The 121,896-nt window shown below is 41.6% G+C and overlaps 2 protein-coding genes and 2 long non-coding RNA genes across 6 annotated transcripts; 1 reads left to right on the top strand and 3 right to left on the bottom strand.

Moving 5' to 3' along the window:
- Positions 1 to 234: 234 nt before the first annotated feature.
- On the bottom strand, positions 235 to 21,990 carry ERLIN2 (ER lipid raft associated 2). 2 transcript variants are annotated; one of them, XM_058194304.1, is made up of 12 exons: positions 21,935 to 21,990; positions 16,899 to 17,020; positions 16,185 to 16,266; positions 12,371 to 12,417; positions 9,005 to 9,066; positions 8,595 to 8,720; positions 7,577 to 7,650; positions 6,857 to 6,915; positions 6,079 to 6,170; positions 5,495 to 5,584; positions 2,237 to 2,316; positions 235 to 1,291 (listed from the first exon to the last, which is right to left on the bottom strand). In XM_058194304.1, the coding sequence occupies exons 2-12, from the start codon at positions 17,003 to 17,005 to the stop codon at positions 1,103 to 1,105; spliced, it is 1,008 nt and encodes a 335-aa protein (XP_058050287.1). In that variant the 5' UTR covers positions 17,006 to 17,020; positions 21,935 to 21,990; the 3' UTR covers positions 235 to 1,102. The 2 variants fall into 2 exon arrangements, with proteins under 2 accessions (XP_058050287.1, XP_058050286.1); XM_058194303.1 differs by lacking the exon at positions 21,935 to 21,990 and adding an exon at positions 21,451 to 21,917.
- A 5,604-nt stretch (positions 21,991 to 27,594) lies between these two features.
- LOC131203752 (uncharacterized) lies at positions 27,595 to 66,814 on the bottom strand. Its single transcript, XR_009156473.1, has 4 exons — positions 66,044 to 66,814; positions 43,392 to 43,498; positions 42,211 to 42,313; positions 27,595 to 28,321 (listed from the first exon to the last, which is right to left on the bottom strand). It is a non-coding gene; the product is annotated as an uncharacterized LOC131203752 (long non-coding RNA).
- On the top strand, positions 28,397 to 37,824 carry LOC131203753 (uncharacterized). Of its 2 annotated transcripts, XR_009156474.1 has the most exons (5): positions 28,397 to 28,715; positions 34,083 to 34,276; positions 35,485 to 35,588; positions 36,106 to 36,212; positions 37,703 to 37,824. It is a non-coding gene; the product is annotated as an uncharacterized LOC131203753 (long non-coding RNA). The 2 variants fall into 2 exon arrangements; XR_009156475.1 differs by lacking the exon at positions 35,485 to 35,588.
- A 700-nt stretch (positions 66,815 to 67,514) lies between the features above and the next one.
- On the bottom strand, positions 67,515 to 71,497 carry ZNF703 (zinc finger protein 703). Its single transcript, XM_058194786.1, has 2 exons — positions 71,014 to 71,497; positions 67,515 to 70,307 (listed from the first exon to the last, which is right to left on the bottom strand). Exons 1-2 carry the CDS (start codon positions 71,296 to 71,298, stop codon positions 68,850 to 68,852), a joined length of 1,743 nt encoding a protein of 580 aa, XP_058050769.1. The 5' UTR covers positions 71,299 to 71,497; the 3' UTR covers positions 67,515 to 68,849.
- Positions 71,498 to 121,896: the final 50,399 nt, after the last annotated feature.

Below are 121,896 nucleotides of genomic sequence, written 5' to 3'. Positions count from 1 at the left end.
CCAGAATCAAGTTATGCTTCTCTACTGATTTCCTCTATGAACTGCATATTATTATAGAAGAACTTCTAGACAGAGGACAAGCACTTCTCCAGGAAAAGCTGCATTTAATGTAAGGGCAAAAGAACCATCTCACCTGACATTGTCCCATGACTGTCCCAATCAATTTCTATAGGTAGGAAGGTACATTGGGTCTAGATGTCTCTCCAGATCTTGAAATAAGCACCAACTGACATATCAAGTTTCCATTCCAAGGCTTTTAATCTGTAGTGTGTGTACTTCTTGTTTAAAAAATTCAAAATTAGCACCTTTATTTTTGAAGGAATATGCTGCAACTGATGACTGGTGAAATCCAATTACTGGAGACAATGCTCATGAATGCAAATAATTCAGCATGCAGAGATGATCTCCTCATCCACATATTGTCCAAAAAAATATTAGTCTACTGAACCTTATGCCCTTCAGAAGTGTTGGAACTGTAACTCATGGACTTCCCGGTCACCCCAACATCTTACATTCTGGTGAGTTGGCAGTCCCAAGAGTTCTAGAAGGAATAAGGTTGGGCTATATCAAGACTAATTTGCCAATACCAAAAGAGGGAGCGTGTCCTTTTTTCAATTCTCCAAAAAAAAGAAAAAAAGAAAAAGAAAAGAAAAGAAAGAAAGAAAGAAAAGAAAATTCTACATGGTGGACTTGACCTGTAATATATGTACAAGTATAAGGGAATAGTTGGGTTTCTCACGTGAAAAGGTTTCTTTTGCTCCAAAAATAAAACTGAGCATGCTTCATCTTATTGTAGTGGAGGCAGAGTCAATCATGGGCACGCTGCCTCTTCTTTTAGCATGATTCACTGTTGCTCCCTCCATCGGCACGAAGATCAATAAGGCAGCGTATCTTGACTGCTAAGAAAGATGAAGTCAGAAGCCTGAGCTGCAGTGCTTCTTCAGGCTGTCTTTTCAGAACAGAGAGGGTGTTTTTCTTTCTGGCCTAGTGGGCTCAGTGCTTCTTCACATTCTGGAAGGTAGAGATCGCACATCAAATAGCCAAATGCCATTTCGGATGGATTCAGACACGGGTTGTGCTGTCCTTCTGGCTGCTCATGACTTCACAAATTTTCCCCTGTTTCCAGCCAACTTTCATCTTTTAGCTCCTCTGCCTGTCCTTCAGAAAACTTAGTGGGAGTCCCAGCGTGATCCATAAACATGTTGGGTATATCTTTGCCAAAGTAAATTTTGCTGTTGGAGGCAATTGCTTTGTATTTCATTAACTGCAAGTATTCTGGGGTCAGTTTTAGCTGCAAGGAGAGAGAAAGAGAGCATACCCACAAATCCAGTTATGAAAAAGAGTTTTCAAGACTTCTGCTCAGTCTTTGGATTAAATTATCAATTGTGTGGCTTATAATACTTCGAAAATACAAAAATAGAGCAACATAAATATACAAGATAAAGCTAAAATGAGGCTGGTTAGTTGATTCAGCCACTGCCTTACTGTGTTATATAAATAGGCTATTGCATTCAGCCAAAATAATAGTTTGTTTAAATATAGCATAATATCCAGACACACTCTGAACAAATGGGGCTTATCCAGTGGCTTCTGGTCTTTGCGATTATGGTGACGTGCAGACAACAACCTATATACATACCTGCCCTTTGTGTCCCAATCAGGATCTCATGGCAACGCGACAGAACGCAATCAATGTTGCTAGTTTTTGGGTAAGATCTATTTAATTTGTATATATTTTAATATTGTATTTTGTATTTTAAATTTTATATCATATAGTATGTCTTATTTTAATTGTGATGCTTCAGACACAAATGAACCAACAATCTGTACACAGGAGAAACATACTACTAATCTACATTTGAGATTTAGCATGTTGTATAAATATCTTCTCTTATGTATCTTATAATATCTCAGTGCTGTGGCTGTAACTATGATGTGGGGTCACATGAGAGAAACATCTACTTCTGTGTCCAGGAGGAAGAGGAAAACCTAGCATGGTTTGCCAGCCACAAACTGGTCCATAAATAAGTCAATGGTTAGCAAATAATCAAGAACAACTTTTTAAATCAATAAGATTTTTTGAGTCACACAGATTCCATCCAGAACCTGAGGATGGAGAAGCTCAGACAAGGGGACAACCGCAGTGAAAATAAAGATCAAAACAACTGTAACATTTTGCAGTTGCAGCATCCATAAACTGAGCTCCAGGCCATGGAAGCACAGCGGAATGTCTCACCTTGTTGGCTTCTGCTATCTTCATGGCCGTGTAACATTCAGCATCCGCTTTCGCTTTTTCTCTGGCAAGGAATGCAGCATCTGCAAAAAGAGGGGAGGTGGAGGTGGGTGAAAAAGACTTCCAAACACAGAGAAGCCTCAAGTGACCCTGAATTTTAAAAGAGGAGGAGGAGAAGGAACAGGCATTTTCTAGAAGAAATGCTGATTTGTATCTTCAGAATTGGTCAAATAGTTTCCATCTGAAGTCATTTTTTTCTTTTAATCTTGATCAGAACAACAAGAACAAAAAGATTACAGCCAATCATTAAGAGAACAATCTGGAGGAAGAAATGAAGCAGAGCAGAGCGGTTTTCCTTAACCTGATATCCTGCAGACATTCTGGGCATCATCATATTCAGCAGATATTGTGTAGTATGAAGGGCACTAGGTTAGGCAAAGCCGATCAGTGATAAAAAGAAATCTGAACAGAGAGAACATGCTCCAGTTAAAAACTCAAACTTTTCTGTGTGAAATCTACTGGTAAATCAGATGCTTTTCAGAATCAAGTGGAACAGATTTAGTTTAGACTCTTCTAGTTTCTGAGCAAAAGAGTCAACTCTTCCCCCCCCCCCCAGTCAGTGAGGTAGAGATAGTTGGAATTAAGATCTGGGAAATGTGAATTCAATTCCCTATAAAGCGCATGGCTGAAAGACAATACTGATGGAAAAGTAGAAAGAATTATGATTCTGCCTACATTGACAAGCATGTCACCCTCCACTTCCTACTTCCACTGAAATATTTGTGCCCAGTGCAACCATAATCTATTGCATAATCTTCTACCCCCAGGAAAACAAACAAAAGTGTTAGAGTGTTTTGATAGTTTGCAAAGCTATTATTCTAAGAGAAAGAATTTCCAAGTTTAGAAAGCCAATTCATAAAGTAACTGCTAAATAGGACCACAATTAAGCCCTAAATTTCTGTTGCTAAGCAAGACAGTTAAGTGAGTTTTGCCCCACTTTATGAATTTTCTTGCCACAGTTGTTAAGTGAATCACTGCAGCTGTTAAGTTAGTAATACGGCTGTTAAGTCAATCTGTCTTCTCTGTTGACTTTGCTTGTCAGGAGGTCCTAAAAGATGATCACATGACCTTGAGAGCCAATTGCCAAGCATCTGAATTTTGATCGTGTGACCATGGGGATGCCACAAGTTGAAAAAGTCATAAGTCAAGCTTTACTATATAAAAGCAATACAGGTACTGCTCAACTTACAACAATTTGTTTTAGTGACAATTCAAAACGACAATGGTACTGAAAAAAGTGACTTATGACTTTTTCACACTTACGACCATTGGAGCATCCCCATGGTCCCATGATCAGAATTCAGATGCTTGGCAATTGGCTCATGTTTATAATGTCTGCAATGCCCTGGGTCACAGGATCACCTTTTGTGACCCCCTGACAAGCGAAGTCAATGGGGAAGTCCATACTCATGCGGTTTTGACACACATCCATCCATTAACACCTCCATGTCTGTTCATATACCAATGCACAAATGTCAACAGCCGAAAGTGTGTGCAATTCAAGGATATACAGTACAGTACCCAATTGCCAGAGCAACTACATAAGTCTGAACAAAGGCCCAAGTTCGCTACTTAGGATACAGCTGGACATCCTGTCTCCTCTTCTTCAATCGCTTAAGATACAGCTGGATCGTTTCAAAGGCCTGGCACTCAGCAACACCTCTCGATGTAAAAGCAAGCTATTAGCCCCCTGCCAAGGCCTGCCTAATGAGAAGCTGCTGCTCTGTAAACTGCTAATTAACTCCTTGGGGACATGCTGCATCGCCTGACAAGGTTCATAATGAACTTAGATTAGCAAACCAGTGCTTGGAGGCCGGCCAGAGGAGCCTTTTCCCTGCACCAGCAGCTTATTCCAAAAAAGGGTCAACAAATGGGAAATCCTCATGTCAGCATCTCCTTCTTACAAGGGAAGCTTGAAGGCTTTGGCTCGGTGGCACAGCACATGCTTTATAGGCAAAGTGCCCAGGTTCAATTCCAGCTTGTGATGCAGAGAAAAACTTGGGTTTAAAATCCTTAAGAGCCAGTGCCAATTGGTAGAGATATCACCTGGACAACTTGTGATCCAGATGCCAATCCCATGTAACTTCAAGCTAATTTCAAAGCCTGTGCATGAGGGTGAGGTGGGGTAGGGAGGCTCAGAGATATTTGGATTGTTTTTAAGGCCTTCAGGTTGGGGGAGTGAGGGAAATTGAGAGAAAGGAGGAGTAGCCGATTCATTCTGCCTCATTTGTTGCATGGTGGTTTGCATGGTTAGGACGCTGAGTTGACAAGTAGCAAGCCCATGTTCGAGACCCAAATGCTAACATGGAACGGGGTGAGTTTCCATAATTTTCTCCAGTTCCCGCTGACTTACCAGTTCAAAAGTGTGCATTTGTAAGTAGGTAGATAGGTACCACTTCAATTGGGCACATTAATAGGAACATGAAATCAGTTTTCAACTGAGCATTCCCTGGGCAACAATGATGTCACCAGCTAGTCCTTTCAACCAGGAAGCAGCCTAGTGCCTCTGACAAAAGTGCAATGCCATTTTTTAATTTATTTTTGTCATAACAGTATATATAAGCATTAATATGAAATAACTATATAATATATAAGCATATATTGTTCAAATCTGCCTGCTGCACATTCCTTAAATGGAAGTTAGGAGAAACTTCTAATGGTAACAAGCAATGTTAACAGTCAGTTTTCTGATTCTTGGTTTAATGGCAGTTCAAGAAGGATTTAAAAGTAATGAGTAGCCTTTGCTGGAGGTTTTCAAGAGAAGCTGAATTGTAACTGATGCTTTACTTCGGATTTTTGCACTAAGCAGGGGTTCGAACTCAATAATCTAAATAGTATTCTTTCCACTCCATGATTCTATGATTTACCTCCTTATTGCTTAAGGATCAAATAAAAACTGGAATAAGCAAGGAAAAGATTCTTCAAATGTCAGTGAAATGGGGAGAGGCTTCTAAAGCTGAAGACAGACGAATAGGGTTAAATAGAAGCAAATCACAAGATGCTGCTTCTACAGAATTACATCATACTGATTCACCCAAAACAAAATTATTTCCATTAACATCATTAAGATTTTTGGAATTTTCTTGTTCTCTCTGTAAACTGGATTTATCTCTTTGTTAGTTTTCTGGTGATCTTCAAACAGGGAACACAGTGGTTGAAATCCTCAGACAGGACAAACACCTCTAAGACACTGCTGCTTACCTTCAATCTCAGATATTCTCTTCTCTGTTTCTTTTTCCATCACCTTCTGCCCATATGTTATCTCAGCCACCTGAGCAATTTTTTCTGCTTCTGCATAGGAGAGAAAACACACACAATTATTCCTCCACTGCCTCTGTGGGTGCTTCCCCCAAAGGGTGCTTAGAAATGACAACTTATACACCTTTTCAGGAGGTTTTTTTTCCTCTTTTCTTTACAAGGGTGGCTCATATTTTAAATTAGGCTTTCTCTATGATCTCTGATGAAGTTAACTACCCCAAAGGAAATTACGTCCTGTCTCCCTCATACATTTCACAAACTACCAAAGTATTTTTATACTCTCAGAGAATTCACAGCTTGCAATCTAAAATCATTCTGAGCTTATATCCAGTTTGGTTCAGGTCCAGTGGGAAAAATACTCCCTTAGTTATATGCACAATGTATATTTCTTAACCTCTCCTTTTGATCTCCCTCTATATTCTTTTGGAAAATGCAGTCCACACAGACAAAACAAGAAAAACCACCTTTTATGTTTTGCATAATTCTATAAGAATATTCATACATGACAACAAAAACTGCAAACCAACCAATGAGTGCCTTTTTGCGTTCTGTTTCTGCCTCTTTCTCCACAACTTTCTGCTTCTGAGCCGCAATCAACAGTTTTGTCTTTTCACTCTCCCTAGAGGGGACCAAGACAGGCTTTAGCTAAAGGATTAAAATGACTTCCATAACAAAAGGCATCTTCAAGTTACTGAACGGATTAGAATACATACATATATAGAATAGTACTTAGACTTATATACCGCTTCACAGCCCTCTCTAAGCAGTTTACAGAATCAGCCTTTTGCCCCAACAATCTGGGTACCCATTTTACTTACTTCGGGGATGGAAGGCTGAGTCAACCTTGAGTCAATGAGACTCGAACTGCTGGCAGCTGGCAGTCAGCATAAATAGCCTGCATTCTAACCACTGCACCACCACTGCTCTTATAAGCACAAATAATAAGCACAAGAGATACTGCAGATGGCTCAAACTGAACATTCATTCATTCCATTTCTATAGTAGCCCATCTCAGTCAATGACTCTTGATGGCTTACAATTTTTTAAAAAAGCAATTAAAAATACTAAAAACATTTTAAAACACTAAAAACATTCAGATTAAATATACACAAGGGCAAGATACTTGGCTAGTTAGCAATACAGCCAGCAAACAGGGCCCTTAACATATTCAGCAGATAAAACTGAATGAGCAGTGTGTGTTTTACCATATGTCATATGACTGTAAGTCTATAGTCCTATAGCGTATGTGTAATTTATGCACACATACATGTAGCCACTATAAAGAAGAGGATTTCAGAAACTTACATGAGCTCATAATTTCTCCGAATTGTTTCTGGGATGTTTGGCTTTGTAACTCGGACCGCCTGATTGAACAGAAAAAGTGAGCATTATGAGGAAAGACTCTCAAAATGACCACAATATTAAGAACCACACAGCTAACTGTTCAAAAATAAAGGCTTCCTGAATCTGTGAATAGGAACTAGTAAGAATGAAGCAACAAAGGAAAGACTAGCTATCAGTTGGACAGAGCTCATAAGATGTTTCAATAACTTCTTGTTTAGCTAAGCAACAATTTTTTTTATAATTTTATAATCTATTCAGACATATAAAACTAAACATGGAAGTTGCCTAGACCAGAACTTGAGACACTTCCATTAGGAGAAAAGTACAACCTAGAACCAATCTAGAACCAATATTTTGTCATCATGTTTGCAATAATGGCAGAATCTCTGAATTTCAAATTGGACAACATCAAGATTAGTTTGCAATTCTCTCTTCTATCCCAGTGATTCTCAAACTCTCTTTCAGGGAGTCCATGAAACCAACTAAGTAATAAATATTTTAAATTTTCTCCATTTTAATATCTAAATATTGTTAGATATATCCCGCATTAGCCAAAGCTCTTTGGGGTCCCTCAATCATTTTTAAGATTGTGAAGGGGTCCTGAAACCAAAATGTTGAACATTCTATCCAGTTTTGCATCAGAATTTTGTTCTTGGGCTATATTCCAGTGTTTTTCGTTACCTGTATGATGAGTCCTGGAGCCATCGTTGTCAGATCTTGTTGGAGCGCCAGTTTTAGGTTTTCATCAATCTGATCTAAGAAGGGATAAAGCAAACAGACAAGACAATATTGCTGCAATAAAATGGGAGAATATGGATGACAAGGCACTTATTCTATGGAAGGAATTATAGGTTATTGAAACAATAGTTCCTTTGGAAGCAGGTGGGTCTCACTTTCAATTCCAACTCCCTTTATACCAAAGATCACAGAAAATGTATGGATTTTCAAAATTTGCTGAACTTCCAGCAATATTAGCCATGAACATGAATACTGGGACTTACAATTCAGCAATATTTTAAGAGTATCAGGGCCACTGATAAGGAGATTATAATCTTCGACCAAACATTCATTTAATCAATGACATTTTCCAATGTTTCTTTACTGCTAAATAATTGTAGAGGTAAAAAAATGCTGCAAATTTTCACTCCTGCCTCATCAGCTAGATCTGCCAAAATTCCTGATTATGAAACCCTAAACTACAAAACCACTATTTGTTTTCAATTGACTGATTTGCCTTCTGAAACATAATGAGGGTAGGTTAATGAAAATATGTAATGTACTATTATGCTCTAGTTCTGGGTTCAAAGGAAATGATGTATCCTCACATTGCAACATTTAATTACTTCCACTAAGACTAGCTAAAAGCACCATTAATTTTTGAGATAGATTTTGTGTCATCAAATTGGCCTCTGCTCTTAGCAACCACATATATTTTCTCTGTCCTTAACCTGGTCTTTCAAGTTTTTCAATGCTGCCATTAATGTTAGGAAAGTAAAATCTATTGCTGTGGATTCAATGATTTAACAAATATGCAAACCCCTAAATGCTCTCAATTACGGGAAAGAGAAAGGAAGACAGCTTAATGAAATTCACAAACCTAACCCTTAAATTCCTCTCATTCTAGAAACATTGTAACCCCAACAGTTCTCTTAAGGTATTTTAATTCAAGTGTTGTGCACATCACGCAGAAGACACTCACCAAACAATTCAATATAAACTTCCTGAAGTGTGTGAACACTGCAAAACTGGTTCAGTTCATGGTGGATCTTGTTGAAGATGAGAGCCTTATCATAATCTGCAGTATAGTTCTTTACTATATCATAGACTAGGGAGAGAGAAAAAGGGGTGTTAAAAAATTGTGCAGACAAGAAATGGCATCTCATTTGTTATCACTTTAGCCATGGTTTGAGAACGGGAAAAACTCACTACTCCTCTCCAGGCAACCAAGAACCCTGGGAATTGGGTGATTAAAAATAACCCCTAATTTTATTTCCTTAGTATTGGTTCATACGATTTATCTTCCTTCCAGCACAATTGGTGCAGCCATCTCCCACAATAAATCTGATCCCAAATCCAGCTCTGAAAAAGAGGTTGGCAGTAATAACTCACCTGCACTTTGGATCAGGAAGTTCACAACCTCAATTCTGTCAAAATAGATCATCACTCCTCCGCTGCAGGAAAAAAAAAAATCAAATAGAAGAGAGAGAGGTGAGCATCTGCTGGGATGAGTCACGTGGAAGAGAAGCAACGTTAAGAGCTGTGCTAATCTCCCTTGCCAAAAAACCAGGAGTTTGGTAGCACCTTTTCTGACAAACGGCTTTTATTAGAAGGCAAACGTTTTTCTCATGTACGGCAACACCTTTTAATAAAATGCATTAGTTGGAAAAAAGTGCTACCAAACTTGATTGAAAGAATAAGGTGTCAAGAGGTAGCTCAGAAAGTAAACTCTACCTGCCCCCAAACACATGCAGTGCTACTTTGTTTAAAAAGGGCAGCAATTTTAGATTGATTGGTGCACATTAAGACTACTGCAAGAGGCTTCTCTGTGGTTAAGTAAAAGGAAAAAGCGCCATCTAGTGGTAGAGGCAGGGCATTCTTTGGATTGATAGAACACAAACAGGCCTCCCTCCCATCTGAGTGAGAAAATAAAGAAAGCAAAGGTAGTACCAATAGTAACTTTTGATACCATCGACCATGGTATCCTGCTGCGCCGGTTGGAGGGGTTGGGAGTGGGAGGCACCATTTATCGGTGGTTCTCCTCCTACCTCTCCGACCGGTCGCAGATGGTGTTGACAGGGGGGCAGAGATCGGCCGCAAGGCACCTCACTTGTGGGGTGCCGCAGGGGTCGATTCTCTCGCCTCTCCTGTTCAACATCTACATGAAGCCGTTGGGCGAGGTCATCAGTGGCTTTGGGGTGAGTTATCATCTGTACGCTGATGATACTCAGCTGTACTTTTCCACCCCAGGCCACCCCAGCGAAGCTGTTGAAGTGCTGTCCCGTTGTTTGGAGGCCGTACGGGTCTGGATGGGGAGAAACAGACTCAAACTCAATCCATCCAAGACGGAGTGGCTGTGGATGCCGGCATCCCGGTACAGTCAGCTGCAACCGCGGGTGACTGTTGGGGGCGAGTCACTGGCCCCAACGGAAAGGGTGCGCAACTTGGGCGTTCTCCTGGATGGACGGCTGTCGTTTGAAGACCACTTGACGGCCGTCTCCAGGAGAGCTTTTTACCAGGTTCGCCTGGTCTGCCAGTTGCGCCCCTTTCTTGACCGGGATGCCTTATGCACGGTCACTCATGCTCTCATCACTTCTCGACTGGATTATTGCAATGCTCTCTACATGGGGCTACCCTTGAAGTGTACCTGGAGACTTCAGTTAGTCCAGAATGCAGCTGCGCGGGTGATTGAGGGAGCACCATGTTGCTCCTGGGTAACACTACTCCTGCGCAGTCTGCACTGGCTACCTGTGGTCTTCCGGGTGCGCTTCAAGGTTTTGGTTACCACCTTCAAAGCGCTCCATGGCTTAGGGCCCGGGTACTTACGGGACCGCCTGCTGTTTCCACATGCCTCCCACCGACCCGTACGCTCTCACAGAGATGGTCTTCTCAGGGTGCTGTCCGCCAAGCAGTGTCAGCTGGCGGCCCCCAGGGGAAGGTCCTTCTCTGTGGGAGCACCTACCCTCTGGAACGAACTTCCCCCCGGTTTACGCCAATTGCCTGACCTTCGGACCTTTCGCCGGGAACTGAAAACTTATTTATTTATACAAGCGGGACTGGCCTGATTTTTAAATTCTAAATTTTAAATTTTAAATTTTTAATGGTAGTTTTACTGGGTATTTTATATGGTCAATTGGACGGTTTTAATTTTGGCCTTTTATTGAATAAGTTTTTTAATTGTTATTGTAATATGTATATTAACTGTTTTAAATGAAGGCTGTACACCGCCCTGAGTCCTTCGGGAGAAGGGCGGTATAAAAGTTTAATAAATAAATAAATAAATAAATAAATAAAATAATATTGCCTTGGGTACAATCCCAAACCAATCGGAGCAGGATTTGAACATCATCGGCATTTACAAATTCACCATCAGTCAATCGCAAAAGACAGCTTTATTTGGAACAGCTTACATCCTGCAACTATACCTCTAACACAATAAAACATCAATATCTGCCTATCCCACTCAGGTCCTGGGGAAAGGCTTGATAGTTGCATAAAAATGGCAAATCCAGTCTGAACATCTGGCTGACTGTGTGACAAACCATAATAATAATAATAATAAAAATTGCATTGAAATAAGATGCCTGGATGAGAATCCTTCTCAAACACCTACATCATCAGGATTGGAAAAGGGGGAGTTTGTAGTATCCCACATGGGCTCCATAAATGGGAACATATAGAAATGAGGGGTGAAATTCAAATAGAAATTGGTGCCCTCTGAGTTTGGTTGATTTCTTGCAGAGACTTCATGATATTACCTAATTTGGGTAACAAAATGTCTGCAAGCTCAGAGAGAACCAAAGGCCCCTCATTTCAACCCTCTATCGAAAATAGAAATACAAGCAATGATTACATTAATCAAGCTACATAACTTGGTTTTTTTTAGTGAAATAATTGCAGCTTTGAATGCCAAATATCTTAACTCCAGGTTTCAAGACCGACAAACCTACTTGCATTTTTATGTCATAAAAATGAGCCGCGGTGTGGCTCAGGCTGTAAGAAGCCTGTTATTAAAACACAGCTGCCTGCAATTACTGCAGGTTCTAGTCCCACCAGGTCCAAGGTTGACTCAGCCTTCCATCCTTTATAAGGTAGGTAAAATGAGGACCCAGATTGTTGGGGGGGCAATAAGTTGACTTTGTAAATATACAAATAGAATGAGACTATTGCCTTATACACTGTAAGCCGCCCTGAGTCTTCGGAGAAGGGCGGGATATAAATGTAAATAAATAAATAAATAAATCTTTAAATACAGACTTCTAGGCTGTGGTATTAATTTTTTTAATATTGCCTTTATCATTTTTATAACTAACTTAAGGCAAAGAACGTAGCTAATACTCCTTCCTCCTCCTATTTTCTTCACAACAACAACTTTATGAGGCGAGTTGGGCTGAGAGCGATTGACTGGCCCAAAGTCACCCACCTGGTCTTCATATCTAAGGCAGTATTAGAACTCACAATTTCCTGGTTTCTAGCCTGGTGCCTTGATCACTAGACCAAACTGGTAGTTACATGGACAGTCAAATACAGGATCATAGATACAAGATGATTTCATTTCCTACTTGTGTCATCTTATCTGAAATCAGCAAAAATAACAGCACCACATTTTCTGACACATTTCCCTCTATAAACAGGAGGGAAGCACTAATCAAAGTTACAAAACAAATTCTAGGTTTATGTGCGAGAAAGCCTTCCTCCACCTGTGGAGAAGATAAATCTAAGAAATGGCAGATTTCACTGATGGGGCTCCAACCTCACCTTGTGCCACATGGAACATTCTTTACTTCATCTGTTTGTAAGGTGGTCTAGAAAGTAGAAAGAAAGAGGACTATTAAGGAACTGCTTTTCTTAAGCTGAATTTCACTTCTGCAATAAGAAAAAAACTTTTCTCTGAGATGGAGATAAGCTGACACTCACATAATCTTTTGGGGGGGATAAACAGCCACAGGAAACAAGGTACTGTTGCATAAAGAAGGTCACGACTGTGAAGAGATTCATCTTTTTACTTTTCTCCCTGACTTGGAGGAGGATTTTTAAAGTATTGTGCTACAACTTATTATTTACTGATGCCAAATGATGTTTCTTGTCCCAGGAGACCAGAAAAATAATTTTGGGGAGTGCAGAGTGTCATGGGCTGTAAAAAGTGGTCTTGATGTTACCCATCTTTGCACAGTGGCTTGCATAGCTCTTTGGTCCAACTCAGGTAAATGCCACCCATTTGGCTACATCGAGTTCTACATGATTATCTTAGCCCCATCTTCTCTGCAACCTATCTGAGCCAGAAACAGACTGGCCACTCCAAAAGTTGCTCAACAATACTTCAAGACAAATATATTCAATGTGCAGGTCTGGAAGATAAATCTCTTACCCCTATTGTGAAAAAGTGGAAGATCTTGTTTGAAAACAGGTTTACGGTCCATTCAGATAAGACAGAAGGAAAGAATGTGAAGGAGTTGGAAAATGTGGCACATGCAAAGAACAACTTTGCTTGCAAGTCTGCAATTTTAAGAATAACTTTGCAAGAACTTTGATATAGGCTCATTACAGAGGTAAAATGCTTAATATAACAGAAAATATATACATATTACGGGACAATAAAATAATAATCAGTTTTCAGCAAATGAACCAGCAAACATGTGGAAAACTCTTAAAAATATCACCGGCTATGGCAAACCTCCTTCCCAGGCTGAAGGTAATCAACAACTGGCAGATGACCTGAATGAGTTTTACTGCAGGTTTGAAAGGAAACTACAGCCACCTATCTCCACAACCCCCATCTCAGACACACCAACAACAGCCAAGCCTCCTACAACTGACCCCATTTCATTGGGTTCACAACCCCTAGTGATCACAGAAAAGGAAGTGCAGGACCTATTTCACAGACAAAAGCCAGGAAAAGCTCCAGGCCCAGACAAGATAACTCCTTCTTGCTTAAAAGTCTGTGCTGACCAATTGGCCCCCATCTTCACCCATATTTTCAATAAATCACTAGAGATGTGTTATGTTCCTTCTTGCTTCAAACGCTCTACCATCATCCCAGTGCCGAAGAAGCCCACCATCAAGGAACTGAATGACTACAGACCAGTTGCTCTAACATCTGTAGTCATGAAAACCTTTGAAAGGCTAGTGCTTTCCTACTTGAAAACCATCACGGATCCGCTGTTAGACCCCTTGCAATTTGCATACCGAGCAAATAGATCAACAGATGATGCTGTTAATATGGCTCTGCACTACATCCTACAACATCTTGAGTCTCCAAAGACCTATGCAAGGGTCCTTTTTGTAGACTTTAGTTCAGCATTCAATACCATCATTCCACACATTCTTCTAACTAAGCTAAACCAGCTACAGGTACCTTGTAAGTGGATCACAAGCTTCCTAACAAACAGGAAGCAGCAGGTGAAGCTAAGCAAGATCACATCAAATACCTGTACAATTAGCACAGGGGCCCCCCAAGGCTGTGTGCTCTCCCCACTTCTCTTCTCTCTGTATACCAATGACTGCATCTCCAATGATCCTTCTGTTAAGCTACTGAAGTTCGCAGATGACACAACAGTGATTGGTCTCATTCAAGACAATGACGAATCCGCATATAGACGAGAGGTCGAACGACTAGCCTTGTGGTGCAACCAAAACAATCTGGAACTGAACACACTCAAAACCGTAGAAATGGTGGTAAACTTTAGCGAAAACCCTTCCATACTTCCACCTCTCACAATACTTGACAACACAGTATCAACAGTAGAAACCTTCAAATTTCTGGGTTCTATCATATCGCAAGATCTAAAATGGACAGCTAACATCAAAACATCATTAAAAAAGGACAGCAAAGAATGTTCTTTCTGCGCCAACTCAGTAAGCTCAAACTGCCCAAGGAGCTGCTGATCCAGTTCTACAGAGGAATTATTGAGTCTGTCATTTGCACCTCTATAACTGTCTGGTTCGGTTCTGCAACCCAACAAGAAAAACACAGACTTCAGAGGATAATTAGAACTGCAGAAAAAATAATTGCTACCAACCTGCCTTCCATTGAGGACCTGTATACTGCACGAATCAAGAAGAGGGCCGTGAAAATATTTACAGACCCCTCGCATCCTGGACATAAACTGTTTCAACTCCTACCCTCAAAACGACGCTATAGAGCACTGCACACCAGAACAACTAGACACAAGAACAGTTTTTTCCCGAAGGCCATCACTCTGCTAAACAAATAATTCCATCAACACTGTCAAACTATTTACTGAATCTGCACTACTATTAATCTTCTCATAGTTCCCATCACAATCTCTTTCCATTTATGACTGCATGACTATAACTTGTTGCTGGCAATCCTTATGATTTATATTGATATATTGACCATCAATTGTGTTGTAAATGTTGTACCTTGATGAACGTATCTTTTCTTTTATGTACACTGAGAGCATATGCACCAAGACAAATTCCTTGTGTGTCCAATCACACTTGGCCAATAAAAATTCTATTCTATTCTATAAGGGGCAGTTAAGATGTAAGTCAATCTGGGAAGTAAGTAATAGTAAAAATAAATAAATAAACCTTATTGCCAAATAACAGTGTCCCACAGTGTGCCACAAACATAAAACCTGCTTTTCCACTGGACGTAAGAATTAAATAAACTGGAGTATGTAAATAATGTTTGTGTCACAAGCTCGTATATGTCTTGTCTGATTTATATGAATTATGTATTATTATATTATAGTAAACCGCCCAAAGTTACGTCTTGTAAGATGGATGGCTATATAAATTTGATTAATAAATAAATGTGAAGTTTATAGCTTACTATAATGAATGATGGTTATTGCAAACTAGAACTCCTGGTCATGGAAAGCAACTGGAAACCAAAACTGCGTATTCTGATTCTCCTCTGGAGATAAGGTAGGATTAGACACAGTTTCAGACTAAGATATGATTATCATGAATGGAGAATTGAGATCCAAGAATAAAAGGTTACATTACAAATTTAAGCATGGGCGCAATTCCTCTTCATGCCACATTCCATTTTTATTATACCTTTAACCACCTCAAGCATTCCCCACATTATGTTCCTTACCCAAACAACTTGCAATAGAAAACCTGGACTCTGAACTATAGGGTGTGGCAAGCTTCTTTCTTCCTTTCACAAGTTACTACATAATGAACCACTTGACAAAACAGTTCCTCAGGCTTGCACCCAAGATATACAAAGAGCATTAAAGAGTTACATATTAACAAAATCGCCCCAAGATGCATTTAGGAGAATCTTCCATGTGACAGTTTCAAGGTATAAATGTAATCTGGCTTCTAGATATCTATACTTTAGTAACAACATGTTGAATCATGTATTTAAATTTTCCAATCATTTAGGAGTTGATTTGCTTATCCCCAACAAAATGTACAACAATTACGAATATTGAGCTATATAAACTAAAATGACACTTCATATTGTTGAGACTGTGAATTAGAATCTACCAAGAAATGTCTATTCTAAAGTAGCATTCAAAACTACTCTGACACAGTTAGTAAGAGATCTCTGTGCTTCAGTCCAAGAAGACAATTATATATAAAGACAAGATACCTGTACTGATTTATAGGACGTTATGAAGGGGAGCATTAGATGGAAACCAGGTCCACTTGTAGATGTCAGAAGTGCTCCTCCTCTGTAGGGAAGAAAGGTATATATTTAAACAGATAATGCTCTAGTTCTTTGACCAGCAATTTCAGCCTTTTGACATCCCCACCAACCAATTCCAAATTATGTAGTGCATTAAGAAATTCAAAGCTTGCTTTCTCATCATCACGTTTTGCCTGTGTCCTTTTCTCAAAGCATTATTTACAACATTTGTATAGCATCCTACAAACTGAAGACCGCTCACCATAAATACAATTACACTGACCTTGCACCAACCTCAGGTTCAAAGCCAAACTTTTCATCCTAAATACTCAAGTTTTGTATAAAAGGAGGGGGTGTTCTCTAGTGCCAAAAGACCACAAGTGTCCCAAGCTAACTACTCTGGAGCTACTATTTTGAAACATGTACAAGCAATCTCAGTAAGCGTATTCAGAATGAGATGCATTTGCACACAGTCCTCAAATGGTCCAAGAGAAGCAGATTTTCACAGCTATGGTATTCAACTTAAAGAACACTCTCCTAAAGAAAGTTATGCATGGCACCAGGTTGAAGTGAAGGAAAAATCTGCATTTGTCATTTATTCAATCTTGCAAACCACATTACTTAGCACACATGCAACAATACAAAAAAGCACAGCTCCTTCCAAGTATCTGTCCTTACCTGTAGTAAACACCAATGTGCCCTTCTTCAATCTTGTGTATTGCAGAAAAAAGAGAAGCTGCCACTAGGCTAGCAGCCAAAGCTGCAATGGCACCTAACTGAGTCATCCCTGAGAAAGTAACCTGAGAAAAGTAAAAAAAAGGAGCAAGATAAATACTTATGTGAATCTGTGCAAGACACTTTGGTTCTCTGCTTTGGGACAAGCTGTCCTGTCTAAAGTTATAGTTAACCTTACATGATTAGATCACATGATAAAGATTTCCTTGCATGACTGGATCAAGGTCCACAGACCCAGCATACTTTTTCCATCAATAGCTAGCCGATTGTTCTCCGAAAGAACTGGAAATTTGGTTACATATTTACCTTTAGCATTTGATGACCAACCCTACTGCCACCGAACATTCAGACTGTTTCATGTCATAGCTAAAATATATGTTAACCTATATTTCTTACTAAATTTGATTAAAGTACTTGACATCCTACAACCCCAGTTGCTTTTTAGGGTAGCAGGGGCAAACATTCAGTCCTCTTGGCAACAGGAATCAATTTCACATAATCAGTGGTCAGGGGCCCAATGACATCTCATAAACTAGAAAGTGAATAAACCAAATTTCTTTTCACATCAAGGAGCCCAACTTTACTCATCTCTCCAATATAAAGCTTTATTTGTCTAATTTGCCAGTTTTACCAACACCAGGTTATTGGAAAGTGTCTACAGTATCAATTTTATTCCTTAATGTTTTGTCAACTACAGCATTCATGTGAAATAAAAATGTGATCAGAAGAGAACTGTAAAAATTGGTCTGCTGATTGAAACTTTTTCTATGTAGGATCTGATGCTGAACATTCAAATAGCGCCACAGGCTTGTTCACCTTTTATTAAACACAATCCATTAATAAACTTCTCCAGCACAGACTCTAAGAAAATCTGTAGCTGTTGGCATGTTCTTCATGCAGAAATTAAGAGTTTCCTGTGTCTCTAAAGGCAGGACTAGTATCACAATGTGGAAACAAGAATTTGGCTAAAGTAAAACACTTTACACTTACACTTTACACTGACTTTAAAGTAAGTGTAAAAAATTTCCAACTGTGGAATAGACTACTGCAAGTGATAGGTTCTCTCTTTTGATATTAAAGCAGTGATTGTTATATATCAGTGATAAAGATGTTTAAGCCTCAACAACTTGATTCTAATTAAATATATTGATTTGCAATTCCCAGAATTCCCAATTTCTAGGCAGCACTAGTCAGGCAAGAGAAATTCTGGTTTACGGATGAAGCAGAGAATTGGACTACCCCATCATCTTGTTCAGTTCAAAGATTCATTTTGCACTTTCCCATTGACTGTGCTTGCATTTTTTCTATCAGTAGGACCCAATTTCTGACAGATACTACAGTTGCTTTGTGATGTTTTTTTCAAAAAACTAGCAGGTTGCAAAGAGCAAACAACCCCTAACTGCTACTGCTTGCCTCTCATTCAAAATCCCCAGAAGCCTTCTGAGTGACTCACAGAAGTGCCCAAGTTGCCAGTTCTTTGAATTTTCAACCACTGCTAGTGATAAGGAAACCAAGCAGGAAGAACTTAAAATATCTTTTCAATTCTGGTAACTTATGCTTCTCTCAGCTTGCCAAATACCTCTTTAGATTTTATTTATTTTATTTATTTATTTTTCGCATTTGTATACTGCCCTATCTCCCTAGAGACTCAGGGCGGTTCACAGCCAAATAAAAATACATATAAATACACAATAAAACATCCATTAAAAAACTTATTACATAAGGCCGAATGATTAAAAATAGCAATACAAATAATAAAACCCCATTAAAACCAAATTCAAAATTTAAAATTCTAGTCCAGTCCTGCGGAAATAAATAGATGTGTCTTAAGCTCGTGGCAAAAGGTTTGAAGGTCAGGAAGTTGGCGGAGTCCTGGGGGAAGTTCGTTCCAGAGGGTGGGAGCCCCCACAGAAAAGGCCCTTCCCCTGGGTGTCGCCAGTCGGCACTGCCTGGCCGACGGCACCCTGAGGAGTCCCTCCCTGTGAGAGCGCACGGGTCGGTGAGAGGCAATCGGTGGCAGCAGACGGTCCTGTAAGTAACCCGGCCCTATGCCATGGAGCGCTTTGAAAATAGTTACCAAAACCTTGAAGCGCACCCGGAAGGCCACAGGTAGCCAGTGCAGTCTGCGCAGGAGAGGTGTCACATGGGAGCCACGAGGGGCTCCCTCTATCACCCGGGCAGCCGCATTCTGGGCTAACTGGAGCCTCCGGGTGCTCCTCAAGGGGAGCCCCATGTAGAGAGCATTGCAGTAATCCAGATGAGACGTCACGAGAGCGTGAGTGACCGTGCATAGGGCATCCCGGTCTAGAAAGGGGCGCAACTGGCGAACCAGGCGAACCTGGTAAAAAGCTCTCCTGGAGACGGCCGTCAAATGATCTTCAAAGGACAGCCGTCCATCCAGGAGGACGCCCAAATTGCGCACCCTCTCCATTGGGGCCAATGACTCGCCCCCAACAGTCAGCCGCAGCTGCAACTGACTGTACCGGGATGCCGGCATCCACAGCCACTCTGTCTTGGAGGGATTGAGCTTGAGCCTGTTTCTCCCCATCCAGACCCGTACGGCTTCCAGGCACCGGGACAGCACTTCGATAGCTTCGTTGGGGTGGCCCGGTGTGGAAAAGTACAGCTGAGTATCATCAGTGTACAGCTGGTACCTCACACCGAAGCCACTGATGATCTCACCCAGCGGCTTCATATAGATGTTGAACAGAAGGGGCGAGAGAATCGACCCCTGCGGCACCCCACAAGTGAGGCGCCTCGGGGCCGACCTCTGCCCCTGTCAACACTGTCTGCGACTGATCGGAGAGATAGGAGGAGAACCACCGATAAACGGTGCCTCCCACCCCCAATCCCTCCAACCGGTGCAGCAGGATACCATGGTCGATGGTATCAAAAGCCGCTGAGAGGTCTAATAGGACCAAGGCAGAGGAATAACCCCTATCCCTGGCCCTCCAGAGATCATCAACCAACGCGACCAAAGCCGTCTCTGTGCTGTAACCGGGCCGAAAGCCGGACTGGAACGGGTCTAGATAGACAGTTTCATCCAGGTACCGGGGTAATTGACATGCCACCACACTCTCTACAACCTTCGCCGCGAAGCGAAGGTTGGAGACCGGATGATAATTACCTAATACAGCTGGGTCCAGGGAAGGCTTCTTGAGGAGAGGCCTCACCACCGCCTCTTTCAAGGCGGCCGGAAAGACCCCCTCCAGCAAGGAAGCATTCGTAATCTCCTGGAGCCAGCCTCATGCCACCTCCAGGAGGGGCACGAGTCCAGTAAACACGTGGTGGCATTCAACCTACCCAGCAACCTGTCCATGTCCTCGGGAGCCACAGGGTCAAACTCATCCCAAACAATCTCACCAAGACCGCTCTCTGACGTCTCACTTGGATCCACCCAATTTTGGTCCAGACCATCCTGAAGCTGAACGATTTTATCATATAGATAACCACTAAACTCCTTGGCACGTCCCTGCAACCAAATAGGTAACCAAAAAGAGATTAATCCACAAGTACGCCTATGATTTATAGCATACCCAAACGGCAGGAAACACACATTAAGCAATCAGTTTCTGTGAGCTGCAGCTGTAGCAATGATATACCCATTATTACCCAATTCTAAATTTCGACTACAGCTGAAAAAGAAATGCAGTACCCACCAGTTTCATGAATAAAATTCCAATAGAAGAGAATGAGATAAGTTGCAAAAGTCACAAAGCTCAAGATTTGTTGACAATGAACTGTGACTGCTAAATAATGGTGTTTATATGCATGAATTAAGCTTGATTACTTATCAAATGAACCAACTTTAACTTGTTCAACAAGTCCTGGCATAGTGAAATCAGGCATATTAACCTAGTCTCCTGACTTGTTAATGATTTTTTAAAAAGTTCACCTGGCACCTTTATCTGTAAATGAATTTCTATTCTTCCCACCTTAACTATTCCTTTAGAACAGCAATGTCCAACCTTGGCAACTTTAAGACTTGTAGACCTCAACTCCCAGAATTTCCTGGCCAGCACCTCTTAAAAGTTGCTAAGATTGGACAGTCTGCTTTAGAAAGACAACTGTTTCATCCTTTCCGGCTTCTCTGCCTCCTTCCCCACCCCTCATTTTCTTCAGATTTCAAAGACAAGATTTTATTGTAAGGTATCTGTTGAAAAACATATTTTAAAAAAAACCCCACAAAAGAATTCCTTTTGATGCATGCATCTGCAAGCACCAAGACTTAAGCTCTCAGTAACCATGGAGCTGAGAGTTTACTTTCACCCAGCCATTCTCATTCCAACGAATCTCGCAGGACTGTGGGAAGATTCCCAAAGAAAGACACTCCTCCCCCAAACCTCTCGAACTCTTCAGAGAACAAACAGGATATAAAAACAGTTCATAAGTAAATGAGAGCAGAGCCACATAACAATACAGGAAAGCGCTGTCGAAATTGTTCCACTAAAGAAAAAGGCAACAGACTTTTCCAATAGGAGTCGAAAAGGGCTACCTGGAAATTTTTGTACGAGGTTTTTGCAACACCCCTGGAAGGCCCAGATTGGGGAAAGCCGACTGGAAATGAAAGGACCTGGCGGTGCCTTAAGCGCAGGACAAAATTTGCAGCTAAAAACTGGGACGGTATTATTATTTATGTCCCCCCCACCCCGCTAGTATTGCGCGCTGCCCAGAGTTCACTGAAGTTGGGCGGCCAATGCTTTCAATAGAGAATAAATAAAAACAATCCTCATCCTTATTTCTTCCCAATGAAAGAAACGGGCCATCTAAAGGGGCGAGAGAAGCGAGGAGGCGGCCTAGAGAGAAGCACCCGGTTGGGGAGGGAGGTAGAGATAGCAACGAGGGACTCCCTACAGCCGGAAAGAAGGCGGAGGCCGGCCGGGTGCACCGCCGAGGGGAAGGAGAGGAAGCGAGGCGCCGGCCTAGCGGAGGAAGACAGCCACGCGGACTGCCGCGCTTCACAACCCCAGCGCACTTACGGCCGCCCGCGCCTCCTGGTGCTATGGCCGCCCTGGCTTCCGGGTCAGTCGCGCGCCTGACGTCATCTCCCTGCGCCGCCGCCGGCAGAACCTGTTGGACGTTCGCCCCGCCTCCCTGAAGTATGGCCGTTGCTGCCTTCTTCTCTCCGACAGAGGGCGCGAGAGCCCTTGGAATCGCTTCTTCGCCACAGACTCTAGTGCCTTATTCTGCGTGTTACCCGGAACGTCGGAATGGTGCCCCGAGCCGTCGTTTGAAGTAAGAAGCGCGCGTTGAACTGAGCGGGCAGGCAACGGTGCGGAGACGCGTTTCCCAGACGGCGGCTGCCTTCAACCTCGTCTGGGACAAAAGGGTGGAAGTTATGATTCGAAACGTGGGCCTAAAGGGGGCCACGGTGGGCTTGCGCTCCTTTTTGAGTTGGCGACCCGTTCGGTTTAAGACGTTCAGCGATTTAGTAGCAAGAGAAAAATATTACATGATATCTGATGGGCTAGTACGTTGCATGATTTAGGCGAGTGTCTTGGTATGGTTTTGCATCATATGAGTGCTGTTGAATAATCGTTGAGTTCGTACCCCAGATTAAGCCATAAACCATTATTTACAAACAACAGGACTTGGACATCCAATGCACCAAATAGTCTGATTCATTTTACCTTATTGTTATTTTTAAATTTTTCTTACTTAATTATATAAATCCAGCCAGTATTGATATACTCAGTATTACCTAGTTATACTGGTTATAATTAGCTGGTTACAGTTGAACATGTATTAATAAGATAATTACGATCTAATCAGGTGATAGTCAATAATTTGAATGTATTTGTTTTATAATGTTGGCAGAACCACATGGTTTGAGGTCCTGGGCAAAATGAGCACATGGGTGAGAGAGGGAGATACATATACATGTACATGTACATATACATGTACATATACATATACACATACATATAAACACCCTCTGTTGGGCTTTGAACTTGCTCCCTGATCCTGTGGCAAGAAATGTATCCGGATTGGTTGTTAGACTCCCATGCTTGGTTGAATCTTGCTGGGTGATGTAATCTTCCCAAGTGCCATGTGGTGAGAAGGGTAGAGGGCTAATCCTATTATGTCCTGAGGGTGAAGATCTTTTGTGTTGTAGATAAGCTAGCCCAGCTTTTTGTCCTGTAAATCAGCGGTCACCAACTGGTGGTCCGTGGACCACTGGTGGTCCGTGAGAAAATTTTAGTGGTCCACAGAAAAATTATTTGCATTTTTTATATTGCATTAAATCAGGGGTCCTCAAACTGCGGCCCCTGGGCTGGATACATGCAATGAACATTTGTTGCAGCAGAGAGTGTCCCCCTTTGGGGTCTTCTTGTGTGGGTCGGAGCGGGGAAGAAATTCCAACTTGGGGTCTGCTTCAGCCTCCTGGTGCACGGCTTTGGGCGAAGGCTGGAGGGAAGTGACGCTGGTGGCAAAGAGCCGGAGGGCCTTGTTCCAGTGGGACTGCATCATGGCCTGGAACTAACTGACCATCTCAGCCCGCTGAGCCTCCAGGTGCCGGTACCTGGCCTTGCAGTCCCACAGGCCTTCCTTCTGCTTGGAAAGCCTATGCTCATAGTCCTCAGTGAGGTGATTCTGCTGAGCCTCCTTCTCGATCAGATCCAATTTGAACTGAGCTGTTTTGCTAACTCTTTCTCGTGGTGGCTGCTTCGCTCCAACAACTGCTTCCTATTGGGGCCCTAAGGAGCCCAGGTGGGGAGGCGAGGAGTGGCTGGGAAGGGAGGGGTGAACGGAGGCTGGCGAGGCACCCCTCAACGTGAGTGACATCAAGTTGGCCATGCCCACCCAGCCACATGCCCACCTAGCCACGCCCACCCAGCCTGTCATTAGGCAGATCATATTAGTGGTCTGCGGGATTGAAAATTATGAATTTAGTGGTGCCTGAGGTCCGAAAGGTTGGTGACCCCTGTTGTAAATAACCAAAGTATCTGCTGGGGGCAAGGAGCTGGGGCTGAGTTTCTGTTTTAAGATTTCTATTTCTTTTTTAGGGAAAATATTCTGCCTTTTTAATATTTCGTAGAATATTTCATTTTTCTAGGAGAGGGGTAGGTGCTAACTTCCTACAATAATAAGTTAACCAAAGCATGACTATTCGCAGATGTTACTGAATTGCAACTCTTAGGACTCCAGATGACACAATTAGAAACATCTGGAAAGGGTATTTCTTATTTTCAGTCCTGATTTGGTTTTGTGAAAAAACCCCAAGAAATTCCCTTTCATTAGAAATATACCTTTGGTGTGTAGATTAGCAGTCATTATAGTTTGTAGTGGTTTCAAAATCAACAAGCTCTATTTAATGCTGGCCTGGTTCAAACTGCTTTTGAGATTTCAGAAGTTTGTGTGCTAATCTTACTTTGCTAATACACCAGCAAATTAAAACCACTAGAGAAAAGTGAATAGAGAAAAATGTGTAAGCTCTTGTATTATTCTATAAATCTGATTCTCCAAATTACTGCAACTTCTGAAAACTATCCAGAAGCATAAGGAGAAAAACTCATCTAAAATGTCAGCAAAGGAAAATAATTTCATCTCCGCTTTATAGTGTTCTCTATGTATATGTATAGAACAAACCTGTCCAAAGAATTCTGTGCCAATTTATAAAACCAAGTAACGAAATATCAGCAATATTTGTCAATCCAAATGTTGAGCTCCAAAACAAATGTTAAAAGGGTGTTTTGGATGAAATACACACAGCATTAAGTTTTTAAACACTTGCCTAGATTTAAAGCCTTGATAAAATGTACTAAATCTTTTAAGGTTTTTAATGAATTTAGCAGGTGTTTCATAAATCAGAGTTTGGCTCAGCCCTTCTTTTAATAGCAGTAAACTAGGAAATTGCTGTGAGTGGAGGCAAAAAGCATTCCTATAACAGTGAAAACAAACAAGGTTTTTGAACAAGAAATGTCTGGAACTGACTCTGGTGACAGTAAATCAGACTCCATCTGTGGATCTATAGTTAACAATATCAAGATGTAACCGGGTAGAATGGTAAATACATCAGAAGGTCAAGGAATCATTATCAGCACAGCTTGGCCGTGGAAGAAACGTGAGAAACTGCTATAGTTACAGGAACTTTGTTGTATTTCATTTTGTAGTCTGGCCAAATCCGGTTAGATTCACTCTTGGCAGAAATAAAAACTTATGTCACTGTCCCTTCATAGGGGCAGTGAGAAGCTTATGTGATGGAGATCTTTTTATTCTTCACGTGTCAGCTTTCCCAAGTAGACCAGACAGAAAACACAACAGATGAACTAATTCTATCTTATTGTGAAGCTACATTAACAGAATCTTGCAAGCCTGAAAGTACAAAACTGCCACCATCTCTTTCTGCAGCCTGATAAGTTAGGGAGGGATTCCTTCTCAGTTTCTTTCTTTGCCTGTTACGCAACTGTGAGCTCCCCCAGTTATCTGACTTCCCTAAGCAGCATCTCTTGATTAGCCTTGTGGTGCAACCAAAACAATCTGGAACTGAACACACTCAAAACCGTAGAAATGGTGGTAGACTTTAGGAAAAACCCTTCCATACTTCCACCTCTCACAGTACTTGACAACACAGTATCAACAGTAGAAACCTTCAAATTTCTGGGTTCTATCATATCGCAAGACCTCAAATGGACAGCTAACATCAAAAACATCATTAAAAAAGGACAACAAAGAATGTTCTTTCTGCGCCAACTCAGTAAGCTCAAACTGCCCAAGGAGCTGCTGATCCAATTCTACAGAGGAATTATTGAGTCTGTCATTTGCACCTCTATAACTGTCTGGTTCGGTTCTGCAACCCAACAAGAAAAACACAGACTTCAGAGGATAATTAGAACTGCAGAAAAAATAATTGCTACCAACCTGCCTTCCATTGAGGACCTGTATACTGCACGAATCAAGAAGAGGGCCGTGAAAATATTTGCAGATCCCTCGCATCCTGGACATAAACTGTTTCAACTCCTACCCTCAAAACGACGCTATAGAGCACTGCACACCAGAACAACTAGACACAAGAACAGTTTTTCCCGAAGGCCATCACTCTGCTAAACAAATAATTCCCTCAACACTGTCAGACTATTTACTGAATCTGCACTACTATTAATCGTTTCATAGTTCCCATCACCAATCTCTTTCCACTTATGACTGTATGACTATAACTTGTTGCTGGCAATCCTTATGATTTATATTGATATATTGATCATCAATTGTGTTGTAAATGTTGTACCTTGATGAACGTATCTTTTCTTTTATGTACACTGAGAGCATATGCACCAAGACAAATTCCTTGTGTGTCCAATCACACTTGGCCAATAAAAATTCTATTCTATTCTATTCTATTCTATTCTATTCTATTCTATTCTATTCTATTCTATTCTATTCTATTCTATTCTATTCTTTCCCCCGTCTCTCACGGTCCTTTCCTCAGTTCACTAAGTCATTATTTCCTTACTTGGGGTTGAAGAACTGATATTTGGCTGGATTCACATAACACGCTGGGCCCAAACTAAACATACAATAGCTTGGCAGGATGCATGACATAGTTTTATCAGAGCTCACTTTCAATGTGGTATCCGGAACTGAAGACAGTTCTTGAAGTGGGCTCGAGTATGCAAAAAGAGTAGAATTGAAATTACATTTAAATAGAAGTTGATGTTTGACTTGGCATGCAAGTTTAGCACTTACCTTGTGTAAAAAAGCATCAAAATCCCTCATATGAGGCGGCCAGTTTGCACATCAGGGCAGCCGTGTTCATAACGAGGACTAGTATGTACGAATATGCCTGTATAGGCAACAAAGACGTCATCTTTATTTCATAGTGATGTGAAATGCTGTAGGAGCCAGTTTCTTTTTTATTTGAAAGAAAGCTGCCACTGACTCATCAACTTTTTCTCAAAATCCCCTTAAGTCATTTTTTTTTGGGATGTGGGAAGAATAAAATAAATTAAAGCAGATTAAAAAGAAGCCCTCTTCCTTTCCTGTCAATAATTTCCTTTCAGCTCCACTTGATCCCAGTTTGCATGCCTATGTGCAAAAAAATCAGGCCTCCCTAGAGCGTGCTCATCTTTGAGGTGCTTTACAAACAACATATTAAATAATTATTAGGCACAGCTATTAGCGAAGATTAGAAGTGCCTCATCTCTTCCTTCCAGTAACTTTGTCCCAACCCATTAGAACTGAAAAGCAGAAAATTAAAAAAAACACAAACCTTCCAGAGATGGAAAGGCTTTCATTCTTTGCACTTCACTTTGCAAGAAAACACAAGAGGAAACTGCTCCTGATTCTGGTGCCAGCCAACTTGCCAGCTGTGCCCTCTTCTAGGACATTCCGTGCTAGTTCCCACTGCTCACGTTTCTTACTTAGCAACCATGGAGAATAGAAAGGAAGGGAAAAGAGGTATCTGATTTATCTCCGGAGTTATACCCAGCTTTCCTCCTGAGTTAAGCTGCCATGTCTCTAAGAATTTCAGAGAAAAGCAATTGGTTATTCTGTACTGAACACTAGTATATTTTAATATAACTTTCTCAGATACAACTAGACAATATGGTTTCTGTCTGCAATTCTGTCTACATCAATGTCTGACCTTGGAGATGTGCGTGTTCTCCAAGTTTTTTCTCCCTAGCCTTGGAGAGTTTTCTGAGTCTGCTGTTAGGTTTTGGGTTCACAAATGTTGAAAATTGGCCATGTGGAGATAGGAACTACATAAGAGCATCACATGCCCTAAAATGACCATAAAACAATTAAAAATGCAGAGAAACAATGAAGACTCCTTGAAACCAAAGTCAACAGTTAAGTTCTATATAGTTTACTTGGCAACAATATGAACATTGCTTCTTATATTGCCTTCTTTGGGGAATTATTTTCAAGTTGTTCTTTAGCTCATCGCTCTGGATTTCTTGGTCTTCTTTTTGAAATCAGCCAAGGTCAACCACCTGCACAAAAGAGCCCCCCTCCAATAATCTTGGCAGTGCCTGTGTGCGCCCTACATGGCATACCTACATGGCATACCTACTTTGCATCACCCCCTACCTCACCCTAGAAAACTGCCTACTTGAATCTCTTGGTTGATCCCAAGTAATTTCCAATCTGTTCTGTTTGCCTTGTTTCATTGCCTTGTTTAAAAGAATATATTTTGCCAACGTCTCTTTTCTTTCCTCATGGTAATGCAGTTTCCCAAAATTATAACATCATTCTGGAATGTTGATCCTATTCCTGGGGCTTTCTGCCAAGAAAATCCACTGGGCTTTTAGTTGCCTCTTGAAACTTGGGGGAGTGGCACTGTATGAAATGATCCCTACCTAAGAGGCCACTCTTGCTGCTGGTAGAGAAAGCTGGGGAGGGCAACTTCCCATCCAGACTGGAGAATCCTGAAACGAGAAGATAGCAAACCAGTTACTACCAGGAGGAGAAACCTGAGAGAGAAACCGAGAAGGAACTTTGAGTTCTGCAGGTGTCCTGGGTGGGGAAGTGCCCAGAGACAGAACACCCTGATCAAAGCTATTGTGCTGACAGAATAGATTAGTATCCAAAGGAGAAGCTTCAGGCAAAACCTGATGGGAATGACAGTAGGGATTAAAGCTGGAAAATAACCTGATCCCGAGGAGTGACTCAGATCAGCATTGTTTGACAGGGAGAAGGTTTCAGGGATGAAGGGCTGATCCTGTCAAAGATGGGGGAGTGGCGAGAGCCTAAAGCTCCCAGCGTATATCTTCCATCCGAGTTCCCCTGTCCGCAGGTACAGGTGGGGTACTTTCTCAACAGGTAAATAAGCAACTTAGTTAAGAGCAGCTCATTCTTTCTCAACCTGGATTGATTCAATGTCATATTATGACCTCTCCCACCTTCTTATGAGTCAGGCACCTTCAAAGCAGCTATGGTTTTCAACTCACTAAGCTGCCCCAGCTGGATTGGATAATTAGAGTTTTAGAATATTTATCTGTTTATGTTTAGAGAGAACTGTGCGTGTATGTATGTGGGAAACATATAAAAAAGCTGAACATGTTAAACAAATGCTGATTACGAGTGATTGGCTTGAGGTATGCCTGGGTATCTGTGCTTGTACATACTGATTTTCATAAGAGCAAAGAATATAGACTAGAATATTCCTTATTGGTCAAGTGTGATTGGACAGAAAAGAAGTTTGTCTCCGGTGCATGAGCTATATGCACAAGTATACATACAAGTAACAAAATGATAAATCATGAATCATAAGATACAATCCTAAATCATAAGATACAACCAACAAGTGATAGTCATAAGATACCAATAGGAATAGGTAATAGGATAGGTGAGAAGGATAATGGTAATACAGCCCTACTACAAAATACGTTTAAATTAAAATATGTTTAATTGAAGAAATGTCCAGAAAAATTTTTTTTTACAAATGGAAAAAAATGGGGATAGTGTTTGCAAAATAAGGAAAAACAAAAGGCTCAAGAATGGATCATTGCTAAAACCATTAGGCAGTCCAAAGGGACAGAAGGAACAACAACTTTTGATGAAGATTGAAAGTTTATGCTAAATAAATAAATAAACAACACCGGATGAACTTTTCACAAATTTTCCCCTCTTATGAAAGAGGCTTCTGCCTTTTTACCTTCTTCTTGGAGAATTTGGAATGCAATCCACCATTTTTGGATATGCTGTTGAGTTCTAGTGCTAGCTTGCCTGTTTTGTATTCTATAATTTTCCATCCTCTTGAAGCCTGCTTGGCAGGACAGCCTGGAAAAATAAAGCTTCATGAGACAACTTCTCTCCCTTGGGGTAGAATAGAAATTGGGAAGCCAAGGAAACTGCAGAATAAGCAATGGCAGCTTTTCATATAACAGCACGGTCCGTGGCCAATAAGGCCCCCCTAATACATGATCAGATTCAGGGGGGTGCCGCGGATATTATAGGCGTTACGGAGACCTGGTTGGGCACTGAAGGGGGCGTGCCCCTGGTCGAGATGTGCCCACCGGGTTTCCGTGCATTCCATCAGCCGAGGGCCCAGGGTAGGGGTGGCGGGGTGGCGGTTGTTATTAAAGAGAGTCTAGAGCCGAGGGAGACCACTGTACCTCAGATTGCCGGGTGTGAATCCCTCTTTGTGAGGTGGGGTCATAGGTGTCAGATGGGCTTGCTGGTCACGTACCTGGCTCCTTGCTGCGTGACAGCCGCCCTGCCCGAGCTCCTGGAGGTGCTGGCTGGGGTGGCAGTTGAGACCCCCAGACTTTTAGTCATGGGGGACTTTAACTTGCCATCTTCCGGCTCGTCATCGACGGCAGCTCGGGAGTTCATGGCTTCCATGACGGCCTTGGACCTGACCCAAGTAGTTGATGGCCCTACTCACATTGGGGGTGGCACTCTGGACCTGATTTTTGTCTCTGGTCAGTGGTTGAGAGATCTGGACTTAAAGGAAATAGTCATTGAACCTTTGTCATGGTCAGATCACTCTCTTCTTCGCCTGGACTTTCTGACCGCCATTCACCACCGCAGGGAGACGGAGCCGATCGTTGGTTCCGTCCCAGGCGCCTGATGGACCCGGATGGGTTCGGACGGAGCTTGGGCCATTTCCTGAGGTCTGGCTCACGGCTCGGTTGAGGAACTTGTTGCGGCCTGGGAGCGGGCGCGGCGGGGCCTTAGACCGTGTCGTGCCTTTGCGGCCTCTGACCCGGCGCGGGTCCCAACCGGCTCCTTGGTTCTCCGAGGAGCTGAGAGGATGAAGCGCGGAGAAGACGCCTAGAGAGTTCCTGGAGGTCTAGCCGTTCGGAAGCTGATCGGACACTAGTGAAGTCCTATACTAGGACTTACCTAGTGGCATTGAGGGAAGCGAGGCGTAGCTACGCCTCCTCCCTCATTGCATCGGCAGATAACCGCCCAGCCGCCCTGTTTCGGGTGACTCGCTCCCTCCTACACCAGGGGGAGCGGGATGACCCGTTGCAGGGACGTGCTGAGGAGTTTAACGGTTATCTATACGATAAAATCGTTCAGCTTCGGGATGGTCTGGACCAAGATTGCGGTGACGCGGGTGAGATGTTCGAGGGTGGTCTTGGCGATATTGTCTGGGATGAGTTTGACCCTGTGGCTCCCGAGGACATGGACAGGTTGTTGGGTAGGCTGAATGCCACCACGTGTTTACTGGACCCGTGCCCCTCCTGGCTGGTGCTGGCCACTCGGGAGGTGACACGAGGCTGGCTCCAGGCGATTACGATCGCTTCTTTGGTGGAGGGCGTCTTCCCGGCCGCCTTGAAAGAGGCGGTGGTGAGGCCCCTCCTTAAGAAGCCTTCCCTGGACCCGGCTGTTTTAGGTAATTATCGTCCGGTCTCCAACCTTCTATGGTGGCATATCAGTTTCCCTTGCACCTGGATGAAACTGTCTATCTAGACCCGTTCCAGTCCGGTTTCCGACCCGGTTACAACACGGAGACGGCTTTGGTCGCGTTGGTGGATGATCTCTGGAGGGCCAGGGATAGGGGTTGTTCCTCTGCCCTGGTCCTATTAGACCTCTCAGCGGCTTTCGATACCATCGACCATGGTATCCTGCTGCGCCGGTTGGAGGGATTGGGAGTGGGAGGCACCGTTTATCGGTGGTTCTCCTCCTATCTCTCCGACCGGTCGCAGTCGGTGTTGACAGGGGGGCAGAGGTCGGCCCCGAGGCGCCTCACTTGTGGGGTGCCGCAGGGGTCGATCCTCTCGCCCCTACTGTTCTTTATCTACATGAAGCCGCTGGGTGAGATCATCAGTGGTTTCGTGTGAAGTACCAGCTGTATGCGGATGACACCCAGCTGTACTTTTCTACACGGACCACCCCAACGGTTATCAAGTGCTGTCCCGGTGTCTGGAGGCCGTGCGGGTCTGGATGGGGAGAAACAGGCACAAGCTAAACCCCGCCAAGACAGAGTGGCTGTGGATGCCGGCATCCCGGTACAGCCAGCTAAATCCGCGGCTGACCATCGGTGGCGAGTCAGTGGCCCCGATGGAGAGGGTTCGCAACTTAGGCGTCCTCCTGGATGAACGGCTGTCTCTAGAAGATCATTTGACGGCCGTCTCCAGGAGAGCGTTTTACCAGGTTCGCCTGGTACGCCAGTTCGCCTTTCTGGACCGGGATGCCCTATGCACGGTCACTCACGCACTCGTGACGTCTCGCCTGGATTACTGCAATGCTCTCTACATGGGGCTCCCTTGAAGGGCATCCGGAGGCTGCAGTTAGTCAGAATGCGGCTGCGCGGGTGATAGATGGAGCCCTCGTGGCTCCCGCATGACACCCATCCTGCGCAGACTGCACTGGCTACCTGTGGCCTTCCGGGTGCGCTTCAAGGTTTTGGTGACCACCTTTAAAGCGCTCCATGGCATTGGGCCGGGTTATTTACGGGACCGCCTACTGCTACCGAATACCTCTCACCGACCCGTGCGCTCTCATAGAGAGGGTCTCCTCAGGGTGCCGTCAGCGAGGCAATGTCGTTTGGCGACGCCCAGGGGAAGGGCCTTCTCTGTGGGGGCTCCCACCCTCTGGAACGAACTACCCCCCGGACTTCGTCAGCTTTCGGACCTTCGGACCTTCCGCCGCGGGCTTAAAACATACCTATTTAATTGTGCAGGACTGAGCTAGATTTTAAATTTATGGGTTTTAATTGGGTTCTGTTTTTATATTTTAATAACGGGCTTTAGAATAAGTTTTTTAATTGTTTTTATATTGTATTTATGTGTTATGTATTTTTAAGTGCCTGTAAACCGCCCTGAGTCCTTCGGGAGATAGGGCGGTATATAAATATGATTAATAAATAAATAAATAAATAAACAGCATTTTTACCTGTTCTAATCTAAAAGTCTCCAAGTGAAGTGCATAACATAGGAACCATTGCAAAAATCAAAATAAACATAGAAAATTCTGGTGTAGGAATGGTAATAAAAGGAAATCCATATTTATTTAGCATATGGCATACCATATCTCACTATTAGAGATCTTTTACCAGAGAATCCTTTAGAATTCTCTTTCTTCTACCTTTATCCTACCTAAAGCATCCTTCTTTATCTAGTCTTACTAATTCTTCTTATCTAGAAGTAACACCCATAGATAAAATGGTGTCCCCAGATCCTTTTTGATGATCAACAGACTCTAGTTATATAAAAGGTTTTGTCAAAATAAAAAAAAAGCTGACAAATCACTAGACTCTATCACCACATTTAATTACAGGATAATATTTAGACCCTTACTTTAGATCAGGGGTGTCAAACTCAAGGCCTGGATTTGGCCTGTGGGGTACTTAGGTCTGGCCCGCAGGGCCGGCCTAGAAATAGCAAAAGACTGGCCCACAGTGCCCCTGCTAGCAAAAACAGGGTGCTGGGTGTCTGTGGCGTCCTGTCTGATCCGGCCCTCGAAGAAATCCAGTTTGACACACTTGGTTTAGATAGAGGACATTCTGGAGGCTTTAGTAGATGGTTGCCACAATGATTATAAATTTGAGGACTGCTGTGCTGTTGTAAATCAATGGTTGTAAGTCGAGGACTACCTGTATAAGTACAACATTCCACAATAACATCAGATTTTTTTCCCTCCTTCCAGAATGTGGGAACAGATAGCAATTAGCTTGGGTTAATTCTTGCAAAAACAAAGTGGGAAAGAACAGCTAGGAGAAAGAACAGATCAGACTTCAGCCATGGATAGTTAGGATGTTTCTATATAATCTATCAAAGCATGCCTCTGTTGAATTTTGGCTTATGTGAAGTACCCCTGCTGTCAACAGAATGATATTCCATCTGTGTGTAATAACTTTAAATCCCCCTGGGCAGATCTCCTGGCTGTAGCCCATAGCTAGCATGCTGATAAGGCCTGGTTAAATGCTTTAAACTGTCATCATGAGAGACCGATTCCTCTCCCTCAACCTCTTTCCCTGGACTTTGTGTATGCTAAGCCCATGGTGGGGATTAATCCTGCTGTTGCCCATGGCATGGCCAGGCTAAGACTCTATTAATAATTCACCAAAGAAAAGATCTATAGATGGAAATGATGTCCTGGCAGAATTCATAAAGCATAAATAAAGAAAACCTGGATGGCCTTCATGGCCGAGAAGAATGCTTGGGATAGGAAAATGGAGGAAAAATGATTATTGGCTGGGTTTTATATTTATTCACTAAGATCTGCTTATTTTAGCCGATTGGACCCAGGTTGCATCTCAGTTGATGACAGCCCCTTGCTGGCTGTGGCGAGGCTCAGAAAGTCAGCAGGATTGGACCCAGTTTGATGGAAGAAGCTTTGATGGCACAACCTTGAGGCTGCAAGCTAGATGGAGATGCTGAAAACACATCTTGGAAGAAAACATTTTGGTGCCAAGAAGTCATCGAGAGGTAAACTCAAGTAGAGCCAGTAGAACTGGCGGGATTCAGCCAGTTCGCACCACTTCGGGAGAACCGGTTGTTAACTTCCTGAGCATTTTGGCAAACTGGTTGTTGGAAGGAATCATTAGGGCACAGAACCGGTTGTTAAATTATTTGAATCCCACCACTGAGTAGAGCCTCTACCAGTGACGGCGAACCTTTTTGGCATTGCATGCCAAAAGTCTAAGCGCATGAGCGATGTCGTGTTCCTGCGTGCCGGCACCCATAATGCAATGCATGCCCCATTTGGCATGCATGCATAACCGCCCACGCTCCCACTGCGCATGCGCCCTGCACTGCGCATGCATGTGCCTGCATCCCCGAGCATGCTCTCCCCACTTTTTCCAAGAGGGCCAGTGTGCCTCTTACCAGAGGACAAATAGCTAGCAGCCCGTTCCCTAGCGAGACAGCCGTTCCCTGGCCAGTGCATGGCGCTGCCGAGATGGCAGGGCCGAGACCGCTGCTGGGGAAGCTCCGAATGCACAGCTTGCCTGGGCTCCTTCCCACTGGGGGCTGCAGGCTGAGCAGGTGGGGCTTTGACGGACCAGCAGCTACTGAGCTCCGAACGTGTGGCTTGCCTGGGCTCCTCCTCGCTGGGAGTTGTCGTTCCCTGGCTCAGCACGGCATCCCCACCCAACCCCTACCACTGCACTGCCTGTGGTTGGGTCTATCACCTGACCCTTGCCATGCCTGCTGCTGCGCCACCGGCCGACTGGCTGGTGCATATGTACACTCTGGAAATAAGAAGATCATTTTCCTGGAGCGTGCATGCGCAATGGGCGGCAGCTCTTCCAGTTTCTGGCCTGCCAGTGCACATGAAACCCAGCTGGCCGGTGCACCAGAACCTGGAAGAGCAATGGGCGATGGCTCTGCGTGCCCGGAGAAATGGCTATGTGTGCCATTTCCAGCACATGTGGCATAGATTCGCCATTACGGGCCTATACAATCAAAGCATCTGGTGCACGTTTTCAATGTGCTTGGAGGCCAAATAGAGGGCTAGCAGGGAGAGTCCTACTGATTGCCTCCTTGCCCAACATGTCCAGATGATATGACTAATATGTGCTCAATGTGTTGAAGCATATTAGTCTTCAGCTACCGCACCTTCATGTTTGGTAGTCATGCTATTTGTCATACTAATCATCATTCTTCTTGCTGTGATTTTCTGGGATGCCTCCAAGTGGATTTTCCAAACCTGAACCATGGGCAGGATGGCAAGTTCCAGCCAAAAATATTCCTTACCTTTAAAGAAAACAAATTCAAGTTTGCACTGTTTATAACTGAGGTGAGAACACCACTAGAATTACTTCTTATAGACCAATTTTTGGCAACTTTAAGACACATGGACTTCAACTCCTAGAATTCCCCCCCCCCAGCTGGGGGAATTCTGGGAGTTGAAGTCCATGGGTCTTAAAGTTGCCAAGGTCGAGAAACATTGGTCTAGAGCCAATCTTTTACTGTTCTGATTCCACCCATATTTATTACTTTTTAAACGAGGCACTTGATGTGCCGTTAATTATTGCTTGTGGCATTACAGTTTCCGTTGAACTAGATTGAGCCAGTGTGATTGGTTCTTCCTGTCTAACACAGATCAAAACACAAACCTGCTTTGCAATTTTGCAAAATGGAAACAAAAGTCCACTTCTGCTTTTCTATTTCATTGTCAGTGTGATTAAGGGTTTCTTTGGGGAGTATTTTTGAGCTAATTCTATTGCCCAAGCAAGGGGTGGTAGTGGTGGAGAGAAGATGCTGTTATCATTGTTCTTGTTACTCTTATTTTCCATCACTTTGAAACTTTTTAGCTACCCTGGAAAAACTTCCCAGGAAGAGTTGTCTGATGGTATTTTTTCTTAAGAATGGAAGTGTGGGAAGCCCAGAAGCTATAGACCTCTGAGAAAGAAAATAAAAGGTAATAAACGGTGTAAGTTTCCCCTGTCCATTTGTTTCCAACTCTAGAGGGTGGTGCTTATTTCTGTTTCTTAACCAGACAATTCTATGGTCACATAATTAGTTTGACTACATGCCAAGGCATACGGAACTGTTACCTTCCCACCAAAGTGATACCTATTTATCTACTTTCAAACTGCTAGGTTGGAAGACTACTAGGTTTCTAAAAAAACCCAAAACCCTAATTTTTGTAAAGCTGCTAGATTGGGAAAGCACATTGTGTACTAAATCACAGAACAGAATATTCACACTTACACATCAGCCACCTTGTGACCAAGTGAAAGGCATTCTTCTCAGGCGAATTGCAACAAGCAATTGCAAAAGTGAATGCTCTTTCAATAAATAAAGTCTTGGTGGAGAAATAAAAATACACCAGAATTTTTCAGCATAAACCCCGCTCTGAAAGACCTTCCCTAGGTCGAAAAAGTACATTTGTGGTACAGTTGGAACACACAGAGCGTGTAAGTAAAACCCATGGTTTTCTTTCTATAGGTGGGAATAACAGGCACAGATTATCTGGCTGCTTGTTTATTGACCTATATCATGCCTCCCACCCCACTCTCAAGGTGTGAGATTCACAGCATGTTAGTGTATAAATTCCAAACTCATTTATCCCAACATGGCCTGATTTCTCCATAAAGGAAGCAGTGGAAAGCATGAGGGGTGTGGAAGAACCTCAAGTGTTTCAAAAAGTGCACATGATCTTTATAAACCAAAAAGGGTCAGGAATGGAGATTTGACCTTGACTATGTATACTTGCAAAGTAGGCAATGCTGATGTTTGCTCAAGTAGGAGAAACTCCAGGTAGGGAAAAAGTAAATCCTTGGGAAGATTGGTGTCAGGCTTAAAAAAACTAAGAAAGACATACTGAGGCTCTGCTAAGCAGATTCCTTTATTGTTCCTCATCTGTAGACAGAATCTTGCCAAACTAAAGCAGGCTAACCACCGTAAAACATGTATTCTGGGAACTATTAGAGAGGAGGCATCTCTCTTACCCTCTGTCTCTCACACAAACTATCTAAACTAGGGGTCTCCAACCTTGGTCCCTTTAAGACTTGTGGACTTCAACTCCCAGAGTTCCTCAGCCAGCTTTGCTGGCTGAGGGACTCTGGAAGTTGAAGTCCACAAGTCTTAAAGGGACCAAGTTGGAGACCCCTGATGTAAACTGAGTTGTCTCTTGCTCCTCTGGAATGCCCTCCATCCCTCCTGGGAATCTGGACAACATTCCATCACAGTTGAATAGTGTAAGCAGGCACACTCTGCTACTATATTCAACTTGTCCCATTTACATGGGCATATCTATCACTAGGTCTCCATCCAACCATTATATGCTGATATAATGGTATTTGAATCAAAAAATAAGAGAGCCTTAATGAGAGTAGAATATGCACATAGGCTTTTCAAACAAAGGAGGTTCACTGTCTTTTCTTTTTTTTTTTCATTTTCCCCCAGATCATTTCCTGAATTATTTTAAAAATTCAGAGCAAACATCCCCATCAGTGTCAGCTGATTGTCTGGATGGAAACAGAAGTAAAATGCAAGTCAAATATGGATAGATCTTGTTATGGCTAGAGAAAAAAAATAATCCTGCGATTCATAAATAAAATGTTTTTGTTTCTAGCTTCAGTTTTCTTTGGCATGTACGAACTGACACCTAGGAAGGCAGTTAAGTCCTTCTCTTTGTCACATCCAGCACAGTTCTGTCTATTTAAAAAAATACAGAAAGACAATTGTTCCATTGGAAAAGATGGTTAATCTTAACCCTAAGGCCATTGTTGTTGTTTTTTAAAGACACCACTGGAGAAGAAAAAAACACAACCAATTAAATCTCTTCAACATTATTTACAGATGATGGTGCCAACTTGCGTTCTGATAGATCCAAGTTCATTAGATGTCAGCATTAACAATACTGCACTTGGCAATCAAGACAGAACTCAGGCTGTTAGTCATTAATCACCATCTGACAGGCCTGAAGCAGAAACTCAGAAAATGGCTCACACGCGTCTCATCCCCAGTAACTCTCCCTGCTGCAATGACGGCTCTCGCTCATGCCACTGTCTTACTGCTTTTCAGCAAGGCAGCCTGGGTGATAAGGCCCTTATTTTGTTCTATTTATATTTATGGGAACTAAAGGAATGTGGGTATGTGTCTAAGTGCATGCAATCAATGCAAGATTTGTTTACAACAATAAACAGGTTTATTGTTCATACGTACAGAAAAGTTGTCACGTCAGCATATTTATCTATTTTTGCAGAGATGTAGCCTTGAATTGAAACTAGATGCAGTACAAGTGACCTTTGGAAGTTCTTCACCAATTTAGAGGCAGAGAAATTACAAGGAGGGTTTTTTTCTTCTTCTGAATTTCTCCAGGGGATGGAGCAATTTTTCCATGCTTTCTCAAGAGCAGGATTTATCTTTTAACAATGTAAATCAATATTTCTCAACATCATTACTTTAAGATATATGGATTTCAACTCACAGAATTCTGGGAGTTGAAGTTCACACCTCTTAAGTTGCTACATTTGAGAAAGACTATGCTTGAGTAATCCAAAGATTCTGGAATCAAAAGTCAGCTTCAAAGAGGGGAGTGTAAAGGAATTCAGTGCGTCCTCCAATTTTTAAAAATGTTTTCTTCCACTGAAAAGGAGCCTCCCACCCTTGTTAAAATATAACATGACTGGAGTGCTCCTGGGTGGAATTTCTTTCTGGTGAAATTTTATTGTTGGAATTGGGGTAGAGTTTGATTGTGTTTGACTTTTCAATCAATGATCTCCCTCACCAGCTTTCCCTGTTTTTTAGTTGAAAAATGTGGGGAAAAAAGACACATATTTATAGATATCATGTAGATCAGGGGATGTCAAACTCAATTTCATTGAGTGCCGCTTCAGGCCTGTGGCTGACCTTGGGGGGGCAGGCAGGCATGGCTAACTGGGTGGGCGTGGTCAGCTTGATGCCAGTCACTGGGCATGGCTGACTGATTGGGTGTGGTTGACTGGGTGGGCGTGGCCAGCTTGACACCACTCCCCAAGCTACTGGCATGTTTCCTCTTCGCATTGGATAGACTGGGCCGAAGCGATGCGGGTAGACTTGGCTGAACCGACGTGGGCTGGCCCCTTACATTTTCCAGGATGGCCCCACAGGCCGGATCCGACCACACTGCAGGCTGTATTTGGTCCGCAAGCCTTGTTTTTGACACCCCTGATGTAGATGGTGCCTAACTAAAGCCAATGTTAGGGGGGGGGAAATGTTTCCTGTGAAGTTTTAACTTTTTTTTCACCCTTTTTTTGGGAGGGGGAGGAAGAAACCCAACTTATCTATTTTCACCAAGTCAGAGAATTGTTTGAAAATACAGAAGAAAAGTTCAGTACAAGGCCTTACTTTCTCAGCTCCATTGGTTTGAGAACCCTAAAGAGAGCCGTGAGTCCAGGAGATGGCAACTCAGAATGACAAAGTTGGAAGGGACCTTGAAGGTCTTCCAGTCCAGACCCCTGCTCAGGCAGGAAACCCTATGCCATTTCAGACAAATTGTTGTCCAATCCCTTCTTAAAAACTTCCAGTGTTGGAGCATCCACAACTTCAGTCGTTCCACTAATTAATTGTTCTAACTGTAAGGAAAATTCCTCAGACCATCAATGCATCAATGATGATTGGCAGTGGACTCATGAATCTTAATCATTTTTGCAGCTTTTACTTCCAAGCTCTTTTGAGAGATAGCAAGCAAGAATAAGAAATGTCATTTGTTTTTAGAAATTTATGAAGCTTTGGGGAGTTTTACCGGCTCACTACAAAACCAGTTCTTGCATAAGGCCAGCACTTCCTTTTTCTTCCATTCATTCATGTCTGATTCTTGGAGAAAGCCTGGATAGGTTCCTACAGTTTTCTTGGCAAGGTTTTTCAGGATGGGGTTGCCCTTGTGTTCTTTCTAGGGCTAAGAGAAAGTGATTATCCCAAGGTCAGCCAGCTGGCTTTGTGTCTAAGGTAGAACTAGAACTCTTCTGGTCTCTACCTGATCTATACCACCAAACTGGCTCAAGTATTTACCTACTGCTGAGTGATGTGAGGGATCCTTGGTGCTCTCTGAGCTTGCTTGTTTTCTTGCAGATGTTTCATTACCCAAACTAGGTAACATCATCAGTGCTAATCCAGTGAGACGAGCAGTGACTAGCACTGAAGATGTTACCTAGTTTGGTAACAAAATGTCTGCAAGACAACAAACTGAAAAAGCACCAAGGACCCCTCATGTCAACCTGAGCTACAAATATTCTCCTTTATTGGTAAGTGATGTCCTTTGCATCAGAGAAACTTTCCTTCCAAAGGAACCTTCTGGTAAGCACATGGGAAGATGAGTGGAATTGTCAGATTTTGGCTTGAACTGCAGCATCTTCTGAGATGGGCCAAATCCTCAGGATGCTGGTGGAACTCCTGGATGAACCCAGCATTTAGAAAGGAAAATGAGGGTCTGACTTGGGAGTTTGCAGTGGGAAATTTACCCGGAGGCTTTTTCTTTACTTAATCTTCTAGACGCCAGCCCAGTGGACAACTGCCAACATACCAGGTCATCTTGTCCATAAATAAAAGCAGCAATGTTTCCAGCCCCAGAATCCCATTTATAATGGGAAAATGATTAATGGCCTCACGAAGCCACAATTCATCCAGGGATAGAAATTATACTTGCTTCCAAAAGAAAAAAAAAACCCACAACCCCAACCACACTTGAGAATGAGTGCTTGGAGAGGTTTGGGCAGATGGGGATGGGGGTGAGGGGAAGCTGGGGGCGATCAGGACTCATCAGTGTTCTAGGATTTTTGACTCTCAGGCACTAGATGAGTAAACTGCAAGAAATGCATAAAAGAAGAAGCTGCAAGCTGTTCAAAGAGAACTATTCTAAAATTGGTTAAAAGGGGTGGGGAATGCAGAAAGAAGCTTAGAAGTTACCCTTGCCAGGTGATACACTACACCTTTGAGCCACATCCTGCAAGGATGACCTGTGGGAATTCATTCTCAGATTGTATGTCTTCTACTGGACCCCCCTCTTTTCTCTTTCCAGCATCCTTTTTCTCAAGCACCAAGGAAACAAGAGGGAGCTTTCTCCTAGGACTTGGAGTAGATCATCTGCAGAAGACCATTGAGACTAGATCCAGGACTATAACTACTTCCCCCTTATTTACACCAGCATGAAACCGCACTTGCTAATATGGAGTCCTTAGTGCTATATGAACTTGTTTGTTTGCATGCAGATGTGTCATTATCTGACTAAGTAACATCATCAGTGTTAATGAGTGTGAGATTTGCTCTGTTTACGTATAGTAGCTTGTCCTGCCTTGGTGGGAGTGTGGTTTTCTCCTTGGTAGGTCCTTGATTAGAGTATTGCGTTTTGCTTGATTGTTTGTCTGGTGTTAATCCCTGCTTATCTGGGAGTTGGCTGCTGGAGAGGATGTGTTCTAGTCTTTTTGTTTTCTCCTTTTTGATTGTCTTTTGAATGGTGTGTAAATGTGGTTTATCTTGATATGTCTGTTGATGGTTGATTTGTCTTGCAGGAATTCCCTAGTCTATTTGGATATAGCTTGGTCTATGATGCTCTGCTTCCCCAACTGAAACTATAGTTTAATCTGTCTGCTCTAATGAAGCAAATCCCCACACTCACTAGAACTGAGGATGTTACCTAGTCAGGTAGTGAAACATCTGCAAGTAAACTATCAACTTCGGAGAGAATCAAGGCCTCCATAGTTCAACCTTGAGCTATATATATTTTCTTCTATTGTTCTTCCTTATAATTAGAAATTTCTGGTCAGCTGCATAAAGTATGTTCAAGCCTAGATTCCCCTAAGTTTAAATGGTTACCTGCTTTCCCAGCGCCACCAGTCTTGTTAACGTTTGTTAGGCCACGATGCAGGGGAAAACAATGTGTGAGAGAAAAAAATATTCACCTGGATGGAGTACAAGTCAAGACAGTCATTTACCTGCAATTGCATCACTTCTGCTTTCATATTCTTTTCAGACCTGAATAACTCTTCTTGTCAGTCTGTTGAGTGGTGAGCTGAGAGAAAGCAGGAGCTGATTAATCTGGAAATGCATAAAAAGAGTTTTCCAGCACGACTGCTGACTTTAATCCAAGCAGCTGTGTTCTTTCACTTTGGCATCTAAACCCATTGTGTAAGTTCTGGGCTTGAAGGAAGCTAGTGGTATATATTTGTCATTGCCTAAGAAATAATGAGAAAAGGAAGGAGAAGGGGAAAGAGAAAGGGGGTTGGCCCCTTGCTTAATCAGACCAGCGAAAGCTACAAAATGGCTGTTGAAACAGGGAAAGAATAAAATGAGACAGACCAAAGCAGAGCTGAAAGCTGAAACAAAGGGAGAGTGAAAAAGTCACAGGCAGCAAGGGATGCTTACAGCATGCTAAAGAGTGTAGGTTTCCTTTTAGATATCAAGGAAAAGTCCAGGGTCCAAGTCAGTATATGTGAACAATGGAATTGTGGATACCAGCTGTGTAAATTTTTTTAAAAAAAATAAAAGCTGGATCTAAGATCGTGCTGTGGTGCTGGGGCAAGAAAAATTAAGAACTCTCTTTCTCCTGCAGCAAATTGCTGTTATTCTATGTTGAATGCAGTATGTGTGTGTGTGTGTGTTTTTAAGCAGAATGCGTAGTTTTCTTCATTGTCCTGTCAAATGTAGCTGCATAGAATTCCACTACTTCCCTATATGAAGTTTATTTTCACCAAAAGTAACCTATTCCCCCTTAAATACTGGTTTTAAATACAACAAGCTAGGACAGTCAATAAGTAGACGAAGGTTGAAAAGTCTCTGTGTTAAAAAAAATGCTACTTTTGGCATTTTGTTTAACTAAAAACACACAAAATGCATCCAATCAAAAGATCAGGATGGTGGAAGGTATGAAGCTATTAGCATTGCCCCACATGACATCCTGCTGATGAAAATGTTGTTCTAACCTCAAATAATTTGTCTCACTCCCTAAAACATAGCCAAAATGAAACAGCCAAGAATTTTTAAAAATGGCTAAGAAAATCCTTCCCAAATTTGGTACAGCCATAGCAGATGTAATAATTCTGCATGTTAATGAGACAGAGGGGTGGGGAGAAGAAAAGGAGAGGTGGGGGGAGGTATATATTATATCCTCTCTCACCTGGACCTGCTTGAGTCCCAGCCAGCCAGCCAGCTGCATTTCTCCAGATCATCTCTTCCAATAAATCAGAATTCCAGAACCCTTTCAACTTTGCAAGCTGATATCTCCTAATAATGAGAACAATGAAAAGCTATGTCCTGGAATCTACCAGAGCAATAAATCTCCAAAGTAAAAACACCCCAGATTTCCAAGTGCATTTGTTTTCCACAATATTGTTTTAGCAGAGTAACCTTGCTGCAATATACTCTGCCCTTGGTAATGTCCAGTAGTCTTCTGACAGATGATACCCAGGATAAAGAAAGGCAGCTGGAGTCAACATGCCTAGGAGGAACTAACCTATGGATCTATCAGCTGGCTTCATGTGTGTTTCCTTTGGTCTGCTAAGATTAATAGTATGGCCAACATCAGTTTCCCATTTCCCATGTTTTCTTTACCTGCAAAAGAGGCTTCTCTTTCTCTCTCCCTCTCCCTCTCCCCCCCCCCTCTCTCTGTGTGTGTGTGTGTCTCTCTGTGTGTTTCTTTACCTTTATTCTCAAGGTGGTTGAGAATTTCTTTTGAATTTCCCCAAGTAAAGTTTTTAAATTTACTTTTTTGTTGGAGAAGCTGAAGGGCACTGATGCTGGGAGTGTTCTTTTGGATTTCACATTTCAACACCAGATTGAACCTTCTCTGGCTGCCAGTACGTCAGGCTGTAAGTTCCTCTGAACCAGGATCTATCCCTGCAATTTTTGGGATATGTTGCTTGGCTCTCTCGTCATCTACATCGGCAGCACATGAGACAAAGCAGCTGCCTCAGAGAAGAACTTTGCAAGAGCATGTCCACGCTCATTAAGAACCAGGCCAAACAATACCTAAAGTGGCAGTAATAACAATTTCAAAGTTGTTGCTCATTAATCACTCTGTCAATCTTGACAGGGCCAGTCACTCCAAAGAATTCAGCTATCTGGGGAAAAGGAAAAAGAAGGGCCTGGGGACATTTGCTTCTTTGAGCAACTTGTCTAAATGTAGCCACAAGAAAAAGGATTTGGTCAATCTGCGAGAAGCTTTGCAGTACAGATGGTCTTTGACTTACAACCATTCATTTAATAACCAAAGTTACAGTGGCACTGAAAAAAGTGAGTGACATCAGTAGCATCTCCATGGTCACATGATCAAAATCCAGACTTGGAAACTGTCTTGTATTTATGATGGTTGCAGTGTCCTGGAGACCACATGATCAGTTTTTACGAACTTCTGTCAAAGTCAGTTGGGAAGCCAGATTCACTTAACAATTGTGTTACTAACTTAATAGTTGCAGTGATTCACTTAACAACTGAGGCAAGAAAGGTCGCAAAACGCAGCAAAACTCACTTCTGTTAGCAATGGAAATTTTGAGTTCAGTTGTGGTTGTAGGTCAAGGAGTACCTATATGTTCCCTTTTTTTTTGAATTTTAGGAGCTGATTCAGGAAACACTGAGCAGAGGGAAGGCATATGCGGCTCTCATCAATAGGCCCCAAAGCCAGGATTTCTGGAAATTTGCATTTTTTGTAGGATTGGGTATGTCTAGTTTAGATTAAGAAGGATTAGGGGTAACATGATAGCAGTGTTCTAATATCTCAGGGGCAAAGAACAGGGAGTCAAGCTATTCTCCAAAGCACCTGAAGGCAGATAGGAAGCAAAGGTTGACAATCAGATGGCCGGCGTGCGCACACCGGTTTTCAGCACTGCCATGCAAGCGAAGGATAGCTGATCGCCCCGGAAGACAAACCGCTGAGCCCATGTGTGCCAGGCAACATGGCTTCATGTGCCCCTTTGGGCATGCATGCCATAGGTTCGCCATCACGGGTATAGGGCTTCCTGCCTGCGCAGAAGACCTCCAATGTCCCTTCCAACTCTTATTCTGTTACGGTAGGCTGGAGAACAAGCTGGCAGCACCCATTGGCCAGTGAAACCTCAGGTACTTGCCAGATACAAATGTGTACTTATTCATGTGACTTTGATTGTTGCTTCATATGTCTGGTGCTCCTAGAGGCTGGAGGCCTGCGTAGGGCTAATCCTTTGGTGGAAAGCAGCTCTGCATCTCAGCCATGCTAGAGAAAGAAAATAGTTAAATCTGGCTCAATTGCAAAGTGGTTGGAAACCTGTGAAACTAAGTTTTTTTGGTATGAGTTAATGGCGATTGATTTACTTACTGGAAAACAGAATCCTGTGTGTTAAGCTTTGGTAAAGGGAATGTTAAAACTGATGGCTTTGCAGCGTCTCTCAGTAGCCCAGATGAAATAGGTGTGACATTGACAAGTTCTATGAGTTTACCCCATTTTTCCCCTAACATCAACCAGTCAAACATAGTCCCAGGGTGCTTGAGTGTTTAAAATGCTTTTTCTTTTCCCTTTGTGTGAAATGGGGTCTGGGCTGGTTTGTTTTTTGTTTGCAGCAGCTCTGCGGTGATTTTCAATTCACATCAGCAAAAAGGAAGGCTAGCAAGGATCTTCTTCAAATTGCTTCTGAAGGGTTTCTGTAATGGAAACAATACTGGCATTGGAGTGCTTAATCACTGAAGTGCTACAAGATGCTCAGAGTGAATGTGCAAACACAGGCTCATGGATTTGGCTACATCGTGCAACTTCCAGTTGCAGCCAGCAAGAAGGCCATTCTGTTTAAGGTTGCATGCCTTTCTCCAAATTTTTGCTGTTTCTCTGGCAAGGTATTTTTTTCTTGAGTGGGCAACATGTGATTTCCTTATCAGCTAGCATGGAAAGACAAATATATCCAGAGGATGCTCTGTGGTTCCCTTTGCCACTGGCAAAATAAACTGATTTAATTAAAGATCAGAGGCTCAGGTCTTGTCTCGTATCCTTTTCTTGTTCTAGCAGCTTTTCTCTGCTCTTTCAGATCCTACAATGATTGGCAGAACTGTCTGGAGACAATGAGGCATAGTGGGCTCACCTCCCAGTGAATCACAGATGAGACAGGTGAGGGTTGAGCAAGCTCAAGGAGAAATCCAGACAGGAGTGAGTGAATGAATGAAGGAATGAATTAATATCCACAGCTCTGCACGGAAGAAAAAAGAGAATCGCTTTCCTTCTCTGAATGTTCCCCACTGCTGTGAGGCACTAGGCTGCAGAATGTCCCAGTGAAGATGACTAATGGGTCCTGGATATAGATCAAAGGCAAGCCAGGCTTAGCTTGATCTCTACATGCCTGCACGTGCTTGCACAGAGAAAACATTTCTTTGGATGTTTCCATTTCAGCAGGTCAGTGGAAAGAATCTGTCTCCATTGATAGATCTGTGGTGAGACTGTATAAGGGGCCCAGGTGTTAGGCGATGCAGATGGCAGTCCCCCAAAACCCTTGTAGATGGCCTGAGGAATTATGGGAAAAGAAGCAAGGAAAAGAGAGCAAGCTTCTTTTCTACCCTGATTGGTATAGAAAAAACAAACACACAGGAGATGTCTAAAATCATATGGAAGACGGGTCTTCTAGCAACACCTGACCCCTGCACATGAGTATCGGAGGACAAGGATTGAAGCTTAGCGGTGGGTTATGGTAGAAGGATTGTGAAACAGACGAGTGATGGAAGTTTTATGAAAGTGACTAGCTCTGTACTCTGATGGAAGGCCTGTATGCAGTTGATTCTAAAATGGCAAAAATGGATGAATTGGGGAGCTATGGAGGTTTATTTATTTTTCTATTTGTATTCCACTTTTATTCTTTTTACGAATAAAAAGAATAAAATTTACCTTTATTCAAGGTGGCCTCTTTCCTCCTATTTCCCCACCCTGTGCGGTAAATTGGGCTGAGAGCGAGTGACTGGCCCAAGACCACCCAGCTTGCTTCTTGGCTAAGGTGGGACTAGAACTCATGGTCTCTTCCTTTCTGGCACTAGACTGAAAGAGCACATTCTGTATGTATGTATGCATGTATAGATGCATGTACATAGATTTAGGAAGTGCCCTTGTCTCCTTCCTAGCACCGAGGGAGAGAGACTGATCCAAGGTCACCCAGCAGGCTTTCATGGCTAAGGCGGGATATGAACTCATGGTCTCCTATTTTCTAGTCTGGTGCTTCAACCACTAGACCAAACTGGGAAGAGGAAATTCTGTCTGTCTGTATACATATGTATGGATTTAGGAAGTGGGTTTTACCCTTCCTTGGGCTGAGAGAGAGGGACTGGCCCAAGGCCATGTAGTTGGCATTGTGCCTAAGGCAGGTCTACAACTTGAGATCTCCTAATATGTGTGTGTACACCCCCCCACACACGTACACACAGAGAAGAGGGAATATAAGCAAGGAGAAAGACATGAGCTTGATATAAACTGGGTCTGCCTGAATGATAAAAGAACCGTCTCAAAAGATGATGAAGAGTATCACAGCTGCTGTTTTACGCTCCACATTTCTCTCTCACTATGAAGCCTCTCTGGCTGCCCATATTTCCTGCTCTGAAAAAAGCTAATGAAAAGGATTCGTTAAGTGTATTGCCCTAGGAAGTTAGAGAGCCTACATTTCTGGATAAGCGATCGCACACTGAAAAACAGGCCAGTCATATGAACCTTATGGGTAGTTGGAATGCTACCCATGAGAATGTAATAGATTCCAAATTGACTAGTAGCATGAAATGACAGGAGAATTTTTCTGCAGAAAATTACAAATCACATCAATTATTTCTCAGGTGAATTTGTCATTATTTCTGAATGTATCAATTTGCCATGCAAAGTGCTCACTAATTGTTTCCCCATTCCGTCCCCAAATTGAGTAGATGATTATTTTGTTCCTATTGGTTAGAATCCATAAATAAAACTAATAGGAGATATGAAAGAATGGAGTTCTTTCTAGGTTCCCCCTCCCCTCCAAATTTATAAGTTACATTTTTGGAGATCTGGACTCTGAAAGCTCCTGCTGGGGAAGGAGATAGGGGAGCCTTGGTTTACTGAACGATATTTATTGTCTTTAAATATATGATAGCTATGCCGACCCAAGTTCTCCTAAATCCATAAACATCTTTTTAACTCACTCAACTCAACTTGGTGAGGCCTCTTTCGGCAGTCGTTTATTTAACTTTTTCCACATGTGGAGCCTGTCGCCTCCATGTGATTTCCGGGAAAACACTGGGATGAGGGAAAGAGAATTATTTGGGAATTGTGGGGAGAGGGTGGGCTTTACCTTCTGGCTTGCTGAAACAGGCCCACTGCCGCTTGCTGGCACAGCCAACAAAATCTTACCCAGCCAAGCCGGCCCTCATTAATCATTCGAACTACTCAACTGCCAGCTCCTTTCAAGATCTTTCAAGAAGTGTTTTCACCCAAAATAGAGCTTGAAAACACGCAGGGCTCTACTTTCAGGAGCTCATCAATCTGGCTATTATAGAGAGTGTCAAGCAGACCCTGACAGACAAGGGAGCTCTGTTTGAGCAGCCTCTCTCTCCCCCCTCCCCAGCTCTTTCTCAACCTGTCATATCAAGAACCTGATCAAATCGGACAGCTTTATTTGTACCTACAGAATAGATAAAAGGGCTGTTCATTGAAACAAATGGAAGGGAGGAGGGTGAATCGGGAGACCTCTCACAAGAAGGAACAGGGAAAAGACATGGAGTCCAGGACAGGGCAGGGCAGGACAAGAGGAGGAAGGGTGGGCTGATCCCAGCCTTGAAGGCTCACATGACCGCACTGGTATTCGTGCTGTGCTCTCCAGGGACCCAGTTTAACAGCTGCATGTAATTATGGGGAAGAAATATTTATATAGGGATCAGGAAAGGGATTTTCATTCTGTGGCTGAGCCCTGCTTGGCATGGAAAAGTCACCAGCTCCATCCTTGTCAACTCCAAGGGTTTTAGTTTTCCCAAAAAAAGCAAGGCTGAGGAACAGTTTGAGGAGCCATTGGCCCTCCAGGGACAATGAATGGACAAGTAATTCCATAAAAGCTGAGCTGAACCAGACACATAACCCCTTACTTACTCCCAACTACCTTGGAAAGAGGATCGGTGTTAGACCTGTTGTAGATTGAGTCTGTAGGGAAGTGAAAATGATGCATGTACTCTAGTTGGGTAATAAAATGTCTGCAAGCAAACAACCAGGTTTGGAGAGCACTAATCTACCTGAGCTACAGATTTTCTTTTCTATTGGAAGTTGTTGGTCCTCCTCCTCCCGCCCCCCCAAAGTCAAGGGCTCCTTGATTTGCAGCTTCATTCTAGTGCAGCTCCAACAGCTTGGTGGAGAGGTGAAGCAACTCAGTTCAAATATTCCCAGAGCTAAGAACCTCTTTGGTGGCTTTGGACAAGCCTTGCTTCATTTAGCCTCAGTTTTCCATTTCACAATGGAATTGAGCATGGCAGAGGCTTTACGTTTCAAAAATGTAGTAATGGTGGCAATTATTCAATTATTAATGCATTTGTAGCACTCTGAACTTCAGAGAATATGGTTAAGTATGGCTGCTGCTGTGCTCATTGGGGTTTAAAGTTAATGTCTTCTTTCCTCCTCTGCTTCTGGTTACCCTAAACCAGTGGTTCTCAACCTTTATAGTGCTGCGACCCCTTTAATACAATTCCCCACGATGTGGCGACCCCCAACCGTAACATTATTTTTGTTTTGAATTTATCGCGCCTGAAGCCATATTGGCTAGCGATCTGAACTGCTTGCGATTGCCTTGAGGACGGAGGCATTAAAGCGGAGACTCCTCCCCTATTAAGTTTATCGTGCCTGAAGCCAGATTAGGCTAGCGATTGGGAGTGATTGCAGCTGGCTTGAGAGGGAGACATCAGAGCAAAGATTTCTCTCTTTTTTAATTCATCGCGCCTGAAGCCGAATTCGGCTAGCGATTTGAAGAGCCTGCAGCTGGCTTGTGAATTCAACCATTGGAGCGCGATTCTTCAACTTGCAAGTATACTTCCCATATTTCCGATGGTCTTAAGCGACCCCTGGCAAATTGTCATTCGACCCCCAACAGGGTCCTGACTCACAGGTTGAGAAACGCTGCCCTAAACTGTCAAGTTACTCCTTTCCTTAAAGCAAAATTCTTAAAATCGTATCACAGTGAAAGGCTTCATTACAATAATATGTTTTTCTTTCTTTTAACAAATAGAGAAGGCCTATTTTTTTTCTCTCACTGGACATTTCTTTTCACTACTTGATTTTTTTTCTTTTTTTTCCAATAGCTAGCCTATATATTGAAAATTAGGGCAAGACTTTTAAAACTTAAAGCTTCTTTTCCAAGGTAAAACCAACTTTCTTTACCAAATTAATAGTATATTATAGAAATGCAGAAATGTTTTTCTGATATTAATGGTACTGGGATAATCTGGGAGAAACATCCATAGTGATTCCGATTATCCCATACGCCTTTGGTGTAGAACATTGAATGACAGCTCAAACAGCAACTATAATAAACTGTGGGAAAAAGCATTCCAAACATTGCTTCCCTGTAGAAGAATTTTCCTTGCCAGCCTATAGTAAAAGGCTTGGCAAATGTGGTGGGGACAGGACTAACCTATGTGACCTCACAATCTTTTCTCAGCCTTCACCAGAGGAATGTTTTTATGCACTATAGATCAGGGGTCTCCAACCTTGGTCCCTTTAAGACTTGTGGACTTCAACTCCCAGAGTTCCTCAGCCAGGTTTGCTGGCTGTGGGACTCTGGGAGTTGAAGTCCACAAGTCTTAAAGGGACCAAGGTTGGAGACCCCTGCTATAAATCATTGATGCCCCTCATGAAGGATAGAGTGAACAGCAGTGAAGCTAACATGCACAGGATACTTCTATTGATGATGGTGGATCAGGTTGCCTGAATGAACGCTTCATATTTAAAATGAGTGAATTTTCTTTGATGGGAGGCAGCAACTTCTGGTGGAGATGGGTTTTCTTCTAGGGCCAGATTGTGAGGGCGCACACTTGGGAAGGTCTGTTTGAAATGAGATTGGCCTTATTCCTTGGAAGTAACCTCCTGAGGCTATATGCCAATAGTAGGCAGTGTTTAACAAACACTGGGTGAGGCTTAGGTAGGACCAGAGAGGCAAAAATGGTTGGATAGCTGTCTCCATTTCTGACATCCTTTTCGTCTATCATCTTGACAGTCATTACTTTCTATGTTTCTGCCTCCCTCAGGCCACTCTGCTTACACAGATCCTTCTTGAATTAAGGCTTGCAATTTTCTTTTGAAATTAGAAAAAAGGAATCACTGGCAAAAGTTCATAATTTGCTCCTCCCTAGGAGATGTTTGATCCAGTTGAACAAAGCTCTCCTCATGTTCTAAAATTGCTTGTAGTAGACAAGTTTCCTAGTTATATAACTTGACACAGTACCAAAATGTTACAGCATTAGGTCTGTCTAGCGTGTGATATTTCTACAAGGTTATAGTGAGCTTCCATGAACACAGGTCAATATTCTGTAGGATCTAAGCATGCTTCTTAGAACAATTGTTGGATGTTCTGCATGACAGAGGCCTGTAAAAATGCTAACATGGAGGAAGTGAGAGAATATTTACTTTTTTTAGGGCTATCTAAGGTATCTATAGAATTCATTGTCACAAAAAATAGTAATGGCTACCTAGGGAGCAAAACTTGACATCTAAGAAATGGATGGATGGGTGTTTGTGCAGGTGGATCAGGTGTTAACTGATCTTCATTCCTTTTAGCTCTATCCCTCCAAAAGTGGATAATTTAAGCTCTGCTAGTAAAGCTGTAGCAGATGCCTGGCCATATTGTCCAAAACCCAGACTTTGTGTGGGGTACTAATGGTACAATATAAAATTATATTGTTTAGACCGGGGTGGGTGGGTGGGAGTGAGAGGATGAAAGATCCCTGCCAAGTAAAACTTTACAGAGTATGCAGATTCCAGTTTGTGGCTTGCAGCAGTTTTAAATCCTCTTGATACTATCCCACTCATTTTTCAAAATATTGAAGTGATACATCCTTCCCTACTCTCTCTCCTCTCCCCTATTCCAGAAGAAGACATTTGTGGTTATTTCTGCTCTGCCAGCTATTAAAACCACTTGTACAATCCGTGTCGAATGAAAAATCAGTGTGTGGCTATGAAGCAAAGGTCTTAATTTACACTGGAGACATTTGCTTTCCTTCCTCTTCTTTAGCATCTTGCCCTTCTTCAGTCTGTTCCTCAGTCTCAGGTGGTGTCCTTGAGAGCATGGAGGACTAAGGAAACCACGGTGGTTTCAGCAGGAAGAAGTAGGGGATACTTCCAGATGTGTAGCTTCAAAGGACACTAGGCGTCTATTCCTTTTCTCTGTAACTGGGAAGAAGAAATGAAAAAAAAAAAACAACCTGGAAAATTACAAGCAAATATCTGTTTGTCTGTAATGGATATTGTTTTTCAGGAATGAGGGAGTTCATTGTAGAAAACCCCCATCTAGGAGCAGCCATATCTATAATATTATAAACAGCTATGGACTCTGGTGATTGGATTCACATCATGCACTAAACTATATTTTGTTTTAGCCATCACTTGATGAGTAAATCACAAGGGGTGGCTTCACAAGCACGCTTAAGTCATGAATCATGGTTTGTAGATTGTTCAAAGCTATGGGTTTTAATCAGGATTTTTGGACAAAGCCAAAATGGCTGGATTGGTCCATCATGATCAGCCATCAATTGTGGTTTATAAGGCATAGTTGTTGGATCCACACAAGCTGCTGAACTAAATCTAAATTTGACACATTATGATTTAACTCAAGTTTGTATTTAACCACCTGTACACTGGCCATTTCTGAGTAAGACATTTGGCGTAGTATATAAATTTGGTGAAATAAGTGACCTAACTTGGTAAAGGAGTTCCTGCAGATTTTCCTCTGCTAGTCGTTGCTGATAATATGGGGTGTCTATGCTCATCTCCGTTTCAAGGTCATTGAGCCAGTGCTGTCCGAAGATCTTTTCGCAGTCATATGACTAGCATGATGTCACAGAACACTGTTACCTTCCCATGGAGGTGGTACCTATTTATTTGCTTTTGAACTGTGAGGTTGGCAGGAACTGAGGTGAGGATGGAGCTCACCCTGTCATGTGGCACTCGGGTCTCAAACCTGGGCTGTCCGCTTTCCAGCCAACAAGCCCAGCATCTTTAACCGCTGAGCCACTGTGCCACCCCAAGTGATCCCACTAGTGACTCCGCTAGTGTCTTATAGTCAGCCAACCCTCTCTGACGAGACAAAGTTTGGCCTCACTGTTGTTATTTTGGAAAACAGTGCTGGCCTCTGGAAGATCCTTTAAGTTATTAATGGGAAAATGCATTCTTGATTTTACTGAGTGATTACGGTACATTTTTCAATTCTTCCAGACTGTTCAAGGATGCAATGGCAGTTAAAAAAAATAAACGTTTTGCATACTTTGCATGTACTATACTGATTATAAATGTTTATCTATACCCATAAAGAAGCAAAGATGATTTTCTTGCAAATCTTTGTCCTCTTTTGATCAGAAATGCAATACATTTCATCAGAGCAAGTATAACTTATGAACAAGTGATCTTTGTGCCTGGTTATTCTTTCCATGCACTGCTAATAGCTCTGATCACATATCTCATGAAGGCATAATGCATTTCTTAAAGTGGGTTTGCTTCCATGTGGTTTGCACAGTACTGATACAGAGGATGGAAAGCACACTCACGCAAACTGAGCTATATTATTTTATAAAGCATTGTTCCTAGATAAATATGTTGCATAACACTGCCCCGTGGTGGTTTATTCAATAAACCACGATTCAACAAACCCTAGTTTGGTGTACTGGTATGACTTACTGGAGAAAAAAAATTGGAAGCTGAGGATGATTCTTCCTGGGAATCATGTTAAAGAAACAGCCTTTCTAAATGAAGAGGTCTGCTAAATGTTTCCAGGAGATGTTCTTTGGTGGGAAGAAAATGATGTCTCTCTAGCTATTTGTCATGATGTTAAACAGAGGGCCGACTGCTGATCATACATCATCATCAAGTAACATCTCACATTAAACAATAGGTCTGGCTGAAAACTGACATCAACAGAGCCCTGTAGAAAATCACCCTGGCATAGATCTGTCCTGGCCATTGTCTTGGATGAACGTTTTGGAAAAAGAGAGATTTTCTTCAACGCTATAATGTGGAATCCATACAAGGAGAGCATGAATGTGACATAAAACAGATAACCACAAGCAGTTCCGGATTGCAGTTCAGTGGGGAGCATATGTTTTGCATGAAGAAAATTCCAGATTTAAATACTTTGCATCCAAGTAGAGCTCAGAGTAACAGAATTAGAGAGTTGGAAGAGACCTTGGAGGTCTTATAGTCCAACCCCTTGCTTAAGCAGGAGACCCTATACCATTTTAGACAATTGGCTATCCAGTTTCTTCTTAAAAGCCTCCAGTGATGGAGCACCTATTACTTCTGAAGGCAAACTATTCCACCTGTTAATTGCTTTCATTGTCAGAAAATTTCTCCTTAGTTCTAGGTTGGATCTCTCCTTGATTAGCTCCCATCCATTGTTTCTTGTCTTACCTCTTGGTGCTTAGAAAAATAGGCTGACCCTCTCTTCTATGTGGCAGCCCCTCACTTCTTTGTGGCAACTGATGGACTCTTCTCTGAAAACCTTGAAGAGCTGCTGATCACCTATTGTATTTGACCATGGATGGGGATTCTCCAACTCATCAGCAGGGACAAATGGTTGGCTGGGACATTCTGGGAGTTCATCTCAATCTTGGATGACTGAATTAGACTAAACTGGAGTTTAACAAAATAAAAGTCTGACTTGATATATAAGGCGTGCTTGATATACAAGTGTGCTGCATATCATGGAAATGGCGAAAGAACTTAAGAAATGAGGACAACTATATAGTACTCTATTTACATTCCCATTTTTATCTCTCTCTTCTTCCAAAGAAGGGTCTAGGACAACTTGCCACAGCCAACTCGTCATGGCCAACTCACCACCCACCAACTTGCCATGAGTTACACTAATATCGAAAAAATTGAAAAATGAAAGATGCAAAAGGAGGGACAAAATGAAATGTGATTGACAAAAATTAAAACAAATTTTAATTATTTTAAATAATGAAAGTGAATTGTCCCATAGTGAGTTGGACATGGCTGCAGCAAGTTGGCCAGGGCAAGTTGTCCCATTCCACCCAAGGAATGAATTCAGGGGTCTTTATTTCAGTCCCCGAATATAGGTAGTCCCCGACTTACAACAATCCATTTGCTGACCGTTCAAAGTTACATCATCACTGAAAAAAGTGACTGATGACTATTTTTCGCAGTTGTAACCTTTTTAGCATCCCCATGATCACGTGATCAAAATTCATATACCTGCAACTGACTCATACTTATGACCGTTGCTGTGTCCCGGGGTCACGTGATCTCCTTTTGCAACCTTCTGACCAGCAAAGTCAATGGGGAAGCCAGATTCACTTAACAACCATATTACTAACTTAACAACTGCAGTGATTCACTTAACAAATGTGGCAACAAAGGTCGTAAAATGGGCAAAACTCACTCAACAAATGCCTCACTTAAAAACAGAAATTTTGGGCTCAATTGTGATTGTAAGTCAAGGACTACCTGTATTGTCTTTCCAAGACTCCTGTGAGCTAAACTAAGGTGACTGTGATTTATTAGATGACCTTGAGCCAATTCTTGGCTGGAGTCACACGCTATTAAACTGTGTTTTCTTTCATCCTTGATTTGTTTGATGAAAGCAACTGGCTAGATTCAGAACAGTGTGATGGACACAAGTTATCAATTTCTTTCTGCTTAATCTTTCTCTCCCATACCCCGGGAAAAAAAATATAAAGGTGGAGGGAAAAAGAAAGACTTCAGAAGAAAGGCAGTAAGTAGAGACAATAAATAATACATAAATATGGCACTCAAAAGCCAAAATACCTCAATGGAGTTTCAGAGGAAAAGCTTCCACTTCAATGCCTGGTAGGCACCATTCAGTCCCTATTAGTGCACCTCTTTTTTTTCACCCGGCTCTGCTATTTTTGCACGGGCATCTGTCTTCTTTTTTTTAAAAAAAAGGCTAGAGCAGAATTCATCCTTCATGGACTACAGATCTTTGATGCTCTTTGTATTTCCTGAGATTTCTTTGTGGACACCTCCACTGCAGCTTTTCTCTTTGTGATGGATTAACCGGGAGATTTAGCAAAGGGCTTGCACCTTGAGAGAACAGCTTGTGCATTACAGAACCCAACACATTTCTTTTTTTCCAGCCCAAACGTATAATGTCGCCTTTGTTAAGTCTGGCCTGCAAGGCTGATTTGAAGCCAAAAGGGGGTAAAAAAAGAAAATAAAAAAGCAGAATTGCCTTTTCTGCAATTCCCCAGGACCACGAAACGCTTTCAGCTTTTTCTGCTTGGGTACCAAAATAATCCTAACCCTAATCGACAACAGTAATGAAGTGCCTTGATTTTCCTCGTTCTTCTCTTGCATCCTCATGCAATTGGGGCAGGGATATGCATCCCTATACAGACATACACAGAGGCCTGAGCCGCGGCTGTGATAAATCAAAGGGAAACAGAGCCTGCCAGTTAGACTAAACAAGTGCATTTGCAAAGCTTGCTAGCCCTCATTAATCACCCTGACAGCTCTAAAAACACATTTCCCCTTTAATGACTGTATTTGGATAATCAGTGCTTTTTCCTTCTGGGTGAGGGTTTGAAGAAGGGACAGCTGGTGCTATTGCAGCCATTCACAGGGGTGTGGGGGGAGAGAAACAGGGTCAACCAGGAGTCAACCACAAAAAGCAGTTTGCAGTCCTGGTCCAGAACTCGGACAGGGGTTGTTTGGCTGTCAGAAGACCAGCAGCTCTTTGCCAAGACCTGGAACGCTGAATGTGCCGTGTCCCTCTGAGCTGTCCAAACAACTGCCCCAAAAAGAAACAAAGACACAAAAAAATATCTCAAGGAGAGATTCTACTTAGAAATGAGAAATTTTCTGATAGAATAATTAACCAATGGAACAGTTTGCCTTTGGAAGCTGTGGGAGCTTCATCACTGGAGGCTTTCAAGAAGAGACTGGACTGCCATTTTTCAAAAATGGTGTAGGGTCTCCTGCTTGGGTGGAGGGGTTGGACTAAATGACCTACAAGGTCCCTTCCAACTCTGTTAATCTGTAAAATCTGTAAATAAAATAATATAAAAAGATTCTTCCTGGCTAGATTGGAGGAACCTCTGTTTGAATTTAACTCGGAGGTGCTCAAAGTGCACTTTTCCCAGCCTGAAAATGTTTCTGGAGAAAGAACTCCAAATGCTGGTCCATATTATGCTGGTCCATATTGTATCAGCAAAAGGGAGAAATGAGACAAAACATATCTACTTCATTTGAATTAAGGTGAAGCATAAGCAGAATGGCCTGGAATGTACAGGTAGTATATTCTTACAACCACAATTGACTTATGACCACATTTGGGACCAGAATTTCTGTTGCTAAACAAGATGATTGCTAAGCACATCATGTCTGTCGTTATGATCTTTTTTGCCATGGTTTTTAAGTGAATCACATGGTCATTAAGCAAATCTGTCTTCCTCCTTGTCAAAAGCTAGATGGGAAGATCAAAAATGGCAATCAGATGACCCCAGGACAATGCAAGTTTCATAAATATATGAATAAAATAATATGAATAAATAAAATGAATAATATGAATAAATATGCCGACTGCCAAGGACCTGAATTTTGATCATGAGTGTGGGGAAACTGCAATAATCATATGTGTGAGAGCCAACAGTAGGTAACATGGTGTTACTTTGAATGGTCAGTAAATGAATGGTTGTAAGTCAAGAACTACCTGTAGTTTGTGCCATGCCATCACTTACTGCTTTAGGGAATGACGGTACTTGGATGGCAGAGGTAGCCCAAACAAGATAGAAAGATATAGGGTTAGAAGTAGAGGTATGTAACTTTTTAAGTCTACAAGATGATAGATAGATAGATAGATAGATAGATAGATAGATAGATAGATAGATAGATAGATAACAGACAGGCAAAACTTTTTTTAGCATCTTTCAGAAGCAGGCATTGTTTTTCAAATAAAGAGTGAGGACAAACTTTCTGTCTTGTCAGCGAGGATTGGCTGTTATGAAGAAATTATAAATGACTGGGTCACTTATTTGTTTAACTAAATTTATATGCCACTCCAAACATGTCTGACTCAGAAATGGCCAGGGTCCAGGTAGCTAAATAGATGCAAGTTCAATCATAATGTGTCAAGTTCAGATTTAGTTCATCGGCTTGTGTGGATCCAATGACTGTGCTATATAAACCACAACTGATGGCTGATTGTGATGGACCAATCCAGCCATTTTGGCTTCGTCCAAAAATCCTGATTAAAACCTATGCCTGTGTGTGTGTGTGTGTGTGTGATATGTGGTATATAACAATATATCTGCTATTGTTTGTTTGATTGATTGATTGCCACATCTCAGAACTCAGAACTCGTTTTATCTGATGACTGCAATCCCACTCAGCTGGATGGAAATCCATCAGAAAAAAAAAAAAAAAGCCACATTGATTCCCTTGCTGCCCCAATGGCAGGAAACCAAATCAAATCACAGGAAAAACCCTTTTTAACTCTGTTGTTAACTGTGGAATGATTAATAAAGTGCATCTCCTAGGCCCTATTAGAGGTGGTTTTGGCAATATCCAAGCTGTAAACTTGACAGGGAATTCTTTAATGTATTGGCAGAGCAATTGCTGTGCTGCAGATGAAATTGCAGCAACTGGGCAGATTATAAATAACAATATCAGAATAGAGCTGGAAGGGACCTTGAAGATCTTCTAGTCCAACCCCATACTCAAGCATATACCATTTCAGATAGGTGGCTGTCCAGTCTCTTCGTAAAAACTTCCAGTGATGAAGCACCCACAACTTCTGAAGGCAAGCTGTTCCACTGGTTAATTGTCCTCACTGTTAGGAAGTTTCTCCTTAATTCCAGGTTGCTTCTCTCCTTGATTAGGTTCCATCCATGGTTTCTAGTCTTGCCTTCTGGTGCTTTGGAAAATAAGTTGACCGCCTCTTCTTCGTGGCAGCTCCTCAAATCCTGGAAGACTGCGATCATGTCCCCCTGAGTCCTTCTTTTCTCTAGACTAGTCAAACCTAATTCCTGCAACCAGATAGCCTGTTCTGTAATGTTTTGTGATTATTCTCTGCCTGATGATGCAGGGCATGGGAAATGTCAGGGAGCAGCTGACCTGAATAAATTGAGGAGTAAAGCCTTCCTTGGGATAGGAGAATGAGGATATTTTCAAAAGAGTGGTGTGGCTTGATGGCTTAATTGATCTTCACCAATGATCTCCGGTGTATCTACTGTCAAGAATGAACCACATTATTAATTTGGGAATGGAATGGATGCCCTTTTGCTAAGAATGAACCAGCTGCCCTTGTTATGTTATGAGAGTCATTTTGGGCTAGAAAGCAGGAGACCATGAGTTCAAGTTCCATTTTAGCCATGAAAGCCAGCTTGGTGACTTTGCGCCAGTTATTTTCTCTCAGCTCAATCTACCTCCCAGGGTAGTTGTTGTTGTGGGAAAAATGGGAGGAGGAAGGTATGTTGGATATGTTTGTTATCTTGAGTTAAACAAACTAACAATAAAGGTGCAATACAAATGAATGAATGAATAAATATGTAAAATGATTCTAGAGAAAACTAGAATGATAAGAATATCTGTTATCAAATAGCTCTGTTTGAAGCCTTTGCACATTGGTCCTTGATGCAGAAGGTTGGAGCTAATGCATTTCATCTCATGAAGTTTCAAGGTGGAACTGACCTGCCTTGACCAACCACTTGGCTTTGAGGCAGTTGCTTTCTTCCCACAGGTAACGCTTGCACTCTCAACTCAAGGAGAATATTAGTAGCTCAGGGTTGAACTGTGGAGTCCTTGGTGCTCTCTTGCAGATGTTTCTTGTAGAGCTGATGATGTCACCTAGGTTGGGCAATGAAACATCTGCAAGAAAACTCAGAGAGCACAAAGGACCTCTCGCTCACACAGTGTGTCACTAAAGGCCCACAAAAGCAGTTGAAGTGAAGTGGCGCAATTGCTTCAACCTGGCAGGTCAAATTTTTGTGCTCTTCACTTCTTGGATCAACTCTGATAGGGTGGTGCAATTGCTGTGCTCTGTGGCTAAGCCCTTTTTAATGCTTTTAAGACTTGTACAGTATATCTAGGCTGGTCTCAAAGCCAAGCTGGGCATGTTTGGTGCCACCTCTATCGTTTATGTTTTCTCCTACTTTTCCTGCATCCCAAACCCACCTGAGGTCTGTAGGACCCTATAGTCCAGCACAAGCTGCAGTTTGCTTGTCCAAAATCTCTACCAAAAGGAACTTAAGTTTAAGGGGAAAGTATTCATGAAAGGCTATTGGTGGGTTAAACTCATTTCCCTGATTTTTAAAGCAAGTGAAGCCCAGCATTGTTGCCTCCCATACTGCCGAGGTGGTGCAGGGGTCCTAACCTCTGTTCCAAGGCACAGATTGTTTAGCGCTAGTGTGTTGAATAAACTCTCTCTGTCTTTCCCACCCTTCTCTCTCTGCCAGACAGAGAGACAGACAGACAGATACCAGAATATAGCTGGAAGTCTGGAAGACAGCTTGGAGGTCTTCTAGTCCAACCCCCTGCTCAAGCAGGAGACCCTATACCAGCGGTTCTCAACCTGTGGGTCGGGACCCCATTGGGAGTCGAATGACGATTTGCCAGGGGTCGCCTAAGACCAGAAAATATGGAAATATTCCGGAAATATGGGAAGTATACTTCTGAGTTGAAGAATCACGCTCCAATGGTTGACTCCACAAGCCAGCTACAGGCTCTTCAAATCGCTAGCCGAATTTGGCTTCAGGCGTGATCAATTAAAAAAGAGAGAAATCTTTGCTCTGATGTCTCCCTCTCAAGCCAGCTGCAATCACTCCCAGTCGCTAGCCTAATCTGGCTTCAGGCACCATAAACTTAATAGGGGAGGAGTCTCCGCTTTAATGCCTCCGTCCTCAAGGCAATCGCAAGCAGTTCAGGTCGCTAGCCAATATGGCTTCAGGCGCGATAAATTCAAAACAAAAATAATGTTACGGTTGGGGTCGCCACATCGTGGGGAATTGTATTAAAGGGGTCGCAGCACTATAAAAGTTGAGAACCACTGCCTATACCATTTCATACAGGTGGATGTCCAGTCTTTTCTTAAACATCACCAGTGATGAAGCACCTTCTGAAGGCAAGCTGTTCCACGGGTTAATTGTCCTCACTGTTAGGATGTTTCGCCTTAATTCCAGGTTGCAGAAAGACAGATATAGATTCTTTGTTACAGTCAAGTATTCAGACCAGTTTTCTCATGCAGGTTTGGCAGAAAACTCTTTATACCAAGTTCAAACAATTAATCATGACTAAAAACTTCAGAGTAAGGGAACCAAACCACTTTGCTTTATCGTCCCCTTTTTAGCCAGCAAATCATGAACATTAAATTAATAGCAACAAATGCAACCTCTTCCCCCCTGCCAAAAAGGGCATCAGTCCTCTTGTCAAACCTAAAAGCAGTTCATATTTTGAATGTATATCACAGTTAAGCTCTTGAATCTGAAAGTGGCTCTTATCTTGAATAAACTTAGTATTAAAGCTACTAGATCCAAGCTGCAAATATCTGGATGGCAAGAACTTGTATTAAAAAATTTCTCTTTATTGCTCTCTAATGGTCATCTATATTTCCCAGCTTTAGGGGCCTCTATATATGTTCTTAGCAAATTCTGCTATCTCAGAGCAAACATTTACCACATTTAGTTTTGCATTTTGTTCCTAAAACACCCAACCAAATATCTGTTACAAACCTCCAATGAAACACATTGTCTTTGAGCTACGTCCTCCAGGAATTACTATTCTGGGGCATATTAGTTTTGATTCTTGGGTTATAGCTAGGATGACCAATCACCACTGACAGCCTTCTTTGTTATTGTAAAGATCTCTGTACACGTAGTCCTTGATTTGCAACAGTTCATTTAGCGACCGTTCAAAGTTACGATGGCACTGGAAATAGTGACTCAAGGCCATTTTTCACACTTATGACCTATGCAGCAATCTCATGATCATATGATCAACCTTCAGACGCTTGGCAACTGGTTCATACTTATGAACATTACTGTGTCCAAAGATCATGTGATCACCTTTTGCAACCATTTGACAAGCAAAATCAACGGGGTAACAAGATTCACTTAACAGCCATGGTACTAACTTATCAATTGCAGTGATTTATTTAACAACTGTAGCAAGAAAGGTCATAAAATGGGGCAAAACTCACTTAAATGTCTCACTTAACAACAGAAATGTTGGGTTCAGTTATGATAGTAAATCGAGGACTGTCTGTACTACAGGAGAGCCAGGGTTATAGAAACTCCAAATGCTAAACAAAGCTTAGCTTGCTCACTAGCAAGGAGCAGGTGTAGATACAACAAATAAGCTGTTACTTTAGCAAACAGCCAAGGATTAAAGACAATCTGTGTGAATGAGTGGTTGTCAAAGACACTGGAAATCTCAAGACAGAGGAAATGTCATTATTTTTCTTTTAAAAAATACAGCAGAGGGAAAGCTGGATAATATAGACAAAGAAATGCCAGAGGGTCTACTTGCAGTGAAGAGATCTCTTGGGAAGCAGAGCAGAACAGAAAGAATGTTTAGTTTCAAACACCTGAATTTATATCAAAATCACGACACTTTTTTGTGCATAATTAGCTTCGTATCAGAAGTAGGCTCCATGAAGGAAAAAAAATCCTAAACAAAGAGAGAACAACAAATAAAGGAGAGTTGTTCTGTTGGCTCTTTATCAAAGGAAAGAAAAGGGGGTGCCTTCTTTAAATGCATCTCATCCATGAAACTTCTCACCTCTGAAATATTATGCTAAAACTAAGAAAAACAGGTGCTCAAGGCCCCATGAAATTTTTCATGGCATAGAAACTTTCTACAAGGTATTATTTCCAGCTCTGCGGTCTTCTGGTAGCTTATTTTTACAGCTTCATAGATGTTTTTAAAAAGCAGTGAATGAAATTGTACACTTGCAAAAATAATTTACAATTGCACCTTAACCTCTGAAATTCTCCCTAGTGTATTTGTATTACTGACTGGAGAGAAGATTCTACACACACATTGCCATGCCAGATGTATAATTCAGATTCAAGAACTAATTTAAACTTTTTTTGCAAGGAAGTTTCAGAAACAGCGGTAACTGCCTAACTTCTAGTTTGTGCTGCCAGTTTGACAGCTGTCTGCAAAAAACTTTGCGATAAATAGTAATCTTCCAGTATTTTATTAAATACGTAGGATTACAGACATGCATGAACATGTGCACACTAACAGAAGATCAAATCTATATTAGGCCACATGTCAACACTGGCTAAAGAGCAGCCTAGCCTTCTTCTATTTCCTTCTCATTTTCCTTTAGGAACCAAAACGGGACGAAGCAAAGAGAAATGGACTAGTTTCTTGTCAGTATTTGCAACTAAATCAATTGAGTTTGCAATAATAACATCAATAACAACATCAACATCTTAACAACCGATCTGTTAACTTTGATTTTCTGCAAGTCATAGTCAGATCAAAAGTAAATTCTGATAGGCTGAAGAAACCAGATGTCATTGAGCATCAGCCAAGTGTACAGTATAATATCTCTGAAAGTTGATACTAAATTTTTTTACCCTGATCAGAAAGTTCACAGAGTATCCCTAGTATTGAGGATGAAATGCCTGACTATAAATTGCTGGAAAACTCAACTCAGAAAGAGCAGTGAGCGTGCTCTCCTGTCCATTCCGCTTACAGGCCTCTCACAGGCATCTGCTCGGCCACTGCAGGAAATGGATGGGAGACTGAAAAGGTATTTGTGCTGATCTAGCAAGAGTCTTCCTAAGACTTTTACTGGCTTGTTTTATACTCTACTGGCGGTTGAGTTGCTGAGAAGGCAAAACGCATGGTTGCCATTCCATGTGGCAAAGAACAAGCACTTTTACTTTGTTTAGAACAGGGTGGAGGCAGCCCTGAAACCCTCCAGATGATCTGGAGTTCAGTTCCCATCTGGACAGAAATCAAAAGAGCACTTTTGATGACAAGATCATGAAAGGTGTAGTTCCAAACCTACAAACCTACAGGTAAGGGGGGGGAAGGGAGGGAAGGGGAAAGGAGAGAGGGAAAGGAAAGGAAAGGAAAGGAAAGGAAAGGAGGAAATCACTTCTGCATCTGAACTCAGTACAAGCTATGGAGGAACCATTGTCGGCAACAGCTTGCTCTGCAGGAAGTTTCTTGTGTCATCTCATCTTGTTCACCGTGGCTAAACAGACAATTGGTTGACTTCATGTAACACCCTACATAAGCCCTCAATTCCTGAACTCCCATAACATTCCATCAATTATATTGCAGCATAATCTGATGGCCTGTCACACAACATGCTAAAAACAATGGCTGGGGCTCCCAAGCATGCTGAACTAATTAATCTCATTTTATTTTAGTTTATAGATGCGTTGCTAGCCCAATTAATTGGGCAATCTCTGAAAATTAAAAATGAATCTCACCTATACACCTAGCTGTGGGCCATATTTGTGAGTAGCTATAACTTGAGCTTGAAGCTCTACAGTATTTTACCAGTCATCTTTTATATCTTGGAAAAGTCGTATTTGAACACAAGCACTTATTCTCATTACTCCTGTCCACAAATATATAAACAGAAAGTAGTTTCATCTGACTTTATTAGTAGGGCAATACACTTTGTAATATGGCACTCCCTATTATAAGTGTTTAAAATGTGATGGAAGAACCCTCATCACTCAACAGTAGAACCTCCGCTTTGCATGAAGTAAATTCAGAGTTCAATCCCTCTCATTTCCAAATTTCGCTGAGAATAATCCCTATCTGAAACTACAAATTGGTGGCTCTTGCTCAAGGCATTCACTCCAATGTTTGGATATCAATTTCAGTCATTACCACTGACAATTCTGGGAGTTAAGTCAACACATTTGGCAATGCCCAGGTTGTAGAAGGCTGATATAAAAAAAACTGAGCAGTGAGGACCATCCTAGATGGATCAAAGTGTTATTTCTGGATAAAGCTGTTACTGCCATTCTTACAGATTCACATCCATGATTACCTCCAATAAAACCTGCTAATCTTAAGTCACTTTTTGCATCTTCAATAGCAAAACTGTCCTCCAAGTCATCAATTAGCTTCTGGGAGAAGTGTTGATAAGGCAGTAGTTTTTCAAATCCTTGACAATTATTGAGGCTAAAGTCTCCTTACATTAGAGGGAGAGAATTTGCACTTCTCCAGATGTTGATGGACATCCAACTCCTAACAATCTTTATTACAGGCTACCCTGACTGGGGCTGATGAAAATTGTACTTTAGCAATATCTCAGCAGCCTTCAAATGCTCCACTCTGAATTAGGTATCCTCAAAAAAGGCCCCATTCTGGTAAACAGCAAATTTATGGCCAACATAAAGCTGGGTCTAACTTGTGGTCCCTGGTTACTGGATCAAGAAAATAAAGAAAAGATGAAGATTCTCGCAAGCCTCCTTCAACTATAGTAGAAGATGTTCTATCCTGCAGTCCAACTCCTGGCAGAAGACCTACTAGGTAGGGGCATTATGAATTGACTTCCAATACACCTGGATTGTAAAAGCTGTTACTTGCCCAATGCACAAAGCAGATGGGTATTAGGGGAGAAGTAAAAGAACACCCAAACAAAAGTTATTCAACGGACTCACCACCAGATATAATGCTGAGCTCCTTTGAGTCGAATCCAAGTACCTTTCCATTTCCTACAGGCCAGGCATTCTAGAGCTGATGCTTGCTGAAGTCCAAATCATCCTGAAAAGTCCCACTTTGCCTATGGCACGGAAACACGGGGATTGTCTATGGAGATCCTCAGTTATCCAGGTCATGGTTGTCCCAAAGGTGCTTTTTCAAAAGGCAACTGGACTTTGTTTTTTCTTGAAGACGTTTTACTTCATATCCAAGAAGCCTCTTTAGTTCTCCACCATTCAGTCAAAACTGAAGAAGCTTCTTGGATGAGAAGCAAAGGATTATGCTGTGAAAAAGACTGACTTTGAACATCCAAATGTCTTTCAGTGCAAAAGCCAACTAGTGCCGTTGCCTGTACTCTTGGCAGGAAAGAAAATAAAAGGAAACCCTTAACATATATTTTAAAAAGATTGCTGAATGATCTGAGACTCTAGGCAACGGATCCAGAGGAGATAAAGAGGAAAATGAAAAAATATGTCTTGCAGTGGATGAAGCCGGACCCTAAAAAAAAATGAATTAAAACCAGAACAGCAGAGAGGTAAATCCCTTGGCATTTCGGTGCCTTTGGGAAAAATATGCCAAAGCCCTGATAATAAAACACGGTATCTATCCATAACCATAACCGTAGCAGTACTCTCAAAGAGGATGCAAAGCATTTACTTCTCTCCACCACTAGGTAGTGCTGTAGCCCTTTCATGCTCCATTTCCCAAGAAGGTTTTTAAACCCTGGTCTCTCTCTCTCCCCCTTCTCTTTCTTTCCCTCTTTCTCCCCCCCCCCACCCCTTACAAAGTCTTTCCTGGACTCCAGTTGGTATATATTTCCTATAAGGAGAGCTCACCACTCCACTGAATAGAGATAGCTCAAGAAAAACACTTAGCAGAGAGAGCAGCTGCAGGCAGACTTTACCCATTCAGCAGAATGAAGCATCATTTTGCTGAGGTGGCAGTCAGACAATAAAAAATACGAGTGGTGCAGGCACATTGCTTTGGAACATCGCCCCTCCCTTCTGAAGCTTGCAGAAAAAATGGTAGCATATTAGAGACAAAGGCATTACATGAACCCATCCGGCTGGCCAAAGACCCAATGCTTCTCTTCCTCTGCAATTCCTGATCAGAACAATCTTGCCTCAGTTTCCCCCATGACGAGGCAGACTCACAAGCGACCTTCCCCTCCCAGCATGGCAGACTGAATCAGCTGTGCTTGCCCAATGCACTAAATCACAAACCACAATCGGAGGACGGCATTAGATGACTGTGATCTCCACTTCCACCGTTCAGTCACCTTAAAAAACAAAGGGACTCTGTGCATGGTTTGGCCACACTTTGGGTTGTTGTCTTTGAATTTTCAAGGCCGCCTCGCGCAACCAGCCAGTCAAGGGGAAGGTGTAGCGCAGGAAGGCGAAGGGAGAATGCAAAAGAGCACACGCGATGGGGTAGATATAGCAAGTATTCATTTATTAACAAAATAAGACTTACCAGGAGGGAGTTCTATTTACCCCAAAAGATCTGCAGCCTTCCCTGCTGCGTTAGTTCTGCAATTTGGGGAGAGTCTCTGCACCTTAACAGCTGTTCCATTCCCACAGGTCAAGAGAAAGTGGGCAATAGGGTCATTAGGGAAGAAGGGGGGGAGTGATTTTTTTTTTGTTGGTTGGGGTTTTTTGGTACGTAGATTTGAGCCTACAGAGAAAGATAAAGAGGCCCCCAAGGGCCAGTAGCTGGACTTGAGGATCCAGCTTGAAACCAGACTGAGCAAAAGTTCTCCGAGTTCCTCATTTGGCGTATAAGAAAATTGTTCTCTTCCAGTCCGTCAAGGATGCTTGCTAATTTCCTTAAAATTCAGGTCTTTTGAAGAGAGAAAAAGCGGGGTGGGTGGGTGAAAGGAGGGGAAAGAATAAAAAAGAAGCCAAAGGAAAATAAAATAAAATAAAACAAGTGTGAAAGATGGTGGAAGGCTTACATGCCCCTTTTATGGGAGGGGGCTTCAGCTTCACCCAAAAAATTTCAGTGGCTGGATGCTCTCCTTTTTATTTAGGGCATCCATCCACTTACTCTGAGAGCACAGGTGATTTGGCTTCTGCAGAAGAGACAGGACGATGGGTTCTATGCAGAACCATCAAGCTCTCGGCACTGCCAGCCCAGTGCCAGCAGCTTCCCAGTCCCAAGGTGAGTCCGATCACCCCGCCTTCCACTTCTGCAGTTAAAACAAAGCCACCAAATAATTTTCCAGCCAACCTGACCTCCCCATTCCTTCCTTCCTTTTCTTCCTTCCCTTCCTTCCTTCCTTCCTTCCTTCCTTCCTTCCTTCCTTCCTTTCTTTCTTTCTTTCTTTCTTTCACAAGACAAAACAAAATATTTTCCAGTTACTATACAAAAGCCAAAGAAACCGAGAATAAAACCAAAAAAAAAAAAGGGGGGGGGTATGATAGAGAAAGCAGGGAGAAGGAAGAAAAGCATTTCGCTGAACATCATGCCAGGCGTTCCTGGGGACCAGGGCAAAGTTTTCTTTTAAAAAATAATATTTAAAGGGGAAAAAAAAGAAAACACAGTAAGCGTCTTCCCCACCATGGACAAAACGTTTTGCTTAAAAAAAAAGAAGGATAAAAGTGGATCAGATTTTGGAAAATGGGGGGTGGGGGGGACACAGACGTTTTGCATACCATTGATTCATTGGTGTATTAATGCACTTATTTTCCCAGCTTTAAGCTAACATACAGGAAATAAATACACACTCCGGAGGTGAGGTCGCAAGAGAGGGCAGGGCTGCTGGAGTTACTGATATCCAAGTGCAGAGGCTGAGGTCAGTCTTTGGCCATAAAGGGCATAGGGGGAGTAGTAGGGTCCAGCTGCAGGCAAGGAAGGGACCGGCAAGGTCCCAGCCGTCGGCAAATGGCTTTTGCCGTAGGGATGGTAGCGGTTTAGTCCCAAAGTCTGCGGGCTTCTCAACGACAGAGATCCGGGTAAAGAGCTGGGGCTCCCCGGAGCGGCAGGCGGGAGGTGAAGGTGGCAGGACGCAGCAGAGCCCAGCCCCGAGGTAGGATAACCAGCCAAAAGTTTTTCCGCCCCCGGCAGAGTCGTGTGGGTCCTTAAATGGGCCAGCAGTTCCTCGGAGGTGGAAAACCTCTTGTCGCAAGGTCCACCAGCAGACACCCAGTTGCATATGTGGGGCAGGGCGTCGTTCTGCAGCATGAAGCCGTAGGTGTAGAGCGAATGGCCGGACAGGCTGGGCGTGGCGCTGGAGGACAGGGCGCTGTGGAGCGGGTGGGTGGGATACACCAGGGGATATCCACTTTTCAGGCTGCCCGGGTCGTGGACGCAGCTGGAGCAGTTACTGGTGCCCAGGTGGGAGGCGGTGTGGTAGCTCAGGCAATAGGGGTCTCGGCATAATCCCTGCATGAAGGAAGGCGGGGAGGCCCCCGTGAGCGGGCTGGAGCTGGGGGGCTTCCCCGGGAGCCCCAAGGCCCCCGGCAGTTGGCTGCTGCTCACCAGGCTGGGCTTGGTAGGATCCAAGCCGGGTACGAACTGGGAAGGATAACCCGCGTACGCTCCCACGATGGAGCCGTGGTAGCCGATGCCGGAGGGGGGCAAAGGAAACACCGAATGACCCGGCTTGTAAGGAGACACCGGCGCCACGTGGCCCGCCGACGCCAAGGCCGGAGGTTCGGACTTGCGCCCCGAAGCCGCCTCGCTTTGCGTCCCGGGTTCGACGCTGCCGGCGCGCGCCCGGGTACCTCCGGCTCCCGTCGCGCCGTCTGGACTGGCTTTGGCCACGATCTCCGACTCCTTCTTCTCATCCAAGCCTCTGCAGTCCGAGTGCTGCGGGGAATTGCCCCTCGAGCCGCCCGGAGAGGAGGAGGTGGAAGAGGAAGAGGCGGCCAGCGGAGGGAAAGGTGGGCAGGCGGCGCTGGGAACTCGGAAGCCGTTCTTCTCCGCGCCCGAGCCGGCCTGGCTAGGCGGGGCGCCGCCGTCCTTCCGCGGATCGGCGCCGCCGCCGCCGCCGCCTTTGGAATACGGCTTGAAGCTCGACTTATCCTCGGCGGGCGCGTCGCCCAGTTGCTTAAGGGCGCTGCCGCCTCCGGCACTGGTGGCGCGACCGCTCGACTCCTTGTCCGGCCCAGACAGTCCGGCGGCCGCGCCGGAGTTGAGTTTGGAAGCGGGCGGCGGATCCGGCTTCCCGATCTGCGAGCAGGTTTGCGCCAGCAGCGCCAAGGGGCTCTTCTTCGCGTCCAGCTATGGGAGGAAGGAGAGAGGAAAGGCGAATGAGAAAAGCTGACCGCGATGGGCTCCCGGGTCGCAGCGCACCAGAAACTAGACCTCCCGAGGGACAAGAGTTTCCATTCTGACAGCTGGAAGTTTCCCGCCACCTTCCTCTAACCGGGCTCCCTTCCTACCCCCTTCTCGTCCCCGCTGTAAGGTCATGGGCAATACGGGTTCTGCTCCTTCCGACGTGCAGCCGCTCGCTCCGGAACCCGAAGTCGGTGGACATAAATCCTCCCCAAACGGGACCCTTCTTTTCCCTGGGCTATTCTGCTATAACTCCCTGCATGCGCCCCTTGCACCCTTTCGAAGCAGCCGAATTAAACCGTGGCGCAAACTTGGGGAAGAAGGCGCCGAAGATCGTAATACATTTTTCTTTCGTCGCCCCCCCACCTTAACCGTCCTTGCCATCAACAGGCCAGCCAGCCAAATCAGATCGGATTTAAGGCTCGCCCGCAGGCAAGCGCCCTTCGCCAGCCCTCTAAAGAACTGGGGCGCCAGGCAGTGGGGATCAGAGATCCCCAAACTAAGGAGGAAAGGAGAGCGAGATGGGGCTCCGGAAGTGTCGCGGCCCAGAGAAGCAGCCGAACAAGGAGTTGGGAGCCCGCGCGGCCGAGAGCGAGGGCAGCAGCGGAGGCAAAAAGGCCCAGCAAAGGAAGGGCTCGGACTTGGCACTGACCTCGATGGGACTGACGGGCGTGGAGGAGAGCGGCTGCAGATATTCCGGGTGCAGGAGGTGACCGCTGTGGGCGCTCAGCATCTTCAGGATCCTGATGGGAAGCCGGTTCGCCTGGCGCAGGGGGTCCTCCGGGGACAGGTGCGAGAACACCGGGCACACGGCTCCGGAAGGTTGGGCTGACGAGGCGGCGGCCGAGCCTTCGCCGCCTCCTTCGCCGCCGCCGCCGCCGCTGCTGCTGCTGGGCGATGTCCTTGCGTTAGATCCAGCGGGCGAACCGCCGCTCATTTGGGGGAGCGAGCCGGGCAGGGCGGGGGTGGGGTAGGGCAGGGCTGGGGAGGGGGGAAAAGGGGGGGAGAGGCAAGCTCCGCAACGCGAAAAACCGGGCAGGGCGCGTCGTGGAAGCGGCGGCAGCAAGGGCGACAGCACCGGCCCCAGCGAGAGACGGAGGGGGGAAGAAGCCCTTCCTTTCCCCGAGCTACACGTCTAATAGCTCCGGTCTGCAGCACACTTCAAAGGCACCGGCCTGCCCACCAATCGGGGACGTGCCAAGGACCTCGGGGCGGGGCCATCGGCCGGTGGGGGGAGCTTAGCCTAGTGGAAAGATGAGAAAGTCACTTTTTAATCCCCTCCTCCTCGGGAGCGCCTTGGCATCTCGGAGGCAAGCGGAGCAACGCCTCCCTGGTTGCTTGCTCTCATCTGTCGCCTGCTTGTGCAAAGGGCTCGGCCCGGCGCCCGATTCCGGGCTGGGGGGTGGGCGAGGGGAAGCCGTGGGCAACGGGGGAATGGGTGGGTGGGAGAGCGTGGAGCCCCTTTCCTTCTTCCTTGCTCTCTCCTGATCCCCAAATATTCTCTCCATATACAACACACACTTTCGTCTGTACAAACAGGAGAGGCGCACCCAAACACTCACTATTGGTGAGGTTTTAGAAAACGGCATAAAAGAGGGAAGGGAGTGGAGAAAAGGACCTTAGCTGCGTGCTGCTGCTATTTTTGCTTCATTTCTAGGTGAAAGGTGCTGGATTCAAAGTTATTCATAGCCCAGGAGGCTAAATTCTCCAGGAAGCCAAGTTCAGCCATCCTAATTCCAGCCTTAGATGTGGACTCACCAGGTGACTTTTAGGGTAACCTGTTGAACCTTCAGCCCTAGATCTCAAAAATTGCCACCTTCTTCTAACTTAAATTTCATCTTATTTTACTTATTTTTATTAGATTTAGAAAGTTGCCCAACTCCTTAAAACTTGGTTAGGTGCCCTCTCTGGTAGATTTTCTTATCTTTTTTATTACCAAGGTGGAATCTTGGCTTAATTGCTTATTTCACCCATCCTCATCCTGTAGAGTCTCTTTTCCAGGATTCTTTCTTGGTTATGATGTATCAATTACTCATGTCTCCCTTTTGTTAGAATGCTGGACTACTTCTTGCTAGAACTTTTTCTCCATCTTACCTGATGCTACTGTTTTTTAAAAAATTTATATTGCCTAAATTCTTCACAGTGCTTGATATAATCCTACAGTATCACATCTTTGATGCATTGGATGCATATTTTCATCACAAAATATTTTTCCCACTATTGCTGCCCAAGAAAGAAAACCGAAGCACCTCTTCAGGGGTACACCTGTATACCTTTTCATAAATTCAATCCTTCTCTATTACGGGCACAAATCAGCAAAGCTTTTCATAAGTTGGAACTGTTTCATCATTACTGAAGAAGTTGAATGTCTGGAAGTCCACAACTTTGCCTTCAAAGATGTTAATTGCCAGGGTTGGAGATGCATTTTAACAGTTACCATCGTTCTTGTGCTGATAAAAATGGGAGTTGTCCAAACAGTAAGCAAATCAGACTGTTGCATCTTTCACCAAAGAAGAAAACTCAATTATCTTACACTGGGGAAAAAAATAACACACAAAGAAATGGATCAGAGTTTTGTTGCCCTAAATTAATGAGTACTATTAACCAGTACTCCTAGATGCTTGATTAACTCTTTCTGGTCTTGATTGCAAGGAAGAAAGTGTAACTGCAGAATTATCAGCTCCATCACCACCCCATTCCCTTCCAGTAATAAACTACAGGCTATTCAATCTAATCAGAAGATAACCTGTAGAGTCTCCTTTGAGTCAGGCTCAGTTCCTGGGAACTGTAGAGACAGATCCATGTAGCTTTCATGGTTATGGTACAGAACTGCTTTGATCTTTGAGGCTCTGGGAATGTTTTTTTCCTTTCAATTTCTCAGTCCACCTCACAACTTGGGGTAGTATTTCATCAACTACCAGCGGAAGTCTGATTCTGCTTATATTTTTTAAAGCAGCCAAGGTTGAAAGCTGCCTCAGAGTGTAACAATCGTATTAGTGGTCCCTTACCAGAGGCAATTAAAAAATTCCAGCAAACCTTATGCTGTTCCTCAAATAAGGCCATAGGGACAAAGTAAGAATTCAATCAGAGCTGCTGCTGCTCCTCCCTCTCCCTCTCCCCTTCCCTTTCCTCCTCCTCTTCCTCTTTGTATTTTGTAATAGTTTTCTTCTTGACGGGGGTTAAAGCTGAAGGCAAAAATAGGAGTGGGATTTTTTTTTCTTACAGAAACACCTTTATGCTCCCCTTCTCCCAGTAAACCACGAGGGTAGAGAAAGATATCTTTCAACAGTTTTCTTTCTTGCAAGAAGGCTATAAATTTATGCTGAGGTTCCCATGAAGTCAGCAGGTCATAAGTCATCCAGCTCTTCATTTACATTTTTGAAAAATGCAAGAATTATCTTTGGAGGGGCTACTAACTTCCATTAGCACATAACAAGTCCAGGGAAAGGACAGTTGGATTTAAGAAGCCAAGGAGGCCAGAAAAATCTGTACATCACAAGGAAATGAAAAGACACCAAATGCTGCCTTGTTTTTTGTACACTAGTATGAAATTCTTCAGGGCTGCAGGGGAAAAAGTAATCATGGCTTTCCAGATAATAATTCAGTGCAGAGATAGAATCAAGTAATGGTCAGGCAGATTGATGAGCATTGCAGACAAGCAGAAAGAAAGCACGCTTGGCCTCAAAAGCATTGCTACAGGAAGAGCAGAAATATCAACATAAATCATCCATGTGGACTAGACAGTTTTGAAGAAATTCAGCTGGGAGATACTTTACTACATGAACCATCTCCTTGAAAGAAGACCGCAAATCAGCAGAAGATCTAGTGAAGATCAGTAGACCTTAATCTCATACCTTTCTTCCATTATTGTAAGTGGGATTTAAGGTGGGGGGAAATTAGCTATTTCTCACTATCCTTCTTCCTATCAGCAGCAAGCTACATTTCTTGCCATAATATGATACTCCCTTCTATTTGTCTCTAGTTTTCTTTTCTAAATACACTCAGTACTACTGTAGTTACTTATCACACTCACTTCTTGGATTACAGCGAAGTCATGTGTCTGGTGTCATGTGTCTGGACTCAATTACATACATGGACACAAATGAACACATAGAGCAGTGATACTCAGCCTGTGGTCCGCAGACCCCTGGGGGTCCACGATGTCACGGAGGGTCTGCAAAGTCTGGAAGAAATCTTGAATTAAGTCTTGGGTGTCCAAGGCCATGGACCATGGCCACAAAAAAAAATAAAAAAAATTAAAGGGGTGCATGGTGAAGAAAAGGTTGAGAATTACTGACATAGAGAATAGAAAATTGCCATAATGCAGCATCATGTCTATAATAGGAGGATTCCCCTCCCCAGAAGAATTCCTAAATAACTAGAAATTGTCCCCCCCATGCCTAAAATAAGAAGGCATTCTATAGAGCGTTGGATATCAATAGCACTTAGACTTATATACCTCTTCACAGTGCTTTACAGCCCTCTCTAAGCGGTTTACAAAGTCAGCATATTCCTCCCAACAATCTGGGTCCTCATTTTACTGACCTCAAAAGGATGGAAGACTGAGTCAACCTTGAGCCTGGTGAGATTCGAATTGCTGACAATCGGCAGTCACCAGAAGTAGCCTACAATACTGCATTCTAACCATTGCACACCACAAATCTACCAGATACGATCCTATTTTTGCTTCCTGATGGGTTTCCTATGAATGAAGACTTTCAAGCAGAACTTGGGAACAGAACAAAACAAAGCACAGAGGGTGGAATGTAGGAAGAAGGTGGCCTTAAATTAGCCACAGTTTTTAAGGGAGGATTTGAGGAATTAGCACCATGTACGTCTTCAAGCATGAGTTCCATGAATGGGAGGAATAATACAGTGCATTTAACGACTACTCTGTTTAACAACTGTTTGAACTTATGATGGTGCTGAAAAAGTAGCATTGTGACACTTAATGATTATCACAGCGTCCCTGTGACCATGTGATAGAAATGCAGGTGTTTCACAAGCAGTGCTTGTTTACAAGCCTTGCAGCATCCTGTGGTCAGTATGATTGCCATTTGTGTGTTTCACAATGGGCATTGTGGTTACTAAGTGAGGACTACCTGTATGGGGTTGGAACCAGATTTAGCTACACTTGATTTCCAACCGCACTAAAATTCTTGGTCAACCATTTCTGTGGATCTGCTGGGAATGTTGTGTCTGATTCCAACCTTTCATCCCCAGTTTTGCCAGGATGACATCTGGAATTCTGTGCTTGGTAGAATTTCTTCCTAGTGGAAGTTGTGACTAACAACTTCTTCCAACAAAATTACGTCAGAAGGATTCTTTGTATCTCATATGGGGACCATGTCACAAACGAGGAAATTCTACAAAGAAGAAATTCCCGAAGATTCTCTGAGATAGTGACAGGATGAAATATGTACTTTGTTGAATCTGTGCTTCCCATGAGTGAGCAAACTTCAGTATAGACCGCAATCAATTGATTATATACCAAATGATGGTAGTGCAGTGGTTAACATGCGGTTAACTTTACCCACAGCCAGGAGTTTGATCCTGACCAGCTAAAGTTTGACTCAGCCTTCCATCATTTTGAGATCAGTAAAATGAGGATCCAGATTGTTGGGAGCAATATGCCAACTTTGTAAATTACTTAGAGAGGGCTGTAAAGCACTATGAAGCAGTACATAAGTCTAAGTGCTATCACTATTGCTACCATCAGGTGGTTGGAGAAGAGTAAGGTCAAAAAAACTTTTGTGGCAAACATTTCAGGAAGATCTGAAAAATCTCAGTCTTAAATGGAAGATGCAGAGACTGTAGCTGTGGACCGAGAAAGAAAGAAACAGGCTTCTGGGTGAATTTGTGAATTGATGTTTCACAGAACTCTTTCCAAACTTTCCATCCTAGGGCCCCAGGACTCAGTTTCTCTTAGCCCCCCTTTTTTTTTCTATCATGGAATAAAGGTTTTGGGTTACAACTACCTCAAGGGAAAAAAAAGAAGGAAAAAAGGAGAGGAGGAATAATACAGTGCATTTAACGACTACTCTGTTTAACAACTGTTTGAACTTATGATGGTGCTGAAAAGTAGCATTGTGACACTTAATGATTATCACAGCGTCCCTGTGACCATGTGATAGAAATGCAGGTGTTTCACAAGCAGTGCTTGTTTACAAGCCTTGCAGCATCCTGTGGTCAGTATGATTGCCATTTGTGTGTTTCACAATGGGCATTGTGGTTACTAAGTGAGGACTACCTGTATGGGGTTGGAACCAGATTTAGCTACACTTGATTTCCAACCGCACTAAAATTCTTGGTCAACCATTTCTGTGGATCTGCTGGGAATGTTGTGTCTGATTCCAACCTTTCATCCCCAGTTTTGCCAGGATGACATCTGGAATTCTGTGCTTGGTAGAATTTCTTCCTAGTGGAAGTTGTGATGATGATGGAAGTTGTGATGATGATGATGGTGGTGGCAAGGTTTCCATCTTCTCAAACCTTTGCTTTCCTTCTTCCTTGCTCTCTCCTGATCCCCAAATATTCTCTCCATATACAACACACACTTTCGTCTGTACAAACAGGAGAGGCGCACCCAAACACTCACTATTGGTGAGGTTTTAGAAAACGGCATAAAAGAGGGAAGGGAGTGGAGAAAGGACCTTAGCTGCGTGCTGCTGCTATTTTTGCTTCATTTCTAGGTGAAAGGTGCTGGATTCAAAGTTATTCATAGCCCAGGAGGCTAAATTCTCCAGGAAGCCAAGTTCAGCCATCCTAATTCCAGCCTTAGATGTGGACTCACCAGGTGACTTTTAGGGTAACCTGTTGAACCTTCAGCCCTAGATCTCAAAAATTGCCACCTTCTTCTAACTTAAATTTCATCTTATTTTACTTATTTTTATTAGATTTAGAAAGTTGCCCAACTCCTTAAAACTTGGTTAGGTGCCCTCTCTGGTAGATTTTCTTATCTTTTTTATTACCAAGGTGGAATCTTGGCTTAATTGCTTATTTCACCCATCCTCATCCTGTAGAGTCTCTTTTCCAGGATTCTTTCTTGGTTATGATGTATCAATTACTCATGTCTCCCTTTTGTTAGAATGCTGGACTACTTCTTGCTAGAACTTTTTCTCCATCTTACCTGATGCTACTGTTTTTTAAAAAATTTATATTGCCTAAATTCTTCACAGTGCTTGATATAATCCTACAGTATCACATCTTTGATGCATTGGATGCATATTTTCATCACAAAATATTTTTCCCACTATTGCTGCCCAAGAAAGAAAACCGAAGCACCTCTTCAGGGGTACACCTGTATACCTTTTCATAAATTCAATCCTTCTCTATTACGGGCACAAATCAGCAAAGCTTTTCATAAGTTGGAACTGTTTCATCATTACTGAAGAAGTTGAATGTCTGGAAGTCCACAACTTTGCCTTCAAAGATGTTAATTGCCAGGGTTGGAGATGCATTTTAACAGTTACCATCGTTCTTGTGCTGATAAAAATGGGAGTTGTCCAAACAGTAAGCAAATCAGACTGTTGCATCTTTCACCAAAGAAGAAAACTCAATTATCTTACACTGGGGAAAAAAATAACACACAAAGAAATGGATCAGAGTTTTGTTGCCCTAAATTAATGAGTACTATTAACCAGTACTCCTAGATGCTTGATTAACTCTTTCTGGTCTTGATTGCAAGGAAGAAAGTGTAACTGCAGAATTATCAGCTCCATCACCACCCCATTCCCTTCCAGTAATAAACTACAGGCTATTCAATCTAATCAGAAGATAACCTGTAGAGTCTCCTTTGAGTCAGGCTCAGTTCCTGGGAACTGTAGAGACAGATCCATGTAGCTTTCATGGTTATGGTACAGAACTGCTTTGATCTTTGAGGCTCTGGGAATGTTTTTTTCCTTTCAATTTCTCAGTCCACCTCACAACTTGGGGTAGTATTTCATCAACTACCAGCGGAAGTCTGATTCTGCTTATATTTTTTAAAGCAGCCAAGGTTGAAAGCTGCCTCAGAGTGTAACAATCGTATTAGTGGTCCCTTACCAGAGGCAATTAAAAAATTCCAGCAAACCTTATGCTGTTCCTCAAATAAGGCCATAGGGACAAAGTAAGAATTCAATCAGAGCTGCTGCTGCTCCTCCCTCTCCCTCTCCCCTTCCCTTTCCTCCTCCTCTTCCTCTTTGTATTTTGTAATAGTTTTCTTCTTGACGGGGGTTAAAGCTGAAGGCAAAAATAGGAGTGGGATTTTTTTTTCTTACAGAAACACCTTTATGCTCCCCTTCTCCCAGTAAACCACGAGGGTAGAGAAAGATATCTTTCAACAGTTTTCTTTCTTGCAAGAAGGCTATAAATTTATGCTGAGGTTCCCATGAAGTCAGCAGGTCATAAGTCATCCAGCTCTTCATTTACATTTTTGAAAAATGCAAGAATTATCTTTGGAGGGGCTACTAACTTCCATTAGCACATAACAAGTCCAGGGAAAGGACAGTTGGATTTAAGAAGCCAAGGAGGCCAGAAAAATCTGTACATCACAAGGAAATGAAAAGACACCAAATGCTGCCTTGTTTTTTGTACACTAGTATGAAATTCTTCAGGGCTGCAGGGGAAAAAGTAATCATGGCTTTCCAGATAATAATTCAGTGCAGAGATAGAATCAAGTAATGGTCAGGCAGATTGATGAGCATTGCAGACAAGCAGAAAGAAAGCACGCTTGGCCTCAAAAGCATTGCTACAGGAAGAGCAGAAATATCAACATAAATCATCCATGTGGACTAGACAGTTTTGAAGAAATTCAGCTGGGAGATACTTTACTACATGAACCATCTCCTTGAAAGAAGACCGCAAATCAGCAGAAGATCTAGTGAAGATCAGTAGACCTTAATCTCATACCTTTCTTCCATTATTGTAAGTGGGATTTAAGGTGGGGGGAAATTAGCTATTTCTCACTATCCTTCTTCCTATCAGCAGCAAGCTACATTTCTTGCCATAATATGATACTCCCTTCTATTTGTCTCTAGTTTTCTTTTCTAAATACACTCAGTACTACTGTAGTTACTTATCACACTCACTTCTTGGATTACAGCGAAGTCATGTGTCTGGTGTCATGTGTCTGGACTCAATTACATACATGGACACAAATGAACACATAGAGCAGTGATACTCAGCCTGTGGTCCGCAGACCCCTGGGGGTCCACAATGTCACGGAGGGTCTGCAAAGTCTGGAAGAAATCTTGAATTAAGTCTTGGGTGTCCAAGGCCATGGACCATGGCCACACAAAAAAAATTAAAAAATTAAAGGGGTGCATGGTGAAGAAAAGGTTGAGAATTACTGACATAGAGAATAGAAAATTGCCATAATGCAGCATCATGTCTATAATAGGAGGATTCTCCTCCCCAGAAGAATTCCTAAATAACTAGAAATTGTCCCCCCCCCATGCCTAAAATAAGAAGGCATTCTATAGAGCGTTGGATATCAATAGCACTTAGACTTATATACCTCTTCACAGTGCTTTACAGCCCTCTCTAAGCGGTTTACAAAGTCAGCATATTCCTCCCAACAATCTGGGTCCTCATTTTACTGACCTCAAAAGGATGGAAGACTGAGTCAACCTTGAGCCTGGTGAGATTCGAATTGCTGACAATCGGCAGTCACCAGAAGTAGCCTACAATACTGCATTCTAACCATTGCACACCACAAATCTACCAGATACGATCCTATTTTTGCTTCCTGATGGGTTTCCTATGAATGAAGACTTTCAAGCAGAACTTGGGAACAGAACAAAACAAAGCACAGAGGGTGGAATGTAGGAAGAAGGTGGCCCTTAAATTAGCCACAGTTTTTAAGGGAGGATTTGAGGAATTAGCACCATGTACGTCTTCAAGCATGAGTTCCATGAATGGGAGGAATAATACAGTGCATTTAACGACTACTCTGTTTAACAACTGTTTGAACTTATGATGGTGCTGAAAAAGTAGCATTGTGACACTTAATGATTATCACAGCGTCCCTGTGACCATGTGATAGAAATGCAGGTGTTTCACAAGCAGTGCTTGTTTACAAGCCTTGCAGCATCCTGTGGTCAGTATGATTGCCATTTGTGTGTTTCACAATGGGCATTGTGGTTACTAAGTGAGGACTACCTGTATGGGGTTGGAACCAGATTTAGCTACACTTGATTTCCAACCGCACTAAAATTCTTGGTCAACCAGTTCTGTGGATCTGCTGGGAATGTTGTGTCTGATTCCAACCTTTCATCCCCAGTTTTGCCAGGATGACAACTGGAATTCTGTGCTTGGTAGAATTTCTTCCTAGTGGAAGTTGTGACTAACAACTTCTTCCAACAAAATTACGTCAGAAGGATTCTTTGTATCTCATATGGGGACCATGTCACAAACGAGGAAATTCTACAAAGAAGAAATTCCCGAAGATTCTCTGAGATAGTGACAGGATGAAATATGTACTTTGTTGAATCTGTGCTTCCCATGAGTGAGCAAACTTCAGTATAGACCGCAATCAATTGATTATATACCAAATGATGGTAGTGCAGTGGTTAACATGCGGTTAACTTTACCCACAGCCAGGAGTTTGATCCTGACCAGCTAAAGTTTGACTCAGCCTTCCATCATTTTGAGATCAGTAAAATGAGGATCCAGATTGTTGGGGGCAATATGCCAACTTTGTAAATTACTTAGAGAGGGCTGTAAAGCACTATGAAGCAGTACATAAGTCTAAGTGCTATCACTATTGCTACCATCAGGTGGTTGGAGAAGAGTAAGGTCAAAAAAACTTTTGTGGCAAACATTTCAGGAAGATCTGAAAAATCTCAGTCTTAAATGGAAGATGCAGAGACTGTAGCTGTGGACCGAGAACTGTGGAGTATACTTTTAGCCCAAGGTGCTTGGGACAAGATATGATGATGATGATGATGGAAGTTGTGATGATGATGGTGGTGGCAAGGTTTCCATCTTCTCAAACCTTTTGCTTTCCTTCTCTCTTTGTCTTGCTATGGCAGGGTCTTCTTTGTGATAGTTCAGAGGTGGTTTTGAGAATCACAGGCTCAGTCAAATGTAGGTGGCAGGGACTGGAGATATGGATTGATCCAATCTGTGAGACGGCAGGCAGGAAAAAGTGGGGGGGGGGGAATCAAAGTGCATTTGAGGTGATGTCATGGCTGCGTTGTAATAAAAACACCTAACAATGACTACAAATGTAGCCTGATCTGGAATAAATTACCCTCTGAAACCCCAGTAAACCTGCCACCATGATTGGCATGGCAGGCCAGTAACAGACTTCTAATTCAGATTGTTTGACAGTTTCATATTTCCTTTCATGTCCTTCTAAGTGATGGTGTTGGATTTGCCAGCGGAACACTGCTTGGCCATTGCTAGGCTGCATGGCTGGACCGAGAAAGAAAGAAACAGGCTTCTGGGTGAATTTGTGAATTGATGTTTCACAGAACTCTTTCCAAACTTTCCATCCTAGGGCCCCAGGACTCAGTTTCTCTTTTAGGCCCCCCCTTTTTTTTCTATCATGGAATAAAGGTTTTGGGTTACAACTACCTCAAGGGGAAAAAAAAAGACCCGTCAGAGCAGAGCAAGCGAGCTGCATAATTAATCATATTAGATCCTGACAGATGCTTTAGTTTGCAACAATATTGGTATTATTAACTATGTATGGCCACTCATTACAGCCACTGCCCACGTGGTTGGATTCTGGGAAGAGAACTTGGCCGCCCTTCTCTTAGCCAAGAAGGCTTGTCAGCATCAAGTACCACTTCCCCAACCACCATCCATCACCCCACATGTCTGATGTGTCAGTTCCGTCTTTGGAGATCTTTCCCAAGTCAGACAACAAGCCTTTATTTGAAATGAATGGCAAAAGGGAAATGGATACACACACACACACTCACACACACAATTTGTAACTTGGAGTTGAAATAAGGTGTCTTTCATGCTTTCTTTTCTTGCAGATATTTCATTACCAAACTAGGTAACACCATCAGTGCTAGAAGGGAGTGAGGTATTCTGGGAGAAGCTGGGGCCATTTTTCTTCTTAAATAAAAATGTCAAAGTTCTCCTGACCTCCACCCTCCCCCTGAAAAAAAAGAAGGAAAAAAAAAGGAGAGGAGGAATAATAAAACAAAACTAACCATCAACAGAAGCTGTTACCAATATACAGTATAGCCACAACCCTTCCAACTCAATCCAGCCAATTAGTGTTGGCTGGAATAAAATGTCCTCAGAAGATCAAAGATGAGTTGTGTTGAATTGATGAGTATGTAGGCAAATTGTTGCTGCTACTGATGCTCTTCCTTGAAATATGTACAGGTAATGACCACAATTGAGTCCCAAATTTCTGTTGTTAAGTGAGGCATTTGTAAAGGGAGTTTTGCTCCATTTTATGACCTTTCTTGCCCCAGTTGTTAAGTGAATCACTGAAGTAGTTAAGTTAATAATACGGTTGTTAAGTGAATCTGGTTTCTCCATTGACTTTGCTTATTAGATGGTTACAAAAGGGGATCACATGACCCTGGGACATGGCCAAGTGTCCGAATTTTGATCATGTGATCACAGGGCTGCTGTAAGTGTGAAAAACAGTCATAAGTCACTATTTTCGGTGCTGTTGCAACTTCAGTCACTTAAATGAACTGCTATAAGTCAAGGGCTACCTGTATTCTGCTTCTGTGTTGTTTTTCTCAAGGAGATATTCTCTGGAACCCCTCTCCTTTTTTTAAAAAAAAATCCTTGAATGATTGATAGAAAACATCCTTTTTAAGGTCTCCAGTTCAATCCCTGAGATCTCCAGGTAGCAACGGGGACATTTTCATGCTGGAAACCCTGGAGAATTGCCAACAACTAATGGAGACACATTACTGAACAAAAGCAGTCAGCAATTTAATTCCTAGTAGTAAGGCGGATGATGTTTTGTAAATTCTGGGAAATAAAAAAATGTACAATTGAAAGTGCCATTTAAAAAAAAAAGACTCTTTTTTTCCTTCCTAAAACAGAAACAAGAGTGATTTATAAACGTTTCTCAATCTTAACTCAACAGAACGTAAGATTCCCCCCTTCTATACACTCCCAGGCTTTTTGGAATAATCTTGTATTGTGATTTAATAACTGATTGTCTAACTCTGAGAAATGGCTGCAAGGATGAGTAGACTCGGAGAAGGAGTTTGCCTATTTTCCTGCACTAAAAGTGCTGTTTACATTTCTCAAGCCTGTAATTTGAATGTAAAAAGCCTATGTTGGCTAAATGGTGCATTCTGTTCTCAAAATGGCTTTCTTCTATTTTCCAAGACTGCTTATGCAGTGTCCATGCTGTTGCATGCAAAAGCCACAAGTTTATCCTATGGCAATTAAAGCCTACCGATACTAGGAAATGTGTCCTGGGGAGAGACAAAGCTGCCTTTCGATACATGGAGTTATCCTGATCCAAATTATGGCTCAAAAAGTAGCATTCGATATTTGAAATTAGTTTGATAGATCAATACTTTTCATTCAAATCAAGAAAACTGATCAATTGACCCAGAGTTCTTTCAATATTTTGAGTTTCTTTCTATTTATTGACCTAGTGATTTCCATAGTGAAAAATCAATGGAGAGGGGGTAAAAAGTCAGTGACATAGGATACAGAGAGAAGAAAATGGTGCTGAAGGGCTTAAATCATATTCAATTCCTGATCCAGTCAAGTATTAAAAAAAAATCTGAAGCGGACCTTGATTATGGGGAAAAGTTAGAAGAAATGTGATTGTTTGGCTGCATCCAGCTGGACCTCTTAGTATGCAATGTAGTTGATTAATTAGAGTATAAAGTTTTACAGAGCATCTAGATCTGTGTTTTTCAAACACTGCTGACTTCAAGTTCTGGAACTGACTTCAACTCCCAGAATTCCCCAGCCATCTGACATGCTGGTTGGGGAATTCCGGAAGTTGAAGTCCACCCATCTTAAAGTTGTCAAGGTTGAGAAACAGTGATTTAAATGATGCATATCTGTAGCTAACTGTCCCTATTTTAACTCTCTTTATCCATCTTTCATCTGAGTGACATAATTTGTTTAGGTAAAATGATTGAGAATAAGCATCATTTGCTAAAATTGCAGATCCACTATGATGTTCAGTTTAACTCAAGCTTAAATAAAAATGGTACAAGTAGTCTTTGATTTATATCCACAACTGGGACCAGAATTTCTGCTAAACAAGGAGAACGCTACCTGAATCATGTCCAATTTTATGGGGTTTTTTTGCCATGGTTAAGTGAACCACTGCCATTAAGTGACTCAATTGGTCATTAAGCAAATCTGGCTTCTCCCAATGACTTTGCTTGTTGGAAGGAAGCAAATGATGATCATATGACCTCAGGATGCTGCAACTCTCATAAATATATTCTGGTTGCCAAGCGCCCAAATTTTGATCATGTAGCAGTGGGGATACTGCAAAAGTCATAAGTAGGAGGACCAGTCACTTTTCCTTCTGCTGTAGTCACTTTAAATAGTTGCTAAACAAATGGTTGTAGGTTGCGGATATCCAGAGGATATCTGGAGCAGAAGTGTTTGTTAATTTGTTCCCTGTGGTCAGCCAATGCCACAATGCCTTCATAGGAGAACATGACATTACTTTCCCATTCATTTTCATGCTGCACAAATTCCAGAGTTCAATAACCTTAGTTATAACCTTAGTTATAACTCCCCGAATTGCATGCACAGGTTGATCAATCCACTGTTTGAATAGAATAGAATAGAATAGAATAGAATAGAATAGAATTTTATTGGCCAAGTGTGATTAGACACACAAGGAATTTGTCTTGGTGCATACGCTCTCAGTGTACATAAAAGAAAAGATACGTTCATCAAGGTACAACATTTACAACGCAATTGATGGTCAATATATCAATATAAATCATAAGGATTGCCAGCAACAAGTTATAGTCATACAGTCATAAATGAAAAGAGATTGGTGATGGGAACTATGAGAAGATTAATAGTAGTGCAGATTCAGTAAATAGTTTGACAGTGTTGATGGAATTATTTGTTTAGCAGAGTGATGGCCTTTGGGAAAAAACTGTTCTTGTGTCTAGTTGTTCTGGTGTGCAGTGCTCTATAGCGTCGTTTTGAGGGTAGGAGTTGAAACAGTTTATGTCCAGGATGCGAGGGGTCTGTAAATATTTTCACGGCCCTCTTCTTGATTCGTGCAGTATACAGGTCCTCAATGGAAGGCAGGTTGGTAGCAATTATTTTTTCTGCAGTTCTAATTATCCTCTGAAGTCTGTGTTTTTCTTGTTGGGTTGCAGAACCGAACCAGACAGTTATAGAGGTGCAAATGACAGACTCAATAATTCCTCTGTAGAACTGGATCAGCAGCTCCTTGGGCAGTTTGAGCTTACTGAGTTGGCGCAGAAAGAACATTCTTTGTTGTCCTTTTTTAATGATGTTTTTGATGTTAGCTGTCCATTTTAGATCTTGCGATATGATAGAACCTAGAAATTTGAAGGTTTCTACTGTTGATACTGTGTTGTCTAGTATTGTGAGAGGTGGAAGTATGGAAGGGTTTCTCCTAAAGTCTACCACCATTTCTACGGTTTTGAGTGTGTTCAGTTCCAGATTGTTTTGGTTGCACCACAAGGCTAGTCGTTCGACCTCTTGTCTATATGCGGATTCGTCATTGTCTTGAATGAGACCAATCACTGTTGTGTCATCTGCGAACTTCAGTAGCTTAACAGATGGATCATTGGAGATGCAGTCATTGGTATACAGAAAGAAGAGAAGTGGGGAGAGCACACAGCCTTGGGGGCCCCCTGTGCTAATTGAACAGGTATTTGATGTGATCTTGCTTAGCTTCACCTGCTGCTTCCTGTTTGTTAGGAATGCATGCTCAGAAGTGCCACCAATTGGGACAGGGAAAAAGAGATGGAATTGTATGCTGTAGAACAAAAATTAACATGATAAACAAAAGTAAGGAGTATAGATTTTGCAGGTTTAAAGCATTTGGAGCATTGAAGGACTGTCTTGACAGTTTGTAGCTCAATACAAAGCAGATTTTTTTTCCTAAGTTTTTTTTCCTAGTATCCTGCCACTCATTCAGTAGTTGTATTAAAGAGTTTCTAGTTATTCAGATGACTTTTGTGCATATGGTTTATTACATGCTTATTTTCTTTTACTGCTGCATAAAATACATACTTATTACTGCTTTTGCTTTACTTTCATTGTTACAACTCTACAACTCTACAACTTTTTTTTGCTATGCTTGTGTAGAGGTTATTTTAGCTAAACATTTAAGAAAGAGAGGGAAAGAGGGCACTTTTGTGTGTGTGTGTGTATATATATATATATATATATATATATATATATATATATACACACACACAAAAGTGTGTAGAATTTGTCAAACAAAAACGAGAACAAGAATAAAAGAAAAAGTACAATGACAGGCACGATAGGCACGATTGTGCACTTATGCACATCCCCTCTACTGACCCCTTAAGTATGAAGTAAGGTACAAGAAAGTCAATTTGCGACTGAAACTATGAAAATTTGTAGCTGAGACAACTGGATCAGGTAGAACATTCCAGACTTTGATATACACACACACACACACACTATATATATATATATATATATATACATATATATATATATATATATATATATATATATATATATATATATATATATATATATATTATATATATATATATATTTACATACACATACATACATACATACATATGTATAGGTAAAGGTAAAGGTTCCCCTCGCACATACGTGCTAGTCATTCCTGACTCTACGGGGCGGTGCTCATCTCCGTTTCAAAGCCGAAGAGCCAGCGCTGTCCGAAGACGTCTCCGTGGTCATGTGGCCGGCATGACTCAACACCAAAGGCATGTTACCTTCCCACCAAGGTTGTTCCTATTTTTTCTACTTGCATTTTTACGTGCTTTCGAAACTGCTAGGTTGGCAGAAGCTGGGACAAGTAATGGGAGCTCACCCTGTTACACGGCAGCACTAGGGATTCGAACCGCCGAGCTGCCGACCTTTCAATTGACAAGCTCAATGTCCTAGCCCCTGAGCCACCGAGTCCCTATACATATGTATGTATGTATGTATGTAAATGCATATGTATATATTGTATGTGTATATGTATATATTGTATGTGTATATATACACACAAACACATTTCCAGTAAAATGATTGTTTAAATATTTAGAGCAATATTCAGGAGTCTAGCCCATCCATTCCCCACCTCCCAAGCTGCACTTTGACCTTGATTCCTGTTTGCAAAATCCAAGGCATGGATGTGGGATGGAAGGGTCAGCCTTTGTGTTCCGTATCCTGTTGTTAAGATCACACCTGTGCTTTTAAAGAAAGACTCCATTAAGAAAGATACTGTAATTCGGGAAGGTCAAATTCTTTCTGTTATGAAGCTGGTAGGGATAGGTTAAGAGAGGAAGGGGCTGCTGCTGCAGACTTCCTGCAAAACTTCCTGGTGCTTTGATCAGCCACTTCCCTCTTGAGCTCCCACTATTCTCAATTTGATTTCATTCATTACTTCCTGACTTTCTAGTGCTATTCAGACTTTCTTTCTGCCTAGTCCACCCCATAGAGTGCCCCCGAGCATAATATTTCTGTTGCTGCAAGTTTCCAGAATGTTCCTATTCTGAGAATTGTGAAACGCAAATTCCACATTTGCAAAGGAATGGCTCTCCTCCCTAAACCTCTGCAGGGCACCAAACTGAGGAAAGGTCACATAGACAGTAAAACTGAGAAAAGAAAAGCTTTCCAAGTTCTCCATTTTTCTCTCTTGATTTTCTTTATAATAGTCTTCCTCTACAAAACGATAGTGATGCACTTGAAAAAAAAAAAAAACAAGCTGCACAAAACACTTCAAGAAATTCAAAAATATTTCAGCTGTGCTTATGGAGAAGTACAGGGCTGTGTAAGGCATGTTGTTTTAAGAAAGGATAAACATTTCATCTTTAAGGTTTGGTTTTATGATTAAGTCCTTACAATCCATCCACTAGAAATTGGTAAGAAAAGTATTTGGGTTAGCCCAATTCAGCTGCTGTGTATGCTCATGGTGAGATAAAAAACATACGTCTCTGTGTATGCTGAGATTGTGGGCCCATATACAACCTCTTTCTCTAATTTTTATTTATTTATTTTATTTATTTATTTCTATTGTGCCTTTATTATTTTTACAAATAACTCAAGGCAGCAAATATTTCCAATGCACCTTCCTCCTCCAATTTTTTCCATAACAACAACAACCCTGTGAGGTGAGTTGGGCTGGCAGAGAATGACAAGCTCTCTGCCATCCAGCTGGCTTTCATGCTTAAGGCAGGACTAAAACTCACAGTCTCTTGCTTTCTAGCCTGGTGCCTTAACCACTAGACCAAACTGGAATCTGAATCTCCATATTGTTCCTTTATGTCAACCCTAATAAATAGACCAAAGGAGAAAATCGACTCCATAGGAAAACCAGAACTACATTGATTGAGATTGGCTATGATAATAACAACTGAGCCTTGGAATTAAGCTGTACTTCCCTCCTTCTTAAATCCCAGTGAATTGAGGAGGTGTTTGCTGGAGCTGCTTCCAGGTAGCACTAGCACTAAGACTTATATACCGCTTCATGGTGCTTTATAGCCCTCTCTAAGCAGTTTACAAAGTCAGCATATTGACCCCAACAATCTGGCTCCTCATTTTACTGACTTCAGAAGGCTGAATCAACTTTGAGCCGGTCAGGATTGAATTCCTGGCAGCAAACAATGAGTTAGCCTGCAATACTGCATTCTACTCAAATACTTTGGCCACTTAATGAGACGGAAGGACTCACTGAAGAAGAGCCTAATGCTGGGAAAGATTGAAGGCAAAAGAAGAAGGGGACGACAGAGAACAAGGTGGCTGGATGGAGTCACTGAAGCAGTAGGTGTGAGCCAGGGTTGAAATGTAAAATTTGTTACTACCGGTTCTGTGGGCATGGCTTGGTGGTGGTGGAGTAATGTTACTGGGTGGGCATGGGCAACCTTTATTTTTTTACTTTTAAAAGCATTTTTTCTACAACTTCTTTGGCTAAAGAGGTTGAAGAAAAGATGCTTTTAAAGGGTTCTGATGATCCCAGCTGAGCATTTTTTCCAGCCAAAAAAAAAATGCTTTTAAAAGTAAAAAAACAAACCAAAAACCTCTGATGATCGCACAGCTCAACTGGGGCAGGGATTTGTGCTACCAGTTCTCCGAACCACCTGCCGCCATCGCTACTGGATTGGGCGATCCGGTGCGAACCGGGAGCATTTCACCCCGTTGTGAGCTTAAATGGACTCCAGAGGATGGTAGAGGACAGGAAGGCCTGGAGGAATGTTATCCATGGGGTCGTGATGGGTCAGACATGACTTCACAACTACTGCATTCTAACCACTGCGCCATCATGGCTCCAGATAGTATTTTGTTTCTCATGACTTCAAAGACTGCTTCAAAGACTCCTTTGCCTAGATCACAGTTCTTGCATACTTCTGTCAAGGTCACCTTCCTTACACTCTACTCTGTGATAGAGTAAAAGATCTGCAGAGTAATCTGTGCCCAGTCAGCTTTGTTGCTCTACATAAGTAAGTATCCAGAGAGAGTTCCTCACCCAGGTTAAGTCTAGAGCATATTTCAGTTAATGAGATGCAGAGGAAGGTGGAAGTGAGGAACGTGGTGCCCACTCATCTCACCCTCCTCTGGAATCCAATGCTTGGAATGACAACTTTGCGGTGATTCATGGCAGTGCTGGCCTAGCCTGCTCAAATTAAGGCCTGAGTCAGGGCCATCTTCCACTTAGCTCAGACTGCTGGACCCTAGGCTAGAACAGATCATATATCAGCTCCTTGACTTAATGGAACAAAGATGACTCAAAGGCTTTTTGGAGGAGAAGCTTCGTTTGCTCTTGGATGTTTGCTTCACGCCTTTTATTTTATGGATAAATCATCATCTATTAGCCTTCCTTGAAAGAAGTTGACAGCAGCCTTTACTCAAATCACAACAGTCCTTTTTGGCTGACTTGGTGGAAGAAAACCTGTGTCAGCAATTCTCTCTGGCCCTCCCCAACCCCTTTTTTGCAAGTTCTACCTTGCAACTGTAGAAGAGGCTCATTTTTTCTCCCTGCTAAACAAGTGCAACCTAGAGACAATCTTATTTATTGCAGAAGACATGTTTTAAAACAACTGACAAAACAGCAAGCTCTAAAATGACAAGCAAAATAGTGGGTTTTTTTTTTAATGATTACATAGATTTCTGGCATGGATAAAAATAGGGAGTGCATCTGAAAGCTGTAATTAGACTTAACATTATTATTATTGTTTTAAAGAAAGTGAGGAAATGTTTGGATATTGAATAGGGTTGCCAAAAAACCTATGGAATTCAGGCTGGGTGAACATTTTGGACTCGTAGTTCAAGTAAAGAAGGAGTAGAGTGGCCAGTTCTGAGCTGCAAAAAAAAAAAGTCTGAATGGCCAATGGATAGCAACAAAGAATTCAAATTTCCTGTATCTCTTTTCTGCCATTTACTCATCATCTGGAGTTAAATAGCTTTAGAGAAGCTTATTCACATATTGACCATTTCAACTTTTCAAGTTTCTAGTTGGTAGGCACTCCATCATAGGCTGCCATTTTAATGTCTAATTTCTACTTTGCTTTATGACAGAGGTCTCCAACCTTGGTCCCTTTAAGACTTGTGGACTTCAACTCCCAGAATCCCTCAGCCAGCAAAGCTGGCTGAGGGACTCTGGGAGTTGAAGTCCACAAGTCTTAAAGGGACCAAGGTTGGAGACCCTTGCTTTATGAGGTTAGGGAAGAGAAGATCTTTATAACCTTCTCTCCTAAAGAAGCAGAGGTCTTTTTGTTCAGATTCTGCAGAGTTTTCTCTTTCTGAAGGTTCCTCCGAAGAGAATTCTTCCAAGCAACATGAGATATATATTCCTCAGGACACAACGAAGTCTAGGAAATATGTAGGTACTTCCAAGACCATGGAATAGGAGGGGAGAGTGGAATGGAAATTGCTGGAACTATCAGCAGAAAGGAAGGAGTAGAGACACAACATATCTGGTTTGTGGGGAGGCCATGCAATATGCTAAATCTGAGTTAGCATGTTTTGATTCTGTAGATTTATATCAGATGCTATGTCCAAGCAAATAAACCACAGTATAGGCTAAGATGGTGGCCTGGTTCAAAAAGAGTATTAAAAAAGGCTGCTGGATTTCTGCAACATAATCTCCAATTCAGCGGTGAAATCCATTTACCTTCGCTACCGGTTCAGGAACGGGAGTGCATAGGAGCTCTAATTGGAGACCATTTCAGCTTTCTCTAGTATAGCATTTCTCAACTTTGGAGGCTTGCAGTTGTCTGGACTTTAATTCCCAGAATTCCCTGATGGCTAGGGAATTTTGGGATTTGACGTACATACACTTTCAAGCCAGCAAAGGTGAAAAACACTGCTCTGTTGTCAGGCAAATCTGGAGAATGCCATCATGAGCTGATGAGATTATTTTTTTAAAAAAGGAGGGTGGATGGAAAATGTTGGGGAGCCCGGGATCTTCTTGATAAAGATTTTTGAGTGCCAGAGATGCAGTTGTTCAGGGTCATGATAGTGAATTTGCCTCAGCTTGGAAATGAACTGGTATCATTTTTCAGGCTGTGGGTGGATGGCATATCTATTCTTAACACTTAACTGATCAACTGACTTGATCAGAAGTCATACAGTTTCAATTCTTGGTTGTTCTCTTCTCAGTCCGGTGATTAACATTAAAGACCTGTGTGAACATTGTGGGTTGGGGTGGTGGTGGAGAGGGGAGGGACAAAGAGGTGAGATTTATTTATCTTTTTTTTCTTCCTCTCCTTCCATTCCCTTGATGTGTGATTAACAGCTGTTTTTCTTTGTGGCAAAGCAGTGGGATCTTCCTGTTGTTGATGTAATGGAGATACTTCCTGGTGTGAAATTCTACAGGATGGATTGTACAAAGGGGAGGGTGAACTCAAACACACTTATCAAAGTGCTTTTGAAAAAAAGAAAAGAAAAGCACTCTTCTATTCTGTGGGGACAGGCAACAGATCAAAACACACACGGAGTGCTTGACATCAGGTCAAAGTGACATGAGTTAATGATAGTTTTTGTGTGCTTTCTTTTTTCTTTTTTTAAAAAAGAGAGACTGTTTTATGAGCCAACGATGCTCTTAGAAAATACAACTGGGTGGCTGTAATTTAAGAACCTTTTTTTTCTCTGTAAAATGTAATTGTTGTGTTCTGTGAGGTATTTACATGCGTGGTTGTAACTTCAGGTCATCAGTCCAATTGTCCCAGCACTGGAGGTTTCAGAAAGTAATGATTTTCTCTGTAGAGCAATAATAATACAGAAGACAGAAGCATAATCTGGAATGCTAGCTGTATACAACTAAATGTAGCCATTCCAAGTGGCAATTGTTAAATGCATAGGTAATATACTATACAGTACATGCAGGTGTAAATCAGCTCCCAGAATTCACAACAACTGCTGTGCTGATTGGGGAATTCTGGGATTTGAAACATATGCAATAAGGGGTTTCCATAAAACCCCCAATAAAAATACAGCAAAGACAATCAAAGTTACATTGCAAATACATCATATAAAATCAACAGGAAACCAGAACGATTCCAGTTGTTCAGTTCATACTACTAGGATCATGATATGTTAGCAAAAAGAAAGTGTCTTGAAATAGGGTGGTCTTTAAAGACAAATCAAGATAGGGTTGTATATGCCATACTTCTTTCAATATATGGAAGTTTCATAATTTAGGGGCCACTACTAAGCAGGCTTTAGCATTATCTATGATTTCTTTTTACCAATCCTAGATAATCTGTTTTAAATAATTAAGCTTGCTTCCTAGAGTAACATAGAAGTATTTTCTATTTAAGGTACTATCTCCAAATCTTAAACCTGGGATTTAACCAGTGGGACTGGTCTTTACTGATCCTTTAAATATTATATCAAGGGTATAAACTGTACTAAAACCCATTTAATCCAATTTTCTGGATCATACAATAGTCTGTAAGAACCATTTAGAATTCCTGATAATATATTATAATATATTAATATATATTTCCCAGGAACCGGAATCTGACAAACTGGTAATATTTGTGAGTCAATTTTCCATGAATTTGTCCATTCCATGTAAATTGTCATCAACACCATCTTTATTTAATCTACCTAACTGCTTTCTGAAGACATCTAACTTGGTTGCCAGCAAAGTTCAGCTATGCACTGAAGCTCTTTAACAGATTAACAGAGTTCAAAGGGACCTTGTGGGTCATTTAGTCCAATCCCCTGCCCAAGCAGGAAACCCTACACCATTTCTGACAGATGGCAGTCCAGTCTCTTCTTGAAAGCTTCCAGTGATGAAGCTCCCACAACTTCTGAAGGCAAGCTGTTCCATTGGTTGATTGTTTTCAATGTCAGAAAATTTCTCCTTATTTCTAGATTATCTCTCATTGAACAATTTCCATCCATTATTCCTTGTCTGGCCTTCAGGTGCCTTGGAAAATAGCTTGACCCCCTCCTCTCTGTGGCAGCCCCTCAAATATTGGAACACTGCTAAATGGCTTGAAACTCTTAATTTTATTAGGGCATTGGTTGGAACCTGACACATGTCTCCCCTGGTCCTTCTCTTCACTAGACTAGCCATGCCCATTTCCTGTAACTGTTCGTCACATGTTTTAGTCTCCAGTCCCCTAATCAACCTGGTTGCTCTTCTCTGCACTTTTTCTAGAGTCTCAACATCTTTTTTATAGTGTGGTGACCAAAACTGGATGCAATATTCTAAGTGTGGTCTTACTAAGGCTTTAGAGAGTGGTATTAGTACCTCATTTGATCTTGATTGTATCCCTCTGTTAGTGCAATTTAGGATTGCATTGGATTTTTTGGCTGCTATCTCATATTTAATTGGTTATCCACTAAGACTCCAAGATCCCTCTCATAGTTACTGCTCTTAAGCTTGGTTTCAACCAGTCTATATGTGTACTTTTGGTTTTTCTTGCCTAAGTGTAAGACTTACTTTTCTCTACATTGAATTTCATTTTGTTAGATAGGACCCATTGTTCAAGTCTGTCAAGATCCATCTGAATCTTGAGCCTCTCATCTAAGGTGTTGGCTATTCCTGCCAGCTTAGTATCCACAAATTTGGTAAGTTCCCCTTCTATTCCCCCAACTAATTAGTTTATGAAGATATTGAAGAGTATTGGGCCTAAGACGGAACTTTGTGGTATCCCACTGCTTACTTCTCTCCATGTGATGTAGTACCATTAAGGACTACTCATTGAGTATGGTTTGTCAGCCAGTTACGAATCCATCTGGTGGTAGTGTTGTCTATTCCACATTTTTCTACCAAGAAGTAGGTTGTGGTCTACTTTGTCAAACGCTTTACTGAAATTTAAGTATACTATGTCCACAGCAATTTTTTGGTGTATTAATTTAATCACTTTATCAAAAAATGAAATAAGATTGATTTGGCATGATCTGTTTTTAACAAACCCATGCTGTCTGCTAGTTATTACTTTACTTGTTTCTAGATGTTGGCAGATCTGTTTTTTTTATTATCTACTTTTTATCAACCTTGGCTCTTGCTGCATAGATAGCCCTAAGCTCTCACACTTGTGTGAGAGAAGGAAAATCTCTCTACATTTTTCACACATGGTTTAACATAAGTCTATCATTCCTCTTACTCACCATTGTTCTAAACTAAATGCTTAGTAACTATAGTTTTCCCTTATGGAGCAGATGCTGGAATCCTCTAATCATTTTATCCTTTTGATGCTTTCAGGTCTAGTTTGATAAATGTCTTTGAGTTGATTTTGATACCAGGTATTTGTATGGAAACATATTCATCATTCTGATCTGCTTTAGTTATGACTCACAGTTTTTCAAGGAAATTTTACCAATCTCTTTGGTCCCATCTAGCTTTATATTATTATTACGGAGTGGTTGCATGGCTTTAGTTGTTTCAGCATAACAATTCAGAATATGGCAAGTGCAGCTTCATCATAAACTTTCGGAAAATCCCAAATACAGTGAAACTTGATCAGACTACCACTTGTAGTGCTGAAACTTTTAGGAAACAACTAAAGCCATGCAGTGATGAACTGAATTGCAGAATGAGATACTTGAAGCATACAAATTCTGTAGTCTCTCTCATTTGTGACTCCTCCCTATTTTAAAAGCTACTTTGCCCTAAAGTGCAGATAGCAAATGTCATAGCCTGAAGCTGGGTGCAGCTTCTAATCATGGGTTTACATGGTTTACATGGAATACATATTTACATGGGTTTACATGGAATACATATTGGTACAATGAATGAACCAGCCACCATTTTGCTCCATGAAAAATTCCCTCAAGCTTCCTGCTGTTGAGCTACTGATATAGTTTTCTTGGAAATTATTGTTCTCACTTTTTTAAAACAGAATTTGAATGCTGTTGCTCCATGCTTCCACTCACAATGACTCACAATGACTCTGGGAAAGAAGGTAGGCTGTAGTAATTGTAAGTGCCATAAGATCATCCAATATGCTTTGCAGCTGAAGGAATATGAAGTTAGATTTTTCAGTTTGAAGATTTCATTCCAATCACAAAGAAGGAAAGAAAGGAGGGAAGGGAAAAAAGGGCAAAGTGCATTTCTGATGAGCAGATGTTGTCCTTTCTTTTTCTTAGTGAAAACAATACTAGTTCATAAATAAGGAAGTGATAATTCTGTTGATCACACTGAGAGATCCTTGGTCTTGAAAGTGAAAGCAGTCCTTTCTTACCTTCTTCATATATTGCTGATCCAATAAGCAGGTTGCTTCAGCTCTGAGCATTGAAGGAAACCATTCATTACCAGCTTGCAAACTCATATTACATGTAAAACCATAAAACAATCATACAGCCTGTCTCCATCCGTCTTTGAAAAAAAATGGTCACATTTTTCATGCCATGTTTTATTTATTATTCTAGTGCAGATGGAGCCAGAAAGCCTAGAACTGGGTTGAATGTTTTCCATGATGAGGAAAGGCCAATGGTTTGGCAACAGTTGGAAAAGGAGGAGGGTGGTGGTGATGGTGGGCAGACCTTATCCAAATAGTAGAAAGTGTTGGTGCCTGGACAACCATTCTAAAGCTTCTCTAGGTAACTCCTGTCACTGAAAAAGGTTAATAGCAATAGCACTTAGACTTGTATACCTCTTCACAGTGCTTTGCAGCCCTCTCTAAGCAGTTTACAGACTCAGCATATTTTCCCCAACAATCTGGGTCCTCATTTTAACTGATCTTGGAAGGATGGAAGGCTGAGTCAACCTTGTCCCAGTGAGAAACTGAACTCCAGCAGCCGGCGGTCACCAGAAGTAGCCTGCAGTACTGCATTCCAGTCACTGCACCACCATGGCTCAAATCCCTGTTAGTTATGAAGAGGGGAGCTCTTGAAGAGGTCTTCTTCTCAACTATGAGATTGGACTAGAAGAGCACCAAGGTCCCTTCCAACTTTATTATTTTGTGTTCTGTGTTCAAGTTATTGATCGATTACTACACACAACCTTAGGAGGAAAATATAACTTTGAAACCAGAGCAAGGAGTGAGCAAGGGCAGTAATTATTCTACATTTAATTTATTTGAATTTTATTAACATATTTTGTTAGTTATGTATCATATGTGTATGGCTGACATCTCCTAACAACATGGGATGTTTATTTTTGTTTATTTGTTTGTCAAACCTGTACAGATAACGAGTATAGGTATGAACATAAACATAAAGGAAGTAAATACAAATAAATTGGGACATTAAGACAGGGATGGTAGGCATGCTGGTGCGCTTAGGTCTATGCTTTGCTCTAATACCTCCACCAACCATGTCTTAATCTGGCGCCAAAACTCCCTGGCTTTTTACATAACCACCACATGTGGTAGAAAGATCCTGACACTAAATTGCATTTCCAACATTGTGATGATAAGTTTCTGTTCATTTTCGCTAATCTTGTGGGTGGGAGATGCCACTTGTAGAACATTTTATACAAATTTTCTTTATACGCAGTGACTAATGTTAGTTTCCTGTTTCTCTCCCATAGATCCTGCCAATTGTCCATATCAATATTATAACCAAAATTTTGGGCCCACATTACCATAGTTTCCTTCACTTGTTCTTCCGCCATTTTATATTCCAATAGATATTGATACATTTTCTTTTATTGCTTTTTCATCTGTTCCTAATAAGATTTTATCTAGCGCCGTTAATTCTTTCTTAATACCCCGTTCCTTTTTATCCTTCATATAGCATGATTTGATCTGTAGGTATGCTCACCATTCCAATTCTACCCCTTCATCTTGTAGTTCTTTTCTAGATTTTAGTCCCCCTCCTTCATTTAAAATCTCCTTGTATGTGGCTACTTTTCCCAGGTTGACAAAGTTTGGGTGTACTAGCACCTCTAATGTAAAGAGCCAGACAGAAATTTCCAAATAAGGGCCTCTGGTGGCTCAACAGACTAAGCAGTCTGTTATTAACACAGCTGCTTGCAATTACTGCAAGTTCAAGTCCCACCAGGCCCAAGTTTGACTCAGCCTTCCATCCTTTATAAGGTAGGTAAAATGAGGACCCAGATTGTTGGGGGCAATAAATGTTGACTTTGTATATAATATACAAATGGATGAAGACTATTGCTTAACACAATGTAAACCGCCCTGAGTCTTCAGAGAAGGGCGGGATATAAATTCCAAAAAAAAGTAAAAAAAAATAGTATTGTTGCTTTATTTTTCTCCATACTTCAAGAATAGCTCATCTGACATGATGCCTTTGGAAGAACTGGTGTGTTTTATGTTTTCCATCCCACAAGAATGCATGCCATCCTATTTGCATATCATATCCTTCCAATGTTAGTAACCTAGTCTTTAAATTTATCCATTCTTTTGCCCGTGTGACTGCGGCAGCTTGATAATATCTTTCCCAATCTGCTAATCCGAATCATCCTCTTTCTTTGGCTGCTTGTAATAATTTCAGTTTAATTCTAGGCCTTTCCCCCTGCCAAATAAACTCAGACATTATTTTATCCAGATTTCTAAAGTATTTTTTATCTAATTTTATGGGTATGTTCTGAAATAGAAACAATATTTTCGGCAAAATGTTCATTTTTACTGTTGCAATTCTTCCCATAAGGGAGAATTGCAACTTTCCCCATCTTTCCAAATCAGCCTTAATTTGATCATTTAATTTGTTGTAATTGTCCTCTTTAATTGTTATACATCTTGCCATTAATAGTATTCCTAAATATTTCACTTTTTTCTGTATTTGGAAATTTATTTTCCATCAATTCCTTTTTGTGTGTTTTGGACATATTTTTAACTATCATTTTGATTTTTTCCTTATTTACCTTCAATCCAGCTACTTCTCCCTATTCAACCAGTACTTCCATAATCCGCAAACCAGATTGTAGTGGCTCTTCTATGATAAATACAAAATCGTCTGCAAAAGTTTGCAATTTATAAACTTCCTTCTTTATTTCCAGTCCTTTAATTTGCTTGTCCTTACGAATTATTCTTGTTAATACTACTCAAGTTATATATAGAGTGTATATATAGAGTATAAACAATAGTGGTGATAACGGGCACTCTTGTCAAAAAGATACAACATTTTTGAATCTTAAAACTTTGTGTCGTTTCCTCATTTACTATGACTCTGGCCTCTTGATTAGAGTAATATTGCTTTAAACACATTTATAAATTTCCCCCCGAATTCCATATATTTTAGCTGTTGTAATATAAAATCCCAATTTACGTTATCAAAAGCTTTTTGAGCATCTAGAAATATCAATGCCACTTGTGTCTCACTGTGCATTCGTAGTATACTAACACATCCAGAATTGTTCTCATATTATTTCTTATTTGTCTTTTTGATAAAAAACCATTTTGGTCTACATGAATAAAATCCTTCAAGTATCTTTTTAGTCTTTCAGCCATTTTTGCCATAAATATTTTGTAATCCGAATTCAACAATGATATGGGTCTATAGTTTTTGATTAGTGTTAGATCAGTGTTCACCTTTGGGATCAGTGCAATATTTGCTTTCACCCATGAAGCCGGTGCTTTTCCCTTTTTTAATACTGCATTGAATACTTCAATTAATATTTCTCCTAAATAATCTTATATTTCTTTATATAGTTCTGATGGTAATCCGGCGGGGCCTGGCACTTTGTTGTTTTTCTTTTTTTTTATTTCCGCTATTAGTTCTGGCATTCTTATATCTTCTTCTTTTATATATATGTAGGTCTTTGGTTATTCAGGTTTTCTCCCACGTAAAATTGGAAGTGTCTTGGCGACATTTCGACGAAGTCTCATTCGTCATCTTCAGGCTTCTGCTTCGTGCTTCTGGGAGCAATGTGTGATCGCAGCTGTTTCTTCCTTTTAACTGCTAGAGGGGGTTTGAACTGGTTGGGTGGGAGCTTGGCTGTGCTTTGATTGGATGGGTTTTTTTTTGTGCTCTGATTGGCTGGGGGTGTGTCCTGTTTGGGTGGGGGCTTGGTTGTGCTCAGATTAGTTTGAGTTGCAGGGGTATTTGAGCTGATGAGCTGCATTGCTGTTGTTTGGCTTCGTGGTCGTGGTTGTGCTGCATCTTCATAGTGGGTGTCAGTCTGCTGCATGTATGGATTGGAGGGGTTTGAAATGGCTAATGATGCAGCTGCAGTCTGGCTTCTGGTTCTTGGTCGTGTTTCATCATCAGTGTGGGTTTGGGTCTGCTTTCTGGGTGGAAGTGTGGTGGTGACATCCTGTGTGGACCTCGTGAGTGTGGGTCTGGTGTCATTCCTCGTGTTAGGGACTCGTTTGTCAATAAGGGCGGGTTTCCAAATGGCTGGTAGGCGGGAGGTATCATCTCGTTTGTTCATGCTGTGTGGGCGTTTTTCTATCTCGATGGCTTCTCTGATTATTCTGTTGTTAAAGTGTTCAGTTTTGGCGATAGTTCTGGTCTTTTTAAAGTCAATATCATGTCCTGTGACTTTAAAGTGTTGGACCAGGGAAGAAGTTGGTTCCTCTTTTTTGAATGAGTTCTTGTGTTCTTCAATGCGTGCACTTATTCTTCTGTTGGTTTGTCCAATGTATGTGGTGGGGCAGGCGGTGCATGGGATTTCATATACTCCTTGATTTTCTAACTCAATTTTGTCTTTGGGGTTTCTTAGGATGGTGGATATTTTTCGGTTTGTGCAGAATGCTGTCTTGATGTTGTGTTTGTGGAGGATCTTGCTGATTCTGTCTGTGGTGCCTTTTATATATGGGAGGAGGGCTGTGCCGTTTTCTTGTTCTCTGTCTTGGATTTTAGTGGGGGTTTCTTTTTGGATTAGATTGGTAATCTTATTTCTTTGGAATCCATTGGATGTTAGTATGTTAGTGAGAGTGTGTAGTTCAGTTTTTAGGTGTTGTTCGTCAGCTAAGCGTTTTGTTCTGGAGATGAGTGTCTTGGCTACGGAGTTGATCTGTGCTGGGTGGTGGTGTGAGAGTGCGTGCAGATAGTGGTTTGTGTGTGTTTTCTTCTGGTAGATGGTGTGTCCTAGGGACCCATTGGGTTTCCTGTAGACTAAGACATCCAGGAAGGGAAGTTGGTTGTTAGCTTCTGTTTCCATGGTGAACTGTATTTTGGGGTGTAGGCTATTGAGGTGTGTGAGGAAGTTGTCAAGTTTTTCTTTCCCGTGTGGCAGATTATGAAGGTGTCGTCTACGTATCTGGCCCAGAGTGTAGGTTTGTGATCAGATTTTTCTAGAGCTTGGGTTTCAAAGTGTTCCCTGTAGAGGTTGGCAATGACAGGTGAAAGGGGTGATCCCATGGGTGCTCCTTCTACTTGTTTGTATTTTTGTCCATTATAGATGAAGTATGTGTTGGATAAGCAGTGGTTGGTCAGATCTAGGATGTGCTTGGTGGGGTTATATTTGTTTTGGATAGCTGTCAAGGCTTCTTTGATTGGCACTTGGGTGAAGAGGGATATGACATCAAAGCTCACAAGTAGGTCGCTGGGCTGTAAGTTTTGTTTCTTTATGATCTCTATGAACTGGAATGAGTTTTTTACATGTGAGGTGATGGATTCTGCATAGGGCTGTAGTTGTTTGGCGAGAAATTTGGCTAGGTTTTGTAGAGGTGAGCCTATGGAGCTGACTGTGGGTCTAAGTGGGGTTCCTTCTTTGTGTATCTTGTGTATCTTTGTGTATCTTGTTTTGATAAAATATATTTCCCTCCTCATCTTGTAATTTGCTAATCCACCTTTTTTCTTTTTCTTTTTTTAAATTTATATGCTAGCCATTTTCCTGGCTTATTTGGGAAAAAAATGTTTATTCCTGTTTATTTGTTGGGCTAGATCTTAGTTTTCAAGAATATTCAACTTGGGTTTAATGAATTCCATTTGTTGTTTGAGATCTCCTCTTTGGGGATCCTTTTGTAATCCTAGGAGATCGTGAATTCTAGCCCCATCTTAGACCCAGAGTCAGATATAGATAGTCACTCACTTTTAGCCCTAGGATGGAGACAATGGCAACCCATTTCTGAAATCTTGCCAAGAAAAAAGCAAGGACTTGTTCAGGTAGTTGCCAGGAGTCAATACTGACTTGAAGACACTAAAAAAAAACACTTTAACACTCCAATCAGATATTAATTGTTTCTTCTTTTTTATTAATAATTTCCCCCATGACCATTATATTTAGAAATCTCCAGGACCTTGGTTTGTGCTTTTGAGAATTGTATGGAATCTGGAACCATATGTTCATAACTGTACTATGCTTAAATTTACTCTTGATACAATTTCTGTGGACAAAGAAATGATTCCCTGTCCAAGGAGAAATTCTTCAACACATTTTAAGGGTTATGGTTTTTCTCAGCTTTTTTCTTCCCAGCATGGATTCCCTTAAGCAGCAGCAACTGTATGTGACAATCAGTTATAATTTCATATCCTGTATAATTTGCCTTGTGCCTGGTATTATTTTGAAGGACTATGGAGTAGGGGGTCTCCAACCTTGGCCCCTTTAAGACTTGTGGACTTCAACTCCCAGAGTTCCTCAGCCAGCTTGGACCCCTGCTATGGAGAGAAGGAATGTGGGGAGGGTTGGAAGACTTGGGAAAAAATTAAAGAAAAAATAATAAGTCTTATTTCAAGTTAGTCCTGCAATTTGATACTTTGAAACTATGGATTTGGCTTCAGGCATGCAATTGGGCTTGAAAAGAAATCATTTCAGAAAACAGCAATATACTTTTACACAAAAATAATAAAACATCTTTCTAAACAAGCTTAGCCAGCACCTAAGATTTTTTTCTTAAGGAAAAAAAATAAGTGTTGAGATGAATAGGTCAGTTGTGCTCTCTTTACTGGACATTTGAGCTTCCTTGGCTGAAGGGTTCTGCGGTTCTGCTCTGATTCCAAATATAAAGATTTCCTCCAGCTTCTGATTCTCCAGTTATATAGGGGAAATGTCGGCGTTATGGTATGGATCTGTATCTGAATTAATTTCAGATTGTTAGCATGGTTGCTTTAAAGAAAAGAGCCAAAATAATTGATCCTAGAGCAGTATTTTTCAACCTTGGCAACTTTAAGGTGTGTAGACTTCAATTCCCAGAATTCCCCAGCCATCATGAACAAATATCATTAATTCTTGCTGCATTCTTCTTCTCTTCCTTTTTTTTTTGCCCTTTCTTCCCCTCAATCCTCTTTAATTCTTTCAATCCAGCCTTCCCTGATCTTCCCCAGTACACCTTCGGGTTTGTTGAGGTCACTTCTTTCATTATTACCAAAGCTATACTGATTGGAGGGATGCAGTGGCTTAGGGGCTAGGACGTTGAGCTTGTCGATTGAAAGGTCGGCAGCTCAGCGGTTCGAATCCCTAGTGCTGCCGTGTAACGGGGTGAGCTCCCGTTACTTGTCCCAGCTTCTGCCAACCTAGCAGTTTCGAAAGCACGTAAAAATGCAAGTAGAAAAAATAGGGACCACCTTTGGTGGGAAGGTAACAGCGTTCTGTGCGCCTTTGGCGTTGAGTCATGCCGGCCACATGACCACGGAGACGTCTTTGGACAGCGCTGGCTCTTCGGCTTTGAAACGGAGATGAGCACCGCCCCCTAGAGTCGGCAACGACTAGCATGTATGTGCGAGGGGAACCTTTACCTTTACCTATACTGATTGGGGAATCTGAGAAGACCCAAGTTGTTTTAGACCCAGAGAATGGCAGAGAAAGGTTGATTTTGGCTTTTGCCCTCCAAGGCAGAATTTTAGTCCATTGCATGTTTTTCTTTTCCAAATAATCTCTTTAATTTGCATATGGGGTCATTGGTCATTTTATGTAGGGGATGGAAAATGAGACAAGCTTCTGTGAATTTCTGAGAAGGCTTCCTTAGAGGGCAAAGGGAGTGTATTTTTGTATATGTGACAGGACCATACACATTTGCAGTTTGGTACTATAGCTGCAATCTCTAGAACATGGATGGCCAACCTTGGCAACTTAAAGACCTGTGGACTTATAGGTTTCCTGCTTGAGCAGGGAGTTGGATTAGAAGACTTCCAAGGACCCTTCCAACTCTATTCTTTTTTATGTATTTATTAATTCTTATTTTTTTTTAACAAACAATTTATCATTAATCAGTGTAACATCTTGGTACAAATTTTTTTTTGTGTCCAACTCAATTCTGATGGAGTGATTGATTGACTTCCACTCCTGGAATTTCCCAACCAGACATAGGGAATTTTGGAAGTTAAAGTCTACAAGTTTTAAAGTTGCCAAAGTTAGACACCCCTGGTCTAAAAGGTACCTCAGAAGGTATGGAAACATGAATTTAGCAGCTGCCTATAATACCGGAAGAGAATAACAGAATAATGGCGTTGGAAAGGACCATGCAGGTCTTCCAGTTCAATCCCTTGCTTAGGCAGGAAACCCTATGCCCGTGATGGCAAACCTATGGCACGTGTGCCAAAAGTTGCACGCGTAGCCATATCAGTGGGCATGCAAGCTAAGATCCATCCCACCAGAAGTTGGCCAACAGCCATTTCTGGCATCTGGAGGACCTCTGGGTGGGAGAAGCTGTTTTCGCCCTCCCCAGACTCCTAGAGAGGCCCTGGAGGCTGGGGATAGCAAAAAAACAGGCCTTCCGGTCCCACCGGAAGTTGGCAAATGGGCCGTTTTCAGCTTCTGGAGGACCTCCAGGGTGTGGGGAAGGTTGTTTTCACCCTCCCCTTTCCTAGATAGGCTCTGGAGCCAGGTGAGAGAGAAAAACGGGCCTACCGGGCTATCACGTGCCAGGAGCGGAGGGGTCGCATGCGCATGTGCGGGGGTGGGGCACATAGAATTATGGGTGTGGGCACATGTGCGCATGACCCTCCCTCCCCCCCCTGGCACGCCATGGCAAAAAGGTTAGCCATCACTGCCCTATGCCATTTCAGATAAATAGTTGTCCAATCGGGTCTTAAAAACTTCCAGTGTTGGAGCACCTACAACTTCTGGAGGCATTCTGGTCCACTGATTAATTCTTCTGACTGTCAGGAAATTTCTCCTTATTCTTGGTTGGTTCTCTCCTTGATTAGTTTCCATCTATTGCTTCTTGTCCTGCCTTCAAGTGCTTTTGATAAGAGGTTGACCCTTCTGTTCAAGCAGTCACACCTTTCTCCCACACTCCAGTGACCTCTGAAGCATTTCTGAGGTTGAATTAAATCCCCTCACAATTTTATTGTCATTTCTTCCTCCTCCTCTACATGTTAGACTAATACTGAGTTATGCAGGGAATATTTGACTTGCTAAATTTCCCGAGTGAAGGATGAGGAGAATATTCCTATGTAGGAAAGAGTGGAAAAGAGATGTTCCCAAAGCATTAACTAGCACAAAAGTTCACCTTTTTCCTTGCCCAAATTAGCATACTAGGTATAGGTTTCAGTAACAGAGACTTCTCCTCAGTTCCCTTTGCCTTTGATGTGATAGGAATGGAGGTGCTCAATTAAAGGCCTATCAGTCCATAAGTAAATCAACGCCTATCAGCCTTGTCACATCAAACAAATGATTATTACACAAACCGCCCACCAATTTATCTGCTTGTTCCTTCGTGACAGCTCAGGGTCAGGGCATTGTAAATCCTGCCATGGATTTCAGCCACGTGGATTGGGAATAAAGCTATTCTCCAAGTCAGTCTTGCTCCACCCAATTAGTTTCTACCATCTCAGTCAGAACAGTGGGAGAGAGAAGCAGCATACTTTATTTCTGAATGAAATACTGTCCGGGTAGCATTTAACAAGCGATTCATTAAAATAACTTTATAAAATTGCTACTGATATCCTGATACAGGGAATTGTTTATTCCAGATTCTTCAATCACTTAAAAGAGAGAGAGAGAGAGTACACTGTGTGGTTTTTAATTGACTTTTCACTTAGCAAATCACCTAAAATTATTCCTGGCATTAACAATCTAGGCATAATGTTTTTCTTTCGTTCTGCTGATGGCCAGGCTAGAGATTGTGAGCTTCATCTATGGCAGGAAATATTTTGAAGGGCATCAGAATTTGTGTTTCCAGAGCTGGGATGGGCAGTATGTGAACTCAGTCATTCTTTGCATGGTGCAAAGTGGGAATATGGGCATCTATAACTTACTACAAGTGCATTCAGGCACAGCTTTCAGTTTGAGACTGATTTTGAATTTAGAACCTCAGGGTTGAAGCATCCATTTTATCAAATGTCAAACGTATTTCTTTTCCTCCATCCATTTTAGGAACAGTGGTACCTCAGTACTCAACTGCTTTGAAACTCATTGGATTTGGTACTCAACACATTTTGACAAGAACATTTTGTGCTGGTATTTGTCATTTGCTTGATACTCAACACACAAACTAGAACTTTTTGCTGTGAGTTGCCTCATGACTTGCTACTCTTTCCAGCTGAAACAAAGGGTGACATGTTAGCTCTTGCCCTGTGCACATCCCCTCACGGTCTTATTCTTAGTTTATGTGGTCATTTTGTGTATTTTTGCACTTTTTTTTCTCATCAGTACAGTACAGTACAGTACAGTTCTCATCACTAAAGTTTTTATTTTATTTAATCTAAATATTATTTTTTTAAGGTTTGTTTCTCATGTAATGTAATGATATGCAACCCTATCTTTTTACATAGTGCCTTAAAAATATGTCTTGTCTTTGGTTTGGGAATGCATTATATTTATTTTCATTATTCCTCAAAGGAAAAAATGTATGGTACTCCTTGTTTTTCTTACTCATCAAGCCTCCCAGAACCAACTAATGACAAGGTAAAGTCTTGAGTTATGGGAAACTCTCTGGTGACATTTTGAATGAGCCTAATAAAAAGGATACTATTCTACAAAGATTACATTTTTGTGTTTTTTTTCACGGACCATCACCATCTCTATCTATTAAAAGGTATAATGACATGTGCAACTTGGTATGTAATTCAACTTACATCCTGTGCATTAGTTGTATCATGATGTCTGATTAACTTCTTCATCATAAAAAGGTTTGCCCAACCTGGCCATAACAATCCATGTTTATTTAAAGAGGCCAACCTAGAAATATTGTGAGCGACAATAATTGAACATTTACATTTACCACATTTTTAATGTGATTGCCTTGATAGTCAGTTTGGGGAGGGGGTTGAAATTTTAAAGGAGATTTGGGTTAATAGAATAGAATAGAATTTATTGGCCAAGTGCGATTGGACACACAAGGAATTTGTTTTGGTGCATATGCTCTCAGTGTACATAAAAGAAAAGAAAAAGAAAGAAAAAAAATACCTGCATCAAAGGTACAACATTTACAACAAAAATGATGGTCATAGGTTGCAATTTAACCCTTAGTGATAGCAACAAAAAGTTAAAGTCATACAGTCATAAGTGGAAAGAGATTGGTGATGAAAACGATGAGAAGATTAATAGTAGTGTAGATTTAATAAATAGTTTGACATTATTGAGGGAATTATTTGTTTAGCAGAGTGATGGCCTTCGGGAAAAACTGTTCTTGTGTCTAGTTGTTCTGGTGTGCAATGCTCTATAGCGTCGTTTTGATGGTAGGAGTTGAAACAGTTTATGTCCAGGATGTGAGGGATCTGTAAATATTTTCATAGCCCTCTTCTTGATTCGTGCAGTATATAGGTCTTCAGTGGAAGGCAGATTGGTAGCAATTATTTTTTCTGCAGTTCTAATTATCCTCTGAAGTCTGTGTCTTTCTTGTTGGGTTGCAGAACCAAAACCAGACAGTTATAGAGGTGCAAATGACAGACTCAATAATTCCTCTGTAGAACTGGATCAGTAGCTCCTTGAGCAGTTTGAGCTTACTGAGTTGGCGCAGAAAGAACAGTCTTTGTTGTCCTTTTTTGATGATGTTTTTGATGTTAGTTGTCCATTTTAGATCTCGTGATATGATAGAACCTAGAAATTTAAAGGTTTCTACTGTTGATACTGTGTTGTCAAGTATTGTGAGAGGTGGAAGTATGGAAGGGTTTCTCCTAAAGTCTACCACCGTTTCTACAGTTTTGAGTGTGTTCAGTTCCAGATTGTTATGGTCGCACCACAAGGCTAGTCGTTCGACCTCACGTCTATATGCAGATTCGTCATTGTCTCGAATGAGACCAATCACTGTTGTGTTATCTGCGAACTTGAGTAGTTTAACAGATGGATCGTTGGAGATGCAGTCATTAGTATACAGAGAGAAGAGAAGTGGGGAGAGCACACAGCCTTGGAGGGCCCCTGTGCTAATTGTACAGGTAACTGAAGTGATCCCGCTTAGCTCTACCTGCTGCTTCCTGTTTATTAGGAAGCTTGTGATCCACTTACAAGTCTGTTCAGGTACTTTTAGCTGATTTAGCTTAGTTAGAAGAGTGTCTGGAATGATGGTATTGAATGCTGAACTAAAGTCTACAAAGAGGATCCTTACATAGGTCTTTGGAGATTCAAGATGTTGTAAGATGTAGTGCAGAGCCATATTAAAAGCATCATCTGTTGATCTGTTTGCTCGGTATGCAAATTGCAAGGGGTCTAACAGCGGATCCGTGATGGTTTTCAAGTAGGAAAGCACTAGCTTTCAAAGGCTTTCATGACTACAGATGTTAAAGCAACTGGTCTGTAGTCATTCAGTTCCTTGATAGGGCTTCTTCGGCACTGGGATGATGTAGAGCGTTTGAAGCAAGAAGGAACATAGCACATCTCTAGTGATTTATTGAAGATATGGGTGAAGATGGGGGCCAATTGGTCAGCACAGACTTTTAAGCAAGAAGGAGTTATCTTGTCTGGGCCTGGAGCTTTTCCTGGCTTTTGTCTGTGAAATAGGTCCTGCACTGCCTTTTCTGTGATCACTAGGGGTTGTGAACTCAATGGGATGGGGTCAGTTGTAGGAGCTTGGCTGTTGTTGGTGTGTCTGAGATGGGGGTTATGGAGATAGTCAGGTTTTCAAGTAACACCCCCCAATGAAAGAAGACTCCGAGGCTAGAGGTTCCTTAAAGTTCCATTTTATTAGAGATGTCATATTGGCACATCTGGGAAAACCCGTATCTGAAAGCTTCCAGGTTTTCCCCACCCAAAAGAAAATCCAAGTCCCTTCCCCTGCACCCGCATGTCCATCACATGGTCCAATCAATGCACCATCCCATCTGGAGATGCCTCCCAGTTATGCCACTCCAGGTGCAGGGCAGAATATGCTTGACTCTCAGAGAAAAGAATGTTATTATGGCTAGATATCTCCCCCACTCCATACAATTCTGCCTCCCAGTTTCCCACAGCACTAAATGTGGTAGCCCTGAAGATCCAAAGAAAATATGGCTTCCAGGGCTGACATTAAGATTGCATGGAAGAATCAAAGGGAAGATCCAAAGAATCTAGCCCAGGGCTGTCAAACTCATGTCATCACCGCATCATCATGTAACATATCATAACATTTTCCCCTTCACTAAACCAAACGTGGGTATGGCCAACAAGTGACACATCCAACCCACAGGCTGTGAGTTTGACAGCCCTGATCTAGCGTCTATCAATTGTTGATTGAAAATCAAGATTGCATACATATTAATCTCTTTCCCCCCTCAACATCTCATCTCAAATTGGTCACCAATGCCTTCATTTTTCAACCAACTTTGTTGGCTGCATATAGAACAGAAGAAGTAAATGCATTTGTAACATCTTTATCTTGAATTAACCAATTGTCTTGATTCATGCAATATATGAGATCATAAACTAAGCAAGCAGGAGAGCTTCACACAATCCCCCCCTCTCACACACAAAATTTAGCATGAATACAGCTGCTAGAGTTTTTACTGGCCCACTTAGGCATTATTGCTAATAATAATAGGTTTATATACAATTTTCTATGCCAAATTATCTCAAAGCAGATTATGATAAACAAAAATAAGGAGCAAGACAAGACATTAAAACAAAATAAAACATATAAAAGAGTTTTCAGTAAAATATTGAATAGAATAGAAATGAATAAAATATTCATAAAATAGAAATGAATAAAACATACATTTAAAAGTAGGAGTGAGAGAGAGAGAGAGAGAAAAAAAAATCTAATAATCCATCCGGGGAATGCTTGGGTGAAATTTTCAAGAAACATTTAAAATATTCTATGGCAGATGTTGCCTGAATTTTCAGGGCCAAAACATTGACACAGGGCAGCATCTTCTACAAAATAGCTGTCATGAACTTTTGCTCGATGGCATTCTTGGTAGATGCAGCAAGAGATGGTATAAATCCTTACCAATGGTACAATGTCTTCAGTTTGTCCTTGGTTAACTTTGATATATCTTCTTGTCTGTTATAACCAAATCAGGTAAAGAGCAGTAGTGCCATATAGCCATTTAAGTTGCTCAGAGGCTAAAACATATAAAAAATGGTTGCTGGAATAGGGCACGTCTAATTTAATGAAAAGAAGGACTAAATAACAGAAGTGACATGATAGCATGATGACATGATGGCTTGGGACCTGGGTACTTACGGGACCGCCTGCTGTTACCTCATGCCTCCCACCGACCCGTACGCTCGCACAGAGAGGGCCTTCTTAGGGTGCCGTCCGCCAGACAATGCCGGCTGGCGGCCCCCAGAGGAAGATCCTTCTCTGTGGGGGCCCCCACTCTTTGGAATGAACTCCCCCCTGGTTTACGTCAAATTCCTGACCTTCGGACTTTTCGCCGCGAACTGAAAACATATCTGTTTGTTCGTGCGGGGCTTTCTTAAATTGTTTAATTTTAAATTTTAAATTTTTCTCTGTTTTTAATTGGGGTTTTTAGATTCTTAATTATTCTAATTCCGGCCATATAGTATAATAAGTTTTTTAATTGTATTTTAACTGTATATTGCTTTCTTTTATCCTGGCTGTACACCGCCCTGAGTCCTTCGGGAGAAGGGCGGTTTATAAATCTAATAAATAATAATAATAATAATAATAATAATAGCAGGGGTGACATGATCACTGTGTTTCAATATCTAAGGGACTGCCACAAAGAAGATGGGGGTCAACCTATTCTCTAAAGCCGGGGCCTCCAACCTTGGTCCCTTTAAGACTTGTGGACTTCAACTCCCAGAGTTCCTCAGCCAGCTTTGCTGGCTGAGGGACTCTGGGAGTTGAAGTCCACAAGTCTTAAAGGGACCAAGGTTGGAGACCCCTGCTCTAAAGCACTGAAGGCAGAATGAGAAGCAAAGGATGGAAACTAAACAAGGAGAGAACCAATTTGAAGGAGAAATATTCTGACAGTCAAAAAAATTAATCAGTGGAATGATTTTGCCTCCAGAAGCTATTGGTGCTCCAACACTGGAAATTTTTAAGAAAGATTGGACAACCATTCGCCTGAAATAGTATAGGATTTCCTGCCTGAGGAAGGTGTTGGACTAGAAGACCTCAAAGGACCTTTCCAACTCTGTTATTCTGCTATTGCTTCTAATAGATCATCATTCCTGGGCCTTGGAATTGGGAATTAAAGCAGCTGGCAAGCAATTCCTGTTGCCAAGTAATCCTGATATTGATGGCTCACAAATGTAGATTTCCCAGAAGAAAGTGGTTTGGCAATGATCCAGACTTGATTCTGTTGTAAACTTTAACTCTTTGTACCTGTAATCTTCCTCAGCTGAATTTAGAGAAAGATAACTATAAATTTACCAATCCCTGGGTACTGTTACTGGGAAGCGCTAGCTGGTCTACCTGCTGAATCACTAGAATTATAATTTGAAGACTCTTCTATAACCTTGGAAAAGGTTCTGTCAGCCCCACCAGGTAGACCAGACTAGGATTTAACTCCCCGGGAAGGTTAAGATTAGTTTTTATTGAGAGTGGCTATAATAACAGAATCTTGCAAGTCCAATTGTGCTGTACCTCCTCCCTTTTTTATACCTGAGTGAATTAGGAAGGTCTCTCTCTCTCTCTCTCTCTCTCTGAGCCACCTCCACATAATTTCTGCTTGTTTTGGACTTAAAATATGTTTTTCCTCTTGTTGTTTGGTAAGAGATCTCACCTGTCTCTGTCAAGGTAATCATAACTTGTTCTCTGCAGGTTGTTATTAGTTTCACTTACCCAGATTGACCCTTGAGTTACCCCAAACAAGAATATACTGTATGTAAAGTTCTTCCTATTTAATCTGGGCCTGCTGCCTGAACAATGCAGTAGAATTTCCTAGTTTTACTTCCTGTTAGTTATTCCTAGCTTCACCTTTTGCTCCTAGCTTTTCTTTGATAATTGTCTATGGCGTGGGCAGTATTCCTTATAACAATAAGGTTGTTATAAATATCCTTGTTTCCATCTGTACAATATTGGGGGCATGAAACTTGATGGCTATTTCCTTTGCAAAGTTGAGTATTCATGTGTTAATAATTACAAATGTTGGGATAGAATAATTCTGCTAAACTTCAGCCAGAGCTCTGGGCCATGGTACCTTTCGGATCATCCTTATCCCAGCTTTGATCATTCCTGTGGTCTTTCTAAAAGCAACCTTATATACAGAACCAAAAAATGCTTTCAAGATTTTCTGGAACTGCAGAGCTTATTCCTAAGAACAGCAGAGCTTGAAAAAAGGCAAGTGTAAGAACGAGACAATATGGTTGGCATTGAGAAGCTGAGCAGTAGCCTTTTGTTTCAACCTATTCCAGCAAAAAAAAAAAGGTTAGAACATCTTGTGGACTGCCAGGACAGTTTCCCACTGTAGCTTGGAAACTCTTTCACATATGTAGGTTTCAACACCTCGCTCTCACACCACATTATGCACAAGTTAATTCAACATTCAGGCTGATGTCAACATCTTTTATTTTTATTGCCACAGCAAAATGTGACAATTGTAATTTGCATTCACTGTGTTTCATGTAACACATTCCAGATCCTCATAGCCACTAAATTCTGAAAGTATGTATCTGCAGATTTCCTGAATGGGGAAAAAAAACACACAATCACACGGAAAATATTTATTTATTCATTCATTTCAATTTACACAGCCAGAAGGCAGTCTGAACATTGTTGGGAGCCAGTGAACAAGTCACTGGTCAGATACACAAGGAAGTCAGAACAGGGTGGAGAAAAACAAAGGATACATCAGAGGTCAGCAGCAGTTGTATTTCAAGAGAGGATTTATTGCAACAGGAAAGCAAATTATTTCTTCCTGGATAGATGAATGCAATATTCAGCCTAGGAATGTAGAATCAATCAAAAGTCTGAGAAATTTCATTTGCAGCTCGGTTTATGCAGATGGGGTGACTAATCATAGAGCCTAGCTTTCTCAGCTCTCTTTAATTTTAGCAAGAAAACTTTCTGTTTCTTTCTAAAATAGTAGCTAATGGGTCCATCTCAAGCTGGCTTCTCATTTTCAGCCTTATAAATTGAGCATTGCATTACCCAGCCTATCTTTCTTCAACTTGGTTCTTTCAAGATGGCTACAATTATCATTTTCAGATTTGCCAGCTGCCATGCTGATTGGGAAATTCTAAAAGTAGTTGTGGTCTATCTGAAGAACACTACAGAGTAGAATATGTAGCCAGACTCATCTGGCTCAGAGTCTTTTTACAGTGGCAAAGGATTTTCTAGCTGGAACCATATCCATGTATCATCTTTCCAGGCAATTGCCCAATATGAAATATTCAAAATTCTAGAAAACCAAATAAACCGGTAAATGAAGATGATGTATGAAGCGACCACTACTAGGCCTCTTACCACCTTGTGGAAAATAGTAGAGAAGATAATCTGGACAGGAGGGAGGTGGCTATAGAAAGTCATAGAGGAAGTGGATTATCTGGATTTCTTGCAGTTTAGGGCTGGTGATAAGGCTCAAACCAAATTAGTTGCTCTTCTAGATGACCTGTGATAAGGCTTGGAGGGATGGAGGATAGCACTTTTCTCTTTCTAGCTCTCTGAGTAGCATTCAGTAGCATTCACTATGACACAGTGTCAACCTTACCAGGTAAATCAGACCAGAAACATGACCAGATAAACTAACTCTACTTTATTGTAAGACTACATTAATAGAATCTTGCAAATCTGAAAGTAAAATTATCACACCATCACTTTTACAGCCTGAAAAATTAAAAAGAGAGTCTTCTGAGCCTCTTAGTCTTTCCATTGTGCAGTTATGAGCTATATTGTCCCTTATCTGACCATTTCCTAAGCAGCATCTCTTCACCCTATCTCTCAAGGTCTTTCCCGAATACCTTTACACATGATTTTTTGAGAGGCATTGTGCTACATGAATCCTGTGAAAGTTGGGGAAGAGGAAAGATTGAGTCTTTGGCCATTCCTATGTGGGGTTTCCTCTATTATATTTAGCATATAAATAAAAACACTAGATGAGTTTATCCATAAGATTGTGGTGAGCAATCATCAATATGCTGATGGTATCTGAGGAATGTGGAGACTGAATGGATGAAAACAGACACTAAATTCTTGCAAGAAAAATGTAGATATTCATCCAGAAAATCTCTAGATCAAAATCAATTCCAATGTGGGCTTTTCATTGGATCATGCTGACCTTAAGACTCTAATTGATCTGAGATCTTGATCTGTTGGGTTTGACTATTTGTGAAGCAATAGTTGAAGGACATGAGTACTAGATGTTCTTGTTCTTGGTATGAAATGTTCTGGCATCATTCTTCATATCCTCAGCTCACGATTGCACTAAGCTACACTATAGAGTACATGGAACTGCATTTGAAAACTATTTAGAACAGGGGTAGTCAATCTTTTTTTATTTACCACCCATTTTTGTATCTGCTAATTGTAAAATTTTCTAACTGCCCACCTTTTCCACAGTAATGTGCCATGTATCGTTGTCTGTGCATTCCTCTCGTGCATCGTGGATTGGGGTTGGGGGGTGCAGGCTATCAGCTCTGCTTGTCTGTTGCAGCTAGGTGGTGTGGGGGGAGATGCGCGAGCTATTCTGGGACGAGGCTTTTTTGTATGCGGTCGCACTATAGTGCCATTTCGTTTCACTTATGTAATGTGAACTAAACTTATGCGTGGGCGATACAAATAGTATATTTTCAGAAATTTAAATTATCACGGGAAATGTTATGAAAACCTAATGAAAATATTTTTAAATAATGCTATGATTTTTTTTAAAAAAAAAGTCAATTAAATAAAAAAAAAGGAAAGTGCTTCAATATTGGACAAAACCCCTACTGCCCACCATGAAAGCTGAAACGTGCACTAGTGGGCGATAGGGACCAGGTTGACTACCACTGATTTAGAAGATAAAACTGCTTAGTTTTCAAGAGTATACCACCTAATTTTTGGCATTAAAGGTCATTAAAGGCAATTTGGACAAATCTAGCTTTCTTGATCATGTTTGCAATTCTTGTGTCTTGACATGAGATGGCTGCAGGTATAGATAGTCTAAATAAATACCTTTTAAAATATACATGTGATTTGCTTATGGTGGTCTGACTTACTGTAGGTTACATGTGTAGGAAAACTACACATCTACAGTATCTACAGTATATCTACAGTATGCCACATGACTAAGAATGGCATTATTTTTCTCCTATATATAATGGCTATATGCTTGGAAGAATGTGCAAATCAGATTTTTGCTTTTAACAGTTCTTGAAAGGCATATTAATGTGAGAAGAAAAACCTATTGTAGATTTGTTGATTTACAGAAAACATCTAATACAATGAATAAACTTGAATTATGGCATGTTTTATGTGAATATGAATATGAAGGTTGGTTGCTGAAAGCTGTAAGGATGATATAGGATGAACATAAAGCATGTGAGAGAATAAATGGCATACTTAGCAATTATTTTAACACAAAGCAGGAGTAAGAAACAGTTATAGATCCCCTTAATAGTTTAATGTATGTGTGATAAATGTAGACTGAATGCTTGTGGTGGTATTCAAGGTGTATTGATTGGGGAAATACATGGTGAATACTTCATTGGGCAGGTGATTTTAAAATGTGCAAACGGTGATAGAAAAGTAGTGGATAACCTGTGTTCTCTTGCAAGGAATAAATATGTGATAGAAGAAGCAGATGGTTTGTATCAGGATATGCTTCTGCTTACTTTCTTATATGTAATTTAGAACTGGGTATGTCAGGAGAAATAGAAAAGTAATTTGAATGTAGAGGAAACAGGCTTTGCAGAAGGATGTGGTTAAGTAAGAACATATAGGGTCAAGAATGAAGGCAGGCTGAATGAGTGCTAGTGTGAGTTGTCCATGAAAGAAATAGTCCTCAAATTACAACCATTCATTTAATGACTGTTTGAAGTTCAGTTTAGGTCACCATATTATAAAAAAGATGTAGAGACTCTCAGAAGAGGGCAGAAAATAGAAACAAAGATGATTAGGGGTTGGAGGCTAAAAATATGAAGAATAGTTGAAGGAATTGGATTTGTCTAGTTAGGGAAAAGAAGGACTGGGGTGACATGATAACAGTGTTCCAATATTTGAGGGGCTGCTACAAAGAAGAGGGGGTCAACCTATTTTCCAAAGCACCAGAAAATAAGACAAGAAACAATGGATGGAAACTAATGAAAGAGAAACAACCTAGAACTAAGGAAAAATTTCCTAACAGTGAAAACAATTAACCAGTGGAACAGCCTGTTTTCTGCAGTTGTGGGTGCTCAGTCACTGAAGAGACTGGACAAGCTATCTGTCTGGAATGGCATCGGGTCTCTTGCTTGAGCAGAGGGTTGGAGTAAAAGACCTCAAAGGTCCCTTCCAACTTTTTATTCTGACTGTTCAGTTCTGAAAAAGCTTTTTGGGTGAGAAGCAAAATGTCTTCAAAGAAAAACAAAGAAAGTCCAGTTGTCTTTTTAAAAAGCACCTTTGGGATAGAAAATTTGTGCTGTTTCTATAACAAGAGTGTACAATTAATTGTTTTATTGTGTGCCTTTCAAATACCTACCATGTTCAGAAGAACTACCAACTTCCATGTTACTTCATATGTGGCAGGAGATGCTGCTGAGATATCAAGGACTCTTGGGTAAAACTTTTGAAACAACTAGTATTTATTCCAAAGACAGCTTTGTCAGATTGTCCAATCATCTTCCCTAATTACATTTCAGCCCCTTCTGATGAAAAGCATCATTACCCTATCACCCCATCCTTTGGGGGTCTTCCCTTATCTCATGATGCTGTTGAAAAGATTTTGGTTTCTTCCAAAAAACTACCTGCATTTAATTTCTCAGAATATGATCTGCTGATGCCTTTTAGGAGTCAGTGTTTAAAGAGCAAGCATTCTAATGCTCCTGGTGCAGTTGCATCAATAAAACATTTAATAGCTGCTCACAGTAGGTGGCCCTTCTCTATAAAGCAAATAGCCCATTGCTAACAAGCGGTTATCAAAGAAGTCAAGTAATTATTACTTTGAACAGCAGGCTGAAAACATAGATACTTGAAACAGGAAATGGAGCCCTCTGTTTACAACTCTGATCAACATGCCATTGTTTTGCATGCATAGAGAAACATTGAAAATCCTGGCTTCCAGGCTGACATGAGAGACAAAAAAAGCCACCAATGCTGAAGCCATTCTATTCATGTACTGTATATTCATCAGTGGCCTTCTACTCACATATATTCACAGGAAGGATCTTCCCTGCATTAAATTATTCCAGCATCTGGATCCCCCAAAATCTGTTCAGATGCAAAGTAGGAAAGGAATCACCTCCACCTCTGTACAATAATATTCAGATATGTCTTGTTTCTTATTCTGAAGGTTTCCTTCTTGAATCAAGCCTAGGAGCCCAGATTGATGTTTGTGTGAGATGGGCAGCCATATTAAGATGACAGACAGACAGACAATAGATAATATAGATATTGATATAAGATAGATAGATGATAGATAGATAGATAGATAGGTAGGTAGGTAGGTAGGTAGGTAAGTAGGTAGATAGGTAGGTAGATAGACAGACAGACAGACAGACAGACAGACAGACAGACAGAAGACAGAATCTATAGGACCACAGTCCTATGTATTTCTCAGATGCATTTTAACAGTCATTGAAGCTGGTGACCACCACTTATCCACATTTTCTGCAAGAGGTTCCATAAATTAATTTTCCTTCATTCAAAAAAGCCCAGCACAGGAGCTTCCTGCATCATCTTTTTATTCCTCCATCCCAGGGAGGCCATCTGTCTGTCTAGTTCAGCCCCAGCTGCCTTTGGGGAAACTCGCTGTGACATGAGGAGGTGAAAAATTCATTTTCATTTGTGATCAGTTATGATGATACCCCAGAAGAATAGAAGTCTATACATAATCATCTCCCTTCTCCCTTTCTCTCTGTTAACAACTTCAATTAACAGAGAACTGTGTAATGCTTCATCAGCCATTTGGATTACAGATGAAATTAAGCCATCATATTTATGAACTGCTCTGTGAGTTGTGAGAGAAATAGGCATATTTTATATTTAATAACATGCTATTACATTTATAATGCTAATGCAACTGTGCTAGAAAACCCCACCAGCACAAATTTCCATAGAATCATTAATCTTCTAGGACTGTTGTGGGGGTAGAATAGTGAGTAAAACCTTCAAATTTTTGGAGAGTAGGGATCACTGAATAGATCCAAGTAGATTGCATCTATTTCAATTGCTTGCATTACAACCTTATAGATGCTACATCTCCTTGGGAGTCAACCACTGAGAACATGACTTTCCAAAATGTAATCACCGCCCCCCCCCAAATCTTGGGGTTAAGATGATGGGCTTTTAAAGAGACAAACTGTGAGTTTTAATCCTCCCTTAGTAGTGAAAGCCATCTGGGTGACTTTGGGCTAGTCATTTTCTTTTCAGCCAAACCTATTATACAAAGCTCTCATTGTGAAGAAAATAAGGAGGAAGGAATATTATGTACACGACCTTGACCAAAAATAGAGTTGAGATACAGTGTAAGTCTAATAATTATATTGTTTTGTGTGTGTCTTTGAGTCAGTGTTGACTCTTGGTGATTGTCTGAACAAGTCCCTGCCAGGTTTTTTTAGCAAGATTTCTTGCCATAGCTTCCTTCCTAGAGCTGAGAGGGAATGACTGGCCCAAGGTCATCCAACTGGCTTCTAACCTGATATCTTCGCCACTAGATCAAACTTGGCTGTCAATCATGATACTAGTTCGGCACAATATATAATCCAGATCTTCTTCTTATCACTACTTCTGGTTTGGAAAGAGCTGTAAGATATTCTTCTTCCCTATGTTGGTCATTTGAATTTTAACTGAATTTTAAATTTATGGTCTTTATTTCTTGTTTTACTTTTTTATATGGTATAGCCATATATGGTATACACTGCCTAAAATTGGTTTAGATTATAGAATAACAGAGTTGGAATGGACCTTGGAGGTCTTCTAGTCCAACCCCCTGCCCAGACAGGAAACCCTACACCACTTCAGACAAATGGCTATCCAACATCATTTTAAAAATTTGCAGCGTTGGAGCATTCACAACTTCTGCAGGCAAGTTGTTCCACTGATTAATTGTTCTAACTGTCAGACAATTTCTCCTTAGTTCTAAATTGCTTCTTTCCTTGATTAGTTTCCACCCATTACTTCTTGTTCTACCCTCAGGTGCTTTGGAGAATAGTTTGACTCTTTGTGGCAGCCCCTGAGATATTGGAACACTGGTTCATGGACATGGGTGGCATAGAAGTTTAATACATTAATAAATATTGGTTCTAAGATTCTGTGGGTCTGGGATTTAACATTCATGGGACAATTGACAAGTGAGGCTGCTTCCCTCTTTTCCTTTTCTTGATTTCTGAATGCAGGTAGATAGAAATCAGTTTAATATTAGTACACACTCCTGTGTATAAATCTGCAGGGATTGCAGTAGAATAAAGAAAGGAACAAAAATTAAATTTATTTGATGGGGGAAACACAAAATGTGAAGATAAATTGAACTAATGCTGTTCCCCATAATGATTCTGCAATTTTGTTCCATCTTATTACATAAAGTTCAATGCAAAGCTCTGATATTGTCCTCCAATCACACCAAATGAGAACAGAACTTAAAGAAAATTTTAATGGCTGGGAATAGGAGTTTCTTGGTCAGCAAAGTGGCTAGGGATTTGGGTGGGTGACCTGTCTCTCCTTATACAATCATCTTTCTGATGGGCTCTGCAGCCACATGATTTCTAATATTACAATTCAAGGAAGGTATCACGAGACCTTTTCAGATATAAAAAACAACAACGGGAATATCCATGGAGGCTGCAGAGTATTGTAGAGAAGTATAACAAAAGAAAGGCAGACAAAACAAGACTTTGCATTATAAAATAAACAATGTAAGATCCTGGCTGGGAATTTGGAAACTGGCAATTCCAACCCATTTTAGTGTTCTAGGTTGGGAAAGGCAGCTTTTAGTCTATTTCATATTTAATTGAAGAGCTCTAAGAACTAGGAAGCTTTTGCCTGGTAATTGCTTCTACTTGGCACTTTACAATCCTGAAAATGTTTGGTGTTAATAATTTAAGTCTCTAAAGTGGCTCAGATATTTCTACAAACCACTAGAGTTGCACACACCATGCAAATAGTTTCCTAAGCCAAGTTTAAACACACATATATTCTGATTTGCACACAGAAGCCCCACAGTTGACATGGTGCTATTATGTTGAAAACTAATCAAGAAGAGAAGCAACCTAGAACTAAGGAGAAATTTCCTAACAGTGAGAAAAATTAACCAGTGGAATGGGTTGCCTTCAGAAGTTGTGGGTGCTCCATCACTGAGGGTTTTTAATAATAGATTGGACAACCATGTGTCTGGAATGGTATAAGATCTCCTGCTTGAGCGAGGGTTAGGACCTTTCCAAGGTCCTTTCAATTCTATTATTCTGTCAAATTCATAATAAAAGTAATAGATTAAATGCACAAGACTTTCAGGAAACTGTCGATTTCTGTACACCTTCTCTGGTGATATTCATATATAGGCATTGTTTTAGAGCTGTGGTAGAAATGGATAAGTCATTCCCTTGCTTCATAATGGTTTCCACATCATAAAAGAAAATGTTTTCTTCCTTCATATTTCCAGTACTGGCATGCTGGTCTCCAACCACAAGATATAAATCTTGATTGTATGTTCCTTCAATTTCAATTTGAACCTCATCATAACAATCACATACCTCTTGTTTTTCTGTATCAGTGGTTAGAGCATAAATTGTATTATGCTCTTGTATTTGTTGTATTCAAAGTCTGATATTATTTACTCACTGAATGCCAAGTACCTGAATATTGTCCTTGCTATATCTTTTCTTTTTTATATAATATAGTATCCAAACTTCTCCTCTTCTCATCTTATCATGTTTTTTAAAAAAGAGAATTCAAAACAAAAGCATTTCCCATGGGAAGGATTTTGATAATTAATTATAAAATGTTACTTTCAATCCATCTAGATCCTTTGTCTGTTTTTAACTTTCAAAAATCAATGTTCTGATTTTTAACTGTTTTTAACTTTCAGAAATGAACCCTTTTGCTTTATTCAAAAGGAATTTTTTTAAGACTGTGTGAGGATCAGTCATAAATACCTTTTTTCTCACGCCATTTTAAGTTTGAATGGTTGTTAAATGAATGGTCACAAGTCAAGGACTATGTGTATCTTCTTTCTGTAATCTTTATTTCAAGCCAACTACTCAGTTCCATCTTCTCTTCATTTCCTTCTGCCTGAATCCTTGGTCCACAATGACTAGTAAAGGATTTCTGTTCTCCCAAAGTGGAAAAAAAGAAAAGAAAAAGACTTTTTAATTTTTTCCCTAACCTTACTCCCCCCCACACACAGCTGCTCATGGTACTTTTTTGGCTACATCAGCAATAACACTCAGAGTTTGAACACCAGAAGTATAGGGAATGATAATTCAATTATAGGAGCAATTTGCTTAACAGTCAGGATATCCACAATCCAGCAATTCAATTCAGCAATTCATAAACATTTCAGTCTAACAAAGTATCACCAGGATCATCAAATATTAAAATACAATTCAGACAAGTTAAACATTACAATTAAACTAAACTATCCCAGGCAGCAATGATAGTTATAAAGTACATAATACAAAACCAGCACTTGCTCCAATCTCAAATGAGAGTGGGAATTGTTGCTAATTTCATATTAATATTATTCATTGTTGGAGAGGAATTCT

Source organism: Ahaetulla prasina, chromosome 9 (genome assembly GCF_028640845.1).
Source record: "Ahaetulla prasina isolate Xishuangbanna chromosome 9, ASM2864084v1, whole genome shotgun sequence".
In the NCBI taxonomy this organism is placed as follows: Eukaryota; Metazoa; Chordata; class Lepidosauria; order Squamata; family Colubridae; genus Ahaetulla; species Ahaetulla prasina.
The sequence above is the reverse complement of the archived record's forward strand: the minus strand, read 5'-3'. Positions and strand labels throughout refer to the sequence as shown.

Excerpts from the sequence above, each read along its gene's own strand:
- ZNF703 (XM_058194786.1), bottom strand. The coding sequence starts at position 71,298 with ATGAGCGGCGGTTCGCCCGCTGGATCTAACGCAAGGACATCGCCCAGC. Across the intron at positions 70,308-71,013 it reads CGCCCGTCAGTCCCATCGAG|CTGGACGCGAAGAAGAGCCC; the intron begins GTCAGTGCCAAG and ends TTCCTCCCATAG.
- ERLIN2 (XM_058194304.1), bottom strand. The coding sequence starts at position 17,005 with ATGACTCAGTTAGGTGCCATTGCAGCTTTGGCTGCTAGCCTAGTGGCA. Across the intron at positions 9,067-12,370 it reads AATGTTCCATGTGGCACAAG|CGGAGGAGTGATGATCTATT; the intron begins GTGAGGTTGGAG and ends TTTTTCCTGCAG. Across the intron at positions 7,651-8,594 it reads AGTTTATATTGAATTGTTTG|ATCAGATTGATGAAAACCTA; the intron begins GTGAGTGTCTTC and ends ATCCCTTCTTAG.